A 142,132-nucleotide genomic window follows, 5' to 3' on the forward strand; every position below is an offset into this window, starting at 1 on the left:
GAAGCTTTGCCACCAATTTCTGTGCATCCAGCTCATGGCAAGGGATTAACTCCCATTTCTGTCAGCTGAGGATATGATATCATACTTGTTGATAGTTCTAGCTACCTTACAGCATAAGGTTTTGCTCTTGTCTTCAGATACTCTGTCCAACATCCATATTGCCTGTCAGACCACAGCACGGGAAGAAATTTTTCCTCCCCTAACTATTTACCAATTTGTCTAATCGGACAACTTCCAGCTAAAGAATTTGTAGCTGTCTGCATAACTATACATTGGATAGCTCCAACTCAATGCAGACCCATTGAGTACAATGAGTAACAACTGCTTATCATAGCATAATTCAGGTTGGAAATTACCTAAGGTGGTCACCTAGTCCAGTCTTCTGCTAAGGTTAGTTTAACAACTCAGGACAGAATATGCTTCCTTATTTCTTTAGCATTGACCTAGTTGGTCTCCTTTTTACACTTGCTGCCTTTTTTTTTTTTAATCTGTTTCTCAGGACGGGCTTCTTGGGCATACTTACTTGGTTTCTCAGTATTCACTGAGCAATGTCTCTGGCTCCAGATGTTAAAATGAGTTTATGGTTTGTAGGTTTTGTGGGCAAAGATTAAAAATACCACAGATGTGAAAAAGCATGACCCTCACTTTAGTAGAGCAATTGACAATACTACCTATTTACATGTAGCTTGGCTTCAAACTGACCTAATTCCACTTGTGTACTTTCATTGACCTTCTACCGATTAGTTGGAATTTCAGCTCCATCTCTGTTGCTGGTGCCAGCAAGTGGGAATGGTTTTATTTTAACAGGAAACTGAAAGCCTCCATGCATATGCTTATTTCTTTGGGAGCATACCCACTCTGAAAAGACACACTTTCTACAAACATGTTTTCATGCCCGTTCTAACCTTCTGAATGAGATACTTTGCAAACAAAGTACCAGGGATCTGCTGAAGCAGGAGTGACATCTTGCTACCAAGACCTGGAACAACTCCAGTAATCCATCTGCCTTGTACTATCAGGGCATTAAGTTTCAGCATTGCAGAGCTTTGTGACTGACAGCAACAGGAATTGCAAAGTCAGGAAACTCATTTCCATGTAGGAAATTCACAAACCTGCATTCGTGACAATTTACAACCGTGTTTCATTTGCTTAAAAATAGTGCTCAGCATCCTCTCAATGTGTTTTAAGAATTTAATCCACGGAGTAACATTTTCATTTCCCACCATCACTCAGTAAGTAACTGTCTTTACATACTGGGGTCATTGTTCTGTGTCTCTAATTACAGAGGCAATAGCTATTCACAAGCCTATATGACAGAGAACTTTCATACAAACATCCAGTTGTTTGATGTGAACTAGATCTGCTGAAAGATTACTGTTACCTAATGGGCAGCGAGAGTTGGTAAAGCACAAAAATGTATATATTTACATATCTCTGTTCCACTGGTGTGTCAGCTGTGCATAAAAATCTTACTAATACTGAAAAACTGAGAGAGTCTTCTCTAATGCAACTGTTGGCAGCCTGCAGTGCCGAAACTGGAAGTCTGGGTTTCTATCGCAGCCATGGTAGAGATGTGAGCTTAGCTGATGAACTGCATGTCAGCCTATGTGCAGCCACAGCTTAGTGTCTGATCTGTTAGAGCAGCCATGTATACATCAGCCCAGACTCCTCAATGTGTGTACCATCTCAATGACATGTGTATCATAGGAGCTACTGTATACATTTATGACCTTCCTTTGCCTGTTCTTCCAAAAATCAGGCAGTAGTGGGTACCTGTTGACATCCCAGCTATGGCATCACCAGTTGTTTTTTATACCTACAGGTAATAATAGGCATGTGGTGTCAGTGCACACCTCTGAAATGTTTTCTACCAGCTAGATAGAATTATGTCTGCAGTTCAACATCAGTGAGCCCTTAGAGATTTCAGTCTGCATGGTGGATAAAGGCAAATGATCATATTCTTCCATTGATGCAGTTACTGAATTATGCTGGCAGCTCAGAATCAGTGACTTCACTTCTTTTTTGAAGTTGCTGTTTAGGAAACCATAGATAACAGGGTTGACACAGGTGGAAGCCATAGCTAGGAGGTGGCACAATGAGAAGATCAGATTGTGGTGGCAAGGTGAAATGATTTTGTAATTCCAGTCCACAATGGTGTTGAAAACATGCAGTGGTAGCCAGCAAACAGCAAAAGCAGCAACCATGGATGCTAACAAAATATTTATCCTTCTCAGCTGAACTGCTCGGTTGCTGTATTCGTTCTTCTCAAACATGTCCCTTCTCTTCTGTAGACGTAAGTAGATACGCAGGTAGCAAAGTATAATGAAGAACAGTGGGATGCAATATTGCAAGAGCAGTAAAGTGGTAGTGTAGATAAGTCTGTGTTGCTCAGAAGGCCACGAGTCAATGCATATGACCTTGTCAGTGGAGAAATTCATGATGTGTGAGAGCTGCTCATACAAATCATTAGACAAGATGGATGTAGTCAAGAATGGCAGGGACATGAGACATGCTAAAGTCCAAATTACTCCGATTCCTAGATAGGCTTGGGAGATATTTGGCCTCCAGCCAGTTGGGTTTATGATGAGCTGGTGTCTTTCCAGAGCAATAAGGACAAGGGAAAGGATTGACACTGTCACAGATGTGCACTGAGTGAAAGAGGTCATTTTGCACATGACTTCCCCAAATATCCAATAGTCCATCATGGTGTAAACAATGGTGAAAGGCAGACAGACAAGACACATAAACATATCTGAAATTATTAAGTTGGAAATTAGGATATTGGTGACGTTGGCCTTTTCCTTCTGCCTGGCGATGACAGCAATCAGACAGATGTTTCCCACAATGCCTAGGACAGTCTCCAAGCTGTAAGAGGTGGCCAGAAAGACAGTAAGGTCAGTGATGTTCCTGCACTGATTGGAAATGTACACGGGGAAGCTTCGGTTTGAGCTCCAGTTCTTACTGTTCAGGAAAGGAAAACCATCATTAACAGCCCTTGTCTTATTCATCCTGAACCCCCAAATATTTATCCAAAAAGGTGATAGTCAAACAGATAATGGGTCTTCTGGAGCCAGCCTAAAAAATGTTTTATCTGTTCTGTTTGGCTGTGGAAGGTCTGGGTATATCTGCAAAGGGAAGGAAAAAAGATTGCTTAGTTATGCTACAAGAAATTAGTCAAAAGGGTAGGGGGGCAGTGAAACAGGGAAGCAAATGACAGGGATTTCTGTGTATATTCTGCAGCTCCCTTTTATACAATTTATTAGACCATAAAATGGAACCCTTTGCTAAACTGTGGTATGGAAGTCTGTGCAACTCTACTGAATGATGACTGTTTTTAATTGTTTTTAATTCTGATTTTACAATATTCTGATCCAAAACTGAACAGAAGACACATTGTGGGGTTGCATTTACCTTTAATTGAGCTAAACAACAATGTGAAAATTAAGGCAAATTAGGTGCATAAAGCAAACATAAAATATCTTATGTGAGTTAATCTGTGAAATGCATTTGTGATTGCAGCCAGAACCCACATTTCCTTGAGACAATCACCATGCAAAAATTCAGGTCATGTCCTCAGGAGGGATAACATGGGACAATTTTGAAAAAGTCTAAAATAATTCAAAATAATTTCAACATTTTTCAGCTTCTACACAGCCATGATAGGTGTTTGGAACTGCAGTCCAAATTCCCTGCTTCCCCATTCTGGATGAACTCCAGGACCCATGAGGCACTGATGTCTCCCTCCTCTGGGAGGCCAATGTGGACATCACAGGGTTTATCAGAAATGTAGTCCAGTCTCCTGATTTTTGCTTAGTGAGTGATTTTACAACCTCTCTTAATTCCTTATGAGAAGCTTCTTACTGATTCTCTTTCAGCATAATTTTGCTTTTTTTTTTTAAGTGTTGTAACAGTATGTGCTGTCTCCTGGACACTGTTTCTGCACAGGCAGATGGGTCTGCTTCTTAGCTCAGGGCTTACAGCAGTGGCTGGGATTTTCAATGGGGTCTCAGGGAGCTGAACCCATGGAGTAAGCTGGGGCTGCACACTTTTGGAAATCTCAGCCATAGGACTGCCTGGATTCTACCAGATGGCTCCTGGGAGGCTGTTGTGATCTGCTATAGCAGAGCCTGCTTTATAATCCAGGCTCTGGAGTCCAAATCCTCTATGTTCAGGAATCAAAGAAAAAAAAATCTGATTCTGCTGGGAGTTCTCCTCAGGCCAGAGGCAGTTACATGCTGTACAAAGGCTTGTAAAGTGAAAAGTGAGTAAATACTTGGAGAATGACACTATTTACTCATTGCATGACCCTTTCCTCAGCAATAAAATGCTACTCAAACAAGCTGTTGGGTTGTGAAAAACTTCTGAGCTTCAGAAAAAGAAGTGGTAAAGATATGAATATATAAAATGGTATAATGAGCTTATCACTTTGAGTAGCACTTACTGCTGAGCAACTGCATGCATAAAGGTAACCAGTACTGTACAAAAAAGTGTCCACCATGCTACAATTTTTTGTTTGCCTTGTCTTTCTCCTTATGAATTGTATTGTATACTTTTTGAGATGTTGCCTCTCAGGAACTAACAAAAGCAATAGTAATGGTAAATAAAAAGGTGTTTTGGGATTGTTCTGCTTGATTATCAAAAATTTATAGTCAATTCTTTTGTTGCTTTGCTAGATCTGTCAATTTATCTATCTGTACCTATCTATATCTATCTGTATCTATTGTCTGAGACAGTCAAGGCAGTCACACAAGTAAAATATAGTAACCTTTTCTTCCTCTTGTTCTCTCATTTCCTCAGTAGTTTAAATCTTCATTGAAAAGGGCAAAGGAAATTTTCCAAACTGAGGGCATAGGTATGACTCTGTTCACTCACTTTTGTGTTGTTACTCAACTCATGTGAACAGATTGATTCATTTTCTGGAACTAAAAGAAGAGGTAATGATGATGTATGGATTGGTCTGAAGGGTTTGTCTTGCTGAAAACCACAGTCTTCTAAACTAACAAATATCACTCAGGTTGTTTCAAAAAAAGGAAACCAACTATCACTAGTCAGCTTGAAAGCCTTGCCCTGGAGGGCTATCCTGTATTTCTTGGAAAAAAATCCTCAAAGGAAAGGGAATTCTGCAGAGATAGGTCAGGGAAAAAAATAAAACCCTCAGTGGGTTCCAAGGAGACTGCTAGACAGTAAGTGGCCCCAAGCTGTTAATGCATGACTGCCCTTTTGAGACCTCTGGACTTGAAGACATCCCATGAAAACCCCTATAAAAGCTGTGTTCCTGGAGGCAGGATAAAGCAAGGGACTACTACTGATTCTGTGCTCTATATGCTAACTGGAAAAGGGTGGATCATTCTTGCAAAGCTAATAATGATCAACCCCTCCCTGTGATCAAAAAACAGTCTCCATAAAGAGATTTTTGTGGTGGAAAGTGTGGATCAGTTTCCACATCAGATATAAGCTGAAGAAAAAAAATGTTTGCAGTGTTTGGCTTCATTATCTGGTACTCAGAAGTAATTGCTTATCTAGCTCAGAACATAAGCAGTTGCTCAAGCCATGTTTGCTGCTTTCAGTCCATAAGTGTTCCTGAGAGAAGCAATTCCTAAAGACATGAAGTGATTGTATTATTTAAAGAGTAAAGTATCTGTATTAAAGCATCTATCATCTGCCCTTTATAAACTAGAAACAAATAAGCACTGGAAAGGTTTAACAGAACTCTGACATTCATATTGTAGATATTAATTGAGGTGGTGGCAACTGACTAACAGTGGTATCCACTTTTTTGCTGGCAGTGACTTTATCTCAGTAAAATATATTTGCCCTGTTTAACTTTACATCTTGGAGAAAGGTTAAAAATCAGTCAGCTATCTTTACAGGTGCCCAGGAAGGCAACACTTAACTAGAAGAGGAAACCTGCCACTGAGTATGCAGAGACATCCCACGGCAATGTTAAATCCATAAGGGATTTGGTACAATGAAATTTAATGGTGGACTCTTCATCTTTGTTTAACTCCGTGTCACAAAAATATTGGGAGTGACTATCTTAGGTCATTGAAAAAGTTATATATGTTAAAAATTTCTAAAACCTGTATAATTAAGCTATAGCATAAGTTGTGTGTATTAATATGTTACAAGTCTATAACATGGGGAGATGGTGTAAATTCCCAGGAAAATTAATATTCTGCCACACCCCCCCCCCCCCATGTTTTCAGAAGGAAACTTTTTAGGGGGTATGAACTCATATTATGAGTTAAACTTCTCTGACCCTGCAGATATCAGGGGAGTTTTACAAAAGCAGCTACTCTGTTTTTTTATTTTCTTGGTTAAATTCAAAAAACCTTACCAAAGACACAGAGCCAGCTCACAAAGGTAAAATGTGACTAGCAGGTCAGCAGAGTGGAGAATGGTAGTTAATTCCTGATCCCTTAAGAGTAAAGGCCATTGTGACTTGTCCTGTACCCAAGAGAAAAGAAATTATATTTTTACAAAAGTGATTTTTACCAAAGGAGGTGGGGAGTCCATAAATCATTGTAATGGGCACCTTAGCAGACAGCCAGCTAGGATATCTGGAGAGTGGCATGATGTGTACTGCCAGAAACTGCATGGAATGGCTGACCAGGAGATAAGAAGTGTTTTTCTGACTGGTGGTAACCAGGAAGGCTTTCTGTCACGCCACAAGGTGACAGGGAGCACACCTGAACCCCAAAGAATCCCCAAGAAGTTGCCATCTTGCTCTTGCACCCTGAAAGGTTGCAAAGCTCTGCTCTGTAGGTACAAGGGTTGGGTCTTTCATGACAAGTCAGACTGGATCCATTTGTCAAACGTAGTCACCTGCATGCTAGAAAATGCTGGTTCGGTGTACTCATACTCTGAACATTTCGTGGACCTGAGAGATGTCCTTCAAATGCTTTTTCTGAATCTGATGGAGGAGGGAGAACCCAGATAATCATTGGGTTACATTGGGTTAAACATCAGGTCTGGTATCATCCGTTTGTTAAAAAAAAGCTTAGGATTTTTTTTCCAATGACACAATATGTTGCATTCATACCAAACCCACCTTCTTGGCATCTGAAAATGCCTTCTTTCCTTCAAAAAAATCCAGTCTTTCAAAACTACACTTCTAATGTTTTGGTTCAGGAACTAACTGATAAAAGCAATTGTTTGCACAGCCTTAATCAACGCTGAATGGTAAACAGCTCTCCTTGTTTCTGTAACATTTCTTGCTAAATTATTCCCATTAATAATTATATTCATGTTTATTATGGTGGTATTAAAAAACTAATTGAGAATAGGTCCTTCTGTGCTTGGTGCTGTACAGGTTTAGAGGAGCAGACAAGTCTCTCTTGACAGAGGTGGACAAGAGCTTAAAAAGCATGCAAAGAGAGCGAAGTATTTATTACTGTTTTTCCTTGCCTTGTGACTGGATTCAGAGTGTGTTTATTATAGTGGACTTTGGATCAGGTTCACTTAATATTTCTGCCCTTGTTTCTGTATTGTTCTAAAACTGTAAAGAAATCTACATTATTGTGGAATTGAAGGATGGTGTAAAATTCTTTGCCTTTAGGAATCCAATATGCACAAATCCTTTCAATCCATGGCTTTTCTTGAATTTCTATTTCATGTCCCTGTCAATATCAATGGATTTATTTTAGAATTTAAATGCTAATTGAATCTTTTTTCATTATCTCTTATTTACTGTAATAGTTAAATGAATGAAGAATCATATCTGAACTGTTTGTAATCCATATTCTCATGTTCTTGTAAAACTTGTTTCTTTAAATTTTATTAATGTAACAACTACTCAGTAACTCTCCCTTAAGTTGCTGATATGCAACTCTTGCCTCGGATTTTAGGTTAAATTTCAGATGACTCCTCACTTAACGTTTCCTGATTAGAAATCAGTCATTATCCAAACCAGAGGAAGATTTGAGCAGAAAGGGAATTAACAATGATGGCATCAGCTGTCAGGCACTCAGGTGAAGGTTGAATAAATTTTTACAATCAAAAGTAATAACTTTAATAGAGAGATCTGAGCTCTTATCAGTCTGAAATAGATAATTTAGAAAATTCTTACCTGTTACTGATTGAGAAAATTACTGCTGTTGCTGCACATTTCTATCTTGGAAGAATGAAGGAATGTTGTAGCAGCAAAGTAAGGTCTTCTGTGTCGTAGCAATCCAGAGAGAAGCTCTCCTCACTGTTTCTGTAGGTAATTCAGATGGCATCTCACACACACACCACCACCCCCCGCCCTGCTTCCTTCCCTCCCTTCAGCTTAGCCAATGAATTCCTTTTTACGGTTATGGTCTGACTTTGAAGTTCTGGCTCCCTCTGCTGTTATATAAATACAGAAATTCTCCATACAGGTATGGGGGGGAATAGCAACTTCAGGAAAGAGCTATGAAGCTATATGAAGCATGGCACACACCCACGCTGCATGCAAATGTGTACTCGAGTGGAAGCACACTGAAGCAAAGGGACAAAATACAGGAACAGAGCCTAATCCTATTCTCCTTGCTGAGCCAAGATTTCTGTAGGGCTCAAAGAGAATTTTGCCTCATACATATGAAAACGTTGCCACTATCAGCTTTCTTAAATTTTCCATTCCATCACAGACTGATATTGAAATTTTATTTTAGAAGGATCTAGGCTGCAAGTCCTTAAATTGTGAAAGGGGAAGAGGTACGCTGGTACTCAGGCAAAGAATTCAGAAATGTAAGAGCACTGAGAAAGTTGGAAACAGAGGAAAAGACAGATTTGCACAAGTGCCAGTTTTCATTGTTTTTTTCCTAGGTCTTTCTCATGAAAAACCAAGGCAAAAATCAGAGTTGCAAATTTTCCTCTTGCATTGGGAAAATACACAGAGTATTTCCAAGGGCTATGTCAGAATAACCTCATTTTGGTCTTTACTTAAAGTGGGTTTTAAGCTATGGTCAGCTACTTAACTAGTCCCGTGGCTAATGGTATTCTGGTTCTGGGGCTCTTCTAAAGGTGTGATAAGTAGTTGTAGCAAATATGTGTGTTCATTTGTAGGCATGTAGTGTGTCAACAGAAATCAAACATTTCAATATCAAAATAAGTACAAGCTCTTATCAGCTAAACTAACTGGGAAAACAGTTTTTCCTTTGTACTGTATTCTTTCTTTCATTTTTTCTGGTATTAGCTATTACAGATGTGCCCATCTACTTCAAGCACTCAGCTGACATCTTTCATCATTAGAGAAATAATCAAGCAGAAGCAGGAATATTTAAGGTCTTTCTAGGGTATATTGGCATTTCTCATGCTAAGAAGCATAAAACTGGAATCTATGTAATGAATGGTGTAAGCTGAAGAGTTGTCTGTAGTTACTTGTTCTTTCTTCAGAGCATCCCTGAGTTGCTTCTTGTTTTGTATTATGTATTTTTCCCAGCCTCCTTTTCAGGAGCTTTATTTACCAGCTAGTTTCAACCAGCACCCCATATCCCTTTTACCCAGATGCCTCAGAAGGAGATGACCACTCTGATCTGGTTAGGGAAGGGGACATGAAGTCTGTGCTCCAGCTGAGAAGGCATGAGCCCACACAGATCTTGAGCCTCTTGCCAGCTCCTTAGGAAGTAGAAGCTTCCTATCTTACTGGAGCCAGAAAAGATGAAATGACTTATTTAGCTGGCCTGTTCACTTCTGTTTCTTCCTTAATTTATTTATTGTGTGTGTGTTTGTTCTGCTGTTCAAAGCATTAAAGAAAGGGGAGGAAAACCACTAGTAAACAGACAGTCCTTTTACTGGGGAATATTTTGATTTGTGAAGCTGTTCTTGTCACACTGCAGCATTCCTCAGCCAGCATTATCTCCACACCTTCCAAACATTTAAAGATATGCTGTGTCACTTTTATTCTCTCAGTTCAGACCTTTGGGCAGATTCTGCAAACTAACAAATTAGCATCTGCTCTCTTCTTAAAGTCAACAGACAACAGCTGCAGCTGTTCCTGAAAGCACTGTTCCTGAAAGACTGCTCAGGGCTCTGCCACCCAGGGATCAGGATATGACCTAACCACCGCTATTTTGCTATGGCATCTGGGACTTTCTTCTTGAAAGATTTTTAGGACGAACTGTTGTATCAAGGTTCTGGCCATTTTTTTGATGAGGTGAATGGGGCTGCATTAGAGTCCTATTATACGTATATTCTTTCCACATCATGTCCAAACTGCAGGGTGAAAATGCTCGCTATTAACAACCTAATGTGGTAGCGGCACTTGGGTCATTCCAACCCTGCACTAGTGCATGTAGCTGGTACTTAAATGCACATGGCAGCCACTGAGCATAAGCCAAGAGATGTGGTGGGGCTGGAGCTGCCATGCAGTAGCTGTCCAGACTGTAGAATAGAGGGGACAATACTGGAGCTAGCTTAAAGTGAGAACAGCAGCAGCAAGACAAAGATGTTCCTCTCATCCCAGGTGGGTCTGTAGGCTTGGTTCAGCACCTTGCTGAAAGGGATGCTGGTACCTGAGCTGGCTGCTTTGAATCTGGCCATGTTTAATTTCACTATACAATGGGCACTACTGAACATGTGTCCGTGGAGAGTCTCTGCGAGGATCCTGACCTGTTAAGGTTTTTGACAAATGTGCAAGCAGTACTTGTATGAGGGTGCATAAGGGTGGAAATTTCTCTGCTGGTGGGGTGCAACGTGGAAGTACTGCAGTCCCAGCTATTGCTAGTCATGTGGTGGTCAGACTGTGTTTCTATTCATATCAGTAGGTTTGTATTGACTCTAGCAACTGATGGATGAGCCCCTGTTTGCTGTTTATAGGGAGTGGAGTGAAGAAACTGTAGCTGGCATGGCATGGGTCTGCCTTACTACCCATAGAGCAAGAAGGCGGCTTGCTCCCATTCTCTGTCTGCAGCATGTGCTCCTGTTACAGGAAGGCACAGGGGAACTGTCCTGTTTTCTCTGCAGTTTATTACATAAGGCGGTTAGAATCCTTGGAGACAACCTGTTTCAAGAGGGTACAGATGCATGGGGAAATAGTCCTCTCTGCATGGGCCAAATAACTCCTTTCTGCAAGCGGGTATGGTGACAGCCAGGCCTCTACCGAGAAACATTCGTTAGGTGCAATTAATCATTTCCCTGGGAGTGACAGGATTGCCACAGCAGTGGGATTACAACTACACTGTGGATGCTTTGAGGGTCTCCTCCAGTGCTCTTGTGTCAGATCTTCAGCCATATCAGCCTTCACTGATGGAGCCCTGAAGCTCTGTCTCTTTCTTTCATCTGAGCATGGAATTTCAGAGGCAATTCTCCTACAGTACATTTAGCAAATCTAATTGTGGTCCAGCATCTGGAGTCCTGCTCTCTCTGGCACTGTTAAACAGTGAGCAGTGTCCACAAAGAATACTAGGTACTCGATGATGAAAGCATATGGAGAAAATGTGCCATGGACCGGCACGTAGCCCACATGTATGCTAAGCTTAGCTGGTTTACATGGTATCCTTGTAGGTATTTTGCACAAGTTTGGTTTGGCTTTGTTTTGTCAGAATCTCTACCTCTCTTTGAAGCAGAATCGATACTTTAACCATTTTCAGACTTCTCCAATTTGTTCACACCCCTCCTTCCATAAGGGGGAGCTAGTGAAACTGATGTATCTTCCCAGGGATTTTTCTGAACTGCTTAAACGGTGTTCAAGCCTTCAGGAAAGCCCAGTTACTCCTGGATCCCTAGGCAGGCCCTTTTAAATGCATCTAGTATATAGGAAGCCGACAGTGTGATCCCTTATATATATACGCACATATATAGCTGGGTGAAATCCTCTTATCCACCCTCAGCAAAGTGAGTGCCCCTCCAGTGTCTGCTACTTGCAGGTTGGAAGGAAGGGTCATAGCCAGCTCCAGTGATGTCCACTTCATTACTCCCAAGAAGGCACAGGGGGATATTATCAAAGGGAGCTGCTACTATGCAGTTCTAGCTAATCCTGAGGGCCGAAAATTTAAGAAGCTACAACTGTAGTTCTCATTTTACCTGCTTCCTAGAAACACCTTAATGAATTTCTGGTACTACCTGGAACCGTGGATGGGTTTTCTTCTAACCATTGGTAAGCTGTTTTCCTTAGTACATGCACGTTTTCTACTCGTATACTCTCAGCATCACACTTGAAAAGGGACCATGTGACTGCCATTTTCCATAACAGATATTAAAAAGAAGCTGGTTTTTCCATCAACTGAAATATTTCATTGTAATACACTTCAGCAAGGTAGATGAAGAAAACACCTACAATGTCAGTGCTGAATAAACTGAATACACTCAAATGATTTATCTGGGCCTTTTAAGCTGTACAGCACTCTTGTTATAATTGCTCTTAATATTGTCTAAATATGTTTTATAGGATATTTCACATATAAACCATGTTCATGGACTTCGTACCAGGCACAGTGTAGTGCCTGAAGTCTACTGGCTAAACATGTTTTATTGTCTAGGTTTTCTGTACAAACAGCTTTCATGGGGCTGTTTGTCAGCAGACTTTGATCCAAACAAGATTATTGCAGGAAATTCTACCCCAGTACGGAAGGCTACAGAGCTATTTATATGGCATTTCTTTGCAGTAGGTTGGACTCTCAGGCATGGGTTTGCTTTTTTTGTAATATACCAGTCATCTCGTGGAGAATATGTTCCCTTATGCATCTGCACTAATGTATTGACCTACACAAAGCACCAGGGTGGGGGGAGGCTTTCAAAGGGCTGTCTTCTGCTTTGTTTCATCCCATTCTTCTAGTATATGTGTCCCTGGGGGAATGTCAATGAACATAATAGCATAATGAATCTGTTTGTCTGGCAACAATTTATATAATACCTGTTACTCTGAAAGCTAGATGATTTCCAAATCAATAATTAGATTTACAAACATTTACAGACACCATGAATTATTCTGTTTTCAACAAGACCAATCAGTGACTACTTAGAAGGAAAAGCAGTGATTTGATATATGTGAAAACTTATTTAAATCTGGATCCCAAAGGAAAAAAGTCAGTTATCTGTGGTAAAGCTTGGTTAGAAATGTGTATAAGACAAACCACATAGTGTCAGAAACGAGACAGATGTGGCACATTTAGAGCTGTGAAAGGCACGAGGCGAACCCGTTCCTCCTGAAACCACGCTGCTTCGCTGCTTTCCTCTAAATGAGAGATCCAGAGCATGTTCAACTTCTAGGGCAGGTGCAGAAGAGGAGAAACACATCATGTGGTCTTAACCAACTCCATTGTAGACTTTGCAGCTTACGTCGGGATTAGTCTTCTTCACCACTCGGATGGAACAGCTTTTCTTGTGGAATAGGCCAACACAGTTCATCCTGTCATAGTTCTTGGGGATTAAAACCCTGTAATTGGGAAAGGCAAAGAGAAAATCAGCAGCCAAGACATGGACTGAGATAAGGATGCTTACTGACCCACAGCCATCTTGGAGTAAACCACATCATGGATCGATTTGGCTCATGGATTCCATTAATACAAGTGCTATGGATTATTATAGGAGGAATACAGAACCCTGATCACGGCTATTAACAAATGAAGTGATTTCCCAGTGTTTGTTCTGGCTTAAACACAGTTCTCACTGGCCATTCTGTTAGGGATTGGTATAAATTCCCGCACAGAGATAAAAATGGGGATTAATGCCATCTTCCCATTTAAACTAAGACTTTCTTGACACAAACAAACCATTTAAGGAGTGCTGAATCACCCCAGCATCACTATCTCCTAGCTGAGCCTCTCCTCACACAGGCCAACTTCCTCCCTCCTATGGCTGAGGACAGCCAGGAATATTCCTCACCAAAGGTTCCTTGGGTTGTATCCTTCCTCGCAGACCCTTTATGGGACTCTTTCTCCCTCAACTCAAGAAGAAATTTCTCAGCCTTCTGGGGGGATAATCAGTTCACACCATTATATTCGGGAAGACACAGCTCTCCTTCATGTGTCACCTGCCATCCATGAGGCAGGACCACACAACGATTTAGAAAGCAAATTATCAGAGCAGGGCATGTGTCCTGTTTTGATAAGCAGGAATGCTGGGTTCTTGGCAGCATGGGAAGGATGTGGAGCAGCTCTAGCCTGATTAGATTCTTGTAAGGCAGACCACTGGTCTGGTACAGAGCTGCAGAAGCCCACATGTATGTGTGTTGTGGGGTTTTTAGGTATCTAGGGACAAGATGCTGAATAGAAGGAGAAAGAAAGCTGAGTTTAAAGGGAGTCGTACACCCAGCTAGTGTCAGAATCAAAAGAACAACCAGGTGATGAGGAAAAGCTGTGTGCTTGAGAGACCTTAGCTGTGTTTCATTTTGTTTCTTCCCAAAGAAACCTATGTGATTGCCAGATTATTTTGCTTGGTCACAATTAGAGATAACTGGGCAACAGAAAGAGGAATTCTGCTCATGCAAGTATGAAACTTCAATGCATGCTTTCAATGAGTTTTTTTTAAGTATGAACATTTCAACCAGTTCCTGAAAAAGCAAAAAATCATCTGGGGGAACTTACAAGCTGCAGCAAATCATTGCAGTCATCTTACACCTGCATTGGTAACAATCTTCTGTCTTCCACACCGCACCAAAAACATAGAGGTTTCTGTTTGAAAGGCACCCTGCATGCACACACCAGAAAATGACAGCAGATCAGTACGAACGTGTATCAATAGACATAGACCACAGTCTTGTGTTTGTGGACTGGCAATCAAAGCACTGATTTCCATTGACTTACACCAGGGAAGAATCTGACCCAGTGGTCTGCAGAAAGGATACCATGTCTTTGCTCCTGAAGTATGCATGAGTGTATGATAAGGCATGATAAAGTGTTAGCAACCACATACCAGAGAAATACTATTCTGCTATTGCAGTGGATCTGAGAAACACCTTAGCTTATGGCTATGGTAGGAGCTTTCTGCCCTTTCTCATGTCCAACATACAGGTCTAGACCTTAATTTTTCCCTCCTCTCTTTTCCCCAGTTCTTATTCAGTTTCAACTTGATCTGCTAAACTGAATTTAAATACCAGTTGTGTTGCCTTTGCTTTGATTTTAGTGTCAGGTACCCCACTCAGGTTAGTCAATGCTGCTTAAAAGTACATGGTTTTTGCCACATGGACAAGGACTTCAGCTATACATCAGCCCAGAGGGTAATTATTGAACAGGATAGTGTCTCTCGCTGTGTGTCCAGAGGTACCTCCAGGTGGGTTGATTCCTGAGTATGCAGCTGTTTGGATCATTCCTCAACAAAGAATGTGTTCTACTATTCTAACATTTCCAAGAAAATAAGGCTTTGAATCTCTCAATTAATGCTTCACAGGTGTCTATATATTTGCCATTCTTACCGTATTTGCTGGCTGGTCTAAAGTAACAGCGAGCATCACACAGAGTCCTTGAGAAGAGAAGGATCAAGCAAATGACCAGCAAGAATTTCTAGAAAAGAAAGAAGAATCTTTCTTTAAAATTAGGTGTTTTTTTTCAAAAGTCTAGCAGACTAACTTGCACAGAATTAAGGATGACTCCTACTACTCCTAATAAACTCGGATTAAAAAAAACACTTCCAGTGTACACACACACACACACACAGACACAAAAAAAAAGTAAGCTGCTGACTTACCATACTTGCATGGGCTGCTCACATTTCATAATGAGGAGTAGTGTGTATTTATATACAGTGAGGAAACAATGGTCAGTGCAAAGGGGGGGTGATGTAAATGTGAGCACCCTGGATGCCAATGGACACTCTAACCTGTTCCGATCATCGATCAGAAGGTGGCACCTCAACAAGTCTTGCAAAGGCTTGTTTTGTGCACTGACGTACATTGGCATCTTGATCTCCATTGTGCTGGTGTAAATCTGAAAAAACTCTGGTAGATACACCCTTTACTCCACATCAGCATTGGTGTCAGTGGAAGAGTCTGACGCCCAGAAAGCTACACCTCCAGAACTGGCAGGCCATCAAGGACCAGCGGGGAAAGGGCACATGCTAAGCAAGGCAGCAGGGCACTATTGTTCTGCTGACCTGCTACGAAGAGATCGCCCCCAGGTATGGAACAGGCCATTCATACAGTGCAGTGGTGTGGAGAGTCCACTGTTCTCAGACTGATTTATGATAATTTCAATTATTTTATATAAGACACATTATTTTGTCCATATGTAGGGACCTGCAGGGACTAGCTGTAGTTTTGTGTATCTCAGTTGCTGAAGTAAAGCCAGGCCTAGGGGAGAGAGGCGGATCACCGTGACCAGATACCAGCTTTTTGGCAGCAAAAGCAAGATGAGCCATGCATTGTCTCAGTCCAGAAGCGAACGTAACAGGATGATTGCCACTCATGGCTCTCTTCTGGACAGCAACAACAGTGATGCTAAGGATTGGGGGAGGCAGAGAAAGCAAAAGTTCCAGGTTTCTTTCACCATAAGCATGCCTGCCTCTAACACAGCTGGAACTGGATGCAAACTGCAGTGTTGTTTCTGCAACACTAAAACGAGGACATTTCTTTCAACACATATCCTGCCGTAGGTGTCCAGGTCTCTGTGCAATTAGGCTGTTGTAATACACAGTATGTGAGGCTGCATCTCAAAATCAGTCAGGAAAACTAGCACGGATCCCTGTGACTGCATCAGGGGCTGCAGGGATCCAGTGCTTTACTGAATTTGAGCACAGGCATAACAAGTTTTAAAAGTGACCAGAGGATTCCCAGCATAATGAGTTGCATTAATTCCATTAGCTTGGCTCTTTCAGCACACCTGGGTTTAATTAGACACCTTGATTGGTATGGCTGAACTCGTTAGCTTCCACTGATTGACAAATAGCAAGAGGAAGCAAACCTGCACTGAAAGTGGTTCCTGGATAAAAGGGGCAGTGGCAGAACAAGTGGGGTTTCTTGAGAGATCTGGAGTGAAGGGGCAGTTGTGGAGGAAGTGGCTGCTGTCTGTTGTCACAGAAGATTTGATTTATGTAAGCTCCTTTTGTTTGTTTGTGTGTAGCTAGTGAGAAGCTTTAGAGTTTCTATTGTAGTTTGCTTTCAACTTTGCAGTACAGCCATCAAGTTTTGTGTTAACCTTGTAATTTTGGTAGATTATGCTCTCTGTGTGTGGTTCTGCTGCAGAAAGCAGCTATGGTATCTAATGAGTTGCCTTGAGAAAAAACTTATCCTCTAATCCTTGAATGAATGAACTTCTGTCTGGAGGGAATAATCCGCTCAAAATTTTTTGTTAGTTATGAGAAGCAATAATGTGAAAATGTAACATATCTCTTATACTACTAAGCCTTTAAGTATGTGATATGAATTTGTTTTTATTTTAATTGAAACTGTTTCATTAGGGTCTAGTGTAAGTAGAGGGCAGACCCACTTCTGGCTTGTCTCTGCTGTAACTTGACAAATCTTGTGCTGTTTGGGGAGGGGTTAGTGTTATGGTGTATAACATCTCTAATAAGAGTGTAGTTACAAGAAAATGTAACAAGCAACTTCTGACTTGAAGGTCATGGTGGATTATAGATTATTCTCTTACTTAAGATGATTAATTTACTTAATTAGTTAATCATCCTTTCTTCCTTGAAGTGAAATAACTATATTAATAACTTTCTTATAATTCTTGCTGTTTCTCAGGTAAGCAGATGTGTAAAATACACATATAAAATTGTAGTGCGATCAAGGTTATTGCTGCCAGAAATGCCTGGTAGCTCTGTCTCCTTAACCTGAGTCATATATTAAAGCATGCTGTATGCATTTTTTCCTTTAAAAAAAAAAAAAGGCAGCTTAAAGCATCTTGGATTGCAGACTTGAGAATGAAGAAACCAAATGCTTATGAAAACCTGCAATATTGAGCGAGTTGTCTATGGGATCTGTAGCAGTGCAGAGGCTGAACCTGTTTCCTGCTCACCTGCTTGGACCTCTCCTCTTGAGACAAACAAGGTTTTCCAGGTCAAATGTGTAACAAAGGAGTAGAGAGGATTCTCTGTTGTGCAGATGTAAACGAAGTTACCTTTTGGGGCTACAGCGTTAAGCATGTGTCTTCTGGGGGTTCCTCCGTTAAGGGAAGGTTAAGCTGTCCTAGCCTTGCTTGCCTAGCTGATGGCTGTGACTGGTGAGAAAGCTGATTACGTCTAAGACATGGAGACCGTGGCAGCTTGCTGCTTTCCCTCTATACCTTCTCCATTGGGGTCTGTTGTGCTGGAAGGGCTTGCAGCCCAGCTTTAGATATACTGGCTTAAGTAAAACAACTTCCTTCACTGGCTGTGGGGGTATGGCAGCAGTTAATGTATGGGTCTCCTCAGCTTGAGGTCTGTGAAGCGATGAGAGGAACGTCCAGCTCTGCCTTTCCCTGTTTATCTAGCTCCTGTGTCTGTTAGGGAAGTTGCCAAACTAAACTGGTCAAATAATGTAGCGGCTTGACTAAAATAGTGACTCTGTGCCAAGCTGGGGAGGCAATTCTGCCCTTGGAAGCTTTTGCCAATTAGAAGGATTTTAAGTCTTCTAAGGAGATGCCTGGAGTTGAAGAGTCTGGTCTGTGGTCCTTCCTCAAACCAGAGGGGTGCCTAGAGGGTGATTCCAGGTCACGAAGGCTCTGACTAAGGTATCAATTGCATAATTTGATTAAAACGTGCTCACATTGAAAACATCTCTTCAGTAACTTTTAGTGGCTTTAGACATGGTCTGCTGGTCATCTGTTGTTTCACCTTGTGTTTCCTGATTCAAAACTACATCAATATACTGCTTAATTACCAAACACTATGGTGGGCTTCAAAACTGGATTAAAGCATACAAATAAATCTGACCTGACTTCAAAACGGTTCGTGTCAATCTCTTTTAAAGAGAAGCTAGGAAGGGAAACTGATCTTTCTTCTGGCTCTGACAACTGATTGCCTCCTTTGTTAGCTGAACTCATGGGGGTGAGCCTTTAGGTAGGACCCTTAGCTGCATTCATGTGTGTGCCACTCTTGGGAAATCAAGTGGACTTAATGAAATTCAGTATTTTCCCCAAAAGTACTACCTCTGTGACCTGGCCCTTCTCTGTTAGAATATAGTTTGCTACTTATCAGAGGTGCAGCAGCATCTGTGTGGCCACCACTTGTGGTGAGTAGTACTGCCTTCCCTCTGTAGGAAGGATTAAAGATTGACTTCCTCATGCTTTTAGGTTATGTAAATGCACCCTGCCTACATTCTCTCCCTAATGTAAATTTTAAAAAGACATTTCTCTATTAACTCTCCCTTTCTTTCACCACTGGTCTGGGGTCTTTTGTATGTGTAGGGTTTTGTTTATTTTAAACTAAAACTACTTATTTAGCCTATGTGCATGCTCCCCTTTGTCCAGCTTGGCTGTGCATCTGAACACGCTCCCTTTGAAGCAAAAATTGAGTTCTCTAACTGCTGCTCATGCAGAAGGCCTGACTTTCTTTAAAATGTTCAGTAAAATGACATAATACAAATGCAGTGTAACACCTCCACTACCTTGAAGAGAAGTGAATGCTGCTTTTTCTGTCCTTTAGTACTAGGGTTGCAGAGGGGGTAGTTTTAGTATCGATCCACAAATTTATTTAGATCCCAGGGTCCCACTTGCCTTCAGCAGGAATTAACACTTCCATAAACCCTGTATCTGAGTCCAGAACAGCTCCCTCTTGTTTTGTTGGCTATGCTGCTCTTGTGACATCTCTCTGCTCCTTTCTTCCCCTCTCCTGGAGAACACTGCAAAGCATGGGGAACTCCAGCTGGAACAGGCACACATGCATGTCTGAGCTGGCATGACATGAAGTGAGTTAATGGCCATACTTAGATGACAGTGCCCCTGGGTCACAGCTCAGGTATGGATGAACCAGGCTCTGCTAGGCTGGAATAGCAGTGTCTGTCTTCCTGTTAGGAAAAAAAAAAAAATACTGGAAGAATGGAATTATTGCATCTGTTACTATCTTTGGTGTAATCTAGCTTGAATGACCGTACAAGGGATTAACTCTAGCCTAGATTTGTCATGGGAAAACTTGCATTTGCCAGGGATATCAAAGTGCAGATGGCAGAGAAAAACAAGGTTAAATATTTCCCCACTCCCCCCGTCTCTGACCTAGTGAGCAAGAGCTCTGCCTTCTTTCAGCAGTGCAAGCCTGCAGGTAGCTGCTTTCATCCAGAGGAGTGCCTTGCTCCACTTCTTGAGGGGGTTCTAACTGGGGGTGAGGGGAGCAGTAACTGCTCATGAACATCTGGAACTTGCCCCTCTCATCCCAAAGACAAGAGCAGCCCAAATCCCTGAAGTGCAGCTATTCTTCCAGGGGGCTGGGAGTAGGGCTTGGTGTCTGTGGGTGCAGATGGAGCCAGCCCCATGCTGACCCTGAACTTCTCTGTGGAACCAGTAGTGGCAGCTTTGGGAAGATGTCCTTGACTCTTAAGCATTTCAGAGCTGAAGTGAGCCTTTAGCCTCTGGGCTGTGACTTGTTCAGTATGTGACTAGCAACTACAGTGGCACTACCATAAAGTACTCCTAAGTGGCTGGGCTTTGAAGAGCTCCCTTTTAAGCTGATGCTACCAGCCCTAATTTTCACTGCCACTCTGCTCCTGTGTAAGTTTCTTCCACCCTCACCAAACTCTGAGGGAGAAGAGTTACTCTGAAGCTGAGTCTCTGCTATCAGCACTGGTGCTAGGCAATGAGCTATTTTGACAACTCACTTCCTGAAACTGGAGAAGGAGGCTAAAATATCTTAACACTGTCCATTAGTTTGACAACTCTCAACACTTCTGTATTTATCAACTTTCCTGTCTTTACTGAACATGTTAAGGAGCCAGGGAAGTTCTTGTCTCTTGCCTGACTAGAAACCAAGAAACCACAACCACTTTGTGTGCTACATTATCCTGTGCTCCATCCTTTCTGTGCTGACTGCAGTCAGAGTTGCATGCTTGGCTCCTGCTGGGGTCTTGGGTAGATGTGTGTGGCCCAAAGCAAGCTGGGGATGAAACTCTTTCAGGCAAGAAGCTAAAGTAACACAATTGCTCATTAACAGTGTTAAAATCTCTCTGCTAGGTGACATCTAGGTAGGAAGACAAAAGTAATGAAGTACTTAATAGCTGTGCTTGTGTAGAGCATGAGGATCATAGTCTGTCTAGAGGAGCAGCTCCCTGTAGGTATTTTTTTCCCCTCCTTGTCCCCATTGGATCCATTCACCTAATGACAGCTCTGTCTTGACTTCAGCTGTTCCTGAAAATACAGGTTCCTCACTAAGAGGACTGGAATCTGTTTCCCAGTGAAAGAGGACTGCAGGAGGCCCTAGGGTAGTGATGGATGTCTACTTGATGATTTGCTGTCACAAGACTGATGCCATCACATCTTCACTGATGTTAAAGAGATGACAACTGTGCATGAGTTGAAAAGGTGGTGGAGGGAATACTGAAGAGGCCACTGGAGGAGCAGCGGCTCTACAAAGATGACCAGCTGTTGGAAGATGATGATGACAATAGGACTTTGCTAGACTGTGGCTCAAGCAGCCAAAGCTGCCATTCTCATGTTCATGCCATGGTGGGCTTGGCTTTACTCAGACCTGGTAATGGAACCTTTGGACCATTGCGTATTGACCCCTTCTCAAGCACCTCAGAGCTGCCTGATGTTATGAAGTCACAGGAGTCTGGTAGCAGCTCTAGTGAACAAGCCTTGTGCTAAAACCAGCATCTCCTGTTTTGCCTCTTGCAGACAGGGTGCTGGTCTTGTCTATGTATCCTGCGTCCATCCACACCCTTCCAAATGTGTCCATTTGACCAATAAAGCATTGTAATTCAATTGCATGATATCAGTGTGCTGTAGTGTCCGAGCAGCCTGGACTGTTTCCTGGGATCCTTCTCTCAAATTAGCGCTAGAGGAGGAGGGTGGCAGCAGATACATGTGCTCCTCCTGAATTGTAAATGGCGTGTTCTGCCACTTGTGTTTTTCCAGCCAATGCCTGTGGCCTTATCAGCTCTGAGCTGCTAGGGTTTTTTTGGAGGAAAGAAGTGTTGCACAGTCTGTTGGTATACAAGCATTTGTTTCACTGTCTTCATTTTGACTTCTGACAGTAGTACCTCTGAGAAGTTTGGCTAGAAATCTTGGAGCACAGACATGCAGAAGGAACTTCTAGTCCTGCCTGTAGCAAAATCTTCAGGAAGACTATAACCTTAAGATCTGAGCAGAGGTAAAGTTAGCAAATAGAGCTTATTACCTCCAAAGTTAAGGGACGCTGCACTAATACAATGCACAACGATGAATTTCTAGAGTTGACGTGAAGTACAGTTACTGGCATGGACTGTTGAAAACCTCTGTCAACTGGGCAAAGATTTTTTTTCTTCAAAGTGTTAGGAGTTTACTTTCTGGCATCTGCTTTCTCTATTCTTGAAAGGCAAGAAAAATGTGGTGGGAAAAGGGCAGTATAGCCAGAAACTGATAGAATGAAACTGCAGTTTGAGAGGTTTGTAAGAAAGAAGTTGGGTACTATAGACATGAGATCAGTCCTATTATGCTATTAATGCTATCCTATTAATGCTTCTGCTGTTAAGAAAGCTTATGAAGTCACTTCTCTTCCCAAACAGAATTGACCTCAGCACTTTTTTTTTCTGTGAACCAGATTGTCTATTTCAGAACTAGTATTAGACTTTCCCTTTCATCCCTAGTGATTATTTCACAAGCCATCACATCTTACTCAACTCACTCTGTGCTGCACGGGGGAAACTCCTGGTTTTGCTCTGTGTTAACAATCAGAGGTGCTAATTCATCTATTCCCTCAGTGAAGCTCTGAAGAAGTGTTATTGTTAAGTTTTCATTCTCCTGTATCAAGGGTAATTCAGGCAGGCTAAGTTCAAAAAAACACTCTTAAAACTACTCAGACCTGTCCATGATATCTCCTTGGAAGTTTCTCTCTGTACTGATAGACTAAAGACGCTAAAATGCTGCTTACGTTCCTAAACCTCGCTGGAGCAAACAGAAATGGAGCTCAAGTCTGCCAGCTGAATCAGGATCTTGTGTTCTTTGTAGCTCTGACTTAATCCATCTGCTCCTTCCAGCACAGGAGCGCTGTGGCAGAACTAGAATGCCATCTAGTGACTGTAGTGAATTTATAGGAGAGAAAAAAAGAACAATATAAACAAAAACCTCAGCAACAACAGAAAAAGAGTTCCAGAGCTGTCATATGTGTAGATAAATAAGCTGCACCAATATAGCTGGGCTGTGTTTAGAGCAATCCGCTCGATCAAGCTCCTGATATTTCCCACTAGGCTTGCTGAAAACCTTGGGTCCTCTCTGAAATTCTTGGCTGGCAGTGAGCACCAAGCAAAGCATACAGGCATGCCACTCTCCATTTCTCATACAGTTTTGGTCATTTGAACTTTCAAACTCTCTACTGAAAAAGAGAGATAAGAGTCCCCCATTCAGAAGAGATACTTGGAAGAAAGTGAAGGGAGATGTTAATGAGCAGTATTGCCTGCTCAACCGAAATTATATCCTAAAACCATAGGCCTGAGACCAGCCATGTAGCCAAACCAGATGCTGAACTTCTAGGTGTTATGCTCACAAATGTCTCTGCCAGCATTCATAATAATGTTACAGAGTTGCTCTCTTATCTAATGCATTTGTATAATTTGCTGTTAATATTAGAGAATGATACTCTATGCTTTGAATGTACCCATTCAACACTCTGCCTTACACACTCAAATACTACAAACAGGAACAAACAACTGAGCTGGAAAAAAGAGACTTTTGTTAAATAATCCAGTCTATGACTTCAAGAGTCTAAAGAATTTTGGGTGAATACTGCACTAAGCTAGACCCCTGCTTACCTCTCCTTGGCCGTCACCTTTGGTACACAGGACAGCATCCCTTTGTCCAGGAGAAGGGCAAGAGCAGGAGAGCACCTCAATAAAATAAGATTTTGCAGCCCCCAGGAAGCTTCCTCCGTGTGTAGGACCTGGGAAGACTAAGGGATAGTGCTGTTAGGAGAGATCAAGCAAGTCCCAAAATAGGAACTAAAAAGGGAAGGCAAAGTGCCTCAGGGATCTGTTGAGACTGTAACTTGGCTCAGGGTAGCATGTTAGGGAAGCTACATGGTCCCAGGCTGGTATTTCAGCACAGTCCAGCTACAGTGTCCTTTGTACAGTGGACTGTGTTATACAGCTTAGGGAATGAATCCTTTCACAGTCTCTGAGCCATTATAGTTACCTGTTAAACAAAACTGCTTGTTTCTGTCTCTGTAGATTTGCCCCATCTTTAGCAGGCAAGGGCAGCAATGGAAGAAACCTCTGGAATTACAGTGGAGAAAATACTGAGATATTTTGAAGTAGGTTATCATCTCGTGGTGCCGAAGGACTGCAGTTTATCAGTGCATAATGGAAATCTACTTGAAGTATTGACTATACAAAAGCACTGAAGCCCTGGAGAAGTGTAAAAAGCATGGGTCAGTGGCTGAGACCTAAATGCTGAAAGAAATGAAATGTGAAACAGAATTTTTGGGGGTGGGGAGAAGTGTTAAAGTAACCTGGCTTTGCTCAGTATTTTACATTGGTCATATGACTTGTGTGTTCTGGAGTTTCATGTAAATACCTATTATAAAGCCAGTCAGTTTGCCCTAAAATAAACCATAACTTGGTCCAGGGAAACATGCACACAAGAATAGATTTGAACAGAAGCGTTCAGGCTTTCAAAAGGTGCCAAGGCAAACTTTCCTGCATACCAACAGATGAGTTAACTAAGAGTAAAGTGAACAAGCAAAATAATCATGAACTGAATTTATCTATGTTTTTAAAATTGGCATGAAGCAGAATGTGAGCTGCAAATCTCTAGCTTCTTTGGTATGCATAATGTAAATGAGATGCACTTTTCTTGTTTATGATTAAGTTGGATTTTATGTTTAAGATTGGGGCAAAAATCTAGAGGGACCAGTGCCAGCTATCTGAAACAGCCTTCAGGGCTAGTGGGAGAGCTGCGTGCTACCAGGTGGAGAGCAGGAAACTGCAGGTAAGAGAGCACACAATCTCTTCTGCTCTGCCTGGGCTGTGTTGCCTCCCAAGGTTCTGCAGAGTCTCTTAAACCTTTAACTCGTCAGGACAACTGAGGAAACTTTTATGTGAATGTTTCTTTTCCACTCTGCAGAGCTAGTGGTGTTACGGTCTAAGGCTTTGAGGGTGAGGGGGATGTATTCTTTGCATGGGACTCTAGCTTTGTGTATTAAAGTAGTGAAATGCCAAGACAAAACATCCCTTAGCAAAAGTGGGAAGAGCAAAGCAGAGCTTTGTATGCTCTATCTCTGCTTTCTCAATTTTGAAGGTTTTGTCATCCTCCCACAGCTAGGCTCCTTGCTACAGAAGGGAGCCAAGTCCCTGCTGTGCTTCTGGTGTTCCAAAACTAGATGCAATAGGCAACATCATCTGTTTCCATGTTGAAACTTGGAGCAGATAAGAGAAGAGCAGACTGCTCCCTGGACGATTTTTAGATTAGACATGAAATGAGTCTTTCCAACTTCTGCATAACAGACAGGATAGAACCACATATTGTAACAAGACTTCGCAGATGGTGGAGAAAGGTGCTTGCGTGGATTTAAAATGTGGTTAAATAGGTCTGGATCATGTAGGAGTGCCGGTAAGGCTGGCTTTTCTGGAATTTGGGTGCATAGGTCTACTCAGCCTTAAAAAGGAAAGTAAATCTTTGATCACAGCTTACATAGGACTTGGTGTTCTCTGTGGACGTGCCTTACAACTGAATCTGGAAGTCTCTTGCAGACAAAGACATCCATAGAATGGTTTGAGTTGGAAGGGACCTTTAAAGATAATCTAGTTCTGCTCCACCTGCTGTGGGCAAGTACATCAACAACCACTAGATCAGGTTGCTCATAGCCCGGTCCAACCTGACCTTGAACACTCCTAGCGATGGGGTATCCACAACTTACCTGGGCAACCTGTTCCAGTGTCTCACCACCCTCATAGTAGAGAATTTTTTCCTTGTATCTAATCTGAATATACCCTCTTTTAGTTTAAAACCTTTACCCTTTGTCCTACTGCTACAGGCCCTGGTAAAAAGTCTCCCTCCATCTATGCTGCTACCCTTCCTGTGTCACCTCCTTTGGTGGAAACTAGAAATAGTAACCTTACAATTCCCATGCACCATAGTGCAATAGTTTCTCAAAGTATTTCCTAGTCCTCTAACATTCACCCTGAAGTGTTGGAGTCTGTGCTAGGCATGGTGTCATTAGAAGATGCCTTCGTACGTGCTTTCCCTTAGCACAGGCATGCAAAGGGAGGTAAACAGGCCCATGGCCTAGCTGCTAATAGGGACAGTGTCTCCAAAGCAATGTCACTGAATGTGGATAGATTGTTTTGTGAATGGTGAGTCTTAAGCTTTCCAAGCAGTTGCGAGTGGGAAGCGGAAACAGAAGAGGCACGCTAGTATTTCTGCTTGCAGTCATTGTGTCAGCCACTTTTCCCAAGAAACACATGTGCTTTGTGGCAGGTGAATAGTGATTGTATGCGCAAGTATGTGGCTGCAGTTCCAAAATGGTTCTAACCCAACTTCAGCATCCTTGGCAGGTGCTGAAGGGGCTGAACCCGGTCATCCAGAACAATGAGTTGGACCAGAACACTGGAAAACAAAATTTTGGTGCTAGGGTAAGGATGGCAGTAGCTAGAGGTAATTAGGAAAATAACAGCTTGCACAGGCACTGGATTAAACCAACTGGCTGGAGTCTGAGGTAAAGACAGCTTATTACTGCAAGAGCAAACCTAGTAAGAAGACAAGCTCCTCTTTGTGGGTGGGTCTCAAACAGCACCTGCTGCCAGGATGGCAATGACACAGAGAAAAATCTCTTTTATGCTGTATAAAAAAGGCTGAAGACTACTACACAAGCCCCAAAATAATGTGGTCACACTCCATTCCACTATAGCAAATCAGCATGGCCTCACAAATGCCTATCTCCTCTTGGCAGGCAAACTTTTTTGCTCTCTTTCATTGGATATTGGGACAGGCTGTGAATCTGAATGTTCTACCTGCTGTAAACTGCAAGATTCATATCTGAGAACACGAATCCTGTCTGTACACACATAGCAACTTTAAGATAAGGGATAGAATAATGGCTTGTTTTTTAAACTTCCTCTCATAGCCTTGTTGCTTGGGTAGAGTCCGTCTGAAATGACTCAGGAGTTGTAATGCTCCCAGCCTTTGGACAATTTCCAGACATTACTTAATGGGATGCCTCATCCGCTTCTACTCTGAGAGTACTGAAACTGGCAAACTTAAGCACACAGCGAGGAGCCCAGGGTAAATGGATTTCAGTGGACTTCATTCTGTTTCAGATCAGATTGTGATCTGCAGCAGAAGAGAAAAGACCGGTGCCCTTGAACAACTGGAGAAAAAGAAATTAGCAGACTTTAGTGATGCAGAAAAGGAATTAACTGAGGAAGGGAAAAAATGGCCTCCTCTTTTGGAAGACTGCACAGAACTTGACCTCTTGTATACAGAGACCCTAAACAACAAAGCTCAGCTTCAGTCAAATACAGGTCACAATTCCAGACTCACCAACACTTTCAGTTTAGGCTATGGTACTGCAGAAAAGGAATAATTCAGGGGTTCAGAAGCAGGTGTTTCCATACTGAACTTGGAATATCTCTGCAAATACTGAGAAAGTTTATACCACTGCCTTCAGAAATGTCATCAGAGCACATTGCTTTTTGGTTACTGTTATATTCTTAGTCTTTGTATTACCTAGCTTGTAGTCTTCCTGAATATAATTATGAAGTCTGGATCTTATTTTTGACTAGTTCTATGAAATCGTTCCTTATCACTAAGGGACAACTGATCAAGATGGATACAAATCATGTGCCTAAACAGTTGGTTACAAAGCTTGTTCCACAATGCACTGTAATTGACTATCTGCCCCAATACACCACAAGCAGGTCCCAGTAGCTTCCAGATATGGGTACATGTTAGGAAAAAACCCTAATTCAGCAGTCAGTTTCAAGTCAGTTTGGAGGTAAACTACAAAATAAATAGGTGTTGTAACAGACAAATTGTCAAACTAGCTCTGGTATGTGATCAAAATCCCACTGTCTAAAGGTAGTAAGGGAAGAGGTATCTTTTGTTCTCAAACTAAGGTATTTTGGGTGTTAAGCTCTGAACTTCTACATACAGCATCTTCCTGGGCTTCACAAGAACATAAGTTCAGTTACAACCTAATCTTGCATGTGTTCCTGGGCAGCCTGTTGACACCTGCCTTATCTGATGTGGGGCACAAGACCTCAACCAGTGTTGCACATTTTTTGGTAGCCTAGAAAAGAGAAAGTAGGACAGATGCAGCTCAAATAATGCAGAACCCTCTTACCTTTTTCCCAGTAGATGTAATTGTTACTGCTCTTGATGCAAGTGCCTTTTGGGCTTTGTGACATCTTTAGTCTATTTGCACAATGACATTAGCAGCTTTGACTTGTAAACTGCTGTATAAAGGATGTTACGGTGGGCCCTCTTCTGACAGAGCATGTAGCAGACAACTTAAAAAAAAAAAAAAAAAAAGCGTAACCAACAGGGTTGCCTTCCTGGGGAAGGAAGAAGGGAAGCAGAGGTGGAATAAATCACTGGAGTGTAATTCCTAGGGTCATGTGTTGCTTACCAGAGCACATGTTGTCAAGTGAGCTGACAGGAGCTGAGGTTTGCCTTGCCCCTGCAGACAGCAAGACTGGGCCCTGCTGACAAGGTGTGTGCTCATTCCATAACTTGAAATGAGGAACTATGGAAGCTCTGACACACTCTTTCTGTTACAGGGAAGTAGAGTATGGAGACATAGGATGCTTATAGTCACTCATGGAAAGAGGCAACTGAACAAATGTACCCGTAAAGATTATGAAGCAGCGCCCCAAGGGAGAGTTTATACCAGCACGTGTATCCCTCTCAGTTATTATTTGTGGATTTGCTGAGCTGCTTCCCTTTTTGATTCCAGTCCAGATCAGTCTCTCAGCCACAATCCTGCCCACTGGCTAATTTAGTAACTTGAATTTCTTAAAGGTTAATCTGAATAAAGGACCCTTTCTTTTACCCAAGCCTCAGGTTGAGGACTGGGTCTGCTGTGCTGTGGGTGCAATGGAAGTATAATGCTGGGTTAGACTGGATAGCTGGTGGCTCTTGCAGCCCATAGGTTGGTCAGTCTCCAGGGAACCATACGGGATAAAAGATCATCATATAAGGCATTGTCCTAGAAAAGAGAGCGTTCAGAAAGATTTTTAAGTTGCTTTTCATTTCTTTCCCATGTTTTTTGGAATGTTAATTCTTTAGGTTTCCATCCTCAAAGAAGAAAATAAGTCACATGAATTTCTGATTCTTCATCTGATTTTATTTTAGCTTTAAGATACAGTTGTGCACAGATAACAGAATATATACTCCCTGACACTGAAGTGTGACTGGAGAAGAATTAAACTTAGCTACTGAGGATGCTTAAAAATGTTGGCTTTAATTTCTGCTGTCAAGGAAGGAACAAGTCATTTCTTTCTTCATGGGAAAGCAGAAGGCAGGGAAACCGAGAGTCTTTTGTGAGTAGAGATTCAGTTTCATTATGTGTTAGGTTTTATGAGTAGATTTCACTCAACAGCTGCATTTTTCAGTGTGTTTGAATTTGAGAGAGAGAACCCTTAAAACAAAAAAGTAAATATCCTCCAAATCCACCATCCTCCTCTGTTAGCCCACCCACTCCTTGACTGGACATTCTTTTGAGTGATCATCTTTCTCCACTACTTTATAAATGCAGATGTCCTTGTTGAAAATGCTTACACACTTTTCTTCATCGTAGCTAACTGGTCTTACAAAGCTGTCATTGGGAAAAGAAAGACAAAGAGGTGATGAGAACAAGAAGTAAACAGCTTCCATTTCAGATGGTTGAAAAGTATAGACTTTCAATATGAAAAGTTTACACTGAGGAGGTGTTCAGGAGCAGAAAAAGGAACTCGCACAAAGCTCCCAGCTCAAAAGTTACTTAGCCTGCTGCTTAAGCAGGATTAGGGCAGTTGTCATTTAGTGATCTGATTTACACCCAAGGGATGTTTGTTGTGTTTATTTGCTACTCAAATATCATTGATTTTTCTTTTCAGCCACAATATGGAACAGGAATTGCATGAGTGGTTGGGTGTCGCTATAGTAAAAATTACAGGCAAGCCAGTGTATCTTGAGCTGCTTCTCAGAGTAAAGAGGGCTATGTGTGGCTTTGGGAAGATCTGGGTTAGGAGCAGTAGAAAATTCTTAAGTAACTATGTATTCTCTCTTGAATCAGTGTCTTGCCTCAAATCTTAGCCCCAAGAAGAATAAAGTCCTCTTTTTAAATCAAGAATCATTTTTTAAACATGAGCTATATTTGTCAGAGAAACTTCTTGCATGCTCAGTGATGATGATGTTGGATTAATGGATAACTTTGTGATATGAAGTGAGTGAGAGAAGGGTCACAGCTGTTTCTCAGGGACCTCTGTGTGAAGGGAAGTCCTTCGTGCTATATCATGGCAGTGGAGGAAAACCCCCACTCCCCACTGTTGCTCTGAACTCACCTCGAGCAGCACTCGATTCCCGCCCCAGAACAGAAGCAGTCATAGCAGTCTGCATTCCTCCAGTGGGAGCCAAATTCATGCAGCTCTCCATTCCCATCATGGCAGCCTGAAAACATAGTGTGCAAGCAGTCTGCAGTGTCAGACCTATTGCACTAACAACACTATGTTTGTACAAAATGGGTGGGGATCTTCATTGGCTTTTTACAATAACATCCCTATCTGGCAAACACTGAGGGTCCCCAAGAGAGCAGGACTGCTACTATTCTAATGCATGGAGAAGAGTATCCTGTGTCCCTCTGTTTCCTGTGGTTCCCAGGAGTGTTGGGTTTCCTGCAGTAGCTCATCTTTCAGGACAGGAATCGGAACACCCAGCAGAAAGACAGCTAGGCACAGGCCTGGTCAGAATTAAGAAAAGGCTTTGACTTCCTCCCTCATTAACACCAACTATTGTTGACTCCTCATTTAGAGCAAGACTGCTTGCTCTAGATTTACTTCCCGGAAAACTTTTCCCAATCCTCAGCTGCAGTAAGAAAGCACATAATGGGTAAAAAGTTCTTTTCCAACAGTCATGCAATTGCAGGCGACACCAAGCTGAGTGGTGTGGTTGACATGTCTGAGGGATGGGATGCCATCCAGAGGGACCTGGACAAGCTTGAGAGGCGGGCTCATGTGAACCTCATGAGGTTCAACAAGGTCAAGTGCAAGGCTCTGCACCTAGTGCAAGCCCTGGTTTGCTGGGGGATGAAGGGATTGAGAGCAGCCCTGCAGAGAAGGACTTGGGGGTACTGGTGGATGAAAAGCTGGACATGAGCTAGCAATGTGCGGTCACAGCCCACAAGGCAAAAATGTATCCTGGGCTGCATCAAAAGAAGCGTGGCCAGCAGGTCAAGGGAGGTGATTTTGCCCCTCTGCTCTGGTGGGACCCCACCTGGAGTACTGCATCCAGCTCTGGAGCCCTCAGCACAAGAAGGACATGGACCTGTTGGAGGAGGTCCAGAGGAGGGCCACAAAAATGGTCCGAGGGCTGGAGCACCTCTCCTACAAGGACAGGCTGAGAGAGTTGGGGTTGTTCAGCCTGGAGAAGAGAAGGCTGCGGGGAGACCCTATTGCGGCCTTTCAGTACTTAAAGGGGGCCTACAGGAAAGATGGGGACAAACTTTTTAGCAGAGCCTGTTGTGATAGGACAAGGGGTAATGGTTTTAAACTAGGTAATGGTTTTAAACTAAAGGAGGGTATATTTAGACTAGATATAAGGAAGATATTTTTTACAGTGAGGGTGGTGAAGCACTGGCACAGGTTGCCCAGAGAGGTGGTAATGCTGTCTCTGGCAACATTCAAGGTCAGGTTGGATGGGGCTCTGAGCAACCTGATCTAGTTGAAGATGTCCCAGCTCACATGAGCAGGGGTTGGACTAGATGACCTTAAAGGTCCCTTCCAACCAAAACTATTCTATGAATAGACTTCCTAAATGAGTGATCTGGAAAGCAGGACTTTATGAGGACAGGACAACACAGAGTAGAGGATTTGGGGGTTCTAGGTTGTGTCTTTGCCTATAAATATGTTCTGTTTCTTTGGCAATGCTAAGTAACTTTTCTAGTAGGAGCAGCAGCTTTCCCAGAAAAAGCTATATTTTGGGGCACTCAGTTTATTTTGCATACTGGCACACATCAGTGCTTCTTGTGTCCAAATAATTGCATGTTTCTTTTGAGCACTTATTTTCCTGCACCTCCACTCTCCTGTAGACTGATAGACTGTGTTCAGGAAGAGCAGTCCCAGACCCAAGGGGAGCACCCATTCTCTTCTTAAGAACTTTCTTTGGGACAGGGAAACAACTAATGAGTAAACTGACCAATGTGCTGAACATCTGCTAATCTGTTTCCTGCTTTATACTGACCACACACACAGAGAAAAGCCCTTCTCCTCCCTTCTCTGTATTTCTAAATATGCTGCCATAGTGAAAACATGTATTATTACTTCATGCAGATTTATAAACTAAGCCCATGCTATTTCCCTGGACAAAATTAATTTGTAATTTGGCCTGTGTGATGCTTCTCAGATAAACTCTTCTTTTTTATAGCATATTATGAATTCCCTGCTCTCCATACCACATTTTGCCCTCATTTCCTAGTGATTTCTCTCCACTGTTTCCACTTATTTCTAAATTGTGATAAATTGCACCAAATGGACAAATAAAATCAGGCGGTGCTTGTGGTGATGTCTGTCAAGTTGAGGACATTTGATTCCTTACCTACGGCCTTGCCATCAGACACCTCTGCCTCCAATGGCTGAAAGAAGCAATCGGCGTCGGACACTGTCACACTAATGGCAAGAACAAGAAGGCAGGCCAAGATGGTTTTCTGAACAAGAAAGCAGAATTAATGCAAATATTTAAGTAACTATTAAGATGTCTTGATGATAAATACTACCATTAGAAACAGGAAAATACATTGTGTTTTGCAGTTTAGACACTTTAACACACAGTCAGGAATATTGAGTCATTTAGAAGGAGTAGAGGCAGCGCATCATTGGGGGTGAGGGGGGAAATCTGCCTTTCCAAGCTGTTAAAATCAAGCATTGCCTAATACAGTACTGAGACTCAGATACTGTTTGTGAAAGGAGTGTGTTCTATTCCTTTCCCCTCCCTGTTCATTTTTCTTGTCATTATTTTCTACATAAGATTGGTAACCAACTGTCTCTGCCACTAATGTCACTCATAGTTGTAAAAACTTCACTGGAGTCTGAAGAACCCACTGGATGTTTCACCCTAATATTGAAGGATCAGGAACAAACTGAAGAACTTCAGGTGAAGTTGAACCCCCAAGATTTGGCCCTGTTTTGAGCAGGAGGTTGGACCAAATGACCTGCAGGTGTCCCTTCCAACCTAGATAATTCTATATCTTCTGACCTTTGTCAGCAGCTTTTTCTGAAAGTTCATCTTGAATTCCTCAGCGAGTCCCTTATCCTTCGATATTAGTTTAAAATGTTTGAAGGCCTTTCACTGGGGCTATGAAGGAAATAAGTGCAAGAACTCTAGGGTGAAATTAACTGTGATGAATTTAAAATCTTGGTAAGAGAGGAAAGGTAGACCAGGAATAAACAATGACATACCCACACATGTATATTGTATTTAACATGGCTTTTTTGGACAGAGTAGAACTGGTGACTTGTAAAAACAAGTCATATCTGAGACATGGGAGGAGGGAAAACTAGCATTTAATTTTTCAGAGGAGAGGTCAAAACCCACAGAGCTGCAAATGAGTGAAAATCAAGATAACATTTTTGAGTTTAACTAAATGTTCAGACATTATCCAGACTTTTCACAAAAATTAAGGCCAGTTCTATGTTGAGGCACAGCAGAGCTGCCTTCTGCCAGAGAGGAGATTGCCTCCAAACATTACAAGTGAAAACAGGTTATAATAAAAAGCCTTAGCTGAAGTCCTATTAGGCATCTCCTGCCATATACATGCTGATAACTTTTACCCAAGGTTCTTACCTGCCTGTGCCTATCTGTCTGACTTTTTATGTCTCAACACACAGAATTTCTACTTTCTCTGAGTTGTTTAGATTTCTGAGTAATGAGATAAATCCATCAGAACCTCCTTTAAAATATATAGCAAAATACCATAGTCTTTTACAGTATAAGATGTAAGGACTCACCATTCTTGCAGAATTATGAGGCTTCCAGTAAGGTGACAACCTGTAAGAAGCTCACCTTCTCAGAGAACTTTATATAGAGGGAATTTAGGATACCAGACCTTGAGCAAACTGAACATACATGAATAAGTCCAATAAGGTTTCTGCAAAATGACTTCATGGGGTGGACATTATTAAAATAAGCCAATTATATACAGGAGGGTTTGGTTCTGAAAGGCACTGAAGAAATAGGTGTGGCTTTTGTGCCACACCAGATGTGGAAGGCAGTTATGGGAGGTACTTAAAAAGGAATTTCAAGCCTTGAAGGAATATTAGCACTCACCCTGAGAAACCCATTAGAGACGTGGATGTCACAACAAAATTTGTATGCTTAGTTTGAACCATCTAGGTTTTAAGAGATGAACTTTGAACAATCATTCAGCTTTCTTGTTCATCAGCTGAAGATGAAAGAAGGCTTTTGTGGAAAAGGAGCAGTGGTTGGAAGAGTTGTAAAGCAGGATTTCTGTGCAGAGTGGCTGGCATCTGTAGGCCCTTAGAAAAGGGTCCTAGGTAACCATTTTCTTCCTTGTTCAGTTTTCCACCATGTAGAAGACCCATATGCTCAGGTCCTCTGTGAGTGGGGAAAAAAAATAGGTATTGTATATTTTCATCCTTGTAGCTGGGAAGAAATGGTCCCTTTTCTGCATGGACTCTTTCCAGCTGTATGTGTCAGGGAGAGACCTGCTTTCCAAATGCTTACGACAGTGATTTGATAGCAAAGGAGTCAAGTACAGTCCCCTTTTGCTTAGCTTTGATCTAGTTTGCTCAAATATTGCAAACTGTGTAGCCCTGGTAGGGGAAGAAGTTTTCCCCTTATTACCAGGGCTACACAGTTTTCAATACTTGAACTAAATACCCTGGCTGCCTAATTGTGTTGCCTTATTGTGTGGGTTTGAGAGTTGAGGTTGAACTCAAGCTGGGGTGGCTACTCCATATCTTCTACCTAAGTTCCGGAGTTGAGGGCTAGCTCAGGAAGCCCATGTGAGAAAGCCATCATTATTGCAATGCATGTCACAATGAGACCACCACTCACCGGGACAGCCTTAGCTGGCTTTCAACTCAGTACGTTGGGTAAATTGGTGTTTCTTCAGTTACCAGCTCTTTCTTCAGCATGGCAGAAAAGAGCTGAAGTGCTTGCAGGTATCCATAGGTTTGATTAAAGCTGCCCACAATGAGCCTAACATTAATAAGTTAGTTTTGGCAATGCTGATGTAGGCACTGCCCTGAAACAGGAGATGACTAACACCACAGCCACACAGCTTAGCCTTTGTCTCCTAATCACTGGTAAAACCACAGAACATGTCAGACCATGAGCACAGGCACTGGAAATATCTTTACTGACATTGACAGAGTCAAATGTGCCCTTTGGATCTCTCACAAATATGTATGGAGCCAATTTAACAGCATCATTGTAGTTTGGGATACTGTCGGTGTTTCAGAGAAGGTATTTCAGAGAATTTTTCTACTAAAGGAGGGGGGAAAGGCTCAGTAGGATAACAAAGTAATACACTCTGATCCTAGACCAAAGCTGCCTTTTGCGCTGGTTGCAGTGAAGATGAAGAGAGTTCACACTCTCCCTTCTGATGTCCTGTTCCTATGCTGCCTGACCTAATTGATTTATATCTGTGGGATGGCTAAGGATGGGCCCTGGCTTTGCATGCCTGCTCTTTGTAGCCTTTATGTGCTGACAAGTAACTATTTCACCTTGGCTAAAATACTGTGGGAAGTACCACAGAGTCTTGTTCAAGATACTGGTTCCTCTATGTCTTCAAAGGTAATGTGGAGAAAGTATTTCATGATAGTTTGGAAGAAAATGACCATAAAATTACGTTGTCTTAATTCTGTTACTGAGCCTTTTAATTTTTTTCTTGCATTTTGTGGGGTTTGCATGCAATATTCTTCTTGACAGGCACGCTGCAGCAGTTTTTGTACGTGAACAAAAGTCACCAGACACATAGCAATTTATGATCCTGGTGTACTGCAGTGAGACTTGTGGAATTTGTTACAGCCAAAACTCAGTCAACTTGCTGGTTTGTTGCTCAACTCCTGCCCTCCCCCCTGCCCCCCCCCCCCCCCCCCCCCCAAAAAAAAACCCAACCAAACAAAAACACAACCAAACCACCCAAAAACCAACCAACCAAACCACAAAAAAAACCCCATACCCTAAAAGATCCAGCCAATGCACATGTGTGTTCTTTCAACTTTCCAGACAAACAGTGACCACCCAACTACTCCCATTGCAGGACGCTCAGTGTTTTGTAGGTGCAAGCTGTGCCAGGTATGGAGAGAAGTTCTTGCAAGCCACTTTCTTTGGAACACAGCAGGGAGTGACCTGTGTAAGCCTGGGCAGTGTCTAGGGACAGTGAAAAGCTCTTTGTGTGATCTGTGAACTCAGGGGACCTTAACAACATGCTGTGGTGCTGAAACCACTCAGAACAGCAAACTCTATGTAGATAGTCCATTCATACATTGATTACTGAGGTCATTTGTGGTCCGTATTATGTTGTGTTTCTTCTTCATATTGTTTGTGTGCAGGATAACAGGTGCCTTGCTTGTGTGGGGAACAGGTATCTCTAACAGATATTGCTCTGTTGAAATCTCGTGTTGCCTTCCCAACCTGTTTATTTCTTACTAAAAACATTCTAAGAATATCAGTGCCCTGCCCAGTTCTGTGCCCTCTTTCCACTTATGCTGATGAACAGAGTATCCTGTTTCTTCCTAAAGCGGGGAAAAATCTTGGGGACTTTCTTGAAGATTTACCTTGCTGTTTTACTTAGTCATTTTTCAGCTAGGATTTCTGGTTACATCTCACTGATAACCACATAGACAATGAGAGTAATGCAAGATTATTAGCCTTGGTTCTTCTGTATCTTTTAGTGCTAGGCAATCAACAGAGAGAAGTACAGTGTGACTTCAGAGTAGTAATGTTATTTTAAAAACCCAACAAACTAGCTAATACCTATGAAAAGCATTACTCTATAAACAACTTAAAGCAAGAAGACATGCATTAGAATGAAAGCAGTCCAGGAACCTTGTTTCTTAATGCAGCATTTCTGTACTACTTCCATTCTTGAGAGGGATCAGCTTTCTGCAGGAGAGAGTAAGTGCGGGGCTCCTTATGGAAGATAAGTTCACATATGCAGTCATTAAAACCAGTAGGTTGACTGGTACTACTATTGAGAGGGGGAAAGCAAGAGGAAGCATCAGGCATATCAGCTCACAGATCGTAAGTAAACACAATTTTACAAATACATTCCTCTTGACCTTAAACATACAATGCCTTGTATAATGTACATTGGTTTTACAATTGTTAAACAAAGTGCCACATCTGCATGTGAGAGAGGACAACTGTTTTAAGGAAAAGCACAAGCAAACACCACTAAAATACACGGTGCACTATTGACAGAAAAACATATTGTAAATGTGGTAGAAGGAAGTTTCATCTTGGTGGGAATGTTTTTGTTAACTCTGAGGCTCGTATACCCATGAACAACAAAGCTTATGCTCTCAGATCTGTCCTGGTATAGGAATTAGCAATGAATTATACTGACTTTACAGGCAAGGGGCACAGATGGTGTGAGTGACTTTTCCCAGGTAACATGTAGCATAGAAAAAATTTTAACTGAGGTCTCAATTCAAGCTGGGAGGCCCAAGCTGGTGACAACAAAGTCATTTCTCCCCTGATCTGAACACTTCTGTCTCCTTCCGCATGTAGCAGAGTCCCCATCTCTGGGCCAAATTTCAGTTTTAATTCAATGCCATTTCAGTGGGATGGGAAACACTTTATTTTTTTTCCCCAGTTTAGTTCTGTGGATAAGCAAAGATCCCTCTTGCTAAGGCAAAAATGCATTTTTTTAAAACACCTGGTAATTCCTTAGCTAGTCTGGAAGATCCTGTCAGGTCATGATCTCCAAATGAAGGATCAGTGCTAAGCAAGGAACAGAGAGACAGACAAGAAGATCTAAAGAACCAACTGCAAATGCCAGGCTGTGTTTGTAAGGAGGAGACCTCCATCTCTGTGGTGTGGGTAGCACTGAGGAAGATAGACACAAGTTCTATAGCAGCAAGGATAAAAGTCTAGAGGCAGTAAACCAGAATGGATAGGAGTGACAGACCTAGCCAAAAAGAGATCTCCGATACGAATTTATGGGAAATGCAGTATTTCTTACACTTCTAACTTTCAGCTCAAGCCATGTGGTAACAAAAAGATCTTAGACATCTTCAGTGAACCAGAAAATGACAGAAAGGTTTATTCCAGAAATAAGAAAACACAGTGATTCCAAACACAGCTTGCTATACCGACCCTGCAGCTGATTAAGCAAATTAAGATCGTAGGTCTATGAAAAGGTAAAGACTCTTTGATGGAGGTGTGACCTAAGGAGTTAACTATAGGAAGGTTGGTGGATGGGACCATTGCTGTAGTTCTTGCCACCAGTGCCTCTGGCTTTGTGGAATTTACATGGTGCCACAGCGCATCCTGCTCTGGCTGCACTGCCATTGAAAGCAGGCCTTCGGTCCTCCAGGTAGTACCAAATTTGTGCAGTCTTCCATTTTTAACACAACCTGCACATGCATGCACAAAATGAAGGGAGGCTTAACTTCAGTTTTATACTGTCGGTTACTTAGTTCAGTGACCTCTGGGCTTTTTGGGGGAAAGCTCAGTTAATTCTGTATATACCACACCTACACACTATTTCAGCTCTATTTAGAGAGCATGAGCTTGTTTCTATTTTCTAAACTTGTTAGTCACTGATTCCATGAAGATACAACTCAGCAGTTGGATATTATTGCTGCGTGGACTCTGAACAGACTGGGGTGGGGAGGGCAGCCACTGAGTGCTTCAGTGAAATCCATGGGATACCTTGGCTGTTGGAATCTTTTCTCTTTTTTTTCTTCTCTGCTGTCTTCCATTGTAAAGTAAAGTAATGTCAAGAAGGAAGCCCAGGAAACACTGCTGTGAAAATCCCACCATATCTGTGACTACTTCTTGGAAGTATTTTAACAGTTACTGAGAGCATACTTGTGCTAGAAGAATTGCTTTCCCCCTCTTTGAGAAAGCAAATGGGAATCACAGCACCTGAAAGGGTAGAACATTTAACAGACTTTATGTATTTTTTTTTTTTTTCACAAAATGACAGGTAGCATTTTATTTTTGTTATTCCTTCAAATGTGAAATAGGTTGCAGCTCAAATGCATGTGTCATACTACTATGGCTCTCTGACATATATGTCAACAGATTGACTCTGAGTGCTATGAATTTTTAATCTGAAATTTGGACTTATGATAACAATGTGTTGTTTCTAAGGAGCTCTTGCATGGCCTATCTGGTGTTTCCTGCAGGGTTGAATATAAAAATGGCAAAAAACTTATTCTGCAGTGTCTTACCAAGCAAATCAAAAAGAAAAATATTTCAGGTTTGGAGGGGTTCTGTTGGGATTTCTAAGGAAGTTACTGAAATTTGACTAGTAATCAACAAGCAGTTTCATTTCTGTGAAGGATGGAAAACTGAGCTGGTACGTCTCCATGTTTATGTCCTACACATATAACCCTTGTCTTTGTGGTACACAAATAATGACAAGTATTCAAAACAGAGGGTGAGTGATATATCATCCTTTCCTGCAGCTGGATCATCTCATGAATTTAAAAAAAAAAAAAAATTACTTGTGACAATGCTGTTAAGCATTTTTGCTCTCAGTAGAGGGGCTTTCCACTTCTTGGGAAGAGGGAGTCAACATTCCTGAGCTTTGTTGCTACAATTGTTTCATTTAGGGGGAAAAAAAATTAGTAGTGTCAGCAACTCTGGCAATAGAAAACCCAATACAATTGCATGTGGAAACTAACAGATTTCTTTTTTTCTTTTTTCCTTTTTTTTTTTTTTTTAAACATCTGGAGGGAATTTCTAGATCTTGGTGAAGCCAGACTATTCTCTGGAGCCTCTGGGTCAGTTCTTTCTACATTTCTTCAGCCTGGTAAACACACCAGAATTCATTTTCTGGCTTCTCTGGTGTCAGCTCTTGTTTGTGCTGGGCTGTTCAGATTCTGCTTCAAGTACATGTGGTGGAGGAGGTGCCCTTGGAGTGGAAGATGGGATTCCCCACCCACAGATAACTTCTGGAAGGATGTGCTGATCACTTTGATCAAATGTGCTGTTTCTTCCCAGTCTCATAACCTTAATGAATATATTGAGCATGAGATCCAAAGTCTGTGGTAGATTTCTTGTTTCAGTCACTCATACTTTTACTGGTGTTGCCAGCAAATCAGAAGCCTTGCACTGAGAAAGTCATCTTCATCTGTAAGCAGATTGGCATGTAGATTCTACAGAAACACTTAGGACTCTAGGGGGTAATAAGGCTCCTAATTATAAATAAATAAATAAAGGTCCAAATAAGGTAGTAAGTAGAAAGAAATTCTATTTAATTTAGATGTGAATTAAGTACCTGTAAATCACTTAAAATGTGAGGTCTTACTGAGGAACCACCAATATTAAGAACATGAATGTGACCTTATGAGATAATAAGCTAATCTTCAGAAGTTTCAGAAGAAAAATGTAGCCTTAATTTGTAAGACTATTGTAGGGCGAAACTTAGAATACTGAAATCATTCCAGCATCACATGGCACAGTTCCAGACTGCAACAGACTGGATGATAATCTTGATGTGTGCAGTTCTCAGTGGTTTGAATTAAAAAATAATCCATGAGGATCTTCCAAGTCACTTTTGCGATAAAAATGTTTCTTTTTAAAACTGGGATTTTTAAAAATATATGAAAACTGATTCCCCCTCCCCAAGAAAAAATTCTGTGAGCTATTGTCCTGGTTTCAGCTGGGATAGAGTTAGTTTTCTTCCTAGTAGCTGGCATAGTGCTGTGTTTTGGATTTAGTAGGAGAAGAATGCTGATAACACACTGATGTTGTAGTTGTTGCTAAGTACTGCTTATGCTAGTCAAGGACTTTTCACCTTCCCACGCTCTGCCAGGTGCACAAAAAACTGGGAGGGGGGGCACAGCCAGGACCGTTGATCCCAAACTGACCAAAGGGCTATTCCATACCATATGACATCATGCTCAGTATATAAACTGGGGGGATTTGGCTGGGGAGCAGCGATCGCTGCTCAGGAACTGGCTGGGCATCAGTTGGTGGGTGGTGAGCAATTGCATTGTGCATCACTTGCTTTGTATATTATTATTACTGTTGTTGTTATATTTTTGTTATTACTACTACTATTTTACATTATTTCAATTATTTTCGCAACCCAGGAGCATTTCTCACTCTTACTCCTCTGATTCTCTCCCCCATCCCACTAGGGTGGGGGAGGGAGTGAGTGGCTGCGTTGTGCTTAGTTGGTGGCTGGGGTTAAACCACGACAGCTATTTAGGTAGGTAGTCTTTGGATCTCCATGCTCAAAATATTACTTCACCTAAGAAGCTGCAGCTCTTTGTTCTGTGAGAACATTCCTTCAGGTATCAGCTGAGGTTGTGTTCTGTGTAATTTTGACATGAGCTGGCAGAAAAGAGGAGAAGTAATTCCGGACAAATTTCAAAATTGTTCCCCTCCTGCAGGATACCAAAACTCTTTGGAGAAAACTTACCTTAAGACCTTAAGCAATGTGAGAACATTCATTTCCACATGCTGCTGTTTAGGGGAATTTTGAGGAATTACATGATTAAAACAGTGAATGAAAGCCAGATTTTGAAAAGACATATGCAAATGTTCGTACTGGAAAAAGCTGAACTGACTCTAATTCTGCCCCCTCATATTTTTTCAGCCTTGCAGGAAGTAACTGTACAGAAATACAGAGTTACTGACTGATACCTAGCCTGTGGTGCAGAGAATGTAATACCAGTGCTTGCAAAATGCCTGGATGTTTTTCCCAAAAGGAGGTATCTTAAGTGAAGCCATAAGAAAGTTTAAAACAATGTTCATAGGCAAATTACCAAAAACAAAGCCAGAGAAAACATACCACGTTAAATCCTTCTGATTTTATTGATGGTTCACAGAGCTTGAGATGGGTCATCTTGAGAAGCAAGTACCCTTGCTAAATAAACATAGTCTGACAACTGATTTTTGGCCAAGTGAGGATCCCTGCCCTAAGAATGCTCAGCTGTGCGTAACCTTGTACTCTTACAAGACAACAGACTTGCGGTGATTATGGAACATCACTAAACAGTCCACTTGTCCTGAAAGGTGTGTTTCTTTTCAAAGCGTGCAACAGCTAACTGCAGACTGTTGTGGGTTTTTAATACTGAATTCTGGAGCAAAGAGGCCATGTAGAATCAGCATGTTACAGGGTATTGTTGCCTGGTCTCCTATATGCAGGCAGATTCATGATGCTACCGATTCCCAAGTGGGAGATTAGATTCTGAAACCCATCACTGGCTGACTTCTTTCTCCAGGGAATGTGGGGAATTTTTATACTGAGAAGACATAAGGCATCTGCATGGCATGTTGGAGTAGTGAGGCGAATGCATTCTTCTCTCAAAGAAGGTGACATTGCCCAGTGTTATTGTATAAAAAAGAAGCATCACCATGAAGCGTTTCTGGATGTTTCATCTAGATTTATTGTATTCAGAAAAGCTCAGTGATGCCAATGCAAATAATGACAGAAGTGAAACGCTGTATCTGATTATGCCTCTTGTATACTAAATTAGAACAATTATGAGATTAAAAGTGATCTGCCGAAGTACCCTCTCTCACAAGATCTCCCATGTCTTCGAGCTTCTCTGTGATGGCAAAGCATCTGTGGGAAGGGGAGGAATTCCACAGTGCAGAGAGGTTCAGAGCAGGTGGGTTGTTAGCCCACACGAGAATAGACAAAGCACTCCTTTGAGGGATCACTCTTCTGCACCACATCATAGTTGCAGCTTTTCTTGTTGAAAACAACTTTACAGTTCTCTTTGTCGTAACCAGTAGGAGTATGGAAGCTGTCATTGGCAAAGAGAATGCAAATGTTAGACTGAGAGCAATAAAAGATTCAATACTTCAGTGGTTCAGTGATTATAGCTTGAACTAGTGCTGAGTGAGATGCCTCTGAAGCTATGGCTAAGACCAGCCTAGCTAGCTTGAGTGCCACACAGCTACAGCCTCCAGGGCCTCTAATGATGTCTTGCTGCACTGCACTTGTGTAGATGCACAAATATGCTCAGCACTAGCATAGGGATTTCTAGCACAGCACTCTACAGTGTGACATAAACATGGGCTCGGCACGTTTTATCTCTTTTCCATTGATTTTTCAGTATTGCTAGTTTGCTTAGAATGTAGTAGATGTTTCCTGACAGATAGTGTCACCTGAGCAAAGGCGATGATTGTAATCAAGCTGTTTTGGCCCTTTGAGAAGGTTGGATAAGAAAGGAGGATGTTGGAGATAGATACTTCAGAGCAGAGCCTTGTCACTCTGGGGTCAGCATGTTCACTGGAGAAAAGCATCTCCAGAAATGGATTCAGGTCATCATAAGCCCTTTAGATGAGCTTCACTTAAGTCCCTTGTGGAATTAATTCCTTCCTACCCCCACTTTCCCTGCAAAGGAAAGACTTAACTGCAGTGTAAGAGGGGTTCACAGGTTGCTCAAAATTAAAGGCAAGCGCCAACTGGATGTGTCTGGAAGGGTCTGTGTCCACTCCCAGTCAGCAGAAAGTGAGCTAAGACAAACACAGCCAAGGATCCAAATGATCAAGAGCTATGTGTGGCTTGCCCTAGCTTTGTGACAAGGGTGAGGAAAGAATCTCTTGTGCCCTTAGAAACTCATTTATTCACAGCAAATGGAAAGCTGTGGCCTTCCTATAGGCAATGATACTACCAAGAAGTTCAAACTTACAGGGAGCAGCAACGCATTGCATCTTGGCTGCAGCTGCATCTGAAGCAATTATCCGTCCTTGCAATCTCTCCAAAAGGGTATAGTTTTCCATCCAGGACACAGCCTGCATAAGACAGCAGCAAAAGAAAACACGTTCTTTAAGCCTTCACATAAAGGCTGAAAAGTTTAAAGGTGATTGCAAGTTTTCTGGAAATGTTTTCTTGGCAATAGTAAAGAAGAAGTAATTTTGTTCTCCAGGTTATTACCTAGACTATTTTGAGAGCCTGAATTTGTTTCTTATTCACTTGTTAGAGACAGTTTCAGTGTGACAGATATGGGGTGAAAGTGAGCAACCAAACAGCCAGGTCTGCCACCTGGCACCACACTTTATTCAGAACTGCCCTCAACTCCAGCATCAGCTCCATGTACTGGAATGGCAATAGCGACCCACCACCAATAGCAGTAATATTGCTGCAGCCATACCCGGTCCAGGGGAAGGCTTTTTTTTTCCCTACTTTTGGAAACTTGGTGCTGGAACCTCCTGTTTGTGTCTTTCTGGCATCTCCTCCACACCCCCACCCCCCCCTCCCCCTTGTATTTTGAGCCCTTCCTGGCAGCTCCACATAAAGCTGAGCTGCCACAGAACAATCAAGTGAGAGGACCTTCCCTCTTCTTACCTTTGGTGGCCTCCCCTGGCTTGTTCATTTTAGAAAAGCAGTATGCATCACCCAGTGTCACTATGATGCCCATTGCAACAAGGAAAGCCAGAAAGCTCTTCTGTAAAAGAGATGCAGAGCCCATGGCATGAATTTAATTCCACTCTGATTATCTTTGTTGTCAAAAGCTAAATCACTGAACCTGAAGCAAAAATTAGAAATAACCTTCTGTGTACATGGAAACATTGGAAAAGGGCATTCTAGATACTTCACTGCATTGATGACTTTTTCCTATAGGTGAGAAGAGATGAAATGATATGACATAAATGTGTCAACAGCATCACTCCCTGCTGAAGTCCAATCTCTAGAAATCACAAAAATCTTCAATAGTATTATACACTTGAAAACCCTGTCAGACTCTTATTAGTGCTTTATTTATTGCCTTTGAGTCAGATTTAGCTATTTCTCCAGCAAATCACTGTCTGTAAACTCTTAAACTGTGCTATTTTGTGGTGCCTGGCCAAAGGAAAATTGTCTCAGCAACTCTCGTTCCATGAAGTTGTAAGATGTAACATTGCAGCTGGTCTCTGCTGAGGCTCCATGTGCATTTGGCGTAGATCTGTGGGGCTATCTGTGCTGTGCAGCTCTCCAAGGGCTTTATGAGCTCAGGGAATCATGGCTTTCCACAGAGGATCTCAACATGCTTGGGATACTGCTTGCTGTATATTAGTCATCCATCTCATCTTGAGTTTGGTGGTGGCTTTCCTCCAAACTGGTTCAGGTGCTTGCAACAGCACAGGCCAGTTCTACCAGAGGTCTTGCTGCTGTAACCCATGTCTTTACAGGAAAGACTAAAATCCTTCTTTTGCTGTGCTGGGCTGCCTTCTGTGAATGTTTTATCCTTTGTTTGCTACCTTATCTCGCTATTCCTAGAAATGCCAGTCAGATGAATTTGGGCATGCTCCTCTCTCTAAAGACCAAAGTTTTCGACCTTCACTGAATCTAAACAGAAGGGGAAGTCTGTGGTGTCCAATTGCTGTCTGAACTGGCCTTACGCTGTAACAACCAAAGGATACGTCAGCTAAGCAACAGACAGTTAGCAGTAAAGAGCCCACATGTAAGTAGGCTGAGCATAGAGGGTATCAAACAGGTAAGAAAGCACTGGCAGAAATAGTATCCTTTACTAGAAATGGCAGAGATTATTATAGTTACACTGATGCGAAGGGCTCTTAGTTAAACATCAGAGTTGTGTCGTTCTCGGCGGTCTGTGAGCAAGGCACTTGAAGGAATCTTCCCCCCCCCCCCCCCCCGCCCCTTGTTCTCTCTCTTAAAAAGGGGGTGCCACCAGCCATCTTGCAGAACAGAATCTTCCAAACCAGATTTAATGGCCTTGAAAGTGGGTGAATTAGTGTGGAATGAGATACCAGATCATTTTGTTCAACTAAGTCTTGTCTGAGTATAGCAAGCCCTCAGGAAAGCTTAGTCAGAGAAAGAGGTAGATGATAATTTCTCCCTTTCTTTATGAATCTACATATATTACAGAAACTACTGCCTCTTCTGTAAAACTTATGCCATTCCCGAGATTCTCATCAAAGCTAGTAATTGATGTCTGTATCTTTGGGGATTACATGAACATATCTTAGAGGAAAACTAGGCCATAGGTCTTTGTCTATCTATTTAGCATTACCTAACTGTTGATTCAGATTCTGCAAACACATTTGGAGGCTAGAAGAGCTGAAATGGGACACAACTTGATAGATCAAAAGAGAAATGCAGACAAAATACACTGTGTATTACACTTTTAATTGTAAAGGGACTATATTTTAAACTGTATTTCACATCTGTAGGTTTTGAAGGCACGTTTACAAAATTCTGAATATTTTCACAAATATTTCTGAAAAAAGGATAACAGCAAGTGAAAGACTGGGAGATATATGTGTACAGTTTCTTGCAAAGAGTTACAAAACAAAGAACAAAATTCACTACAATCTTCACAAAGGTGTCTTACTTTCTTTGCATCTTGTAGGTTTTTTTAATAAAATATATCCACATTTAAAAACATCTAACTAGGTGATTCTTTTAGATATCCTTCTTTTGTAGTTTTAAAGCAAATAGCTATTTGTATCCTCATTTACAACAACAACAAAAAAAAAACCCAAAACCCCCAACAAACAAAAAAACCCAAAACCTTTGACTTACCATTGTGGAACACTTGGATTCCAAAGAGCTCCAAATCTCCAGAAGAACTCTGCAAGTGCTTTTTGTGGAATCTGAGAGCAAATATTTTATGGTGCCTTTATGTTGAGCAATTCAAGTCTAGGAAAAAAGCTTACTCAACTCAAATGCAGTTATGTTGAAATTTCTGAAGAAATCACTGAAATTTCACCAGCTGGCAATGAGAAAATGCTTGATTCTGTAGAGCACTGACCTGGGCAAAAGGTTGAACCCAGAACTTTGTATTCCTTTGAAGCATTATGATTAGAAGAAATGCCTTTCTGATGAAATACGAGTATTGATAGCTAAGCTGTATCATAGGCAGTATCATACGGTTAGGTGATTTTTAGCTGTGGCACGAATGCATGCTGACCATTTCTGCTATCAGTGGGCTGGAATATACATAGAGTAGGGAACTAAGTATTTATAGCTTAGGGAGCTTTTCCCAGGTCTTTGCATGCTCATCTTTAATGCTGCGGTGTGCACTGTAAGATAACCGAAGATACTTGGCCATCACCAGTATTAAAACCTCTTAACATTCAGATCTTAGTCAAAGCTGGATCACATTACAACATTTCTCTTTCTCCAACTAAAATAAGAATTTCCTCCCAAATCAAAAGCCTGCTGTTGCTCTTGTGGGGACTGTTCAGGCTTTGACCTGAATAACTGTGATAAGAGTATATAATCACTTTTATATGTGCAAAATACTTCCACAAGCAGTGATAAATTTCAGTGTGCTAATCAAATACTCTGCTTTCTCTTGTTCCTGCAACCTCTTTTTAGAATGAAATAAGGGACTGTGGCCCTACGTATGTTTCAAAAAGAAATACTTTTTTACAGATGCTGGCAAGCAATTTGACTCAATCCTGTGGGAGATTTAGCGCCAGCTACAGGAAATTTGGCATATGATTTTAAGATTACATTTAGAAACTTTGGACAAATACATCAAATAAAATTTGGCTGTACTACAAGCTAAATCATTTTGGGCTTTTTTTTTTGTTGTTTTTTTTTTAGAGTAAATTAAACAGAGTTGTAAATACTTTGGAATGGTGGCAAGAAAAGTTGTCACTCGTTTCTTCCTATGGACTATGTATTTCTGAGTACTAATAATAATTAATTGGTGTTTTGGATGTATTCAATCCAAATAATTCAGCAAGAGGGGGAAAAAAAATTAAGTACATTGCACAACATGACTCCATGACCACCTTGGAGGAAGTGCTGATATTATGTTGAAGTCTGTGCAGGTTTGATAATCCTTTAGTAAGAAATACATAATTCATGGAAAGTTACTAAGCATTCAGTTTTACAGACTATACACCTGATTTGTTGTTGTTGTTGTTCTGGTATAATCACTCCATGTTTTAAAACTTTCTTTTCATGAAAATCACATTTATGTCATTGAGAAAATTCAGTACATTTCCTTTCTCAACCTTTTCTAATAGCATACTTGATAGTAGTATTTTATCATCAAAATCTTCCTCTTGTCTGTGCTTACAGAGTGTCAAGTCAGTTTATAACTTCTCTCAGGGGGGGAGTACAGGGTTTTTGGTCTTCAGTTGTGTAGCACAGATTTTCTTTCATTCCCGTAACCCATTTCTGAACAGTCTCCAATCTGATAGTATCTCATTTTAAATCTGAGTATAGAATAAGGTATAAAAGCTTGTAAGTGTTGTGGAAATGACCCCGGATACTATGAAGGACATAATGCCTTTTCTGTAGATACATCCAGGGATCACATCTGCTGTCTTAAGCACCATATTTCTAGACACAAAACATTTGCTTTCTATCCCTAAATTCTTCTCAGGGATGCTGTTGTTAATACAGATTTTATGTTTTACAGAGTTTTAAAAAATTCCTATTCCTATAGAAATTAACAAAAAAAAAATCAGTAAATCATGGATTAAGTAAGCACAGTTTATTTCACCATCAAGATAACCTGACTTAGTCATTATTTGTCACATTAAGCATTGTTTGCAAACTCTGTCAGCAATGATTTTATATTTTCTCCCAGATTACTTGATATAAGGGTTTTATACAAGTGTAGAGAAACTACAGATGATATGCACCAACCTATGGCTTGCACCAGTTTTACAGCATTCCCTTCCCTTTACCTACCATGTCCATGCTTTGCTGTCCCCAGGTCACCCTGGGCTTGACAGGAGAATTTTATGCCAGTCCTTTTGTGGTTTTTGATAGACAGCTCAAAGCAAGACTGTTTTTGCTTTCAAAGCGTTTGTTAGGCAGAATGCCTTATTCTTCTGCTAATGAGTTCTTGATAAAGATGCCGGAGCCCTGCCAGCTGCGCTGCTGATTGTCTGCTGGTAGGCTGATACTCCTCTGAGTGCCTTTGAACCTCCTGCCTCAGGATATGCAGCTGTTGCTTTAAAAGAATTTAGTCTCTTCCTGAAGTCTTAGCTCTGGCTACATCTCCAGTGAGTTCCTTTATTAATACACTTTTTTCAAGAATGATTGCTTCCATAGCACTATGCTAATTCGCTTTTCACCAGTTGTCATATAGCATGAAGAGAGACAAAACTGCCTGACAAGCCCTCCCATGAAAAGTGTATCATCCTTGTGATCAGCCCAGCCATTTCCAATAATTTTCAATATTCCTATGAAGTTGATAGCTGGGTTATGAAAACACACAGAGTTGAAGGTCTGCCTTTTCTAAATGCAAGACTACTAAAAAGCAGGAAACATTTTTAAAGCTTTGTTGGTAGGACAGCTGCTAAGGATTTCACACTTAAACCTTTCCTAGTTGAGTGCTGCTAAACATGGCTGGTCTCTTTCAGCTTCTCAGGAAGCATTTTCTCTGCAGTGTTGGCACCTGGAGAAATCTCTGAAAAGGTTATCCTGTCCAGCTAATATGGTATTATTTTTGTAGTGGGTAAAGCACTTTTCTAGAACCTTCTAAGAGGCAGGTTAATTTGGGGTGATGGAAAGGAAGGTGATGCTATTTACCCTTGTCCTGTCCCCACAGTCCTTCTTCACGACGCACTGGCAGTTTGCAGCTCAAGGTAATCTATTGTTACCAGACTGTTTATCAAGTGTGTTTTTAGAGCTGGAGAGAGAAAGAAAAGCCTCATTCCTCTGGTTTCAATTCCAGGCTATTTAAAAATCTTTTAGTTAAATTGATGTAAAACCTAGCGGATGCTGTTCCTTTATTTTAAGTGTAGTAAACTTTACGTTGGTTTAAACCTAGCAATACATCTAAGTAGTAGTTTGGTGATAGTAGTTTAAGTAAATTCCCTCTCAGTTAAAGATAAACTGCTAGAGAGATTCATTTTTAAGTGCAACTAAATGTTTTTGCACTGGCTTAAATAAACTAATTTAAATTAATTACTGTTAAGGAACTCTGGAGTGTAAGCAAGAGTTTAGAATAATGTTCTTGGAGAGACACACCATATTATAACCTGCTAGACTAGATTTGCCACTGTTGTGGTCAGGAAAGGCCACTTCTGTGTATCAGGATTGATGTATACTCTGCAGCAGCAGCAATTAAAGCCATGATCCTTTAATAGCTTTAGAGGTTACATTGCTGTTATGGGAATTAATTCTCTGAGCATAAATATGTATACACAGGACTTAGCAAGAATTCTTTGGTATGCCTCTAGAACTGCTCTGCAGCTTTATTCCCTTTGTAGCTGCCTTTGGCTATTCATCTAAGTATGTATAATTCTGATGTATCCTGTTTCACATAAAAAGGAATACGCTTTTCCTTCCTTTTTAAATGTAAGGTTCATGTTCCACCACACCAAGCTGAGTGTTGTGTTTGATACTCTAGAGGAAAGGGATGCTATCCAGAGGGACCTTCACAGGCTAGAGAAGTGGGCCCATGAGAATCTCATGAGGTTCAACAAGGCCAAGTGTAAGGTCCTGCACCTGGGTCAGGACAATCCCAAACGTGGATAGAGGCTGGGTGATGAGTGGATAGAGAGCAGCCCTGCGGAGAAGGACTTGGGGTATTTGTGGATGAAAAACTGAATATGAGCCAGCAATGTGCACTAGCAGCCCAGAAAGTCAATCACATCCTGGGCTATGTCAAAAGAAGTGTGGCCAGCACGTTGAGGGAAGTGATTCTCCTCCTCTACTCTGCTCTTGTGAGACACCACCTGGAGTACTGTGTTCAACTCTGGGGCTCCCAGCATAAAAAAGACATGGACCTGCTCGAGCAGGTCCAGAGAAGGGCCACAAAGACGATCAGGGGGCTGGAGCACCTCCCCTATGAGGACAGGCTGAGAGAGTTGCAGTTGTTCAGCCTAGAGAAGAGAAGGCTGTGAGGAGGCCCTTATTGTGGCCTTGTAGTACTTAAAGGGGGCCTACAGGAAAGATGGGGAGGGACTCTTTCAGGTAGTGTAGTGATAGGATGAGGGGTAATGGTTCTACACTGAGAGAGGATAGATTTAATTTAGATATTAGGAAGAAATTCTTTGCTGTGAGGGTGGTGAGACACTGGAACAGTTTGCCCAGTGAAGTTATTGATGCCCCTTCCCTGGAAGTGTTCAAGACCATGTTTGACAGGGCTTTGAGCAACTTGATCTAGTGCAAGGTGTCTCTGCCCATGGCAGTGGGGTTGGAACTAGATGATCTTTAAGGTCCCTTCCAACCCAAACCATTCTATGATTCTGTGCTCTTACTTTCCATCAAAAAAGCTTTCCCTTTCAGATCTTGCACAGCTAGATGTCCTCGTGGTGGGTTAATACACGATGAGAGAACAAGTATTTTGCAAAGTTCACTGCTGATTCCACAGAATATACATATATCATGTAGATAAATATTTGCACATAGGTCACACAGATAACTAAAGCTCATATACATTGGAAATATAATATAATTTTTAGCTTAAATGGGTTTGAAGCCTACTGAGGAAAGTTGGAAAACTCCCATTAACTTCTGCAGTGTTCAGATTATACCTTAGGGCTTGGATCAAGCAAAGCGCTTAAGTATATCCTTAGCTTTAGCCATGTGGGTAGTTCCATTGTCTCCAGTGGAGCCACTCCTTGTTCTCAAGCACATGCTTGGTGAAACCCTTTGCTGGATCTAACCTGGAACATAAGTTCACAGTCATCCTGGCTCTGTGTTTCTTTACCAACTATGATATATCAATTGATATGAGAAGTTTAATTTCTTTACCTGTTTACAAAAGTGGGAGTGTAGCACTACTTCACTAGTCCTGTGAGTTTCGTGTTTCAAAGTTTTGCTGAAGGCTGAAGTAGAAAACCATGGGACCGTGATTCAGGAGCTTTTTTATTTTATCGTTCTGATACTGACTTCATGCATGACTTCAGGTGGCTCCCTTAAGTGTGTCAGAGATTTCAAGTTTCAGAGCTTATTACCTGACTGTAGAGGACCGCAGACCCCAGAGATAGAACCCAGAAGTCACCTTCCCCCATTCCTCACATACTAAGCATTCCTACCCCACACCAAGGGAACTCCAAGTTAATGGCTGTCCTCCAAGACCACAATTTTACAATGAGAGATGAACTTTTGGGATCAAAGAAGGATCAAACCTACTTGCAGGAAACCATGACCCAACAAAGTCATGTGTGTCCAAGTTCAGGTTGCGTTAGAGGATTAGCAGTTCTGCTCTGGAATTTTTTTCCTTCTTCAGGATTTCTAGCTGCCTGAACTGAGCTTATCATCCCGGTTATTTTTTTCCTGCTTGCACAACAACTTATTGCAGTAGGTCATTTGACTCAGTACATGGCAGCAAGGTCTTTTAGGTGACGTGGGTAATCATAGTCTGCTTATTTCTGACATTCAGGTTATAGTAAATTATTTCAAAGGAAAGCTGATTTTGAATTCCCCAAAACAAATAAATGCACTGGTAGGCGAGTGGTGTATGCTGTCATTGCGTTAACCAGCAATGAATCCCAAGCAGGAAGGGAAGTACCTCTGGGGGCTTCAGGCTCCTGTGCTGGTCCAGTGACAGCACATGTGTACTTATTTCTAGCTATAGGCTAGAACCCTTTCTACACTGTGCACCAGAGACCGAGGTATCTTCAAGCCCTGACTTCACTTGCCACCCCCAAATCCTTTTGCAGCCTGCGGATAGCACAGGTGCTGGGACTATCTCTTGGAGCCTGGGGCTTTCTGATAACTGCAGGGGTTGGACAACCACATCTTCCCGTATCTGTACCAAGCCTTAAACACAACCTGTACATGAGAACAAGGAGTAGTAGGGAAAATGAAGATCAATGCACAAAATGTGTTGGGGTTCTTTCTTGTCTGATACAGAAGCTTATCTTTTAACTGTAACTTGATGTTTTGTTTTGTTTGCATCCTGTTCTAAAGTTATAAAAACGTATTTACTTTGTTAGCTATTGGGAAAGCTGTCTGTGGTACTCTCTTTCATTTTTCACCTTGTAAATATTTGTGGGTTTAACCAAGTGCTGTGTCTGTTTAAGCTTTTGTTAGCACTTCCAGTATAAAGCAACAGAAAGCAGTATTTCTGCCAAGGTTTTTACACACAGGAAAAAAGAATTACCCAGACTAGTTATATGGCATATCATTACCCAGATTATCAAGAAGAGAGAATTACATTTAAATTTATATTGAATGTCATGTCAAGACTGTTTGTCCACTGTAAGCTGTAATTTCTTCACGGACAAATGCTAATATGAATTTAGTAACCACTTCACACAAACAGTTTTAAAAAAATAAGTAGAAGAGAAAAATCAGATCCTCCTAATAATCCTGTATGAATAAAGAATATTTCTTGTTATTTCATAATCTGTGTATGTGTGTTAAAAAAATCATTCTGTCTTTAGTAGAGTTGCATGTGGCCTAGCAATGAATGGGTATAGCAAGCACAATACCTCCCTTAAAGCTGGTCATGTTGTCTATAGGGATATTTTCTGGACAAAACAATCTACTACTTGGTTTGAGAGTAGTCAGGCTCCACTCCAAATGAAAATGTTTGCTTTCAGCTCTGCAGAAGTTGTGAAGAGACTGTAAGCTGTGATCATACGTAACAAATGCACAATACTGGCCTCCAAATTATTTTCAAGGTTGCATCATCTTGCCTTTAGCCTTCTACAGCCATTCTGCAGCTGCTCAAAGTTCTGTGCATTCCTATGGGCCTGTGGAAATCATTGTGGGTACCCCCTGGGGACCAGATCCATGGGAAGGAATAGGTGTCAACTTGTGCAAGAATGTAAATACTGGATTTCCTCCTTTGCTTTGCAATTGCTTCTTGTGCTGATGTTCACAAATGTTTCTCTGTGGATATAAAGAACAAGCTTTGAGGTTAACACAACTTATGCTTAAACTGGTGGATTAAGGAGTCTTAGTGTGCTCTTTGGTCTGGATAACTCCAACTGTTTGTACTACCCCTCCCACCACTTTTTGTCCCCATTCTGTGCCTTGGTTTCACAGGAAGGAAACTTAGGGATCTAAGCCAGGAGAAAACCATCCAGATTGCTATAGCACAGAATCCCTAATTGTGCCAGGATCAGCCCCCACTGCTCAATCCAAACTCTGCTAATTTCATTACTACATTGAGGAGGCAAACTACAGACGCATATTTATGTCTGTATCCCCAGCTCAGTTGGGAAATCCCAGGGCCAGCTGTAATTTCAGGCATATCCCTGAAGCCAAGTCTGTATGTAAGAAAGCTTTCACACTAGAACAACAAATTTTCATCACTATTGTCTCTAGTTTTAAGTATTGGCTTATCAGAACTAACGAGAGGATTTATGGACCGGCAGCAGTCTGGGGTAGTAAATTTTTAGACAGGGCTAACAAGCAATTTCAGGACAGGCAATATCAGGTTTTCCACCATGGAGTAACATTGCAGAAAATAGACTGAAGTAGGACCAGGAAGAGATCCATAAATGTTTGTTTCCTCTTGCACCATGTCTGCATAACTACAGCATCCCATTACGCTGTGCTAGTTCTTCTCCAGAAACTGGGGTGCAGAAGACAGCAGCAATTGCTGTATGTGTTATGTTTCTCAAACCTGTCTTGTGTATATTTTCTTGTGTATATTTACTCTGGCCCACCTCTGCAATCCACAGGGGCCTCCCAGTAACCTCCTGACTGCCTGACCCCACCTTAAACACTTTCATTGCAGCCTTTCGGGGCCCCATCAAAAGACCTCTGGCTCATCGCATGCTCCTGCAAATGCACAGGGCTGAGCAGTTGCACGGGACTGGCAGATTTACAAGGAACACCAGTCTGCTGCAACTTCCACCCTTGTGGCCATGCAGGAAAGGACTTGTCCCCCAGACTGATTCCAGAAGCACTCTGCCCTGCTCTGGAAGGTCCTAGGGAGTATGAGCTGCACAGACACAGATCTCAGGGACATATACAAGTAGCAAGTGATGCCACAGAGCTAAGACATGCCTGTAGGCATGGATATCAGCGAGATCAGCTCTGTGCAGTCTTACACGTTCTGTTTCTTAATATGCAAATTAGTCCCTGATGACGTATGTGATTTTTGACACCTTTACATTGCATATTCATTTGGAAAGTTCTGAGAGGAACAGCAAGTGATTTTTCTTGTTGCTATCTTCTCTCTAACCTTTAAAAGGAACCTGTCTAAATTCCTCTCTAAAAGGAATTTTAGTACTGAAATGCTTTTTGGGACCCTGACGGTAATGTTTAGGTTGGGACTTGTAGAAAGCAGATTTTTATTGTGCCATTTGTAGCCCTCTCTGCTCAGAGACTGCTGTATGTATCACAAATAAACAAGGGAACATTCAGGTGCCAAGTTGCTGGCTGTCTGTTTTGTTTTGTTTTTTTTTTTTTTTAATGGAAACTAATCTGCAAGACCCCCAGACCTGAAGCTGCTTGATGGTAAGACCCAGTATTTTTCAGCATCAGTACACACAGAGCATATAGACCTCATGTTTTGTAATGCACAAAGTTCTGTGCCAGTAGACCTTTGAATTATCAACACAGGACTTGTTGGATTTTATTCCACACGTCGGTGAATATCGAAAGAAACTAAAGGCAAATTTACCTGGTTTTTGGAATGTCGCAGAGGAAGGAACTATGGCAAAACACTAAAAGCCTTGGAGAATAATTTTATATTCATGCCATCTGTGTGTTTTTTAACAGTCTTGCTCAAGATGTAGTTGTGAAACTAGCCTAGTGTCCTGGTTTCGGCTGGGATAGAGTTAATTTTCTTCCTAGTAGCAGGCACAGTGCTGTGTTTTGGATTTAGTAGGAGAAGAATGCTGGTAACACACTGATGTTTTAGTTGTTGCTAAGGACTGCTTATGCTAGTCAAGGACTTTTCAGCTTCCCATGTTCTGCCAGGTGCACAAAAAACTGGGAGGGGGCACAGCCAGAATAGTTGATCCAAACTGGCCAAAGGGCTATTCCATACCATGTGACATCATGCTCAGTATATAAACTGGGGGGGGGGGGGTTGGCCGGGGGGCAGCAATCGCTGCTTGGGGACTGGCTGGGCATCGGGCAGTGGGCAGTTGCATCACTTGGCTTTTTTTTTTTTCCCCTGGATTTTGTTCCTCTTCTTGTAGTTTTCCTTTTCACCATTATTGTTATTATTATTCTATTTCAATTATTAAACTGTTCTTAACCCATGAGTTTTCTTACTTTTACCCTTCTGACTCTCTTCCCCATCTCATCTGGGGGGGAGGGTGAGCGAGCAGCTGCATGGTGCTTAGTTGCTGACTGGGGTTAAACCATGACACCTAGGCTAGTATTTTTCTACTTGTACTTTATTAGTTTCTGCTTTATTATGAGTATATCAAAACTCTTTAAATTCTGCTAGGGTTGAAGGCTGAGCCAGTTCAGTAATGGTATCTTGTCATAGAATCACAGAAAAATAGAATCAAAAGGAATACAATGATACTTTGCTTTTACAAGTTCCTCTTGCTTTAATTTAGGAATATCCTTCAAGTATCTAGATATAGCCATTAAAATCAATATATGAGAACTTGGAGATCTTGGGCATTTTTTCTGTTTTAAACTGAGAACCCAAGTAAGAAGGAAATCACCTGGTGCCCTGGTTCCTCACGAGGTCTTCTGTGGTATCAGTGTAGCCAAGTGCAATAGATAAATAAACTCTATGTGCTATTATCAAGGGTTGATCTAAATTGACTATTTCCAATGAATTATTTAGTTACCAGCTGGAAGAACAGATGGTTTTATTGTTGTTTCCTTTCTTCTTAATTTACTTGTGATAAAAAAAGATATGAAATACAGTGGTATGGCAAGGTTTTATAATCCGTTGGAAAAAAAATGACTTAGTGAGAAAGCAGGAAGTTAGAGTGGGTGTTTGACCTGTAAAGGCCCAGGGATAATTGTCTGCGAATCCCAGATTGGCGATTTGCACTGTATATTTATTTATGTTAGTATATACAGTATTTTCTTCTAGCAAATCCTGGAATTCCGGTGTGGGTTTATTAAGACTAATCCAGTTTAAATCAAAGGAGATTTTACCTGACCTACAAGGTAAGTCTTACGCAGTTTTGTAAGAAAAACAGGAGGAAGGGGTCCCTCTCTACTTGTAAGAGCGGGCCCCGGCGTAGCCGCTCGCCGCGCTCCAGCGGGGAAGGCCCCTGAGGGCTGCTGCTGCCACCGCGACTGCTGCCGGTGCAGGGCAGGGCCGCTCTGCCCACGCGTCCCTTACGAGCCGGGAGCGGTCTCCCCGCCAAGGCCGCCAGGCCCCTGAGGCAGTTGCAGCGCTCGAAGCCGTCCCCGATCTGGTTCTTCGCTCCCCTCGCCTGGGAGCCGTGGGTCCCCACAACCCGCAGAAGGGACGGCGGGAGCATCCCTCGCCCAGCTGGGAGCAAGCGCAGCCCGCTCGGCTCAGCCACCCTCCCGGGGCTGCGCGCTGCGATCATTTAGGAGCGGGTGGGTGCCCAGGTGAGCCCCCTGCTCCTCCTGGACTGCCGGGCCGGGCCGTTCCCAGCGGGGGTCAGGCCTCCGGCCGCCGCAGCCCCGTAGCGGAGGCTTCGGGCCGCCGCGGGGCTGGGGCTTCCCCTGAGGCGGCGGAACGGCCCCGCCCGCGCTGCCTCGCGCGGCGCCGCCGCGCCCCCTGCCGCCCTGCCCGTGCGCAGGCCGCGCGGGGCGGGGCGGGTCACGTGACGGCGCTCAGCTGACTGGCGGCGGGCGGCGCGGCGGATGGCGCCGGCGGGCGCGGGGGGAGCATCGCGGCCCGCCGTCACGGTGAGCGCCGGGGCGGGCGGGCGCGGCTGCGGCTGCGGCTGCGGCTGCGGCACCGGCCTCTCGGCTCACTGCCCTTCTCCCGCAGATGAACGGGGCCCCGCGGGACGCGGCGGAGCCGGCGCCGGTGTGGGAGCGGCCCTGGTCGCTGGAGGAGATCCGTAAGGGCAGCCAGAGCTGGTCCTTGGCCTCGGACGCCGGGGTGAGCGGCGCGGCCGGGACCGGGCCTGGGTCTGGAGGGTGAGCGGGCCGCGGCTGCCCCAGGGCCGGGGCTCCCTGCCCCGCACCCCGGGGCTTGGGGGTGTCGGGCGGGGCCGTGTCGGGGCGGTGCTGCCGCCCGCTGGCCCGAGCAGCGGCCGGGGCCCTGCCTGCCTGCCTGCCTGCCTGCCTCGGGCAGGGCGCTGCGGCAGCAGCCCCCCGCGGCCCCGCCGGGCGGAACGCGGCGGGCAGCCCGAGTCAGGGCCCGGCGGGGGCAGGCTCTCCCGTTGCTTTAACCCTCTGGTCCGGGCGAGAAAACTAAAATGAGGAGTTGGCCCGAAAGGAGACGCAGAATGAAGTGGAAACAGAGTAGGATGAGGCTTGGCCCTGGGTGTACGTGGGGGTATTTTAGTCTAAACTGTGTTTACTTTGATGCTCAGTTGAAGTGCATGATCAATTCTGCCTGTGTGGTAAACGGTGCCAAAAGAAAAAGGAATTGGATGCTGACTATTGTTTTCCTCTGTTGTAAACAGCTCCTGCATTTTCTACAAGAGTTCTCACAGCAAACCATTTCCAGGACTCATGAAATCAAAAAGCAAGTAGATGGATTGATTAGTGAAACAAAAGCCACAGACTGTCGCCTTCATAATGTCTTCAATGACTTTCTTATGTTGTCCAATACGCAGTTCATAGAGAACGTGAGTATGTTCTTGTATGGCATCATGCTTGTATTTCAAACATTGGTGTTGTCCCTTACTGTAATGTGGGGAAGTGATCTGACTTTTTGGCAAGTCTGATCTTAATTTAGAGATGAAGTGGCTTTTAATCACTTTCTGTTAAATGATGTACTAATTCCTTCATGAGTGATTTGCTATCCAATATTGGCAGATTCCCTTTTGCCTCTTCTGAGGTACCTTTTCCTCTTGTTTATATGTGACACGGAGATCAGAGTTTTGTTTTTAGGACTATGAATGAGTTGGGATCTCTGGGATGTCTTGGTATATCTTTACAGGTAGCATGAATGTAGCATTTGGCTGTACCTGGCTGTCTAAATACAAGGAATGTTATATGATGTTGTAAATTTGCCCACTGGTGTTATTTTATGCTAATAGCAGTTGGTATTAAAGGTGTTGGATTGCAGGCAGCTGTCTGTTATGTTTGGTCACAATGAGCTTATTTGTTGGTTAATGTTCCCCCTTTATGAATATTGCTATTTCAGAAAGGTAAAAACTAGAGTTGAAAGCCTGTTACAACATTGTATCACTAGGAGCATGTGTATAATTAAGATGTAGAGCTTTAATAGTCTTTCAGATTTGTGGAGGGGTTTTTGTTTTGATCGGCATTGATTTCAAGCCACACATGTCTCATCTGAAGTCATGAGGCTATTATTGGAAAGATGCTGGCAGAGGACAAGATGATGGAAATCTAGATTTCTGTTGTGAGGTTTTTTAGTGGTGGTGGGGGAGGTCAGAACTGCAACGTCTTTTCCGGCCAGCTTTACTGTTCAGCATAATGATTCTGCGGAGAACAGTTTGGTACAAAATGTCTTAAATCTTGTGTGCTTGAAGCTGTTTGTTCCCAAACTTAAGTGCACAGAAATAGTTCCTCATTTCTAGTTCTCAATTTAGTTAATGTGAAAGATCTGTCTCTTCCCAGGGGATAACTGCACCTGTGTTTGAGAGATTTGGATTTAGGTTTGCAGGTTCAAGGGAGACTTTTTATTCCCCTGTATCTCCTTGTAGCTGATCCTACAAAAGAGTGCTAAAGGAGCTGGGTGGGAGGGATCATCAGAACAAACTGAAGGCTGAGGGAGGATGTGAACCTTCTCTGTAAGTACAGGAGAAGTGTAAACACTAAAGAAGGAAAGCTACTAAATGACAGAAAACAAAAGGGAAATAGACGGCCCATAAGTAAACTTATGGTTTGACTTTGAAGGTTTCTAGAGTAGCTTTATGTTAGAGGAGTTAAAACAGTGCTTTTTTTAACATATTTGGGTCAATCTGTGAACAGGGGTAAATGGTCAACTTGTCACTGCAGTCGCAGAAGACATTGGCGGTCTTGAATTACTTCAGTTGGGTCGAGAGGCTGCCTGATGGTAACTTCAGGATGACAACTTCAGTGCATGAAGAAGGCTATGAAAATGCTTGGCATCATCCATGGCTTCTTTTTTTAAATGTGTAATGAATTAATGTGTAATTAATTACACGTTAACAGTCTGTTTTATTTTGTTGGTAGTGCCCATGGTTTAGCCCCTGCAGCAGTATCTTCTTCTTACTTGAATTAATTTTGCTTGACTTTTTAGAGAGTGTATGATGAAGAAGTGGAAGAGCCTATTCCCAAAGCTGACATTGGAGACAAAACAGAGCAGGTAGTTAACTTGCACCGCCTTGAGTGCTGGCAGTACGTTTGCAGCTGTTGTCTGCCTTCTCGTTTTCAAACTTATTTTGCGGATGTTTACAGCTTACAAACCAAACTGTTTCCTTTCTCCTTGAAGTCTCTCTGTCGGATAGCGTATGTCATTCAAACATAAAGTTGACAGTAACATTGGAGGCTATTGCAGTGTGTGATAATCTGTTAGGGCCTCCTCAAGCTCAATACCGTGTCCAATAGACAAGATTTATGTGTTGATTTTTAAATGGCTATGCCTGTTTTTTCAGCAAGAGAACTGAGGCCTTGGGCCTTCTTACTGGATTCAGAGGTAGTGGGTTGGGGAAGCAGAATCTCACTGCAATTCCCAGGGATAAAAACTCAGGGATCTTTTTATATATCTTACAGTCTAGGTGTATTATACCATAAATGTTCCCTTGATGAGCTGGGAGCACAAATGAGATAGTACTGTGCTGGTGTGGCTGTTGAGAACATCTCTGTTTCTGGGAGTGATAAAAATTAATTAAGTCAAGCAAAAAAAAGTTCTGAAGGTCTTTCTCTTAGATATAGTGAAAAAGCTTTCATTATACTAATTAGACGTTAAAATTTTGCATGCGTGTTGCAGTGAGATTGAGTCTTGAGTAAAATGCAAAGAGAATGTCTTGTTCCTGTTACTAAAGGAAAAGACACGGGAACAGAAAGAAGCTGATCTGATCCCCAAAATCCAAGAAGCAGTGAATTATGGGTTGCAAGTTCTGGACAGTGCGTTTGAACAGCTAGACATCAAAGCAGGCAACTCTGACTCCGAAGAGGAAGAAAGTAACGAAAGGGTGGAACTGATACTTGAGCCAAAGGTACAGAGACCTGTTCTTGCTGGGAGCATGGGTTTGTGTTTGGGTTTGTTGGACTTGCTCCTTGCTTCTGTCAGCAGTATCACTGTGTTGGTATAAAATTGATATTTGTTACCTAAAAAGAGCATTCAATGACTACATCTGAAGGAGAAGTGCTCTTTGCTGAGTTATTCCTTGTGTAGCCTGCTTGTCTTGCAGCTGGGTTAGCATTAATGTATGGCACCCTCAAGAGAGTTAGTTTAATGGCAGTGAACTTGGAAAGGGAAGCCTGAATTCTGGATGGAGTGGGACCTTTAAATTTCATGCTTTTTAGGTATATACCATATCTTCATAGGTGGTTTTTACTCTCCCAGTAATTAAGAACCTTAGGTGCAGGATTTGGTATAAGACTGATGCCTGCAAGTCTTTGCAAGGATTTTCTTCTGTTAGATGACACCTAGAAAACAAGTTGGGACCACACAAATAGAAGTGGCCCCCTTCTTTGACAGTGTTAAAAAGGAGTGAACCTCAGCTGGCCCACCCAGTTGCATGCTGACTTGAAGCATGTGTCTGCTGGAACTCTCTTTAAACAAGCTTTTATATTCCTTGAGTTAAAACAAGGGGTGTAAGACTTCTGTCTTCAGTACAGCAGTATAGAGCTGTGCCTAGATGTGACAAAGATCTGATGTTCTCTTTCCAGGATCTCTATATTGACAGGCCTTTACCTTACTTGATTGGTTCTCAGCAGTTTATGGAACAAGATGATGTTGGCCTTGGAGATCTCTCTAGTGAAGGTATGGGCTGGCATGACCTTTTATTCTTATGCGAGTAACTAGTTCCTAATCTGAGACTTTGGCCTGTTTTAACTCGCAGGTTGGGTTATACTGTGTAGTGTTCTTGCATGTTTAGCACACTGTAATTAGCTGGGGAAAAAAAATGTGCATCATGCTGTAACAACCACTTTTCCAGCATGCAAAGCAGTAACTTCTCAGTAACTTGTGCTCTGCGTATTAGAAATGCAAAGTGCTGAAATTTCAGCAGTCTTCAAAGCTCTTCCAAACCACTTTCTTCTCCACCCGATTTCTACTTCTCTTCACAAAGCCATTGAAGTTGCTGTCGATATGTCTGGTGACCACATTGCTCTGTGTCCAGATGTCATGTCTGATCTTAACTTTTCTGTTTTCATTTAAAATAGAAGGATCAGTAGATAGCGATCGTGGAAGTGTAATTGACAGTGAAGAGAAGGATGAAGAAGTAAGTGACGAGTGACAGAGTACCAGCTACTTTGTACAAGCATTCGTGAGTTCTTGGTTGTGTGTGAGGCCATTAGCTACCTTGCCTTTTCATGTGGGGTCTCAAGATAATATTGCACAATGTCTGTTCCCTATGTTGGTTGTGGTAAACCTGCTGTTCATTACTGTTGTTATGCAGTGGTTTCATCTGCAGCTTTTCAGAGAAGCAATAAAGTGGTATTGGCTCTAAGTGCTATTATAGTAGAACACTTCAAACTGAAGTGTTTTATTCCAGTCTAATTTCACTTTGTGAACCAAATCGGATTCTTATCAAGAATTGCATTTATGGAGAACAAATCTGTTGTAAATTACATTTATAGAGAACGGGATGGAGACTAACAGGAGCAAGTTTAAAGGTTAAGTAGGTGTCAGTAATGCACCTCCAGGCTCTGCCTCGTAAATCTGCTGCATTGGGCTGTCAATTTCTGATATGTTTTGCCTGCCTTGGCTGGGATGTCTCTGCTCTGTAACTGTGCTGTGGAAGCACTCCCGTTTTCCTGAGGAGTTTGCTATTGATATCTTTGCTCAATTAAAGTTAAATCCCTTTTGAGTTACTGAAATGCACCGTCAGATGGAGCTTGCTGTCTTTGCTAAATTAATGACTTACTAGTGAGCTCTGTTCGTAAAGATGGTCAATGGTGGGGGAAACAATTCCTTGGTCAGGTCACGGTGAGGAAATTTGAATGTCCAAATAAGCAAGCCCAGAGCTTCTGAGCCCTGTCTTGACCACTGGACAAAAATAATGTGCGATACTTGTCTTTGGGTCTCTTGTGTTCCAGGAATCAGATGATGAATTTGGAAACCCTAGTGAAGATGACCAAAAGACGGTACGGTTATACACCCTGGTACAACCTGAAAGACTTGACACTTGTGACACAGTGAGGATGCAAGAAAGGGGAGATAAGAGCTCTAGACAATTAACTATTCAAAACTTTGGTTAAGTCTGATTTGTGTAACTTTGTATGGGAAGGTTGTCCTGGCCAGATGGTACTGTGTTGTGAAATTGACCCTGGGTTGGGCTTAAAGACGCACTTGCAAGCCATCATTAGATGCAAAACGTATGTGGGATGGCATTGCCTGATGTGTGTTTTCCTTGGGAATAATTTTGGAGTCATGAGAGTTCAAAGAACATACCCCAGGAAAACGAGGCTCCTGGAGGATTATATGGTCTATAATTAAAATTCTAAATTTGCTACGCAGGAAGTAAGGAACAGTGCAGTTTGGGTATGACATGGAATCAGAGATGTGAACAGTATTAAATGTTTGAAAAGTATGTCCATTTGGATAACAAGTGAAAAGGGAAAAAGAAATGTTTAGATTGAAAAATTCAAGCCTGCCTTTAGTCGTTGGTAGTAGGTGGTAGTAGGAGAAGGAATCTTACCCATGCTTAGGTGTGCCACTGCAACAGACATTTATGCGGGGGATCCTCAATCTGAACTGGTTTAGTGCCAAAAGAACAATGTTTCAAAAAGCAACCCTTTTTTAATCTATGTATTGATAAAACAATGTTACAAAAGGACTCAGCTGTTACATTAAGCTGGATTGACCTTCATAGGGTAACTTTGTATGCCTGATGTATTTTAAGATGTGCAAGTATCTTTGGGTTGTTTGTGTTTTAGTTCACTCCTGGGCCCTTGTCGGTGCCAGCCCCCAGTTCACAATTTACTTCATCTTTTTCATCCTCTTTTTCTTACTGACATGACTGAAGCCAAGATGTGGGCATTTATTGTCTGTCATTCTGCTATCCACCTTAGGAATAGCTCAAAATGATGTATTTTTTACTAGCTGATCACAGTGTTCCTGAGTTAAGGCTAAATACTAGGTCTTTAGTATAGAGGATTTCGTAAACCAAGGGAAGCAGCACAGCCAGAGCAGTTCAGGCTTGTCTACAGTAGCAGTACAGTCCTTGTGAGGAGAGCCTTAGTGTCCTCAGTTGCATCTCTGGTCCAGAAATGTTCAGCGACACAGCATAGGGGTGTACTAGAGAATGCAGCAGCTTGCTTAGAGCTAGAGGCACTCCTTCCTTACCTGTCAAAAGCTGTGAAGGACCTCAAACTGGCTGAATGTTTTTCTCCTTTTCAGGAAGTTTGCTTTGAATATTTCATCTAAGCAGATGTAGTTTTGTGCTTGTTTTGTATGCCAACTCCAGGAGAACACAGCAGGGTATTATTGTTTTTTAGAGGACAGCACAGATGAGTGATGAAGATGATTACGATGACTGTGATCTCTTTGACTCTGAAAAAGAGGACGATGAGGATGGAGACTTAGATGAAAGCACAAGGCCTGTAAGTAATTGTTGCCTCCCTGGAGAGAGAGATTTGACTTCCCTAATGAAAAATCTGTCCTTACAGGGATTATAATGGCAGCTGTCAGTTACCTGGGATGGGATCCTGTAGAGAGTGCCTGTAAAAATCCAGAATGGTCTTTCAACATGGTTGTTCAGGCTTTAACCCTGTAAGCTAGGGGACCCCTAAGCTGGCTTCAAAGCTATCTTTGAAGGTCATTAAGAAATTACCACATGCAAATGCAACAAGTAAATGCTTCTTGCTTGTCCTGCTCCCGAAATAAGGTGACATTAAAAAATTATGTGATCATAATGGACTAGAAATGACTTGATGCACACATAATCTCTTAATTGCTTTCTTAGTAGAAAGCTGCATTGCCTCTTCTGAGGGCTTCAATCAAAGTCTAGACAGGATATTGTACAAGTGAGGCTGTAGAATACAGAACTTATAATTGCAATTGCATCAAGTTGGTAACCAGATTGTACATAAGGAATATTCTGTTACTTGTCCCTCCTCCTCAGAAAAAGAAGAGGCCGACATCATTTGCAGATGAGCTGGCAGCCAGAATCAAAGGAGAAGTACCAGTCAAACAGGATGAAGAGCGTTCGTGTAAGTTAACTCTTTAGCTTTGATAAGCACTTGTGAGGTAGTGGGGGACTCGTGAGAGATTTGAACAGCAGATTCTATGTAACAGAAGCTTCACAGTTTTGTTATTTGAATATGTATTAGGTGAAAGCCCACTGAGAGGAATTAAAGACACTATTTTGTGTTCTGAGAAACTTTTTGACCATAACTTATAGGAATTAATTGGAATCCAGTGAGTGTTATAGTGGAAAACACACTGCTTTCAGGTGAGACAGGTCACTCCCCAAGCACACGTATTATTGGAAAGGTTTTCTTTCCAATCTGATTCTCCCTCTGCTTGTAAAACTGCATGTTTGAACTCACGGTCTTCCCCCGTTTCAGGTAAGGATGTGGAAGCCACTGGTCACTGTAGTCTTTCTGTAAGCTCCACAGTGGGAAAACCCCTCAAGCAGTAGATTTGTGTTTTCAGGAGGTGTAGGTTGTTTGTTTTTTTCCTTTGTGGCTTAAATATGCTGTGTTTTGAGGAGCTCTTCCTTGCTACTGTTTTCAGTGATATTTTAAACTAAATACTCCATTTACTTTTGCATCGCTTTCAAAGGGAGAGACCTCTCTCAAGTAGTTATCCTTGCAGCAAAGCAGCAGTTGAAAATAGCTGACTGAAAATGAGGTGGCAAGTGCTTGTGAGCCTGCTTTTGACGTGTAGTTCTGCAAGCATGAACAGACAAGAACAGCATGTGTGTGTGTTCTTGTGTGGTTCAAACAATCAAACTAGGTCTGTGGGTATCAGAGTATAAAACCTAACAGCTTATCTTGTTCAGTTACAGGGAAATCTTCTGTTCATTGAAATAACCTTGAGATGGTAAGGCCAGAGGGAATAAAACTCTGGCTTTGCCTTAGGTCACTGAATCAAGGATAATAGGATAATGTCTGGAGCCATTTGAAATGCTCAAAGTTTCTGCATGCTCTGTATAGGATCTGCATCATCTGGAATGCTGTGTTGCTCTCTGGCATCTCAGGTGACACTGGTCTGTGTGTGGGCAACTGTGTTGAACCCGCAGTGTCTGACAGAATAGTGCTATTACAATTTTAAGTGGCATTTTTAGAACCTGTACTTCCTAGAATTGCTTCTGTGGGCTGATTCATATGAAAACATATAGGTCAGCTTCGTCAGATTTTTTTTAATCTTCTCTTTGTCATAGATTGATCACAAGCTACAAGTAAAGATGGACTATTTTATTTATGTTCTGAAATTTTCTTCTTAAAGCCCTGTCATCAGAGACCAAAACAAGGAAAACCCTGAAAGAGAAGAAAGAAGTGAGAGTTCCATCGGATGGTAGGATTTCCTCCCCTCTTGTTTTTGAATGGTGGGCTGGAATGTAAGACACGGCTTAGGAAATTGCGGCATCTACTCTAGAAACTGGGTGGGATATCTGTGAGCATCCTTCAAGGTGAGTGTACACAAATCTGGGTTGTGATATGCATGTAAAGCATGGCTAGAAACAGGCCTAGGGAGAGTTCCTCCTTAAATGTGGTCTTGTGGAGCAACCATATACAACCCAGTCTGACTACAGCAACTTCTCTGTATGTGTCATGTTTGAGAGAGACAGGATGGAATCAAACCAGTTTTTATTTTGGCTGTCTCTTTAATTCCCTTTCTTGAAAGTTGGTCAGTTGCACCACAGCTCTTGGCTCTTGTGCTTTCTAGATGAAGATGATGACATCTTCAAGCCTCCTAAGTTGACTGATGAAGACTTCACACCGTTTGGGTCTAGGGGTGGCCTCTTCAGTGGTGGAACAGGACTCTTTGACGATGAAGAGGTGAGAATGCTGGAGAGGGTAGAAATGGAGTGTGTGTGTCCCCCTTTTAAAAACAAAACAAAAAATCCCTACAAATTCTCACCTCTGGAAGGCAGGGAGGGGAAGCAACACTTTGTTGCTTGGTAACATTCAAGCATGGTGAACAATGTAGCTGTCCAGTAGAGAAAGAGAAGTGAGATACTTATGTTCCCCTTGGCACAAAGCCCTCTCTTCTGCAGTAGTGCTGCTAGAGATGCAAGTGTGGTCCTATCATTACATTAGGCAGGTTCAAATTCCAGGAGAGCTTACTCAGCACCTATCTCACTTTTATCTGTGGAGATAAACCAAATGCCATACCGTTTGTTTATTTTAAAATGGAAGATTTCTATTAAGATGCCTGTGAGAATACTGAATTTTGTCATTCTCTCTTTCTCCCTGGGTGTGGGAGAAGTTTGAGAGGACAGAGAACATGATGTCCTTTCTATTTTATCTTTCACAAACCATATCCAGACAGTGATGCTATTGTGTTTCTCTGTGCTGTTAAAAGTTCCCTATTGCAATTATGTTATGTTCTTTCATCTAGTTATTGTACAATTCCTGGGTTACCTGCACTGGCAAGAAAAGTTCAGCCTAAGCTTACTCTTGTGCTATGCATCTGTAGCTGACTTGATGAAGGAATAGCACAAAATGCATTTCTGACCTTATTTTAGCATTGCTTGTGCACTTGAAGGGGGAGAGAAACCCAATGTCAGGCATGCTTAAGACTTAAGAATCTGACAGTGCAGCTGTGTAAAACAAGTGATTGCCTCTGATTTTATCATGCAGCTGATACTGGTAACAGTCACGTATAGTCCAGAATAGCAGCCAAACTGTTGCCTTTGTGGGATGTTGTGTTCCTTGTTGCAACTAGAACAAAACTCAGGTGTTCCTTGGAGCTGAGGAGGCTATTAGACCAAAATTTGGAAGGAGACCTCATATACAGCTTGACCTCAAGCTTACCATGCCAATCTGCTACAATATAGCCAACAAGCACCAGACAGGGGCATTGTGTGAAGGGAAGAGGATAGTTCTATGCAGTTCTTTCCACTCAAATGCGGCCTTTATTGAAAAAATACTAACGTGCTTTCTTTAAGTGGCAGCCAACAACTTTAATAATAATAAAAAATCCAATAGTGCAAACCAGCTTTGTGTTGGTGCAAATTCAGATGAAGCTATTATTAGAGCCTCTTGGTTACTTATCGCCAAGACTACTTTCCTCATTCTGTAGACACAGAACAGCCAAGCAGATTTGTCTGTGATTGTTGCCTGACTGCATACGCATGTTCTTGGTTTTCTGTTACCTCAAAGTTAATCATCTAGGAAGGGTAACTTATCTTTACTTACCTTGTGCAATGGAGGAGGCCTTACTGTACCAGAAGGCAGCCACAGTAGGTCAACAGACAAATAATAATTGACAAATGTGCAATAACTCACTGACATTCCTGCTGCAGCCCTACACTCCCCTACTCTTTCCTAAGTATTGCTGCCTTCTTTTCCCAAAGCTGTATACAAAGACCATGCATTTTGAGTCTCCAGGGAGGCAACCCCTAATACCCAACTTTCCATAAGAGGGAGGCTTTCAAGAAATTAAGTGGTCAGTACTCACAAGAGCTAGAGATTTCCTGAAAATCTAGGCTGTGACTCTTGGGGAGTATTGGCACAGGGCAACTGCAGCCTGGACGCAAGGACTTTTATGGGAGTGTCCTGCAATGCTTTTGAACTATAATGTATATCTCTGTACCATACTGGTGTCTTAGAGTCTCCTTAGCAAAAATATAAATCATTCACCTTAACCATGTGAAGTGCAGGAGTCTTTTTATGCTTGTCCAGACCTGAATTCTTCCTTCAAACCTTACTGTACAAGCTTCAATAGGAAAACTTAGAAGGGTGTAATCAGGACCTAAACAGCTGTAGATTAATTAGTGTAAGCCCTTGAAGATGTGCAAATAAAAGGTCATTCCTTCTCTGCAGTAAGCAGACTGATAATCAGTGTAAATTAAATTTTTGAAAATGCAAAGCTTCTCTTCTGAATGTATGCACTCAAGTTGACTCTTGAGTACCTAGGTTTAAGTCTATATGTGCGGATATCCTTTTGAGAAGGGAGTGGTGGTTAGCTCTTCTGTCTTGGCTTAGAAGTGGATATTCTACGTGGAAAAATCAGCAGCTGTCTCTTGCTACAAAAAACAAATTCACCACTTCTCCCCCTTTGTATTTTCATCTACAATCAGAGTGATCTTTTTGCTGAAGCACCAAGAGAAGAATCAAAAGAAAGAGAGGAGCGAGTCCCAATAAGTGAAGGTAAGAACCAATTGTTGCCTCCTGTAGTCCTGTCTATGCTGTGATGTATCACTGCTAGCAGCTAGACTGTTTTGTTTCCAAACTAGAAAGTCTGCAGTAGCAATTGCTGGCAAAGCTCTTCTCCTCTCCAGTCTTAATAGAGAACAGCTGTGCCTTCCTTGAATTTTAAATGGTTTTTTTTCACTGTGTGTGTTACACACACCTACTTTTCTGGAGCTGAAAGAATGTCCTCACTGATATTGCCAGAGCTCTCTGCATGCACTGGGTTCCTGCTGCTGAAGAGTACTTTGCAGGATCCAGGTGTGGGTTTGAGTGGAGTAAAGATTTCTTCTTGCAGATTAATGCACATCTGAGTTTCCCATTAGCTGCATATCTAGACCCTTAAGGAGTCTGAGCACACATTCTGTACTGCAGCAACTTTTACTGAAGCATTGTATTTGATGAATATTCAGATATGGGTTGGGAGGCTAAGCCATTTTGTTTTGAGTGTATTGTATTTAAGTGGTTTTGAGTGTGTGAATGTGAACTCTTGTAAATAATGCTATGTGTAAATGCATATCATGTTTATAAGCTTCAGTTTAGTAGAGCTGTTTTGTGGAGTTTTACCGGAGCAAAAATAGCTAGACTGTTAAATATATATCTGTAAAAACCCCAAAGTTTAAGGAGAATGTCTAAAGAGCTGTTAAAAAAAATGGAGCTCAGAAGACTTCTCAGGTTCCTATGGTAGAGTTCTGAAGGCTTTGACAGCATAGAACAAGTGCATCCATTTGTATTGTACTTCCTATGATTTCAGCACCCTCTACAAAGTCTTTAAAGAAAGTGCCTGCAGGTGCAGTATCTCTGTTTCCAGGTATGATTCATTCCATAGCAAATTGCTTCATGCACAAAATGCTCTTTTCTTTAAAACCTACTGGGGAAGTTTTAAAGAAAACTATCCAAATACAGCAGCACTGCATTGCTTGATCATGTGCTTAATGACAAATACAGGTGCTTATACTATGCTAAGCCTAAACTGCAGCATGCTTTATGGATAATCAAGATTCTGTAGAAACGCTGAAGGTAGATATTGTTGGTGGCAGATATTAGCAGCTGTCAGCTTCCAGTGTTGTGCTATGCACTTTTAAGGATGTGTGTTACTTTATCTGGTATTATACAGTTTAAGTCTGCAGTGCGTGCAGTCACACCCTCCCTCTATACTCTGAGAAGGAAACGCATTTTGATCTTGCAGATTTGATCATATTCCTTTAGGTTAGCGGAACAGTTTAAACATCAAGTTCCTATATTTTTGTGGCACAGGTAAATAGGACCAATCTTGTTCTCTGGTTTTGATTAGGAGGATCTACATACATGGGGAAGGACCAGATCTGTAACTCAGAACTAGAAAAAAAAGAATTGTACTAAGATCCCTGTTCCATATCAGACTTCAAGCTGAGCAGTGAAAAGAAACATATGTCACCAGTCTCTTTGAATCAACTGACTTTGATTTCTGTCTCTGTGTAGGGTCTTCACCTGATTGAGTTACCTTAATTTTAAGTTTTGCCCTTTATTAAGACAGGCTTATTTTAAAACTATGGCTTCAGCTAAGTGAGCCCTCAGTCAGCATGATTTTTAGAGTAGCATGTATACAAATACAGCCTTTTTACTCCAGGATCAAAGATATACATCGGCAATGGTCATTCTACATAATTATAAGACTTGGTGGCAAAGTTTAAAACAGCAGATTGAGGTTTTCTTTACCCTTCGCTCTTTCTTGGAGGTACTGTTGTGTAAGCAGTGAACTTCCCATCATTCTAACGGTGTCCTGTTCTACTTCATCAGGAATTAAGTTATATGTAGCATTATTCAAAGTCTTCAGTTTCTTCGGTTCCTCTCAGTAACTTGTAGACAGGCTAAAGTCACCAGAGAAAAACCAAGATGGAGGCTCCTTTACTGTTCAGAATTGCTTGATGAACACAGTCCCAGTGAACAGTTTGTTTAGGAACTTGAGAATGTTTAATAAATAATCAAACTTTGTGGCTGTATTCCTGTCAATCCTGTGGCACTTTCTAATGGCGCGATACACTTTTTTTATAATAAACTGCTGCTGTGCTGGTCAAAATTCATGCAGTCCGCTGACTTTTAACCAAATAGCAGGTATTCTACTTTCTGCCAACCTCTCAATTAAAATATCTTTCTTTTTTCCCACCATTCCCAAGCATCTATACATAAGAGGCAAAACCACAGGCTTAGAACAAGGCTGCCTATTTTTACCAAAAACGCTAGAAGTGTTGCAGACAATCTATTGATATGCGCATATCACTGAAGCAGAACATTTCCATGCAAGATGTAGAAGAAACAGTTGTTACCAGCTTATTCTAGTTGATCACTGCCGTATCTGAGGTATGCAGGAATCTCGGGACCAAACTCAGCCTCATACTGCAGTAGTGCTAGTGGTCTTGCATGACAAGTGCAGCTCCCTGAAAGAACTCAGTCACCTGTCCTCCCCTCTCCTCAATCACCTTAAAGCTTTTATTTGTCCACAGTGGTGTTGCTTACTGGTTAGTAGAGTAGGATTCTGGTTCGGGAAGTCCATAGGGACAACAGTGTGGGACTACTGGGTCTTCTAGCTCTAGCTTCTAACATGGAACCTGGCTGCTGTTCCTAGGGCAGATGAGCAGGTTTGAGGAAGCAGTGATAGCAGTGAGAGTGAGGGGCCATCTGTCTGTTACTTGGCTTTCTCAGGAAGTTTCTAGCTAATGCTTTTGATGCAGCATTGTTGCAAAAGCACATTAAAAGTTGCTATGATGGAAGCTCTGCCTGGTTCCACTTACTATGGCACAAGTTCAGCTTTCTGGTAATGCTGGCAATGATCTCTGTGTGGTTTTGTTTTTTTGGTCCTGTCCTGCCCCCCGCCACCCCCATCTGACCTACAGGAGGAAGTGATGTGTTTAGTTCCACTGTAATTGTGGAAAAAGACAAGAAACCTGCAGCACAGAGCACAGAGAAAACTCCTAAACAGCCTGGGAAGGTTGTTCTGTTTGATGATGATGATGACGACTTCTTTGTGGGAACAACTAAAAAACCTCCAGGTTCAGGTACCTCTATACATGTGCAGTGAAAGATTAAACATTAAAGATCATGAAAATTCAAAAGGAGAGAGACCAATGAGTTACAAAATTTAAACCTGTGTCACTGTTACTTCTGCTTGGGGTTTTTGGTTTGCGGGTGGTGGGTTTTTTTTTTTGTTATTGGCATTTCTTTTCCTCAGGGTGGTGTGGGACTGGTTTATTTGTATATGCTTTCCACCGACTTTCCTGTCTTAGGAAGCTCCTTCTACTGCTGGGGCAGTGTCTACACTTGAATCAGGGAAATGGTACAGACTTTATTCACACAGCCTTGAGTCCCTGTGCCCAACACTCCCTATTGTCAGGCTCTAGGCCTTTAGATGTGCCAAGCCAATACAAAACTCTGCCTTTAGACATGCCAACTGACTCTACCCCAATGCTTGTTGACTGCACTCTCTGTCACCAGTGCTCTCAGGTATGTGGCGTTTCACTTTGAGAGCTTGTCTAGCTCTTTCTCTTAAAGACTCCTGATGTTGGTCATCTTTAAAAAGGGAGCATGGTATCTTTTGAGACACTGGTATCTTCTCTTGTTCAGTAGTGACTGTTCTGTTCTCGTCATTCCCTGTTTGTTTTGTCTCTTAATGCAGTCAAGACCACAACTGACCTATTTGATGATGAAGAAGAAGGTGACTTATTCAAGGAGAAACCTGCTATTTCTCCTGTGGTTGCTGGCACAACTAAAGAAACAGAAAGCAGCAGGGAGAGAGTCGTGGGAAAAAGGGTAATAGCATACAAATGGATCATATGGCTAAGGTTTTAGGAAAAAGTTACTACTGCTGCTGAAGTAGTCTTTCCATGTGCAACACTATGGAAGTGCCATATTTGTGAAACAGAACGAGGTTCATAGGGTCTTCCATGACCTGAGTGCTTCAGGGGGTCCTTAGATGCCTTTTGCCTCTCAAACTTTGGGTTTTATTTGACCTTTTTTTGTGTGGGCAGGGGTTGGAAAAATCTTATTAAGGCAGGATTGAAATGAGAAGCCTCTGATAATAAAAAATATTTTTTTAAGTTCATGGCTGAAATGAAACCAGCCTGACTTAAGAACCTTTGGTGTCACAGTTCTGTGCTGCAGAGACTGTGTTTGCACTTATACCAACTGCTGATAGCAACTTAACTGGTAACTCATTGCTTGTATATATTGTGGGAGAGGAAGGTGGATGTCACAGTTCTACCTAAGCATATACAATACTTGGGGTGTTTAAAAAGCTGTTTCTCAGCTGAAAACTGTTAAGTTTTAGAAAACTCTAAATGCTGATCTGAGGACATATGTACAGAGTTATGAGAGCTTCCTAATGCCCACTTCGCTTTCATTTTCAGAGCAGTGTCTTGAGAATAGTAGTAATGTTCTTTGTTTCTATGGCAGCGATTGTATATATTAATTTTGTACATACTCGCTGACCAAGAAGTATTTGAACATACTGAGCTACTCCTCTCCCCTCTGGACTGAGAAGCATACAGTGCTGGGGATGTCTCCTGCAAATTGCTGTAGGACTTTCTCCATATTGCCTTATGAGAAGCACCTGAGCACAAGGGTCAAAGCCAGCTTCTATTTCTGGTGCAGTGCAAGAGTATCCATGATCAGTGGAGCAGGAGTGGTGGTGGGATGTCATCCAATACCATTGCTCTGATCTCATAGCACTTGGCTTTTCTGGAGAAGAGTATGAGAACTGATTCAGCAGCACCATTCCTGCTCTGTCAGGAAGTGGGGGCTGTTTTATACTCCAGGCTTGCTGACAGTAGTGCTTGGGTCTGGAATAATTCTGCGTTTAATGGCAATATAGCTGGTGGCAGGCTAGGGCTGGGCTGTGCTAATGCAGGAAATGATGTCTGGCAGAAACTGCCCTCTTCCTTTACAAAACACAGCTTGTTAAAAGAAACGTTTTTGTTTAACTCATGAGGGGGTCTGGCATGAGTTGCTGCATACACTTTTCTGCTGAGAAGGACGGTAGTGGGAGGGGAGGCCTATGGTAAGACCTGCAAGTTGCTTGTGTGTTGCTCTGGGTCCATGTGAGGAACTCACTCAGCACATGAGTTTTGAACTTCAGCCCATGGGTGACAAGCTTGTGTTCAACTGCTGGGGTGCTGCCAGCAGCATGCCTCTTAGAAAGGGTCGTATGATGTGCATGCTCATACTGAATATAAATGGGTGCTGATGCAGTGTCTTTATTTGTCCTAAAGAGTCAACCATCTTCAAGTGAGGACTTCAAGCCTTTATCTGAAAAGCCTCCAGGAAAACAGAGGGGCCTCTTCTCTGATGAGGAGGATTCTGAAGTGAGTATCTCTAGTCAATCACTACAGAAATACTTGGGATCTGAGTCACCCTGATTTCAGTCCACTCGTATCTGGGGACTTCTTATTTATCTGCAGGACTGGGAACTCTAACATCCATGCATGTACTCCCAGCCATCCTGAAAGTTCTTTCTTGCTCCAAGAGTGAAATCTCTGGGAACGTTTTTCCTTTCTTCAGAGAGTTAAACTTGTGTGGTATACACAGGCATGAATTGAAAGCCTGAAGAGGGGAAAGATCAACAAATCAAGAGCAAGAATCATAGAAGACTACATATGTTTAATCTTGTGTCCTTGACTTCCAGCTAGCAATTAATCTGAAAAGCTGAGGGAAATCCTCGTGGAGTTGCAGGTGATTGGTACCTCTGAGTTAGACAATCTTTCCCTACTTCACAGGCACACTAAACACTTTCTTTAAAAGGAAATACATGAATGTCTCATTTAGCGTTCTTAAATGTATAGCATTGCTTTGCAAAGTGATGTTTCTTTGGTTTGCACAGGACTTGTTTTCATCAAATAAAGCTGTGAACTCCAAAGCTACACCTCTCCCCACCAGCAAGTCCATGACAAAAGCTCCGCTCTCCTTGTTTGATGATGATGAAGAGGTAAGTTCCACTTCCTGATACTGCCTGTCGGTGGGAACCCTCCTGCACAGCCTGCTGCAAATGCAGCAGGAAATATTCAGAAGTTTACAACACTAAGCTTGTAAATGGAGCACTAAATTAGAGCACCAAATTGATCTTGCATCCTGTAGCAGTTCTGAGTATGTAGATAGCATTATGGAGGAGAATGGTAGCAGGGACACTTGCAAGTTCTTGGCATCTCTTTAGTGTTTTGCAGTCAGTGCATATCATCTCTGGACCTAAACACGAAGGACGTTATCCCTCTGACTGATAGGACTAGAGAACACTGAGCAATAGAATGGATATGAGCTTCAAGAAGCTGTTTTATCCTGGCCTGTGGTACCTAGCCAGTGATGACTTCTTGCTTCTCTTGTATCATGGCTGGTGAATTCCTTTTTCTTTTTTTCCTCACTTCTCAGTGTGTAAGAATTGTGGCTGCTAGTGTAGAAACTGAAATCCAAGCACAGTTTGTGCAAGAAACTTAACAAAATGGAAATAGCATGTGCTTTTCTTATCTTTTTTTGCCCTCTTCTCCTTCCCACTCATCCTCCAAAGATCTTTCAACTCTGGGCTTGCAGTCTCCATGGTGAGTTAACTTACCCCATAGTCTTAACCTGAGGCAAACAGGAGGCCTGCTCAGAGCCTTAAGATAGGGAACTTCTGCAAACTCAAGATAAAGGTTTCTTATTCAAGAGGGGGCTGCTTCCAGCTCACCTTTCTGAATAGAGGCTGTTCAGAAGCTACTGTCAGGATAGTGAAACATTTGGTAACGTGGTAAGGTCTCTGGTATCTGCCATGAAGGTTGTGTTACAGAACTAAAGTTCAAGTTGAGGGGAGAAAAGCATAAATAAGCGTTAGGTGGTGAAGTCAACATATGCTTTTGTATATTCTGATGCCTATATAATAATCTGCATGAGTGTATTCAGGTGAAAAGTCTTGGTTCTTGCCCAGTGGTAGTGGTTCAGCTTGCCTATTGCTTGTCCTCTCAGATAGGACTCATTCTCTATTCCATTGTGTAGACGTAGAAACAGTGCCCCATTGTGTTAGCTGCTGTGCAACAGCGTTGCTGTGTGGTGGTTTCTGGCTGCTGGTCAAGCCTTATGGTGGCAAATTTGTAGGCCATAACCAGGCTGTGTGCTTTCAAGTTTCTGGTCTATCAAATGCTGTGTGCGTAGAATTCCCTGTACCAGAGTACTGTATCACACTTGAATTTGTCTTCAAAAAGGGTTCACAAAACACCATATCTCTATCCTACTCATCCGAGAAGTGGATGGCAAGTGTCTTGCATGGTAATGACTTCTCAGTGAGCTTTTCATTGTGGTTTTGGCTTTTGATTTTTTTAAAAATATATATATATATATTCTATATGTATTTATTTTATATATATTTTATTTTATTTTAAGGATCTCTTTGGTGTGATACCTGCCAAGAAGCAACAGGGAAAAACCCCAGAAGATAAAGCAAAACAGTCAGAGCCAGTCAAGAAAGCCTCAAGCTTATTGTTCAGCAGTGATGAGGAGGTACTGAGGAGTAAGATTTGGTTGAAAGAATTACTGGGCTTTATGCTGGGCAAAGCATAAAACTGTTGAGATGGGAACCACAGTCAAACTCTGCTGTGTCCATGTGCCATGCCTACCCCAATCCTGTGATTTGTTTGCAGCTGAGGAAGCTGTCTGATTCTTGGCTCAAATTGTCTCAGGATTTAGGTAACAGAAGTCATGTGGAAGAGAAAATGAGTGTTTTCAATGTAATATATAGAAAGATCGATAGCAAATGGAGGCTGCTGCCAACAAATCTGACTTAAAAATACTAAAATGGAAAAATAAGTTTGCTCTTACTGCTTTAATTTCTGTAAGGAAAGCTTAGCAGTTCTAGATAGATATGTGGTGAGTTTTTCTTTGTTTGGGGTTTTTGGGGTGGGATTTTTTTGTGTGTGGTGGTGTTTGGTGGGGTTTTTTGTTTGCTTGGTTTTCGGTGGGTTTTTTTTGTTTGCTTGGCTGTTTTTTGGGGTTTTGTTTTGTTTTAAATCTAGGGATGGGAAAAATGAAACATAAATGGCTAGGCTGCCTAGAGAGTAGCCCTCTTCTAGAAATGGACTAGGTGTTGTCCTGCATCTTAAATGAAAGCCAGAGACACTAAGTAAATTAAAAACTTGTGTGGAAAGTCTCTGAATTAACTCACATGAATAGGATCCAGACTCTTCTTAGCCTTCCCACCCCCCAAAATTATTCTTGTGTAGACTTGATTTTTATTACCTGTCCTGTAATAGATTGTTTAGTGGATACTAGTAATATCTTTAGATGTATTTTTTATCTTAATGTAGAATAAACCACATTCATACTTTGACATGCCTGTAGTCCCTTTCAGAAAGGGGAAGAACAGAGGTGGGGAACAGTGCAAACCACTTGAAATGCTCGGAATAAGAAAACACACAAGCCAGAAAACTCTCCCAACCCCAGAAATGTTTCCTTCTAATGTAGAGTTTTGACTTGTTTAGTGGGTAGTTTGACTGAATGCTAGCTCCGGGGGGGCGGGGGAGGGAAGTACTGTGGTTGAAAGTTGAGGAAATAAGTGCAGCATCATGCACTCTAGTAATGAAGTGTCTTGGGTGTGGGTGTTGTGTTTTTTCTTGGTCTTTTTTTTTTCTTTTTCCCCCCATACATCAATCTTGCTAAATATTGAAGTGGTTCAAATCAGGTTCTACTGGGTTACCTTACTCCTGTGACTACAGTTGACACTGACCTCAGTTGTCAAGAGCAACTATAATAGAAAAGTGTGTGTACCCTATTTTGCTGGGCAAATACTGTATGCCAAAAGTTGGCCAGGCCCTCTGCAAGCCTGGGTAATGTCAGATAACAGTGGCTAACACAAAGGCAGGAAAATAAACTACTAGAAAGATGCAAGGACTGCCAAGATGCTGAGGTGTTTCTGCTTATAGAAAAGATGGGCAAGTGGCTTTGACCAAGACAAAAGAAAACTTAAGTGTTCCTTATTTTAAAGGAACACTGGAATGTCTCCAAGCCAGCTAATCCTCCTTCTGAAGATGACCGAAAAGAGGACTCTGCAAAAGCAGCTAGCACTGTCAGTCAGGCTAAATCTGTGAAGAAGACGAGCCTCTTTGAGGAAGAAGATGAGGAGGATTTATTTGCAATCACTAAAGAGAGGTGACAGTCTGGGGTGGGGGGAGGGGACCATTTTTCAGAACAGCCCAGCAGTGCCCTCAAAACCAGACCCAGGCACATGGCAAGTGTTGTCCCTTGCCACTGCTGCCAGGAGGAAGTAGAGGTGTGTGAGTGGGAATGGGCACGACTGGGCTTTTACCTCTTTTGTATCTGTGGTTGTTCATTCTCCTTGCCACAGCTGAACTGGGCTCTCCATTTCCCTGCCTACGATATAAAATTGTCTTGATCTCTTTTTATCTTCACTTCTGTAGAAAGCTGTGCAGACAGTAAGGGAGGGTGGTAGAATTGTTGAGACAGCAAGGAAGCTGAATCCTGTATCTGGGACCACTTGCTTGCAAATGATGGTCCTAAGTTATACTTTTAAACAGATGCAGTGCGTGGCCTCTGAAACTTTTGCACTGAATCTTCCACTTTCTCCTCTCTCATTGCAGCCAAAGAAAGCCACAGAAGGTATCGTTGTTGTTTGAAGATGATGGTATTAATGGAGAATCACTCTTCAGCTCCCAATCAACGCTACTTCCTTCAGCTGCTAAAGCTGCAGTGGTACCTCCGCTTTCTTTTAAAACTAACATGGAACACTTACTCTTTTTATAGTCTATCTTCCTTGTTAGGTACTGAATGTAAGTCTAACTTGCTTTAGACAATGGTAGTTCTAGCAAATTGGGAATGGGAACAGGGCAGACTGAACCCTTACATGTGAAACTTCTTACTACCATCAGCCTAATAGAGATTTCACAATTTTCTTGACAACGAACCCTAAAGTTGTTTGGTTTATCCTAAAAGCCCTTCCTGAGGGATGTTTTGAGAGCTCTCAACCATAAAGTACCACTAAAAGGAACAGATGGCTTACTGCTGACTGTGGAGCTAGGGCTTTACCCTCTGTCACCTCAGCCCAGGCTGGTTCAGATGTGTCTACAGGCTTCTTACTGGCCCTCTGTTGAGGGTGCTTATGCTATTTTCTGTCTTATGAGCTTAGCCCATAGTGTACTACCTGTCTGGTTGTGCTTTGGAATTGAGAGTAGGAGTTGCAAAAGCTTAACATAACCGTATCTGTAGTGGGAATTCCTGCACGTGTTTGTGTGCCACCCCACCTCACCTTTCTGCTTACCAGGAAAGCAGTTGTCATGGCCCATTAAGACAATAGGCTTAGCAGTAGAAGAAGAAACAGGCAAGCCACAGTCTAGCTGCTGGCAGTCACAGGAAAGAGTGTACCAGCCGGACAAGATTCCCAGGGCATCTGCTCTAAGCTTGCAACTTAAACTTGTTTAAAGCTCTAAACTTGCTTCCTGTCACTCTTCAACCAGACTCAAGAGCCTATAATACTAGAAATCAAGTGTCACAAACCAGAATGTCCCATGGGAGGAAAGCAGGAGGTCAAGCATGTTGCCAGTGTCCTAGACCCCTGGAGAAGGCAAACTGAGACTCTGCTATCCCACAGCAGCATATGCTTCTTATATACCTACCAATTCCGTGTCAACAACATTCTCTTAATTTTGCAGGAGAAAGCAAAACCAGCACAAGCACCCCCTTTGTTTAGTGAAGAAGAAAAGGAGGAAAAGGAAGATCTGCCAGATAGAGCAGCAAAGTCTAACCAGGTAGAAGATACATTGTGGTGTTTAGAAGAGCCTGGAGCAGTTCCTGTGCCTAGAGGAACAGATGTTGCAGGGCAGCAAACAAAGGAAGAAGTGAGGGATTTTCTTGCATTAATCTGAAGTTTGGTAAAAGTTCAGTGTTTTTTTTAAAAAAAAAAACCAACAACAAAAAACAAAACAAACAAAAACAAACCAAAAAACCACACCTAACAGTGCTGCTCTGGGACAGAATTGTTTTTCTGGATTAACTCTTCTATTGCCAAGGAGAGAATAACTCTGTTTCCATTTAGCAAAATCACTTGTCAGTCAAACAGCAAATCAATTAGATGGCATTTAAAAGTTGTTTCCCAACTGACATACGTGAGAGAATTGTTTGGGGTTTTTTTGGGGGGGTGGGTGGTGGAATCTGTTTCATTTGTCAGAGTGGGTTGGGTAATCTTTATTCACATGAACAGTTTTCCTTTAAAAGATAGCCTATACTAATGTGTAGGCTTTGCTTCAAGCACAGTAACTTTGTTTCAACATGGTCTGAGTTATAAATGGTGTTGGTAGCTGTGGCTTTCAGGACTGTGAATTTCTCCTGGGCAGCACTGTTACAGAACAGTATTGACGTGTATTATTGAGTGTACTATTGAAGAGGCTTCAGCAGAACTGAATCTTGGGCATGGTCTTACTGAGTAATTGTTGGGGAATTACCAGCTGATGAATTTCCAGAGTAGTTATCACGCTTTGCACTTCCCTAAGTGCATGCAAGGTTCAGGTAGTGCTGCCCACTCCAAAGAATCCCAAGTTGCGTGAACTAGGTACCTCAGAGGTAATGACAAAGCTGCTTAATGCAGCCTTGTGGTGCACATGCAACCTGACATGTGCAGGAATATGGATGAGGAGGAAACCTTATGCGGGAAGCCACTTATCAACAGTGGAACAGTGTAGGGTACAGGAGAAAACTTGTGTTCCCTTCAGAGCCATAAAGTGCATTCTCTTCTTTATCTACTGTCTCTTGCTAATCAGCATGTTGCTATTCTGTCTAATTAGGAAAAATGAGTTGAATATAGTTGTCTGCTTGGTAATGGATTGCAGAACTCTCACCACTGCTGGCATTTAACCAAGAAAGCTTAGTGGTTTTTTGGGCAAACCTGAACTAAATAACAGGCTGATGTGCTAATTTTTTGTTTTTTGGGGTTTTTTTTTGTTTGTTTGTTTGTTTTGTGGAGCCTTTTGCAGCAACATGCTCAGAGCTAGCCAGCAGTTCAGATCTGTTTGCAACATCACCACCAGCTCTGGAGAAAGATGTTAAGACCCAAGCTAAGAAAGTGTTAAGCTTGTTTGAAGAGGAGGAAGAGGAGAGACTGGAAGATGAGGATAGCATTAAAAATGCACACGCAGAAATTGGTGTGGTGAGTGTAAGGAAGTTCTTGAACACTGGGAAATAGTACTTCTGCCTTTCTACCTCTACTATTCTAGCCAAGGTTTTGTTTTTACCGTTCCCTCTTTTCATGCCATGGAGGCTAATCTTTCTCTGTTTCTAAACGTCCAGATTTTTGGGTGAGAAATTATTCCTGCTCTTCCCCATGATCCTGAATTCCTTTGTAAATTTTTCCATCCCACTAACTTGAAAGCGTTTGGCTGCATGTTAGTACGAAAATAAATTCTGTACAGATGTTTTGGTGCAGCTACTTGATGTCTGCTGTAAAGAACTGATTTGCCAGTTACCCCTCAAGGTCAGAGGTACTAGGAAGGAGAAGGATGTGGAATTTGAAGCCTTGTGGTTTATCCCTTTATTTTCTTTATATTGTTGCAGTTTTCTTGGGGGATCTATGTCTGCAGACTTAGCTTCAGCAAGAATCATCTTAACTCTATGTTTACTTCTGGTTTTCAAGTATTACGTGTTCACTTTTTTAAAAAAGCCTCCAGTTGTCATATTCTTGCTGTTTGGCTTTCCTGATACAGCATATACCATCAAGAGGTAGACTTTGTATCTTCAGCAGCTATATCATTGAATCCATGGCAATGTTCTTGTTTCTACTTGATGCAGATGTACTGAAATTTTTTCTGTGAACTTGAAGTCATGTCAAAAAGTACATACTGTATACTACAGTATACCACAAGTTTTCATCATGGTCTGACCATGTAAAGTAAGTTGTCAACCCTAAAGGCTATACACACTTTATTTGGAAGTCCCTGGAGCTGAATGAAATAGATGGCTCTTGGAGAAAAATCCCTGTTTATAGCTGCTTCTGAGTTACAATGGATTGTTAGCTTGAGTGATTATTTAGCTGTTGTGAATGTATCCTGTGTTTAGGTTTGGGGTTTTTTGGGGTGGGGGGGGGGGAGGGGGGGGGCCACATTGTAAAATGGTTGCAAGAAGCCACATCTGCCCTACGAATTTGGGAAGATACAAATCCTTTCAAATCTTTCCTTCAAAGCACTCAGCTGTCAGCATATAACAGTCACAAAGTGATTAAGGTGCTGAAATGCATATTCATGCAGAATCAGAATAGGTAGAATAGGAACTTAATCTTTTTGATAGGCAAATCTGAAAGGTGCTACTATTTTCTTTGCTTATCTCAGCTTAATATGCGTTTCATGTGTAGATACTACTAGATGTGCATTAGGTTTTCGTATATCTGGGCATAACCAGCAGTTCCAGTGCTCTAAAAATGTGACCTGGCTTTTGACATATAAACTTAAAGCTAGTGCACAGAGGCTGAGGATGGAGCAGTAATAAAAATTATAGGATGGTGTATGGACCAAAAATGGTGTACTGGAAACTAGCTTTAGTAGGCAGCCCTTAGGGGCTCCTGGAGACTTGGACTGGGAAGGGGAGAATTGGGCTTTATTCTCATGACTACTGCTCCTGCTGCTTGGATTTTGAGTCTGATGTTATGCTACTGGACATTCAGTCATGCTCTTAAGAGGCATCCTTTCATTTATGTAGGTCCGGAAGAGACAGCTGGGTAGTAAAACATAGGTACTGGCCTTTACCTAGACATTCAGTGGGGCCTTTGCCTTTTGAAAATTAGGCCTGGGTGCATACAGTGACCATGATCATAGAAAGGCATTGGTTTTGGTGTCCAAGCATCTGATATCAGTTGGTTTGCCAGATAGTGGAGGGCTGATAAGGTGATATGTTTCACCGTCAACCTTCCCCACCACCAGCAAATCTGAAAGTACAAGTTCTTGCCAAAGGCAGACGATATGTTCTGTTCTTCATTGTGGGGGTGTGTTTGCTTTAATGGGAGGAGAACAGAGAATCTAGCAACAGTAATAGTTTTACAGGCCTTCAACTCTGTTTTGGTTTTTTTTTTATTTTATTCTTCTTTAAAAAGTTAGCTTAGGAAGATAACTAACCAGATTCTCTTCCTCTTCTGTCCTGCACCCTCAGCTGAAAAATTCAAGCATAAAAGTCTTACTAAAATATAAACCTTACTGTACACTCATGGTAACATACTGAAAATCTTTTTTTTTTTTTTTTTTTTTTTTTTTCTTCTTTCTAAGGAAGCTTTACAGGTAAATAGTAGTGGCTGGATCTCAGGTCAGCAGACGCAGATACATTTTGGTTAATATCTTCTCATCAAATTGAACTGTGACTACAAATATTTACATTATAAGTTTTGTAAATTTAGTCAAAGTAAAATATATAACTGGCAGTTAAAGCTGTATTTTTGTTACCAGGGTCATAGTGTAGCCTCAGGTGAATTGTAGCCTGTCTTATCAGCAGGCAAATAACTTGCTTTAGGAGGGATTTTCTCACTGTGTGGACCTTTCTCCTCTCCTTCCAGGCGTCTGAGAAAAGTACTCGGCCCAAAAGCACCGGAGTCTTTCAAGACGAAGAGCTCCTCTTCAGTCACAAACTTCAGAAGGACAATGATCCAGACGTTGACCTCTTTGCCAGCCCCAAGAAGTCAATGGTGAGTTCAAAATCCTCCTCTGAATCTGCTGTTTAAAAACTGTCTTTGAAGTGTGCAGCTTACCGGTGTTCCTGGTTTGAACACAGCTTAGAAGTCACTGATTTCCAGGGAGGGCCAAGTGCTAATATCAGTTCAGGCATCATGGGCTGAAGGAGATGTGTTTTTGATCTGTGACACATCTTTTCTTTATCCTTTGTCTCTTTAGTCTGCAAACCGTACCCTGAAGCCATCGTCTGGAGGAGGGCTTTTTGGGGATGATGATGAGGATGATCTCTTCAGTACCGCTAAAACAAATCTTCCGGTATCTGTTCCTCTACTGTAAATGGCTTATATAAAAGATGTTGGAAAGAAGTGTATGGGAGGGATTTTTTCCATATGTATTCCCACAAGAAATGAAGTGACTTCCCAAATCTTTTTGAGAGAATAGAAATGGCCATTGTGACTGCGAAGACATAGGGAACAAACAGATGCATTAGGTCTCCCAAAGCTGGGATGAAAGGATTGGATTCTTTTTCTTTCTGTGTACACCTGGGACTGGCTTAGGTGTAAGAGAACACACTTGAGCAGAAATCAGAGTAGCAGAGTTTGTATTGTTTAATTGTTTTAGTGTTTAACTCGCTAATATTACTTCCCTGTAGTTCATGCATGACTAATGAGCCTTGCTCTGTGACTTATGTAATTGAAGTCTCTGCAGGTTGGTTTGATTTAAGTTAATGAATGGGGTATTAAAATCCTTGTGATCACTGGATTGCTTTTAGAGGGCGAGCAGCTGCAATATTGAACTAGACTGCATTACAGGTGGTCTGAGGTCAAAGTCCTAACATGCATTCTAAACTGCCACTCTGAAAGTATTTAGCTTAATTAAACTGAAGCCAACTTTTACTTTAGTCTATTTTCATGTCTCTAGCTGGAAGTTAGGCTAGAAAACTGGCAATAGTTCCTGGAAACAGTTTCTTTGAGGACTGTGGAAGGGGTGGTCTTAAGTAATTAGCACTTGGCAGCTATATATGGAGCCTGTTTGCTTGAAAACATAAAAATAGCAGTGTTCCTTAGCTAGCTTTGTGCTTTTATTTTCCCTGCTGTCCTGTGCATGAGGAAATACGTATGCATTTGGAAGTTTATTGAAACTCTCATTGTTTATCGTTACCATAGACAGAAAAGGCTGAGATAGGCTAAAGAAACAGAGTGGAAGGTCCTTGTCATTTCAGAGCCAAAAGGCAATGCCTATGATGCATTGCAGTCAAAAGATGTGGCTAGTTTTCTTTTCAGATAGAAGCAAGATTAAAAAGCTTTGCTTGGTTTTTGGTTCGGTGGGTTTTTTGCTTTTTGGGGTTGGTAGTTTTTTTGTGATCTGCAGACCATGCTTTCTACCTGATTCGTGTTGACTTGTGCTCTTAATGCTTTCAGAAAATAGCTGAGAAGAAAACACTTAAGGCCAGTACTGGCCCTTCCTTGGAGAACAGTAACCTTCTAGAAAATGCTTTAAGTGCCAAACAAGATGAAGCTCTGAAGGCAGTAACTACAGAGGCAAGTAGCTAAATCTTGTGCCTTGAACAGCATGCATAGAAAAAGGAGATGTATCATTTTGTTTTAAATAAGTCTCTTGAAAAGATCAAGACTAGTGCTTGGATTTACTGGCTGCAGAGCGTCAATGTGTGGCCAGACTTGTCTCTGCTTATCAGCAGGTGCACTGTTACTAGCAAGAACTTTAAATGCTGTTGATGCAGTGTTTTATTCATTGTCCACATGCTTATAAGGGCAAAGTACAAGGCAGTGAAGAACTACACCTTGGGTCCATTTGGACTGAAAATGGGTTGTTCTTCTCTAAGTGCCAGTGTCTGTTGGAGTGAATATGATCTTTAAAGTATAGGTAGGCTTTTTCAGAAAGGAGATCAGGGTACGCAGCACAAATCTGTGGCTGTTGAGAATCTTATGTTGGAGACTTTATGATGAGCAAACAAGACTCCTGCTCCTGTCCTTGCAGAACCAAGGGTCTCTGGGAGAGGCAGTCTGGATCTGAATTCTGGCTTGTGCCTCACCAGAGCTGCTTGTTGGAATTCCATCTGTAGGAGACTGGCTTTTCATTGTGGGGGGTGGGTGTTGTTTTTTTGTCCCCTGGGCTGTGGAACACAGAGCAAGTCTGTAGGGCTAGTAATTAGCCTGGCTTCCCTTACGGTGAAGTATTCCTTGAAGTGTAGAACCATGCTCATCTTCCCTTTTTTGTAGCTACTGATAGCCTGGTATAGGAATGATCTCAGCCTGTCTGAGGTTCAGCTGAACACTATATGCATTTAAGTGGACAATGATCTCCCCAGACACTGGGATTCCTCTGTCATGCTATCAAGACCCCCAAACCAGTGTCCTAACCCTTGCAAACCCTCAGTTACTTCAACCTGGGTTAAGGAGCTCTGACTGCCCAGTCACACCAACAGTAGTATAGCCTAGCTCACAAACCATGGTAAAGTACAAACTTGTGGAGAGCAAGCCCTGGGGAAGAACACTTTAGCTGATTTGGTTCATCCCTGAGTCCTAGAATTGACCCAAGTCTTCAGACCAGAAAGCTGCTCTTGCTCTTCTAGTCTAGTCTTATTTCTGGCACTGACAGCCTGCTTTCTGTAGAGGAGCACTTGCTTCTCTGAAGCTGTTTTCCTTGCAGGCTGAGAGGTACAATTTTATAGTCCTCTTGGCTTCTCTGTGGGCTTCATTGAAGTCTGTGGCCCTACTATAGCTAGTCACAAAGAGACAAAGTTAGTTATATCATGATCTGGCAATATGGCTTCAGAGGGTCTTAGGGGAGGGAATATGCAAGGAGGGAAGGTAGCTGTCAGAGTTTGATTTGACTGGTGGTGTGTGTGACCTGGAGAAGATGGAAGTTGTTGGGTTACTATGACAAAGTATAATATTGGGTAGAAAGAGGGTGGAATGAAATGTGATAATGAAGATGGAGCTAAGGCATGTGGGGAACTGAAGCTGAAAATTGAGTGACTGGAGCTCTGTTGGTAGAATGTGATGATAACAAGGTATCTTCAGAAGAAATTGGTAAGCAGTGAGCTGCTTTCTATAGATGTATTAAAATGCAAACTATTGTCTGGTTGACAACAACTTGTCCACTTGTTTAATCCAGTGTAATTTTGTGCAGAAATCTACAGGTCCTGTTCCCATTAAAACCAAAGAGCCCTCATCTCGGATTGGAAAACTACAAGTAATTAACTTTACTGGCATTTTGACTTTAAAAAAAATCTTCCTCACCTCACTGATGGCTCTCCCTGAAACAAAATCTTTTTACTTCCTTACCTTACTCTTGCAATTTTTTTTTTTTTCAGATGGCATATTTTCTATTACTTTTTCTGTATTGCATGTTTAATATTATTTCCTCCTCCCGTTTCAGACCTGACTCTGAGCAGCACTATTTACTCTATTTGCGGGGCAGAGGGTGGGCTCCTCTTTGACCTGCTACTCTTCTCACCCCTATTTTAAGTACATTCAGAGACTCTTAGGGTATGTTCAGAGACTCTTAGGGGCTTGGGGTTTTGGTTATGTCCCCCTTCTGACATGAAATGACTAATAACTGTTGATATCAGTGTCTTAACATCAGAACCATTGTTGTCCTCAGACAGGATACTGAGCCATATAGGGGTTTGGTCTGACACAGTGTGGCCATGCTGTTCCTGAAGCTCTTATACAGAATAATGGTGTTGAGCGCTCCACAGGCTTAGTGAGACAGAGGTTAAGTGTGTAGGTGTGAGAAAGGCCAGGCACTTGTAGAAGTAGAACTTGAATGCCTATATAAGCTATTTCTTGCTGCTTCTCTGGAGCCATGCTTGTTCTTAAGCAGTACTAACGTGATCTCTTTTTGTGTGTCTGTTTTGGTTTTCTCTGTTTTGTAGGCTAACTTAGCTATTAACCCTGCAGCCTTACTACCTGGTGCAATGCCTAAGGTCTCCAATGTAAAGTCCCCCTTACCAGTTCTGGACACTCCATTGCATGAGCCCAAGGATGTACAGAACAGTGAAGCCTTCTCTGCTGCAGAAAACAATGAAGAACTAGGTGTAAGCTTTGATCAGCCTATGCAAGCAGATACCTTGCACAGCGCCAATAAGGTAACCTTGGTATTTAGGGGGATAGAAGGGGGGATTAAAAATGCAGCCTGTCCTCATGCAGGAATTTGTGTTTTAGTATGCAAGTTCTGCTAAAAGTGTGGTCTATCTGAATGCAAATGGAGGTGTGGAAATCTAAGCCCCTCTCACTTCTGTGGACCACTGAAGAGAGAGTCAAGGCTACTACATTCTTAGCTCTGTAATGGGCTTATGCATATGCCTAATTCTGTGCCTTTTTAAGGTATATGTGTACTTTCCTCAAATACAGTGGTTTTCCCTATAGGTTAAAGGTATTTTAGCATAACATCTTATCCTGTCCCAGGAGATGCCAACCTGAAAACAATAAAAAAGGCATCTCTCCAGGCTAACTATAAAATACGTTACGGACAGCTGCTGTGGCAAGATATTAAGAACACATCACTGCTGTAGGTTAACATTTACCACCTCTGTGGATAAAAATGTCATGTTGTCCTGAACTGTCACTCCCAATTCTTTTTCATACAAAAACTTTGTTTTTAAAGAAAAAACCCACACAAAACCAAAACAAAAAGAAGTGTTACAGCTTTTGACATGGCAGGTCTCTCCTGACTCACTTCTTTTTTATGCACACCTTTTACTTTGTGGACTGCAAAAGGCATATTCTAATTAAAGATTTAGTGGTTCTTTTAAAAAAAAAAAAAAAAGAAAGCTTGAACCATGTAGTTAAGATTTGGTCTGGGTGCTTATGATTTTATAAACCTCTTGGGTTTTCTGAGAGCAGCGATTTGAATAAGATAACTTAGGATCTTAACTTTGATTCTTTGCTTAATGGTGCTGGGGCTGTTCATTACTAGATGAGCAGCAAAGATGACTTGGGAAGATGCAGCAGCTGTCACCACAATGGCTGACATGACCCCTTAGTGTCAAAAGGGTTTGAAGCTTGTACATCAGACTAATGCACTACCATGTAGGCATAGTTGTTTCCAATAGCAGCATGACCTGCACAATAAAACCCTCTATCCATGATACTTTTAACTAGATAGGTTTGCAAAAGAATAGAGCTCATGTAGCTGCATATGGTCAACCTTGAATGTTCATTTTAGCATAGTGATGATGCATGTTTGCTTACTGAAGTAATCTGAGAAGAAGCATCTCAGTAACTATACCCTGAATGTTTTTTGTGGCTCAGGTTACATGTTTTAATTTTAGTGTGCCATTGCTTCTTGAACCTTTCAAGTTTGAGTTTAAGCTGTTAATATATGCAGCGAAATGCACTTTTTTGTAAAGGCTGGAACAAAGCAACCTACCCAGCATTCTGGCTGTCCTTTCAAAGAACAGTGCATGGAGCAGTGTCCTGGTTTCGGCTGGAATAGAGTTAATTTTCTTCCTAGTAGCTGGCATAATGCTGTGTTTTGGATTTAGTAGGAGAAGAATGCTGATAACACACTGATGTTTTAGTTGTTGCTAAGTACTGCTTATGCTAGTCAAGGACTTTTCAGCTTCCCATGCTCTGCCAGGTGCACAAGAAACTGGGAGGGGGCACAGCCAGAACAGTTGATCCAAACTGGCCAAAGGGCTATTCCATACCATGTGACGTCATGCTCAGTATATAAACTAGGGGGGGGGGAGTTGGCCGGGGAGCAGCGATCGCTGCTCGGGAACTGTCTGGGCATCAGTCAGCGGGTGGTGAGCAATTGCATTGTGCATCACTTGCTTTGTATAATTATTATTATCATTATTGTATTGTTATTATTATCATTACTATTTTACTTTATTTCAATCATGAAACTGTTCCTATCTCAACCCAGGAGTGTTTCTCACTCTTACTCCTCCGATTCTCTCCCCCATCCCATCAGGGTAGGGGGAGTGAGCGAGCGGCTGCGTGGTGCTTAGTTGCTGGCTGGGGCTAAACCACGACAAGCAGGGATCAGTTTATTTCAAGTGCATCTCCCTTCCATCATAATATTCCTGGTTTTCAGCCATGCTCTGATAAATACAGCCCTGCACTCTGAAGGCAGATGTGCTTCTACAATGATTCTGACAAAAGCACATGGCTCCTTTAAGCTGTGTTATCACATATCCATCCAGATTATCTTTCTACTCCAACACAGCAATTAACAAAAGGGGGGAAGAGGTTGTACTGATCTGTTTCCTACCTGTGTGAATACTGCTGTCCATGTGGAATGGTAGAGGCTATAACGGAAACTTGCAGGGGGGCTTTTTTAAAAGCAGCAGAGGAATGAACTGCAGCAGGCTATGCATAAAATGAACTTAAATGGACAACATAATTAGTCATGACTTGGACAGTCTAACTGCACTGCAGAAGCCCCTGGGCAGCAAGCTGTCAGACTGACTAAGGTATTACCTAAAGCTGAGGGGCTAGAGTGGTTTGCTGACCTGTGTTGTGACTCTCTACTTGCAAGTGCTGTTGCTTTTGTACCCCAGTTCTACATGCTGTGGAATGACCAGAGGACAACAAATAAAAAGTCCTGGGTTTATTTTTCAGAACCTTGCTGCAAACTACTCCAAGCTTGAATGTCCCACTTGTCCATCTTTCTAAAAAATGGGGAGAATGGATTATGCTGAGCTGATGATGCATGGTTCCTGCTGCTTCTCCCTATAACCTAAATCAGTGTCTGCTCAGCATTCCTGGCTCAAGATTCTCAACTGAGCATTTGTTTAAATGTACATGTAGCTGTTTAAGTTACTTAAACCAGACCTGTGAGCAGAACTTGTAGTTAATTCAGTTTCAGTGTGCTAGTATGAAATGGGTAATACATGTTAATTGCAGTGTTGTGAAGACAGACAAAGTGTTACAAGGAAATGTAACAGTAATCCTAACCTGTCTTCTGTGAAGTGGGAGATTTTTTTTCCTTCTATATAACCCTGCTCTGCTTTTACTCCTTTCTTGCAGACCAGGATCAAGGTTACAGGAAAACGAAGACCTCCTAGTAGAATGGCCCGCCGTCTAGCTGCCCAGGAGTCTGAAGAGAGTGAGGAGGTGGACAGTGCTAAAGAATCACAGTTCTCTCTACCAAAACAGACATCAGCAATAGTGAACATAAAGGAGCCTCTTGCTACTGAAGCAGAGTCCAAGGAAAATGGCTTTCTCTCTGGCTTGTCACTACCAGCTCATGGCAGTGTTTTGTCTGCTGGGACAAACTCACTACTTCCTCCAGAATCTACAGACCAAGGGGACGATCTCTTTGAATCAGAAGACCTTTTTGCAAGCAGCTCAACATCCAGACCAGCTGCACAATCAAAGTTAAAGGAGGGAATGCTAGACAGTGTGGCTAATAAACCTATCAAAGGCAGGGAGAAAAAGTCTGATCTGTCTGTTCTGGGTGATCAGGACAGCAATGATCTCTTCCAGCCTGTACAGCAAAAATTGTCAACAAAAAGCAGCCCTATACCTTTTTTGGAGGAAGAGGAAGACTCTCTCTTCACCTGTCAGAAAACTGGAAAAAAGGAGTTGAAATCTGCTGTCCAGCAAGCTGTTGACCCTACTGCCCAAGATATCTTTGAGGTAATGTTTGAGCCTATTACCTTGGCCTTTTTGATCCCCAGGGCCTTATGCAGACCCCTCTACTTAGACACATGCTTAATGGAGGCTGCTGAGTAGGATGGGGTGTGCAGGATGGATAAAGTAAACTGTTGATCATGCTCTGCTACTGGCCAATAGAAACCTTTTCTCTGAATGTTCACCCCCTTATTAGCAAGAGTGGTTTAAAAGGTGGAGCCTTAACACAGAGCAGGCATGTCACTGAATGTGCTGTGACAACATACTTATGACCTTTTTCACAGTAATAAAGTATTTGGTTCTTATCTGTTAGCTGTCTGTTCAACACACAGCAACTCAACTCTTAAAAAAAGCAATAAAGTTGGCAGGTTGGGCAGCTGATACAAGCCTCTCTGTGCTGTACTTGACTTGTACGCAATCCCACACTAAGGCGCTTCTGCCTCATCCTCCGTTGGGAGAAGGGACTCAAACTTCTCAGGTTTGAGAAGCCCAAGGCTGTCACTCTTGTAAACATCTCTGTTGCTGTGTACAGATAATTTGACTGTTCTCTTGAAGTGTGTTATGTATTGATGATCCCTCTATGCTTTGCTCCAAGGATGATATATTTGCTACTGAGGCAATTAAACCAATGAACAAAGCAAAAGAGAAGATGCCAGAGACTAACCTGTTTGATGATAACATTGATATTTTTGCGGATCTCACCGTAAAACCACAAGAAAAGAAGACCAAGAAAAAGGTGGAACAAAAATCCATATTTGATGATGATATGGGTAAGCGTCTAATGTCTTGCTGCTAATCTGATAATATTGTCCTGAGTTGCATTCATGGGAGATGGTTCAGAACCCTTTGCTTTCTTTTAAATTTTCAACTGCTCTGAAATCTCTGGTCATCTTTAGATTTTAATGTTGGATGAGAACTTCCTGGATTTGTAGAACTAGCACAGCATTTAAATGGTTTGGGAGAGTGTATAAAATTCTTCTGAGAGAACGAGTAGTTTAATTCCTGTAGGGATTTTCTCACGTGTGGGATTAGAAAATTTCTCTTGTTTTGAGTAAGAGACTAATCTCACGTTGTTATGGCTCAAAGATATACATTCTCTGTTTCAACTGGCACAGCTTTTTGTATCATACTTTCAGATGAAGCACTGATATGAACAAATTAGCATCTCTTCCCACCCCACCTTCACTATTGTATTGACTACCTTGGAGCTCATAAGATTTTGTTTATGTCCATGTATACCCAGAACAATTTACAAATACTACACCTGAGAGCAAAAGTTTGCCCTGTATTATTTGTTGAAAAAGCAGCATATAGTAATGTGAAATGATGCAAAGCATGCTCCTTTCTTGTTCTCCATCAATGGAGGTGTTGAAAGTCATTTGATCCCTGACTGTGTGTTTGTTCTCAGGCTTTTCATGTTTATAGCTCTTCTTTGGGATTGCATGTATTTCTTCTCCTCTAAGACAAAAAATTTCCCTTCTCCTCTCGCTTTGATTTTTGTCAGTCTTCATTCTTTCTAACCTATTCAGATTGAATCTGACTTATCACTGTTTTATTGGACTGCTGTTAAGCATTCCAGCCTGATGGAATGACCTGGCTGAAGTCTGTAAACGTATTAGAGAACTTGCCAGAGAATGAACATCTTGGGATTTCAAAACTTTCTCAACTGATATAAAAACCAAGACCTAAACATTTGTGGGCAAGGTATTTGAGATATGTATTGGATGACTAAAATATCTTATTTTAATAAATTACATTTTTTCATGTAGCCTATAGCAAATAAAACAATTTCCCAAACAGCTACCCCTTCCAAATACTTCAGCACAAAAACCTGGACCTCATGTTGAAAAAAGCAGTTGTACAGTGCCACTTAAAAGTATCCTGGAAAATTAGCCACAACAGAACCTGTCATTTGCACTTCCACTTTTGACATCTACTCTAGTGCTAGAGCTTGTTGTTTGATGTCACATCTGATCTTGATTACCTATAGCATCTACAGCACCCTGTATCTGATAGACTTCATCTTCCTCTAGAGTGCTGACTGTTTTGTGGTGCAGCCACAGGTATGCAGCTACTTTGTGCCCAAAGCTATGGAGCTCCAGAACACCAACAGGAGCGTAGAGAGGATGCCCTGCCAGCAATAGGGTGGTAGAACTGGCACTTGCCTATGCTTCAGGTTAAGGGTTGGTTTAAGTGATCATGGTAGCACTTTATCAGGGCTGTATATTGTTGCCTTAGGAGATCTTTCCCGTTGCAAATAAAACAGTAAGTGGGTGCAGTTTGGCAGGGGTGGAGGCTGCAGGCTGCTTTCCTTCTTTGTCCTACCACAGCTTCTAGGCACTATTTACTACATTTGTATCAGGCTTGTGGTGGCAGTATTAGAAAAAGTCTTTCTTGGGTCTTTATCCTCCTGGCCTCCTCAGTGACCTTATGGCTGATGACACAAACATCTTGATGCCACCTCTGCCTGTCTGGAAGAGTCTGCTAAATGGTGACTGAGCTTTCTTGTGCATTGACAAATACTGTTTTCCATGGTCAAAGCTTTCCTATTCCTTAAGCCTTGTCATAAAAAGGGAGCAATACCTCTACTGCTGATGGCACTCACTGCACTTCCCCTCTGCTGTGAAGCTAATCCATGTGATAGCTTCTTGCTTTGGAGTGATGCCAGTAGGGGATTACTCTCTTACTGCCTTTCTGAACTGTTCTTGTGCTGAAATGCTGTCCTGGATTATTCCCATGTAATCCCTATGATCAGCACAGTGGCAGACACATGCTGGAGTGGAAGAAGTATCGAGAAGAGAAAGACAAGCACATTGTGATAGGCCACTCCATGCTTGGCCTCTGCTTAAGGTTAGGATACATGCTGAAGGCTGAAATACTAGTTTTTATACTCTGGAACAGTAAATGGCTATCAACCTTTATATTAGACCTGTGTTTTCTTAATAGGGATTTGAGACCAGTTATGTGCTACTTATATTGGCCTTGTGAATCACTAGTGATCCACATATCTCAGTCTTGTAAATTTTTTTTATCCCTCATAGTCCAACTGCATAATCTGAGTATCCAAAATTTAGAACCTTAGTGCATAGGAGGAGATCTGCAGTTGTGTGTGCCAAGGAAACCTCGGGGCAACACTTCAGCATGTGTATGGTAGCAGCTCCATCTCTTTCCATGAGCACAGTCCTAAACATGAGCAGCACTAGCCACAGCACGAACTGCAGGTCTGTGACCTCTGCTGCTGGTACAAGGTATCCAGGTTGGAGGGTTTCATTTCTACCAGTTGTTATCCTTCAGGAGAAAATTCTGTCTTGATAGCAACATGATATTTTTCCACTTTGTGGTCCTAGTTTTTCATAACAGAAATGCTTGTATTGAGGAAGGTGGTGGGAGATCTTGATTCAGGACTCTAGATAGACTGTTTGAATATTCAGCAGGATGATGGTTGTAGCTGGCTGCCTCCTTGCATCTTAGCTGTGCTCTGTTCTCAAGTGATTTATACTGTGCTCTTATTGTGCTGTAGATTAAAGACTCTCATATGGCTAGTGGATGTCACAATGGTAGTCGCTAGCAAGTACCATCTTTTCCTTTTCTGACTTTCTTTGGCAACAATCTCACAGCTCTTGGATCTCTCAGGTTCCTCAGATGCTAATGCTCTACATAAGAGGGATGTTATCTGGCACTTGCATGATGGAATTTATTGTGGAGGTTTAATTTATTAGTACTTCTCAAATGCTTATGAAAGCTTGAACATGTTATAAAATACACGTATTATTCTGCTCTACTGAGAAGAAAAAAATATTCCTAATTTGACTTAGAGCTAACAGCTCCCACGTATGTCCTTACAAATGCATCTAGAATCGCAAGCAGCAGGAAAGCATTTGTTTATCACAGAATGTCCTTGGCAGTCACTGCGGTGTGCTGGAGACTCTTATGTACATGTTACTTCTGTTTGGCGGTCACTTCACATTAAAATCTATCTTTTTTTTTTTTTTCCTCCCCTTTAGATGATATCTTCTCTAGCAGCCAAGTCAAGATACCCACTCCCAAAAGCAGATCTTCACAAGCAGCTTCAGAAGCAAAATCTGAAAGCAAGACACTGAACACCTTTGATGACCCGCTGAATGCCTTTGGAGGCCAGTAGCCAAGGGGAGCATGTTGCAGAGAGGAGGCTTTCCTTATGCCGTGTCCAGTACTAATACTCTGGATTCTCTAATCCAGTAGAGCTGAAATGAGATGGCTGTGGATATTTAAATGAGATTACCCATTTCAGATGGTTAGTATTCTCTTGTGCTGGGTCTAATTGTGCTAAACGATATATTTAAAAAAAAACCACAGTAACCTCCTGCTATCTTGTTTCCATGGTGCCCAGATGAATATAGCCTGTGCAATACCTGCAATGAAGTAATCTATTATACAAAGTATAGTTTGTTTTATTGAACAGATCTATAGAGAAAATAATTGATAAATAGTAAATGGAGTCTGTTAAACCAAATCTGTCTGTATGTCTTACTTTCCTCTTTACCACTTGCTAAGGACGTCTGCATCATGACTTGAAAACAATCAAAACCACTGCCATGCCTTGTCTGGGTCAGCTGCCAATCTACTGAGCTAATGTTAGGGGGAGGCTGGGTTCTGTTATCAGGTACAGCTTCTCTTATGTAATCAAGCAGTTAACAAATCTTAGTGCAGGACTTGACACCACGTAAGAGATAAGGTATTTCATATTGGCAGCTAATGTGGTTATAAAAATAACAATGGTTAAAACTTCTCTGCCAGAAAAGGTGTGTTACAGATGAGCACCTAGTGCTCCATGAAAACAACAGAAACCTAACATTGTCTTCCGTTCAAGTTGTAAGCCACTAAATGAGATTTTTCACCTGCCTGGATTTGCCAAAGTTTTGCAAATAACACTTTCCAAGAAGTCCATCTGTACTGAGCATGCTTGGTCACTTCCAGGTTAACAAGCCTATGTGCATACCTTAGTGCAGAGACTCGCTCATGCCCGTAGGCTTACTGTCTGCTTTCCTTTCTCATCTGTAACCCATTGTAGGCTGTTTACAGGAGGTCACTATTTTGTGGAATCCCTTTAACTGTCCAATGCATTTGGTTTAACCTTCTTGCTTCCTGTATTTTCTAGATTGCCCTTCTGGAACTTCTGCCATTAACCATACATGATGCCCAATAATAGACACTTGCTCTCCTGCATGCATACAAGCAGAGCAAATGCATAAATGCAGAAGGATCAAATGTTTCTCTTATTTTACCAGTGACTGCCTGCAGTTCTGACTTTAAAACTAGATGTGCTGTTTTTATGATAGCGATGTAGTACTTTATCTTCAACTCATAGGGCTGTTCTGCTCTCTGAATTTAAAGCATGTGCTTAGAGGACTTCTTTGAGAGCAGTTCCCACTTTCACTGAAGCCTGTGTTCTGAGACATCTGCTTCAGTCTCTTGTTTCTCAAGTTGGATTTATCAGGCACAGTAAATACTACAGCTGAAGCATCTAGCACTAATGAGGGTAAAGCAGAAGGTAAGGTTAGAAGGGATAAAGGAGAAACATTGTGTATTGATTTGCGCCATAGGTGGGCCTGGCAATGATTCATGTTAAGTGAGGGGTAAGTTGGGAGTAGCAGCTTGGAAAAGAATGTGGGAGCTATTTGCAAATGGGTGTCTACAGTGAGAGCACTTGCACTTTATTTATAGACATTACATCTGCTGCATATGCCTCAGACATGATTTGGACTGCTTCTTTACTCCTTTCTTCTGTGCTTAGAAGGGTTTTAGAGACATACTGGGGGAGAGAGGAAAAAGATGGTGAATTCTTCTATTTCTTTTCTGCATCCTCCTTTCTTCTTGGCCCTTCACATTAATAACTTCTACTAGCATTGCGAAGAGTGCTGCTCACAAGCCAAGAACCCCAGGGGCCAAAAGCTGTTGGAGTAGAAAGGGGAAAAAAGCTCCTGCCTTAAAGCGTTTCTTAAACTTTAATGTGAAAGCTCAGTAGAGAAAAGCTCTTGATAGAAACTTGCACCATGACTTAGATCAAAACCTTTCCTCCCCGCCAAGTCTTTCTAAACTGGCGCAGGGAGAGTCTCTTCCCCATATTAAAATGTGCGGTCCTCAATTAACTCCCCCTAACAGACTGCAAATCCTGGTCTAGGCACTTTGCTTTTGGGACAGCTTGGTCTGAGAGGTGGGGTTTTTTAACTGAGTTCTGGTTTGGTGTGTCTCTTTTCGCAAATTTGATAAACCACAGCTGCATTTTCTGGGACGGGCAGGCCTGGAGACTCGAGTGTTACAGCACCCAGGACTTGGTGAGTGCTTTTTTTCAGAGGGCTCCCGTACCTGCTCTGTGTACATGAAAAACCACAGTATTTCTTCTGAGTGTTTTAACTGGGCCTGAAACCTAACAGCTAGAGTCAGGGTAGATCTTGCATAATTTAAAATCTAAACGGAAAGTAAAGCAGTTAATGTAATTAGCACCACTTAATAACCTCAGCTTGTTTTCTCTAGCATTTTGCCAGAAGGCTGTGATCATCCAGGGGAAGCACTGCTCCTGGAGGCCGGCCTGACCGCCTTACGTTGAAGCGGGAGCGGAGTCGATCGCTGACCTTGAGTAAAGGTGCCCAAGAGCAGTGCTCATCTCCCGGCCAGCCGCCATGGCTAGCCCAGGCCCGTGTCCCGGGGGAGGCCTGCACCGGCTGGCAGTCATCCCTCTCGCGCTCTGATGCGCTCGTACGCATTAGCAATCCCTGGGCGCCTCTCGGCTTGAGTCTGGGCTATAAATGATGTTTTTGCACGTCTTCCCTGACCGCCATCAGCCCCGCCCCCGTTAGACTACATCTCCCAGGAGACACCGCGCCCCCCCCGGGCGGCTGTCACATGGCCGCCGTTGTTGGCCGTGGGGCCGCTGCATCCGGGTCCTTCCCCGCCCGCTCCGCCGCCCCACGTCTTAACGACCACAACAAGCGAGAGCAGCGCGCCGCGGCCCGGCGGGCACCCGCCTCTGAGGCCGCCGGGACCACCGCCCCTCGAGGGAGCTGATTGGGCGACCTGCATGAGAACGGGCGTCGCATTGGCCCGTGGGAGGACGACTGGCGGGGATGTCATAAAGGCTAGGTAGGCGCGGAGGCTGCCGGGGAGCGAGCGGCGGGGCGGGCGGCCGGCGGCTCGTACACCTCTCCCGCGGCGGCGGCTCCCCCGCCCGCTCCACGAGGCTCGCCGGCGCTGGCGAGCTCCTGTGAGGGGCGGCGGGCGGGGCTGCGCGGGGGGAGAGGAGGCTCGTCTCCCCCCGAGCGGGCCCGGCGGCGGCGGCGGCAGGTGAGATGAGGCCCCACCCTCCCTCCTCCCGTCGCGGACCGGCTCGGCGGTCCCCGGGGCCGCTGTCCCCTCAGGGACCCTGCGGCGGGAGCGCCGGCCGGGGCGGGGGAGAGGGGCAGTGCTCCAACCCCGTCCTTCCGCCGGCCCCGCCGGCGTGAGGGGCGTCCCTGGAGGGAAGGCGGGGGAGGTTCCCCCCGCGGGTGGGCTGGGGGCACGGGCGGCGGGGCCCCGCGTCCCGCCCGCGGTGTGAGGCCGCCCCGAGGCGCGGTGGTGGGGGGGGGGGGGGGGGGGGGCAGCTGCTCTCGCTCCTTTGTTTGCGGGCGCTCGGCTCTGCTGGCCGGGGCCCGGCCTGCCGCCCCGGGGCGGACCGGGACCGGGGCGCTGCCGAGGGGGCAAAGCTGCCGCCTCTTCCTCTGCCTTCCCCGAGACCGGACGAGTCCCTCCTGTTTTTATGTCTCTCTGGAGTTTTTCTCCAGCTGTGACCCTGCTGAGGGCTCGGCCCTTGTCGGGAGGCTTTGGGCGTTAATACCGCAGGTCGGGCTGTCGTGTCGCTCGTGAAAACAAAAGTAAAAAGGTAACGGGTAGGACCTGGGATGTTGTCTGAAACTAGAACCCTAACGCTACGATGTTACCGATATCGGTCGTGGTTATCTGTTGCATGAGCTAGGTACTGTTTTACTGCTTCTTAATAGCTGTATTATTGTTCATCAAGAATAAATTGAAACTCTCCTTAACAGCTGCGTTCAGATGTTGTTAGAACTATGCTTGTTTGCTTTATAGGTGAAAAATCCCAAACATGAACAGCAATGCACCACACCTGTCCTCAAAGCTGACTTGGCTAGAAGTGGAATGTAGTTTCCTGACAGATCTTCTTACAAAGAAGTTGTAAATCCTTTGTAATGGCCAACAAGAAAGAGCCTCCTTTTTTCAATGAAGATAATATGGGACCGTTTCACTACAAGCTTCCCTTTTATGAAACTATGGAGCTCTTCATTGAAACGCTCACAGGAACATGCTTTGAACTGCACGTTTCCCCCTTTGAAACAGTTATTTCTGTGAAAGCTAAAATTCAAAGACTGGAAGGTACTATTCTCTCTTATTTCAGTGTAAACTTTATTGCTTTAGAGGAAGTCTTGTTTTACAAATTGCTAAAGTCAAACCAGTTCATTTAAGTGACTTGTTCAGTAATACATATAGGCTAGGCACTCAGTTTATGGCTTAGGTTTAATTGGAATTGGGTTGATTTTCTGTTCTTTCCTTTTCCTATCAGTTCATGGTTTAGACTTCACTGGAATTAGTATTTTTGCTCTTTTTTTTGTGTGTGTATTATTATGAAAATATATCTTTAAAAGTCTATGGTAAATCGTTGATTGTTTTGGTATTATATAGGATATAGTATTTTTGGTGTTGATTTTCTAAGCTGTTTGTTAACTAGCAAGGTTATAAACTGAAGTCTTGCAGTATGTCCATATTGCAACTGCTTGAGCATACTTTAAATTAGGTGCTATGGCTGTTGCTTCTTAGGTTAGTCAGTTTGTGGTTTGTTTATGGTACTGCAGCACAAGAGCAACTGCAGCGCAGGCAAACCCCAAAGACAGCTTGAAGTTACTGATTTGAATTTTCTTTAGGTGAGTGATCTTTTTTGCTGGTAGAGGTCTGGCTGAGCAATGCTTTATCTTAAAGTGATTAACTTGGCACCTCTTGTAAAGTGAAAACCTCCCTTGAGTTATGAGGCCAGTCCTGGTGCTAATGCAAGGAGAAAAGATGTAGGTTAGTCCTCTCTCACCCATTTCCCTCTACGATGAGAATGATCTTGCATGAAAGAATGTGATTTGAAATATGTATGTATAGATACTTTAGCTACTTTGCAGCATTGCATCTTCTTTCTCACTTTGGAGGAGTTAAAGAACTGTGTAGCTGCACAAGCTGAGAGTACCAGAGTTGCTAATTTTAAGAAAAGGGATCCTCTCTTTCTCCAGTATACCTGTACATGTTTTTCATGCTTCTGTCTGTGTGGAACCAACCCTCTGGGAGATGTAATATGATGCTTTAGACTTGAATCTAAGATACTCTCCTCCTCTTATGAAAAACTGTGCTAATGGATGGGAAAAACGTAGCTGGTGCAAGTCTTAAAACACAGAAGCATTGCAACAATAGGGGTGACTTTTTGCTTGTAAGGTCACTTAGTAGAAACTCCACCATGCAGATAACTAGAGTTTATATCAGTGTGCAGCTATGTGGATATGCTTTTGTTTCCTGTGGACAGGGTCATAATTAATCACAAGTCAGAGAATGTGTTGAGATGTTCCTGCAGGCTAGAAGTGAAACAAGAAAAGGAAAGGGTTTTTCTTCTCCATGACTGAATATAGGCGTAGGAGAGATCTAAGCAGATATCTGATAGAATGCTAACTAAGTGTGAATTAAAAGGGAACGTAAGCAATAGAGTACAGGAGAAGGCAGGCTATCTGGATGGTATAGATGAAGAAGCGCACTTCAAAGGATACATGAAGAGACCAGTGGGAGGTGTAAGGAAGAGGAATTTGAATTTCTTGTAGTCCAAAACGGGAGATTGCACATAGACATACTGAATGATACCTACAGCTTATTATTGTAGGCGGGGTGTGCCTAGCTTACAAAAGTATAATAATTTCTTATTAGAAGAACAGCTCAGTAATAAAGTTATAATACTGCTTATTCAGAATTTTGTTCGCATGTTGTAGTTCATAGGATGATAAGGTAATTAATGGCTTAGGTGCCTGCTGTATAGACTGAATAAGTAAATTTCATTGAAACATGGAAGATAAGAGTTCACTGGTGCTTATCATTGAATTGTTAGAAGTCAGTTTAGATACCTTGATACTCCAGAATAGAGTTAAAATATCTGTAGTGTCCCGATTTATAGGAGGCAGAGTGAAAACAGATTGTTCAGCTGAGTATGAAGGGGACAGACACAGTGACAACGTAATTTTATGTTGCATTTGGGGTTGCTATTGCATGTAAAAAAATAATCAACAACTTTTCAGTGACGAAGTTCCTATTACAGTGCACAAGCTCAAGCAATGAATCACCCAGGTGGAGTGGAAATCCTGAAGTAATTTTGCTGTCGTGGTTTAGCATGAGAAGCAGAAAGCTTACATCTGTTCCTGTTTCTGCTGCTGTTTTTCACTTACTGTATCGTGTCAACTTTCACGGGATGTGAACTTCTCTCATTTAAGCTGTACTGGCTAGAGAATGCCTCCTACACTGTTGGGAGACTATACAGGGTCCCTAATATGCGTATTGTCTCCATGGACTCATTTGGGTGTTGAGGATGATGGTATGTAAGCATACAAAAAGGCAAGTTTTGGGAAAATGATCTGAGACTTGAGATCTCCAAGCACAACATCTGGATTTGTATCAGAAGTTAACAAATTTGTTCAAATGTTGCCAATGCCTCTAATTGTAAGGGGCTAATAATAAAACTAAATCAAAATGAATGGATCTTTGTCAACAACTGGAGTATCAATAGCTGCAGACTGTCTGCACTGTAATAAGAAAGGAGAATATGGATGGCATGTTAGGAATTTTGTATACTTCTGATACTGTTTGTCATTCTTAGTGCCTGTTTAATGATCTGATGTGGAAAGGGTTTGTTTAGACAGCTGTAGTAAACATTGGTACCTTACTAAGAGCGAGCTCTAGATCTCCAGCCTTCTGTTTCCAGTTGGTGTTAGTGAATAAATAATATGGTAAAAATTTATTAATGGGTTCTAATGCATCTGAAATTTCAGTGCGAGTCTACTTGTAAACTGAAGTTAAAGAAGATCTGATGTGTGTTTGGATCAGATCCAGGCATTTGTCCTCGGATATGTTCCATGCGAAGTAAGCACTTGGTGTCCAAAAACTTAGATTTGTTATAATGTTAACTCCGGAGCCACCTACGGTAAATTGCTCCTGGTCTCAGATTCACTGCATGAGCCTTTTAAAATGGTATGCTGGAGAAGAAATAGCTCCTTTTGTCTCTACTGGTGGTACAGAAGCTAGAATACACACAGCCAGCAGCATAGCATAGTGTTGCCAGCAGTACTACCTACCTACTCCATTGTTTTTACTTGTTGTTGATTATTTGTATTTGAAAGCAGGATCATGTGTTGATGGACATGGATAGGATGGTACCTGAGTTTCAAGGTGACATGAAAGACTGAGCTTTAACACATGAATGGTACTTAAAAATAGCAGGATTTCATTGAAGGGGGAAATAGTTTTTTCTTTTTTAAATGAGAAGTTGTCTTCTTGCTTCCTCCATTGCACAAGTCTTTGTAGCTGCTGGGCTGGACAAACTTTACTATTCTTCATTTGGAAACAACAATTATTATATTGATTTTTATAGAAGGAACATTCAGATAGTGTATTCCTATTAGTGGTTAATTTTTTCATCTGTTAAGGAACCATAGACAATACCTGTAAACATGTTTGTTCAGTAAGATAGGATTGAGTCTCAAGGGAGAAGGTGGGGTTTGGGATTTCATGGTATTATTATCAACAAGTTGCGGGAATTAATTTGCATTCTGCAGTATGGAGAGCTAAGCCCTTTCTTTACGTCGCTAGCTTTAAAATAAAAACAACTCAGTCATGGTTTGTTCAATGACTCCTTGCAACTGAATTTTATGATCAGTGTATGTGGAATCATCTACCTTTTTAGACGAAAATTTAGGTGTTCTTATATTCTTGTGTTATTGTAAAGGGGGAAAACAGAACTAGCTTTCAGAGTACATCTTAATTTGGAATGCTTGTGTTCAGCAGGGAGCAACAGATGCAACAATGATTTTGTTGTTGTACGTGTGTGTACTCTCAATTCATCATGAGAGTTGTTATTTTTCTTTGGTCTTTTTGCTGTCATTATTTTGCTGCTTATGCACAGCAGCTTCACCTTAAGTGAAAAGAACGGGATGAATATCAAGCGGACTTCTGGTTGTTGTATTTCTTTCAATATTCTGTGAATTCAGAGTATGTCATAATGATATTTATTACTACTTGTGTTAGAGAAAATAGCTATGCTTCTGTCAGGGCTGGAGTAAGTGGATTGCACAAGTGTAAAGAGCTTTTAACAGAACCAATCTTGCTTTTCTTCTGTCTACTATTCCTCTATGTCTCCTGTTTGCTTTGTCATTTGCTTGTTTACTGTGCTGGTAAGAGACTAGAAGTTCATGAAGCTTTTTTTTTTAAGCGTATGCCTTGTTTGAGCTGGGAAAACATTCCTGCAAATCAAGCCTGTGCCCAGGTCAGATGGTTAGAGCAGCATCTGGAAGGTGTAAGTAAGGTCACCTTTGTCAGGAAATTTTGTGGGCCTGTATTCAGTTACTGGTGACTTGCTGTTGTTACAGTCTCCTCTTTGTCAGTCCCTAGGATAAAGAGTAGGTCAGTACTGACCACCATTTATACTAACGTTAGCTTACTATCATGCAAATGAAAGCTGGGGGGGGGTGACAGTTGCGAAAACCGGTCCTGCTGCTGTTAAGTGGTGAACCTTTGCACCTCTTCCCCAGCATAGCTAGTTTGTGCGGGAAAATAAGACTGTCAGCCCAGCCTCTCTGTAAGCAGGAACAAAAAATAAATGTTTAAGAAACTCAATTTCAACATTGGATGAAAGATAAGTACACTGTTTGAACTTTGACTCTGAAATGTTTGCGGTGTTTTTTAAACATGGTAACCTTCTACCTACAACATAAAATCAAGTTTCTTCTGAAATCTGCAGGGGTTTTCTGGGTCAGACTTGACCACATCAGTTTCTCTGGTGAGCCTACTTAGCATGCCAGAAAGATGAGTAAAGGAGTGAAGCTTAAGGGTGTATCTGAAACACTGATTCAGAGACAGGATAGAGTACCTACTTCCCTGCTCTCCTCCCCCCATTTTAGTAGGTCAGATTGTCAGCACATCTGCAGCCATTTCAATAGGCAGTCTGCAGACTCTTCTGTCCTCCTATGGCATCACCTGGCTAGCCCACTTCCATTTGAGCGTTGAGGTTTAGCTTATTGCCCTTCTTTCCTCTCTTCTCTGTACCGATTTAGAGCAGGCCAGTGATACAGTCCTGTGCTGCTTCGGGAGAGGGGGTAGTGGATGGGTATCTCGAGGTTCTCATTATTGTTGCCAATTTTACATGCTGATCTCATGCTCAAATGTCTCCTCAAGAAAGCCTTACTATAATCCAGAAAAGGGACAGCTGATGCATATTTTCCTGCACCTGAACCTGTAACGCACATACCATTTCCTCCAGGTATAAATACAGAATTTTTAGAAAGCAGCATAAAAGGGAATTAGTAATAAAGACTTGTCTGTTTCCTATTACAGCAGAGTACAGCCTTTTCATCTGTTCATTTCATCAAAAATACATTGTTATTGTTAAATGAACAAAAACATGTTTCACTGCAGTACTGTCAGTTGCAAGCCAGCCTTTTTAACAAATAATCTCTCAGTTTATCAAAGTAATTGGAAATTGCTCCTTGGAGGCTGCTGAAACCATAACAAATGCAGACAGTAATGACTGTTTGTAATCAGAAGACTGCAAAACAACACAGAAAAGAACTTCACTGTAGACTCACTGGCTGTTGCCAGCTTGTTCTTGTTTTGCTTACGCTGCAGCCTTGAAACATAACCAATAACCAGTTATTAAATAGTTGGCAGTGTAGTAGCAATTATGTTAGTCTACTATATGAGCATATTCCCCTTATAAACATCTTGTGGATTGCAGAGGATACAAGATTCACGTTAAACGCCATCCAAGTGAACTAAAGTTGTGTTGGTCATTCATAAAAGAGAAGATCTAGATGGGAGCTGCGGTGAGAAAAGGAAACTGTCATCTTCTCTAAAACTTAAATAATAACAATGACAGTTCCTCCAAAGTGCACTTCCTCTTCTGCACAAGGATGTCCACTTAGCATGTCTCCTGCTTGCCTGTTGAATCTGCTTGGACTTTCACTAGAATGTGGCCCCCTTTTCTTCCTTGCTGGTGATGTGTGTTTGTGGCTTTTGTGCCCTTCCTCCAGCTAGGAAGGGGCCACCTAACCGACCTTTTGCCACAGCTTGCTAAGTACTTGCAAGCTTTGGGAAGCTGATATGGCTTTGGAAACCACCTGGAAGGCTCTGATCTTTGTGTTCCCCTCTCAGCAGATGTATTTTGGGAAGTCTTACTGTGCAGTATTCTAGTAAAAATGTGTGAAGACCTCAGGTTGTACCAGCTTATGCTTATTATCTTTACTGTATATTACATCTGTATCTAAATGAGTTGACTATGCAGGCAAAAAGAAACAAAGTTAATAATTGTGTAGAATATAGATTTTTAATACAGGAGAAATATATAAGTATGCTTACTTCCTTTTAACAAAAGATAGTTAGGTAAATCTGTCCCAGAACTTGAGTTGAAAATGAGTATTGCTGGGTATAAGTAATAAAATATTCTGATGGCCTAAAGAACACCCACAACAAAATAAAAGTGTTTGTACTACAAAGTTTGACTAACTGCTGTGATACTGTGTTGCACATGTGAACTTTCAGGTTCCAAATGAAGCAGTGATAAAAACACATATACAGTTGTCTTTACTGTAATAGAGCTGCCACCAGTAACCTTAATGCAACCTTGTCTTTATTGTGAGTAATACAGAATATCAGGCTGTGATTAAATTATTCAGCAGTTCTGAGTTAGAAGTTTTTTCTGTCAGTAGACACAAAGCTCTGAAGTATAGATAACATGAAAAAACCTCCCTCATCTGATGACTGGAAAAGAGCAAGTATTCAATAAGCCTGAAGCAATTGAATGCTTCTACAGACCCCTTGTTGAGCCAAAAGATTGAACTCCGAGTGTGAGCACAAGCCTGCTGAAAACCTTCACTTTGGTCTTAGTAACTGTTTGGGAGGCTGGATATCATGACTGAAGGCTGCTCAAGTGACTGTCCTTGACCTGCTTGCTTCCTTCTTTCCACTGTGACTCTCTTTCTCGCCTCTCCTCCATTACCCCCACATTCTTCAAAAAGCAAAACTCCCCAAAAGCCCTCCCACCAAGCTCCAATTTTAATACTCTTTTTTTGTTTGTTTTTTTGTTTTGTTTAGGTATTCCTGTCTCTCAGCAGCACTTAATTTGGAATAATACAGAGCTGAAGGATGACTATTGTTTGAATGATTATAAGTAAGTATAGAATAAAATTGCAATGAATGTTTCTAAATTACTGTTAGCATAAGCAATAGAGAATGCTACAAAATTTATGTATTGTTATTTACAGCATTTCAGAAGGCTGCACTCTGAAGTTAGTTCTGGCTATGCGAGGTGGACCTATTAACACTAGAAGAGGTATGTGTTAATCAGTTAAAAAATAATGGTTTTCATGCAACATCTTATAACTGTAAACAGCTTTTCTTAGCTAAGCATTTTAGATGAGCAGACTTCAGTTCCAAATTAATTGGAAAAATACTTAACAAAAACGGAGGGATTTTTTCCATCTGTTCTTCCTTAGCATACCAAGTACACCGTCCTTTTCATTTTGTTTACCCTTAGTTTAACGTATATTTGTATATATAGAATCATCAAGTCTTAAAATCAGTAATTCTTCACCTGCAGAAAAAATGGTACTGTAATGTCATTATACAAATAGTTTTTAAAGTCTGCTTAGTAAGAATCAGGCATTGGTTCAGTCTGATGATAAACTTGGTTATGTGGATCATCTATAGAGGAATGAAAATGGAGAAATCGCCTTGATAATTTTCACTTGGAAAACACTCAGCATATCTTCTAGGTTGGGAATTCCCATTGTAAATTGAGCTGAGCTGTCAAAGGTGATCAAAATAATAATTTGGTTTTATTCTGTTTTTTCTCATTGTAGTTCCTGTGGAAGACCCTATCAGGGAAATGGCTGAATACATGGATCCCAGTAGAGATGAGATCTGGGAGAAAGGGCCATCCAATAAACAAGTTACCTTCTTAGTATATCGAGAAGGAGATCAGTTGAATTTCTTTCGTGTGGTAGATCGGGGAGATGGCACTTTAACACCATTATCTGAATCTTTGAGGTAAAGTTGGTTTTAATCTTTATGTTATTCTTCAAAAGGGGGGTGCTGTATAATTTTCAGCTTTATTTGTTGAATTTGTCAAGAGAATATTTGGAACATATCTGGAATATTGCAAGAATTATGCACTAAGCGGTACTGAAATGCTGTAACTGGGTGGCCTAACAATACAGTAGTGCTTTGTGGTCAGTGGTCGTGCTGACCAGTCGTCTGTCACTGTGTGTGTCAATAGAGTGAGATAAAGCTGACCTCGTGCTTGAGGCAATTCTCAACATTCCAGCCCTTTCTAAAAGGGAACATTTCACAGGAGAGTCAGTTTGGCAATAAAGATATTAAAAGCTTTCTCTTCCATCTTAAGGCATTTGTTTATTTTTATAAACATTTCTCTGTTCACAGCATAAACTTTCTTTTTCATGTGGATATGACTTGACCAAATGATTAGTTAGGAAGATAGTAAATTGGCAGTGCAAAATCCTGAGAGGGTTTGTCTGAAGTTTCAGAGAAACTGGGGGGGGCTGATGTTTTGGTTTGGGGTTTTGGTTTGGTTTTAAGTATACTGAAATAATTACCAATAGACCTAGCCTTTGGACATAATTAGGCCTCAGATTAGCTACTGTTGAGATACCAAACTTGTCTCAATCACTGCCACAGAATCAATGTACTGTTACTGTCAGAAGAGCAAGTATGTCACTTAAGCTACTACATTGTAGTAAACAGATTACTAGTCTTTTTCCTAAAGCTATCAAAATTGGTAATAGCTATTAAAAATTATTAGATTCTGTCTTCACGCTGCAGCTTTTGGGTAGTGTTTGTTTTAATCCCCTGAAGAACTTAATATTCGTACAACTGTAAGGAAAGGAGTCCCTGTTCTGGGGACTAGCTGCATTTTCTCTGAGGCTAAGGCTTGCACTGTTTTAAGTAACTATTCTTGTTCCTGTTTGCGAAGTGAAAGCAAGAGCTTTGTACTGGGTTTATATTCAGTGTGATTCAGTGGGTTCAGAGTGATACTATTCTTAGAAACTTTTATAAGAGATCTGTACTTAAAAACTACAGGCTGAATGAAATATCAAGGTTGAATTCCCATATAGTTACACAGAGTAGAAAGAGCTAGTGTTTGATATACAATTACTGAAGGGAAAGAGGAAAGATACAAATACTTTAGATCTGTGACCTTTCAGCCCCTGCACTCTTTTTCTGTAAATGGCCACATATGGTATTGTGTTGTAGATTTGAAGTAGGTAAAAACCACCATCATCAGTAAGAACTGAGAACCTTGCTGCTGCATTGGCCTAGATACACTTCTGGAAAGAGGAGCAGGCAGATGTAATTGTTGTTCTCACTGACACCCTGCCTATTGCCAAACTGTTCCCTTTTACCTTTTAAATCCAGAGAACATCCACACTAATCCAAAGCTAGGACTGTGGATGCTATACTGTGAGTTGATGCAAGAAGTTGTCAGAAGGAGCTTGAACTTCTTTTTTTTCAGTATAATGGGATCCCTAGTATTTGCCTGCATGTTCAAATTCTTGTGTGTGTGTGTGACAATGTTTTTTTTTCCATTTAAAACTAGCATGGGCAGTTGTCTGAAATTCTTAGTACTTCTCAATTAGGTAATCCTAGTCTGTAGATTAAATAGTAATTTATTTGGGATTGGCTAAATGTAGCAAACCGGAGGAATAAACCACACTCTTTTGGCTCTTGCAAGGCATCTTGATAGCGTTTCGGAGCACAACAGCATGTATAAAAGTCAAATACATTATGCTTAAGAAACATGCTGTCACCAGTCAAGTGATCCAGTTAGGTTGGAAGCCGCCTGAGTTAAAAACATTCAGCTCGAGCTGTTTCTCTTCCTCTGTGCTGTCTATGGGAGTTCATTTATTAGCTTTTCTGCTAAGGCAGATGGTAATTTGGTGGGGAAGCCGGGTGGTGGGCGGGGGGGGCAGAAATCTTTATTTTTTAATTTGTTGTTATGGCTGGGTCAGACTTTGTGGGAAATGGAAAAAGTAGCAAAAGGAGGAGAGAATGGAAACAAATCAGACCTTTTCATTTGATCTTTATAGAGAAGGCTATGAATTGCTCTGAATGCTAGTGTTTTCTGCACTGACAGTTAAATGTGTTTATCTGTGTAGGTATACTGGTGGCTGAGCATCTTGAGGCACTTATCAGCTTTTCTCACACTGCTTATGTGTGGAGCAGAATTTAGTGACTGCATTTCACAAATGGGACGTTGTTTTGGGTTTTGGTTTTATAGTTCTCCAGATCATTTTATTTTATCTGTGCTTAACTTAATGGTTAAAATTTGACAAGGTGTAAATTCTTACAATGATTATTGTCTCTGGATTAAAAGAAAGTTTTTGAAGTTGTGGTGGAGGACTGGCAGGCACTGGTGTCAAAAGTGTTTTAACAAGCTGCTGATCATTTTTAAGCCATGTTGGCACCTGTGGACAAAGTAAGTTTGAAATTTACTCATTGGAAAATGGGCTAAAAGTATCAAGAACAAACTTCTTTTTTTTTTTTTACAATTTTACAATCACTTTAAAGCAAAAAAATCCTTTTGTAACTCCTTTTTTTTTTTTTAGTGTTTTTTGGCTCCTGTCTAGCCAGAAAATGCAAGAAACAGGTTAATTCTTTTTTTGATTAAAAAACCAACCAAACAAAAAAACAACCAAACATGTGAGACACATCACTTTTCTTTCTGTCTTTACCTTGAAGGAATTGTTTTGAGTTGGTGACTTAAGTCTTTGCAGAGTTGAAATTCTGAAATGATTCTTTAGTGTTGAATCTTTACCAGGAGAGGTATGTAATATGCATACTGACTGTCCCCACGTGGAGCTGTTTAGCTTTTGGTAAGAAATGACTGGACTGTTTTGCTGACTCTTGTTTTGAATTTGCTGCCATCTTGCTCTTAAAGATTTGTCTCCCAGCTGTGCTGCCTTTGGAATTTTGCTACATTTTAGGAAATGGTTTTGGAGAGTCAGTGCAAAAATACTGACTCTTGACTAAGGGCAGCAGAGTATTTCCAAGAATCAGGTAAGATGCCAGCTCTAATTAGTGAAAGTGGGTTTTTCGGGGTGTTTTTTTGGTACTGACTTTCTCATGACCTTTAGTTCTTCCTTGGTGTCTTTCGGAGAGTAGATCCTTTAGTTAAATCTACTAAGACATTTGTATGAACATAGGGGAATTTTGATTGTCATGATTTCTAGATGCTGACAGCCTAATGGAAGAACTAAAACACTCTTTAAAATGTACTATATACAGTGTTGAAAATGCATCAGTTTGTAATGAATTGGACAATCCTAATGGTTCTTTCATTTCACTGTCAAATGTTGGATGTGTGTTAGTGATTAGTGCTTCATAGGAAAAACAAGTCAGATACCGACTGTGGAAAATACTGAGTTTTTGCATTCTGTTAGAATACGGAATGGAAAAAGGCAATGTGATGCTATAAATTTCCAGTGACTACTGAGTTAAAATATTTTGTCTTGGGTCTAGCAATTCTAATCTGTTTAATTTTTTTCCAAATGTGAGACTCTTTGGAAACCTAAACTGATCCTTTTTTTATTTTTTGTTTTGTTTTTTTTTTTTATTTTGAAAAGGAGAAATAGAATATCACATCCACATGGGTGACCCCTCCATTTCCATTTATGGTGAGAACACCCCTCAGGATGGATAGAAATTTGGACTTTCCTTCCATGCCAGTGTCTGGTTAATTGGAAAACTGATCAGCTTGTTGTCTGAGTCACACAGTTAACAGCTTTGGCTACCTTCAGGAGACATTTGTGGAACTGGATATCCCCTCTGTGGGGAAAATATATAGTGAGTGTGAACCGACTGTATATGGTATAACAACTTCCCAGAAGCGTGGCTATGTTATGATTTCAGCATCATCACTTTGTGTGAGCATCTAATAAGGAATGCTTATGTGCTAAAATGAATGGATTTGAAATGTCTTTGCATAGTTTTACATAATGCTTTGTCAACAGATCAACTACGGATATGACTTTCTAGTTGTGAGAATACTCTACATTGAAAACGTAATTAAATTACTTGATTAGAGAGTGAACACAGACTTTATTTTCTTTTCAGTGGTGGTTCAGTTTATAACTTATATGCTGATGATGAAGATGAGACAGAGGCATCACCTTCTGGACAACAGATTATTGAGAATTCAATTACTATGAATAAAATGAAACTACTCAAGGCAAAGATGGAGAACATGAATCTGAGTAAAAAGGTGAAGTTGTGACTTAAATTTTTCTATTGTAAAATGGCTTGCGCTGTCTTAATGCTGTTTTTTTCTAAAAAGCAGGTCAGATGCTTTGCTGTCTTGGGAAGTGAAGTGAGTCAAGGATAGATGATTTCTTATCTGTTGTTTAAGTAAATGCTACTGTATAAATGTTCTGCTGTGGGGCATTTTCTTTACTTGGATCTACCTGTCTGCATTCAAAGAATCCACTACTGGTCCTGGGTTTATTTGTGTGGGTGGGTTTTTTGGGTTTTTTTTGTTTTTTCTTCCAATGCTTTAAGCAGCATTGGCTTGCAGTACTGCTCTGGTAAAAGTCAGTGTTTCTCTTAAATGAAACTTCATTAGAAATACTGTAACTGAAAAGCCTATAAAGTTAAATATGAGAATGAGATTACCTATAAGATAAAACATTATGTTGGTGTTCATGTCTGTGTAGGTTACCTGGATGTAAAGTGAAGATATTATACTTCCTTTCATTGTTCATCTTGTTTGGGACCCTAAGCTCTTCTGGATAACTTTGATGGCATTCTGGCTTCCCTTTTCCTCTGACATGTGGTGCATTTACTAAAAAGCCTTTTCTGATTATAGTCTTTGATTTTATTATTCAGATGTTGGGGTAAAGTCTTGATCGCTAGTAGCAGATGAGGGAGTAGAAAAAATTATTGGTCCTTTCTGGCCTTACACTGTCTGAATTCCTGGGAATATGACTCAGGTCTTTGAATGCAACCATAATTCAAATACTAATTGTTGTTCTGTGTGGTTTTTGGGTTTTTTTTAATAGCCTAAGAAAACTGTCAAGGTGAAACCTCGTCCTCCAATGGCTCCTCGACCATCTAGTGGCTCAGTGGCTGCTGCTCGTCACCGCTTTTTAAGAGTGCTCCCCCATATCGGACAGTCCTGTCTACCTCCTCCTGGGAATTCGTATCCCTCAGAGTCTTCCCAAAACGCACTTTCAGCATTGGCTACTTTGGCCACTGCTGGTAGAACAATGCCATCCACAACTAATGACTTTCTTAAGGAAGATGACACTTGGCAGAGCAACTCTTGGTCTCAGTCAGTTAGTAGCATCAGGTTACCACCGAAAATATCTCGTGTTGAACTAGAAAATGCAAAACTACCTACAAATAGTGTTCTGACTCCTGTTTCATCTCTGCCTGCAAATTCAGAAAAAGCATCTGAAAATGTGACCTCAACAAGTGAGGAGGATGCTGTTTTGTTTCCAAATCTAACAAATGTAGAACTATATGGAGCAGAAGAAAAACTTCTACCCGAAACAGATGCTTTTGCTTTGTTAACAGAAGCAAGCACCACTGAACAGTGTAGTGAGATACGTGACATAGGAAAGGTGAACCCAGAACTTGAACTGTCTGATGGAGATGAAGAATCTAAGGTTGTAGAGCAGCATAGAAAACCTATTAGTAAAGTGCTGAGCACTGCAGCAATGGGAGCTGGTCTTCTCAGTACTCGTGAATTAAGTCCGCAGAAAAATCTGCTTTTGTCGCCTCTTCGGTATTCAGCGCAAGTGGCACGTCACAGTTCTCTGAAACCGCAAACACAACCCAAATGCTTTGAGGCTGGTAACTTGAGATCTACAGCCTCTCCAAACGTGCTTCGATCGTTGGAAGTCCGTAGTATAGCAGACTCGTCTTTTTCTAGGACTACTAGATTTCGTAGCGTCAAAGTAGAGTCACTTGGCAAAAGACCTGATGTAATTTCTAAAGCAGAGGCTAGGGATATCACAGATGTGGCTAACAAGGCACCCAAAGAACCTGTGGGTTCTGTAAGTAACTTAGGATTTCTGGCTTCGCTGGCCCGAAGCGCAAACAGGGAAGGTTTACAGAGTTCCTGTGGGACAGGCAGGTTTCGGACTTCTGGTATTGCACTACCTACAAACCTCCAGCATTTTCAGGAAGAAAGCTTTAGGAAAACTGCTCCTCCAAATGAAGCTGCTGAATATATTCTAGTGAGTACTAAGCTTCCAAATAAATTGAAGTTTTCCTGTCTTTTCTGGTACTGGCATTATGAAAACTGTACTTTCATATGTGTGTCTATGTGTCTTTTCAGGGAAGGCAGATGGGCAGGGGGGCGTGTACTTAAATCCCTGATAGTCTTAAACTGTTTTCTAATTTCCTGTTTGTATCTTAACTGTCTGTTTATATAAATGGGTCCTAGAATTAATTTTTCATAAAAATTAAAGTGGTGGTTCAGTTCACAACTAAAATTATTAGTTATGTAGTGATAGAATTATGAGTGTCTGTGTTTGAAGTGTCATCTGACTTCTCCTGCTGCTCACTAATTGTCATTTATTCCAAAGTTTGCCCTGTGACTGGCACCATATGTGCCTAGCTTCAGATCTCTAATATATTTTGTTGTTTTGGTGTGTTGTGAAGTATGGGGAGACTACTAAATAGCCATTTTGAGTAAGGCTTTATATTGCAAAATTTTAATTTTTTGTACAGAAGTCTTCTTGGACTCTTCATAGGTACGTTGATTGATACAGCATTGATTTCAAACAAGCTGATACCAGACTGCCTAACTTTTCATTTAATTTCCATCTGCTAGTAATTTCCTTGTGGAAATTTTCTTTTTTTAGTCTGCGCATGGGCTTGGAATGAATGGAAGTATTGCAGCTGTAGGGAAAAGAGTAGGTAAGTAATGTGACTTAAATAATAATTGAAGATGACTCTTTAATCTTTCTGATATATCACATACATAGAGGAAAAGAATCATTTATCTTTGTAAGGCATATGTCTTTCAAAGTCCTTGCTGTATTACATTTCTATAGCATGGTATACCTTTTAATATTTTAAGCAATTCTTCAACATACAGATGTCATCCAGATCTTACATAGACATAAATGGGACTCTTTCCTAGATTTTTTAATATTTAATGAATCCTGCATGTCATCTGTAGACATAAACACAACTTTCTGCTCTGAAGTTTTGAAAAGGTCAGTTCTGTGAATACTTCTGAGTGTACTAAAAGCAGAGCAGAGTTTATCAGTAGCATCGTCTTTAGGACTACAGCCTGAGCCAGAATGATTTGGCAAAAGAAAAGTGGGGAGGAAGCAGTAAGGGCATGGATGCTGAAGACAACTGATATCATGCAGATTTTTATTTATTTGTGTTGGGCATCATTCTTGCTACCCTAGTCTTGGTAACTGTGGAGTGCTTAATGCGTGACATCTACTGAAAATGGATGTGTTGTGCCTAAATATTAGGTTCTTATGTGATTAATTCTCTTGAGAGGAATGGAATTGTCTAGATTAGTACTTTTAAAACTCTTCAGACAGTGAGCTAAAGATTCTCAGCACAATCAACTTTTCTTCTTCACACCTTTGACTTGCAGTTTGCAGGTTTTCTTTTCTTTCTGTATGACCTTAGGAAAAGAGAGGCTGGCATGTATTCCAGGATTTTAAGATCTAGGTATAGAGAATGAGCTAGAAGATAGCTCTTCAAATAGCAGCTGCAACAGGAAAAATGATGTAATTGTAATGATGTGGGAGCACAAGCTGCTAAAATAATGGGTTGTGCCTTCGTTTCACAACTGGGGATGCAGCTTTGAATTGGCAGTCAGTTAATGAAACAGGTCTGTCCTTACCTTTGACCTCTAAAGGTCCCTTCCAACCCAAAGCATTCTATGATTCTATTACCTACTCTATGGTAAAAGAGGGGATACCCTAATAGCCACATCTGCATGATGGGGAACCCTGCTATCATCTGCGTCATTTTGGGTAGAACTATGAAGAAGACGCTCCTCTGGTGTATCTTATGTCAGACAAAAGTGTATTTTCCAAAAGGTTCCAGACACGAGAAAGACAAACTTAGTGTCATCATATCATTCAGGCTCTTGAGAGAGAGGTGGCTGGTAATGATCTGTTGTATAACTGGCCAAAGGACAGATTCAGTTTGTTATCCAAGTCCTTCATTTACATGCTGTAGGGACTGTAAATGTGAGGACAGGTCTATTGGTTTTTCTGGTTTAAGTATGGTCCACCGGGGGGGCTGTCTTCAAGCTCTGTTGTTTTCATAAACTGGGCTAAGTGATACTCCTGAAATAATATGCTTTTAGCTGAAATTGATAGCGTGGACAAACATTGCCTGGAAGTTTCCATGCTAGATAGCAATGGGGATAGCACTGGTTGGTAGTGATGACTGCAATGTGTAGTAACTGCCTGGTGTTACTATTAAATGTAGCCTGCTGTATCTCAGCTGAGAAATGACTGTTGGGATTAAAGGTGCGCTGGGCAAACGATACTTCTGAACTCATGAGGTCACTTTTTGGGAGCATCCTGAAAACACAGCAGCAGCAGCACTGAAAGAATGCTTGAGAGGATGTGATGCTCATTTTCACTGTCCTAGTGTGTGGTAAATATGCATAAGCAAGTTGTGGACAAAGAGCTTGCTTCAACAGAGGGAAGGAAGATGCCTTTTCTTTACATGCTCTCCAGTTACAAAGCAACAACCAAGAATTACAGGGCAAAAAGTCAAAGTAAAGTAGATTAAGTACGGAAATCTTACAAATATCTGCAAAGTGCCTTATGAAACCATGTATCTAAATAGAGGCCTTTAGTCTAAATTATGTACTTTTCTTGCAATTATGGAGTACCAGCAAGATTTTAAAATGTTGCAGTATTTATCTGGCAAACTTGAGTTATTAGCTACTGAATATACTAGATGCTAAGTACTTGAATGCCCAGTTGATTCTTTGGAGAGCCATTGTGTGCAGTGCTTTCCAAATCACATTATGTGTTTTCATTTTGCATTTGGGAAGACCATTAGGAGATGTGTTTCTTGATTTCTTCTGTAACTTCTTGCTTATATGAACTTGTAACAGGTATTAAAAATAAAAAAAACAGGTATTAAAAAAATAAAAATATTAAAAATAATTAAAAATCTAAGTCCTGCATTATGCCGCCTCTTCGAAAGGTGTTCATAGGCTTGAGGTGTGTTTTCTGTTTTAGCTTTTGGGATTTTTCCCCTCTCTGTTTAGGCTTTGGGGATTCCACCTGAAGCATCCTAAGAAATGCAAAATGAATCTGGGTTTCAAAGGATAACATTTAACTAGTTTGTGATCAGGAATAAGTAAAAATAAAATGTCTTTGCTGTCTTTCTACCTCTGAAAGCAGGTGAAGCAACCCATCTTCCACCTGTGAATGGCTCAATTCAAGCAAAAAAGAAAATTACAAAGCATTGCTTTCTTTGTGGCAAGAAAACTGGATTGGCAACCAGCTATGAGTGCAGGTAGGCTGAGCGCATAACCAGCTGTTGTTTAAAATTGATAGCTGGGTTAACCAAAAGGTTTTCTATGCTGCATGGTATTCCTTAAGCGTAGCAAATCAAAAGACAACCTTCAAAAAGGTTGCAATTCTCAGTTCAGAAGAACTCCAGGAATTAAAATTCAGGAATGTTGTGCCTGTTCTGCTGTTGAGGTGGATGTTCTTCCAGGAAAATCAAGAAATGTAAAGTATCAGAATGCAAGATATCAGGAAATAAAGAACACGATTACAAAAAAAAGAACGCTGATATTTTATACTCCCGTGGGGAGAACTTGCTACAGATTTATGCTCTGCAAAGTTTCTCAACAATAATTGTATCATTAACAACTTGAGGAAAAAATGGTTTTGTTACAGTTTTTCAGAAAACCTCCCTCAGGTTTGACCCTATTACAACATATCTGCACAATTTGTGAATTTATACGAATTTATATTTGACAACTTTTTGATTTTACATGTGTTCTGTTTCTTGTGAGACTTCAGTCACCTTTGAACATCTAGAGCATCTCAAAAGTTCAGAGTGCTGGTCCTCCAAACCATGACTTGCAGACAACACAATGAGACCTGGTGCTTGTTGGTGATCACTGCAAACTGTAAAAAAAAAAGAAAACCACCACCACCCCCCCTCACTTCTCTTTTGATCTTGGCTCTCAGAGTATTGTTTCCCACAAGATGCTCTTTTTTCTCAGTTTCATTTCCTGTGAGCTAGTTGTAGTTGGGAACTGCTGCACTGAGAGCGCTACATTTGAAGCTGATCTTGGTTCATGCCAATCAACAGCAAAATGAACAGGACTTCTGCCATTGGGGAATTGTGTTGGAGAGTTTCAGGGTGAGGAACTGCCTCCTTACTGACTCTTCAGTCTTTGATTGTGAAACAGTTTTGGACACTGCACACTTTCCTGCTGAGCAAATAGCTGCAAGCTCTTCTAGGAGTAACTAAACAGCTTGCTTAAGGTTAAAAATGAAGCACAGAAACGGGGGAAAATTGCACATCTGCAAGAGTAGCATTTGTTCTAGTTTCAAAAGGAGCAACCATATGACCCTTTACTAGAATGGAACATCAACCAAATAGAGAATACAGTCGTATGAGAGAACTGGTGACTAAGGGACCAAGAACCAAAGAAAAAGGAAATTTATTACCAGACACACAAAGCCTCAGGAACAGCTGCAGAGTTTATTACAAACCCAGATAGACAGATAGATAAATAGAGGATTATAGGCTAATAGTGAGACAGTAAGTTGGACAAGTAATGCTTAATCCATTTCAAGAGAATTCTGATTTTTAATGATGTCATTGTTTTACTGTCAAGAAGCAACTTTATCAAATAATCAGGCAACAGGACATTAATTTCAGTCTCCACTTAAAGCACTTGTTCAGATCAGATACAACATCCAGAGTGTGCTTTTCTCCTGTTAGGAGCCTTAGCTGCTGAGCTGTCAAGTTTGAAGGCAAAAATCATAATCTTAACTCATTGAAATTGCAACTGATATTGGAAAGATGCATCCTTATCCAGTCATATAGGAAGTCATGTTCCCTGTAGTTAGTTTGTCTGATGTCTTCACAGCTGACTAAATCTGTATTTATTAATCTCAAATGACTAATTTGAGTTTATGCCAGGCAGAAGTTGTGCTGAACTAGACCTCTATTTTGGTGGTCTGAATGCTGTGGTGTTTCTGAATTGAAATGCATTATGTGGATTTTGCCTGATGCCATTATTTTAGTTCCATGGTTTTGTCCTCTGAATTCTACCAACTGATGTTGTGTGAGGTCTTTAAAAAGAATGATGGACTTTTATTTTATTTCTTAATTTATAAGTGTGTTTGACCTTGCTAGCTGGTTCCAGGAGAACTGATTTGCTTAACTTCACAGCTGAAGAGACTGTTGGGTCAAAAATGCAACATTCAGTTACCAAAATGTCATTTTGATTACCCTACCAGTTAATGTTACCAGTCAAGGATGATTAGAATCCAAGCAGTTATGTCAAATGAACAAGACATGATTAAGCTAAAGGGCTCCGAGCATGTCAGAGAGTTAAAAGCTTCTAAAAGCTTGTAACTTCTAATATTCTTGATTCTTCAGATGTGGAAACAACTTCTGTGCAACGCACCGCTATGCAGAGACTCACACCTGCACCTACGACTATAAGAGTGCAGGGCGAAGGTATTTGCAGGAGACCAATCCCGTCGTTAGTGCACCAAAGCTTCCCAAAATCTGACATGGTTGTGCTGCATGTGGCTGTTCTGCCATTGAAGAATTGTATTACATTGAGAGAAGCACTTGCTTAAACTGCATAATTTTGCTATGCTCCATATTTAAAGATTTGCCAAGTAACAAAAGCACATCAGGATGCATCCTATCGAAGAATAATGTGAACACTACTGCAGTTAAAACTTTTCTTCTTTAGTGAATGAAAAGTTAAAGATTAGTTTTTAAAAACTTACACTATGATTTAACTGTTACTGCACGTCTTGTGTTGTGTTTTATATTTGGAAAAGCTATTTCACTAGACAAGTCTTGAAAAGATGCACTTTACTAACTTTACTGTATAACCAGACTTGAGGGGGGTGTTGTAATGAGGGTGTCATGTAATGTCTTCTGTACTCTTGCGTTTTTTGTCCATTGCGTGGTATCTGCTAAGTTATTTCACTGGAAAGATCCTCCTCCCTCCCCTTTCTTCAAATAGCCTATTTTGAGATTTTTAAGGGGGTAGTGTGTTCCCATCCTCTGTTCCATTCAGATTGGTATTCATACACTGTGTATCCATTCTGAAAGCTACATATCATGTTAATCACATATACTGTTTATATGACAAGTTTGTTTTTAAATAGACAATTACCCCTTTGTTGCCATTAAATATAAGGAACAACTTGTTTTAACTTTTTTGTAATCCTAGATTTTTTTAAGACTGCACAGCTTGGTTTGTTAAGATGTTGAATGCTGTTACTGGAAGAAATTCTAATAAATATTAAATTTTATTCTGGTTTATGCTCTTATAAATGTACAAAATAAGTTTTCTTATATTACAGCATGTTCCTATATTAGAAGTTGGGCTTTATTGTAGGGGGGAGGGGATATGTATTTTTTTTTTCAGAAGCAGTGTCTCATATCTGTTCTTATGGAAGTTGGTGGGAAAATTCCCACCAACTTCATTAGGAATAGTGTGACCAACACTGTGTGCTTTAAATAAACCTCCTGAAGTCTTACAGATGTACTAGCAAAGGCAAAATGGGTGTTCAACAGATGGCATATATTAACCTGCAGCCTTTCTCCCCTCCAGCTGATACTGTACAAAGGCAGTTCAGTAATTGCATGAGACACCTCTAATGAACATGCAGCTACTGCAGAATGTGATGTTGCAGGAATATACCTACTGAAAGCCTTTCCATTTTATTCCCTTGATGTGTCTGAAATATTTTATAAGCTTATGTTGCTTGAGGTGTTCTAGTATAAACAGATTAGTAAGAAACCTACAACAAACCACCAAAACAAACAAAACCCCTCCACATTGCATCTAGACAATTGAATGTCATGGTCCCTTTCTTACCAGAGTCCTCAGCTCCTTACTTGGTTGTGGTCTTAAAATGATCTATGCTGCCTTCCAGTTGAACAGTAGCAGCTGATGAGCATGGCAATCAAAAGCTGGGCCAAAGAAAAGACAGAGGATCACTGAAAGGGAGAGAAGTAATTTGAAGAATTCTCATCCTTGGAGGAAATCCATTTTATTTCAGAGAGTGATAATCTCTGGAAAAAAAATTTCAAAATCATTCTTCTGGGCAGTGACAAGGTGAAAAAAGGTAGTTCTGTGTGTTTGTGACCTCTAGGCTTATTCTTACTGGACAAAGCTGCACCTCATATGGAGAACACGTTGCTACTCAGCAGTGCTAGGTACCATGAACATGCCTGTAGTTTGTATTTCATCTCCAGCATGGGACAATATTTGATGCCAAAGGAAAAGAATAAGGAGCAGGGCAAAGGTACTAGTGTTTTCCCAGCAGTACTTATTTGTGGCTCAGCAACTTTCTTAAGACAGAGATACTGGTCTTTTTGTGGGTACAGTAGAGATTTCATAAGAAGTGGAATTAAAATAATATTGGCTGTCATCAATCTGATTTTGCATAAGTATAATTGTCAGGAAACTATTTTGCAGTGTATTAGAATGGCCATGCTCAAATTTTATTAAGAATACATAACTGAGATGTGTGGCAGGCAGTCTCTGAGTCAAATCTCAATTGTGACTCTCCCTTTCTGCATATGCATAATGAAGTGCACAACAATACTTTTAGAAAATGCAGTGTAGTAATAATCTAATTTCTACGTTTATAGCTTCTCATAATTTTTATCATACCTCATTTTGATTATACCTAAGACAGACATTTCTTGTGCAGAACTCTTCTGGTTTTGTTCTCACCTCTAATACTGTGTTACAGGCACTCTTATTTTGAACAATTACTACAGCCGTAAGAGTACTTAAATTTGTAATTAACTGGTTTAGTTGCTAATTTATATGCTATCGTTTTTTACCAAATCCTGTGTTAGTCTGTGCTATGGATTAATGCCTGTTTACTGTGTAAACTTACCTAACTGGTTTGGTTTTCTGAGTATTAGTCAGTGCACCATGGTGCTATGCATCTGTTGTAGACAAACATTTAGCTTTTGTGTATTTGTTCATGTCATTAGATTGCATCATAAAGCATTTACATAATGGAAGTTTAACAATGACTTTGGTGTGTGCTTCTCTACCTTCCTGTCAAATATTTTTTGCATACTGCTTTTATGCTTGGGGACCTGTGAGGCATAACCAAGCTGGTCCCTTGTTGAATGACCTCCAGGATTCTTGTGTCAAATGGATAAGCTCCACACAGGTGTCTCTAGAAGGCCATGGAGATAAAATCTTTCTGCGTGCAATTCCCATCTCTGTTCAGTTTGCAGTCCCCTGGGATGTAATTGCACTGGTGTCTTCTGCTAACAATCTTCAGTTGTAGACAAGGCTAGAATTGATAATGCTTTATGTTACAAAAATGAAGTCTTTCTAGCTTTTTTACATATCGTGAGTTAGACACTTTGGTTTCTTTTGAAGTACTTCCAACTTCCATAACGGACACCATCTCCTGCATGTGAACTGTGGGTTTGGAGTTGCTTCCACCTGCGGCTTTTGTCTTGGGTTATGTTTTTCCAATTTTTATGTACATCATACTCATCTTAAAATGCATTTGACACTGTCTCTGGTATCTATGTTAGCACTGAGCCACAGCTGCTCACATGAGGACATTAATGTAACTGAGAAAGCCATGTGAAGCTATGGGACAGTTGTGTGAGCCTGTGCTGCTTCTGATTACTGTAGCTCTTACCCTGATTTTAGTTTGGGTTAGTTTTGCAATGTTTGTAATGGTTGGAGTGTTGGGTGGAAAACAATGAAAAAAGGTTATTTCCTTCCTGTAGTTATTGTCCTGTTTAGAGATTGTCTAAAAAAATCAGATGTGCTCAATAGAAAGATGAACTTAGGCTGTTTCTTGTGAAGCAGGTGTGTTTAGAGCTATTAGGATATTGTGGACAGTAACTCTTGTTTTTTAATGTGTAGAACTGTAATTACTCGCTTTCTCAGTAGAAGTTTGCCAAAACAGTCTCCTGTTCTCTTTAGCTGGTTTCAATTTCTAGTTTATATTTGATGTTTCTCAGGTAACTGACATGTACCATTGGATATTACAGGCATATCTGTGTGCAGGTAAAGGGACATTCCTTTTCACAATATTAGTTTTTATCCTCCTTTTCCCTACGCACACTGAGCAAATACACAAATCAAAGGTTTTGCAAGCAAAATGTTTTAACTAATCAGAAATGCTTTTCTACCCGTTTTGCCAGAGAAGAGCAATTGCTTGAAAAGGAGGGTTGTGTTTCAACCGTGACATGTTACACAAAGGCCATGAGATGTCAGTAGAGACCCCAGTGTAAGCAGATTTGGGATAAACCAGTCAAACGTACAAAATGGGGACAGAAATACGTATTTCTAATGATGCTTAGGCTATTGGTTTTGACCTATTTTATATTCCTAGCTTGTCTTTATTTCCTAATCAATGAAACGTGGATTCCTTTATTTATCAGGTCACCTTCTTGAGCAAAGTATTTCAGCAAGCTGGTCTTTGTCCTCCACCAATTGCTTTGTTTACAGCAGGGTGGATGCTTGCCTTATTTTTCCTCTTGAGGGAAATCCACCACTCCATTTTTATTAGAATTTACAGCCATAGGTTGAAGAAGGGGTCTCCTACTTTAGCTCTTCAGACCTCCTGAGATCCTGTAGGATTTTTCCTGATGAATCCTTCCATTTGATAAGAGTTTCACTAAGGCAGTTGTGTGGTTAAAGAACAAGTTGTACTTCAAAGCCTTTTCAGTCTTTCAAGAATGATGTGCCAGATTTTCTGTATATTTCTAGCTCAAAAGATGAAACCACGTCATCCAACCACATGTGGATTGATTCCTTGAGCCAGGTTCTTTCCTGCAGCTATTTCCATGAATAAAAATCTCAATTGTAACCAGTTTCTCCTGGGACCACTAGCTACATCTCATTAGAAAGACTCAAAGGCAGTTGTTTCAAAGCCATCGAATGCATCCAAAGGAATGTACTATTTAAGAAAACTGCAGAATCAAATGTGTGTCATGCCTTACCAATATGTGAATCTCTGTCTGTAGCTTAGGTTCTGCTTATTCCATCCATTCCTTCTCCCTATCACACACACACACACACACATTCAGTGGCTGGGAGACTTTGCATTTTCAGCTCTTGTGTGTGTCAGTCTTGGTCTCCTTCATCTTTTTTATCAGTGAGTCCATGAATAAGCCAGTATGTTTGGGCTTACTGTCAATGCAACCATGTGATTTTTTGCTCTGTGTTCTTTTATGGTCATTGTGTGCATATTTCTTGGAAAGTATTTTAGCTCATGTCATTGTTTTGCCTTTCCCATTAACAGTTCTTTAGAAAAAAGAAAAAAAAATCCTTGCATAAGCAGCAATTTAGTAGCATATCTACAGAAGCTTGCATAAAGGAGCCAGACAGCTATTTTCCAGCTTACTGTAAGTCTTCCATGCAGTTCATTGGTACTCTGGCTAATTTGAAGTAATTTCTGCTGGCAGTGTTCAGTGTAAGAGATAGGTTTTGCTTGTTCTGCAGTATCTTACTGGAATGAGGCTTGCCTAGTAATTAGGTCTTTTTCAGAAATTATTATAAGCATCAGTCTGCAAAAGAACTGCATCTTAGAAGTGTGGTCCGCTAGTTTGAGTGTGACTTCTCTTACACAGGGCTTGGCGGCAGAGAACTTGTTGAGGTGTTAGCGTTCGATGTGAAGCTGCAGAGAAGAGACACCAGGGGGCAGCGGAGGTATTTAAGAATGGCAAAAGTTTTGGTTTTGTCCAATAATGAGATTTACAAAAAAAACATAGATAAGGAAAACTGCGATTATTTCTTTATGACCCTTATTCAGCCCACTCTGAACAGATCTGAGGAGGTCAGCAATAGGATACATTCCTTCCTTTTTCCTAATTCCAAACCTTTTCAAAAATTTTTGAAAAGATTTGAAGAGTGCCTCAAAAACATAGGATTGTATGCTGGTTTTTACGATGTAAACTATTAGGTAATCTTAATTATTGCAGAATAGAGTACCTTCCTCCATTCCTCCCCACTAGCCCTGCAAGTAGGAATTTCAGATGTGTCTGCTAGCTAAGTTATGCTGGATGCTATATATGCAGTAAAAATACTACATGTCCCCATAATTCCATACTGTAAAATGACAAATGTTGCTTTCTTTTTCTTATGTATACAGGGTGAGGATATGAAAGAATAAATTCAGTGATATGTGAGAAGTGTACACCAGTAACTGCTCAAACAAACTGACCACTCCTTACTACTTGTCCTTTCTGGCCTTGCAATCCAGGAAGCTTTATAGGTCTTCAGCAACAGAAATTTATTCCTAAACCACACTTTAAGGCTGTTTTCAATGCTTTTTAATCCAATCTTCAGTAAGGATGATTATATCATATATAGTGTGTGTATATATAGCTCCATAAGGATTATGTATTCTAATGACATCTGGATGGCGAATTATAGCTGAAATTAGGTGTTCTGCCCAGCACCAGAAATTCAAAACAATGCATAATCACGAAAATAGTATGATTTACGTGGTATGTGATTAAGAGGGTTAATGAGTTGGAAATAAAAACATTAAAGTTTTCTAAAAGGAAAAATCAGGGGTTTCAAAACACCCTCCTTTCTTTCTCTGGGTTTTTTTTTTAACAAATTCATATGATTTTAAAAAAATGTGAATAATTATGTTTTTTCTCTCCCTTATATCCATAAACTTAATGTGCAGACAGTCTTTTTATTTCACTTGAACTGAAGTTGTTTAAACAGTAGACTTGGGATTTATTTTGCATTAATCTAATTTGTACTTAATGTCAAGTGCTGAAGCTGTTGCCCAGAATGGGCCATATTTGGGATATGGTAGTGGTTTGCTAAAGCCTGCGCTGGCTAGCACAAAGTTACAACACAGAGATGTGTAATGAAATATCTTTGTTTTTAAACATGGTCTTGAGACTGAGAGTTGAATGACAGGATTTCTTCTCAGCATTTTCTGTCTTGCCAGTGATCATAGGTAGTTTGCTTTAGGGGAAACATAGGACTCGTCAAAACAGATTGGATTAGCTCGACATCCATCCAGTCCAGCATCTGTCTCTGAGAACAGGAGGTAACAGACACTTCAGAAGAAGGCGCAAGAATTCTTCTGTAACTGAGTGTGCAGGAACCTGTTTTCAACACTGGATCTTACCTCCTGTGCTAATGACTGGTCTGAATTGTGGAGAATGTGCTGTCTTGGTGTACAGTACAATATTAATTTGGAGGCCCATAAAGGTCTAAAACTATTTTTGAATCTTGATAGTTTCACAGTCTCACTTATTTCTATTTATGTGTAATGTGAAAAACATTTTCTTTCACTGTAGTTTTGAATTTCCTACCATTTTTTTAATTGAAATTCATCTGGTCTAGTGTTATGAGAAAGAGAGAACAGTGTCTCCTGAATATTCAGTGTGTTCTGTGTTTGTATCACATCTCCTCTTACTCATCTTTTTTTATGGTAGCGATTCACTGTCTTTGCTATTCCAGAGCCTTAATTATGCTTGCTGTCCTCTGAATCTCCTCTAATACTTTCAGAGATCCTTCTGTCTTCTTCAGTTCCCTGGTTCCCATTTACCTGTTTTGTATATTTAGCTTTAAGCTGCTCAAGGTACTGTTACAATGGAAACCTCTAAAATTGTGATTAGAATAATATCTGGTAAAATATGCCCAGGGTTCTTCCAAGGGAGGTCCAATAGAAATGCTTAGTATTATTAATATGTCTGTACTCTGGACAGGATATAAATAGCATTAGTCAGAATATGAGGAGAAAATGTAGGAAAGCTCTGTAAGGGGAACATCTAGCTGAGCTCAGCACAAGAGCTGTGCTTATGAGGAAGATGATGTCTGGGTTTTGTTACACAGAAACAGGCTGCTATTTTTATGCCTTCACCACATCTGCATGTTGGATGCATGCAATCTATTTACTGCAGTGGGAGGGAGCCAAAGCTGAAGTATTGACTGCTAAGAGGTAGGCTCGGAAAATGTCTTTCCTCCTCTGCATATTTGGGTTTGGGGGAAGTAAGTTAATGTAACTTTCAGTACACTCCTCAATGGTCTGAACAACAAACCTGGAAGTGCAGCACACCGGTCAGGTCCTTTTTCTGAGTTCTGATCAGTAGAGGAGGAAACTTTCTGGGGGTTTTGGTTTTTTTTTTTTATTTTCGTGAAGTAGAAGAAGAAAATGGTGAGCTGTAGTCCCAGCTGCAGTACCACCTAACCTCTGAAGATGCATCACATGTCACTGAGCTTCACTTTTTTCTAGTGGCACATATCCTGCCTTGAATAAGCATTAAATTTACTGGGGTGCAAAGAAGGGACTAAGGTACAGACTTCTCTTTTCTTTTTATCTGGGTTATTTATTTATCTACTAAATGACTTGCAGTGCTATAACGCTTAATCAAGTGTGACACGTTAACGTTGTTGATTGGATTTCCCTAGAGCCAGTTCACCCATACCTAGACAACTAATTTTATCTAGAGAAATTACCTTAAAAGGCCAGTTTGTTGCATTTGGCAACCTTTTCCTTAGTTTTGAGGCTCAGTAATGAGAAAATCCCTATTAACACTTCTACAGATCTTAAAGGTCTTTTCCAACCTAAACAATTTCTATGATTCTTCTGGGAGAAGGGCTACAATTTGGTTTGCAGGCAGGAGTGTTTTCTTCTCCTGTTGCTTTCCGAGTGAGACTTTAATGGCTGATGCCACTCTGTCCTAGAGATGCATTTCAAATGACCTCATCCTAGTGATTTTCCAAGGCCAGGTTTTAGTAGAATGTATTTACCACAGTGCTAATTTATATCCTGCATCTGGACTGAAGAAAGTGGATAAATTTCTGGCACTTTGGAAATACACTTGTTAAGATGTCTGCAAATCACCTGCTTGGGGCTCTGGCGGTGTTTTTATTAAAGGTGATATAAGCTTTGAACTCTGGTGCTTTTCTGGTAAAAGCTGCTTCCTTAAACAGACTTTGAACGGTGTATTCTGCTGGGTCACTGCTTGCAAATCACCGAAAATGGGGCTCTCAAACATAAATTATCTGAGAAAGAAAAATGGTTTATTTTACAGTGACTGCAGCTCTTTGGATATGTTGCATGCATGTATTTCATGAGTAGCCTCACTTCTGGACTTACTTCCTTCTCTCGTAACTCACAAAGGGTCAGTGCTTTAACACTGTGCGATGCTTGTTCCATGTTGTAACATCTTTCAACTACTTGCCATGCAATTGTCATGCATCATCTAATTTCTTCTTTCATTCAGTTCTAAGCTGTTGCCATTTACTGCAGCAGAACGCAGTTTTCAGACAGTGAGCATCTTTCAGTCATCACACGCCTGAACATTCCTGGTTACAACATTGATGTTCTGGGCCGGCAAAGAAAAGGAGTGGTAGTTTCTCCTTTCCTATTCCTGAGGGAATCAGAAAAACACTTAACTTTTCTGTATTCTTGAAACTATCTCAGGAAATAATTTTCTTCCTCAAATTGGTAAGAAAGATGCATCTAGTTTTCTTGATGTTCTAAGGGAGAGAATGGGAAAAAGTGCTCCCACCTATCCTGTAGAGCAGACTTAAAAACAATGCTGTGTGAAGTACATTGATAACAGGTTTCAAGGAATTCCAGACCTTACAGAAGGAAGTTGTTTGCTTTCCTTGTCCTTTCAGAACCTGAAATCGTCTTTGTATGAATGAAAAACACTCCAGAAGGATGTAGACTTTATTTCTATTTCCTTCCATCTTTCTACTTGAATTCACATCAGTTCTTTTCACCTTCCCCTAATGCTCTGCTTTTTTCTTCTCTTACCAGAATCTATTTTATTCCCCTAGCACAGGCAGAAAACAGCAGAGAGCAGTGCAGGGGGGAGTAAACCCTGGGCTCCCCTTCAGTAGAACTTGGGATCATCAGAGAACTTCTGGAGAAATTCCCCTCATCTCTGCCAGTAGTGTGCATAGAAGAGAGTGAACAGATGGGGGAACACACAGCTCAGGATATGCAGGTGGAAGGAAGTAAAGGAACCTAGCTGACTTGGAGAAAAACTAGCAAAGAAAAAGCCTTAGGAGCACATCCTGTCCTGTCTACATGCATGTCATGTTTGCACGTGTGAGCACATATGCATGTGTCTGGATTTAAAGCTTCCTAGTCATCAGGCTTACATTCTTTTCTTTTAGTAGTTGTTAGCCAGTCTAATAGATGTGTGTCTCTACATTTTAAATTAATAGCCACAGATTGACATACACATATGTGAAATGAATGAGCATGTACATACTTGGGTGCATGAAGGCGCCTACACCTGCCTATTCTTTGCAAGGGGTCTTTTGGGGACGTGGATTTTTGGGATTTACAGTCTCCCATCAGCCCCTCACATTAGTGTGATCCCCTGCAAGACTTCTGGGGATGCTTCCAGCCCTGAGTCCACAATGGCAGTTCTGATTACGGTGCTGTAATATTGCATGGTTTTGTACAAAAAGCTGCAAGGAAGTGTTGCAGTTTCTTAAGATGATAACATAGGAGACTGGTATAGCGCATTAAATATATGGTAACGGTAGTTTTAATTTATATTTGGAAACAGATTTCCCCCCCAGAAAATCTAAATAACTTTGGAGACTCAAACCACAGTGGAATTCTAAAGTAATCCCCTAAAGTATTGTGGAGTTGCTATGGAAACATGCAGGTGCTCAGACCAATACTGTAGAATAAAAAGATCATTTATAATTATCTGGGAAAAATGAATTCTGCTTTCCCACATAAGCACTACTGTATGTATTGTCATAACTAAAGGCAAAAAAGAGGACGCAGTTGTACAATGCATATTTTTTACTACTCAGGATTTCTGTCCCACAACACTTTTCAGGTCTTCCTGCTAAAAGGAGTAAAAGTATTTCTGAAAAGCACAGTCTTAATAACCGTGCACTAGATCTGTGCTGCTTCTAGGAAGAATTGGAATCTCCTGGACGCAGAGGTACTTCTCTTATTGTGGCTTCAAACAAACTGAATTTACTGTTGATGCAAATATTTACAAAGGCCACGTGTATGCTCACAGTCCAGATCCTGCGTGCAGGCCATCGGGGCAGCTCTTTCTGCAGACCTGTCAGTATCTTCAGCTAAGCGTGACATGCATTTCTAGGTACATATTCCCCAACTATGGTTTTCCCCTAACTTTGAGCCAGAGGTATCCAATTAGCAAGGTAGAGATGTTCTGTTCCCCTAATTTTTTTAAAACCTTGTATCTTGTACTGAGATTGTGAACAGCAACACTAGCGAGAAGAATTTAAGATTTCCATTTGACTAATGGCCTTTAGCTGAAGTTTATTCTTTCTTCCCTATTTTTTAAATTAGTTGCAAATTTTGGGGGGGAACATTTGCAAAGGCTCAGGTTTGCATTTTCCACTGAGGGCTGTGAGGCGTGCAGGGAAGATGTCACACAGTAGTGCTTGCTCTTCAGTGTTCAGGCTTTAGTCCTAGCTCTGCAGCCCTGTGTTCAGGAGGTTGTTGCTGACACTTTTAACTCAGGAACAGCAACACGTGTTAAAATACTAGACAAGCTTTCTGGGGAAATGTAGGGACTGTGGAGTAATAATTGCAAAACACAGGAAAGGCTTAGATCTGCAAAGGAATTCAGGCACTTTGCTTCCCTTGAGAATTAAGGGTGTTGTACTGGTGGCCTATTGCAGCTTCTTTCATTTCAGGCCTAATCATTAGTTCCTCTAGTTTGCCTGGAAAATTGGCCCTCTGTGTGACTGCATGTCTGTATAATTTCGACTTCTATTCCAGTTGGGTCTACAGGCCCCTTTCCTAGTCTGGCACACAGTACTGGGTGGTGAGCTATGCTGTACCCACAGTGGGATACAATCCTAGCCTGAAAAATAATTAAAAAAAAACAAAACACAACAAAATGGACTGAGAGTATGAAGGAAGAAAACAGCTGCCTCTCAGATATCCCCGTGGCCTCAAGGTAAGCCAGCAGTACAGCTTAGGATGGAAACTGATTCTCTTTACAAGCCAGCATTACAATACACTGCCTATCAAGAGGACATGATTATCATCACGTATGCACATTACCGTACCCTATCTTATGAGGGGATACAATCTAAGTATCTGGTTTTTAACGTCAGTCTACACAGGACTGAATAGGAGTTGTAGGCACGCTCTCCTCTTCCCAGGAAGACACGCCGTGTACTCTGTGGATGCTGCTTCTCCCACCTTCGCTACATGGGCATGCTGAGTCCTGACTCTGAAATGTAATGACAGAATTTCAGCCCAGCTTCTTTGTGCTCTGAAAAACCTCTCGTAATGTCATTTTTCTGTAGGGGTGGTTGTACTCTGCATCGAGAGGGGTTACCTTACTCATTTTATGGTTTTCTCACTGTTCTCTTAAGGGTAAATGTAATCTCCCTGGAGTCCTGTAAATTTTTGATGTGAAAAAGTGCAGACTCAGGAGATGAAAAACTTTGACTAGGTTTAGTGAATGAACTTGCATGTTAAGTCAGGAGCTTTCCTTGTTTTCTGTCTGGTTTCTCTCTTAATAGTATCTGCTTTCTTGTCTGTGCTGCACTGACAGAAACAGTTCAGCGAGGCTACGTCTTCCTGTTCTCTTTCACTTATTCCCAAGTGGGACAGACGCCATGTCTGGACTGAGGAAATCTCTCCCTTGGCATTTTCTCATAAAACTCTTTGCTTTTCCCCCTGCATAATTCAACTCGATAGTATGGTTCACCTATTTCAGCGTATCTCAGGAGATCTTTTTCGTTACCTATCTTCCTCTTTGGGAAGAAATGACTGACGTATTAAGTGTAAGATAGCAACAGAGAATACGGCACCCAGATATAGCTATGGGGCAAACTCTGTTAGCAACCTTTTAGAACTCGATGTCTTAATTTACATAATCTTCCGCTGCTAAGTCAATACGTGCAGGTGAGTAACTAATACGAAACACCTTATGAAGGGTGGCTAGAAGCCATCTTCAGGCTTATAGCATACATAAATTTTTAAAAGGTTAAACGGCACCTTATGAAGTTCGTTTAGCTATTTTCTTCTAATTCCGCCAAAGAGCGAGCCCTTTTCCCCTGGGACATGGCGCGAGCAGCACTGTTTGGGGCAGGGGCCGTCAGGGTGGGAGCGGCGCTCGGGCCGGCCAGGCGCGCTCGCTTCGCTGCCGCTCTTCACCTCAGGGCTCCCGCTGAGGCGCCGTCCCTGCCCGCCCGCGGCCCCCCGGCCCCCCGGCGTGCTGCTGGCGGAAGGTGCCGGGGCGCAGGGACGGGGCTGCGGCAGCGGGGCCTCAGCAAGCCCGCCCGCGGAGGAAAGCTGCGCCGGGAGGCGACCGCGGCGGGCCCTGGCCCGCTCCCGGCACCCTCCCCGCCGGAGGGAGCCGCGTCCCCGGCGCGCTGCGGCCGCCTCGCTTCCCCGTCCTGCTCCGAGGCCATGGCGGCGGGGGCGGGGCGGGGCGGGGCGGGCCGGCGCGCTGACAGGCAGCCCGGCCGGTCGGGGAGTAAACAGGAGCCGGGCGAGAGAGCCGGGGGTGCCCCGGCCCCGCAGGAGCCTCCCAGCCCCCCGGCCCGCCGCCTCCCGGTCCCGGGCATGGGCAGCAGCAGCCGCCGCAGCCGGAGGAGGAGCCGCCGGCCCGGGCCCTGTGCGGGGCACCAAGGTAGGGCTCGGCCGCCGCCCTGGCCGCGGGGAGCCGCCGCCGCCGCCGCTTCCTCCGCGGGGGCCGAGCCGGGCCCGCCGCCCCTCCGGTGCCGCGGGGAGCGAGGCCGGCTGGCGGGGGCGGCCCGGGGCGGGGGCCGCTTGCCCCGGGGAGCGCTGCCCTGCGGCCGCCGCTCGGCCCGGCCCCGCGGGCGCCGCCTGCCCCTCCGCGTCCGCCGGCGGCACCGCCCGCGCAGGTGAGGCGCCTGCTGGCAGCCGGTGGGTGCCGGCGGCGAGCAACAGGCGGCGGCGCGGCGCGGCCCGGCCCGCGGCTGCCCCCCGTGGCACCGGCCGCCGTGGCGTGGCGTGGCGTGGCGGCCGGGCGGGCGGGAGGGAGGGAGGGAGCGCGGCGCGGCCGCGGGGGTCGCCTCCGCCGGCCCGCGGGGCGGGGGCTGCGGCGGAGCCTGCCGGCGTTGGCTCCGCTCGGAGGGTTCGGGGCTGCTCCTCTACCGGGGCTGAGGAAGCGGCACCTAATGCAGCGGTAAGAGGCTTCCCCACCTCCGTCGCCTTTGTCTGCGCAGCCTTAGCCCGTCTGTGCGCGCCTTGGCATTGCTTGGGAGAAACCGAGAGCGGATCGGCCGGGTGGGAAAGGCACCGTGTCTGGACTAGGGCTCCGATTTGGAGGAGGACCCGAGTTCGCATTCGGTTAGCGGCGTGGAATGAAGATGCACAGGAGATAAAACTGTACGCAAGATGCGCCGGTCACAACGTGTTCGTAAGGAATGGTGAAGTTTCACGGCAGACTGAGAAATAGTCAGAATTCCTTCATGCTTTCTGGAGCTAGTTCGCAGATAGAGTAATGCTCGAGTTGTTCCGAACTGTAATACTTTAACTTTTCCTCTTTTCAGTACGCTGGAAATGCAGGCAAAGCTAGAATTGTAACATGCCAATGCAAAACCAGTTTGTTTCGAACTGCAGTGCAAGAGGGCACACAGCTCAGGCTCTGCAGATGGCAAAGGACCTGTATGCTTCGAGCGTAGCAGATTTGTGAAGTAACCCCAGCAGAAGGGACAACTTAGGTAGAGCTGGGGTGGAGGTGGAAGGAGATCTTGGAAGGAAGGTGGGGGTAGAAGAGGGGAGCTGGTCTGACATAACACTTCAGCTGAAAGCAGCAGCGCTCGTCATGAACTTTTGCTGCTGAAATTAGCTTTGGAGTAGTGTTAGATGAGGCTGAGGTTGATCCAGTAATAGCCTGAGTCAAAAATTTTCAGAGGAAGGTTTTCTTTGAAAAACACTTATTTATCAAACCGACGAGGTTTTCTTTGAAGCCTGTCAATGCTGATGGATTTCCACTGATGCAGAGTTCTGCTAAGTCTGCCTCTGGACCAGGATTGCTGGAAACATCAAGGGTCCTGGCTCAAGGGTAAGCCCCAGCACCCAGGATAATACCCGCTGAGGGGTGTTGGCAGCTTCTCAGCTGTGGCCCAAACTGTTTGGTGCCAGACTGCCCCGAGCAACCCTGTAGCTGCTCGGAGAAAGTGAGACATACCCCAGGATTTGATTCTGCTACGGTTGCGGAAACTGGTAGGACCACTGAAGTCCGAACTGCCCCTTTGCTGGGGACTTTGTGTGACTTTGGTTACAGTCTGATGTGAACTTAAATTCACAATTCACTGAATAGTTGTTGTTGCGGTGTTGGGTTTTTTTGTTGTTGTTTTGGTTTTTTAACTTGGCTTTCAGCTAGCCCTAGGCAGCAGTTTTGCTTACGGAGGTAAACTAGCTGAAAAGAAGCGATTTTCTGTTTTGGGGTGTCACATTGGAGAAAAGGCTGCAACCCTTTTCGTGCCTCAGTATATGGATATGTGGCCAGAATTGGTGGAGTTGTCTAGATGAGGCAGTTACCATTCCAGTGCTAGAAAATCCACCTGTTACCTGGCTGCTTTTGCACAGTCTTAAGTGTTATGAGGACAGAATAATTCAGCACACTGGATGAACTTTCTTTATTTTCAGGATGAGAATTTGTTTTTTTTTTTTTAAGAAAAACTTCCATTATTTTAGGTCTAACCTTTTGGACAAGCAACTCTCACGTGTTTAAGGGTGAACGGACTCAATCTTCCCAGCTGCTGAGGCTGTCACACGTACTTCGGGCAACATACCAAAGTCTCTGCCAGCCTGATCTCCTTATTGCTCTTCCCAACACTGGTATTAGTGGGGGAGGTGGATCACTGCAGGAGTGTGGCAGCTCCTGGTAGTAATGCTGCTCAAGGAAGGAGCAGTAGATGGTTCTTACAAGTCCTGAGTTGATTCTGCTGTCTAAGAAAAAGGAGTCTCCTGCTATGGGTCTTTCCTGCCATACACCTCAGAAGCATTCAGCCCTAATGTGAATGACTGACAGCCAGCTTCAGAAATGGTGAAGAATAGAGTGAGCATGGCCATTTGCCAGGGAAAATGAAAACAGGAATGAAGTGTCCTCTTCTTTTTTTTTTAATTTATTTTATTTTTTGTTTTGTTTTGCCCTTGTCCTGCCTTTCCTCCCTTCCCAGAAAATAGAAGGAACTCTTGATCCTGTAGAAGTGTCTAACTAGTATTCTGTAAGAGGCTGCAGCTGGGCTACTTTAAAAAATGAACAGGCTTTGAAGGAAGGAGCTTGCAGGAACCCTGGACATCATTGTGCTTGGACTGTGTCTGCATGTGGCAGACAAACAGTGAATAGCAAAGCTGTAGAAGACTATAAGGAATGGAAAACTTCAAGTCTGGGGAAAACTTCACTTCTAGGGCATAAGGTGTTAGAGGAGAAATCTTCCTGGGGAACAACCTATCCAGTTACTGCCTGCTCCAGTTCTCTGGAGCATCTAGTGCTAGCTGCAGCAGGAACTGAGTGAACCACGTAAACCACAGATCTAATTCACTGTATTAATTTCCGTAGCGAGACAGAGCTCGTGCAGGGTTTACTGTGACTTCTGTTTTGCTGACTTGTGCATTGACTGCAAAGATCTGGTGGCAGCTTGCTTTGGCATAGCAGAGCTGGCATTAAACATGCTGGGTGGGCTTTGTTCATTGTGAAGTTTCACACTCCAGGTCCTTGAAAGCCTTTTCACTAAAGTCAGGGCCAGTTTTACCAGTTCTGTTGTCTAGCTTTTACTGGAAACACCACTTGTCCAAAGAACTCATAATTTCCAAAACAGATTCTTTTTCACTGCTTCCCACAATATTTTTGTGGGTCCTTTATCAAGGTATCTAACCACATTCATGTGAAGCATTAAAAAAACCGAGTAACATTACATTGTGTTTATTGATCTTGGGGTAGGTAAATGGACAAGAGCCCTTGGAAGCACAGTCTTTTTGCAATTAAAGATACACTTTAAGAGCTGTGTTATTCTTAAATGTAACTCATCACCAGACAGCCAGACAGTTTACAAACAGCAGAAGTATCTCAACCATCAGCAGTTTCTAGTGCTTGCAATTTCTTTCCCCAGGGACTGGGGGAAGGCTGGCCTCTATTATGTGCCCAGCTGGTTATCGAGTTGGGGCTGTTTTAGATCAAAGATATATGTAAATGACTGTTGAACTTCCCTATCTTTTAAAATAGGTGCCTCTCTGGAGTTCACTGTTGATACCTGCAGGCAAGTAGGGATGCTTGGTAGCACATCCTGAATTTCACCAGAGACCTGGCAGAATGTCGTGGTTGATTGAACTCAACTGAAAACAGTGTTGGAAATTTTGATGCCAGATACATGTCTAATAGGTGGAAAATACTAAAAGATTCTAGAAATTGTGGCTGAGATTTTCTGTAGTTTGATGAAATCAAGTCAACTAGTAGATGAGTACTTTATCCCTGGAGACTCATTTAAGGATCCCAGTTGTAAACCTTACAGAATATGTGGTCAGAATCAATATAGAATACAAATATTGTATATTTTGGGGTAGGTAAATCCTATGTATGAGTTAGGTATGCCTTGATATCTGCCCCTTAAAGTTTCTGTGTGTCCTTCAAAAGGCATCAGGGGGACAGAATACATGTCACCAGTCCAATCTGCAAGCGCGGCTCATCATGAACAGCTGTGCCAGAGTTTCTCCTTGGGAAGACAGGCACTGGATTTAGGAATGTCATTTAACAGGTGACTGAAAACCACTAAGGGTGAGTTTGTCCCCCAGTTTGGCCGCTGCTTCATTAAGATCATGTGTTTTCACACCATCAAGAGTAAGACATTCATTACAAGGAATAAAAATATTCCCAGCTGTTCTTCCCTGAGTAGGTTGCTTGACTTCTGTCATGTCCTGGGCACAGGATGAGAAACATTTCTCTTTGAATCAAAGGGTAAGTTGGATAAGACAGAGGGGAAGGAAAGAAAGATAGAAGGATCTAGGGTGACAAACCGAAAAAGAAGAAAAGAAAAAAAAAAAATGGGTGCAAGGTTGCACACAAAGTTGCTAATTTTGAAAAATCCTTGGTGCCTCCCTTCCTCTCAGATGTACTTTATTTTTAAAAAGCCTTTCGGTTCCTCTTTATTGTGTGTACTGAGCCTGCAAGGAAGAGTATCTGTAGAAAAAAACCAACACTTCTTAATAAACAGATAGGCTTCCCCTGGGTCTGATCTGCTGATTCTAATGACCAGAATAATTTGTCACTCAGACTTACTTACTGCTAATAACTCTGTGCCATCAGTGCAGCTTGAGGAGGGGGGACGTGCTTCTGTTCTTGTCGCCAAGGCTGGGTTTTAAGTTCCGCTTTCTTGTTACACAAGGATTTGCGCAGGGACAGCAGTGCCACGTATTGCTGTGACTCCTAGCGCCAAAGATTACTGACTTCTAGACCTGGCTTTTGGGTGAATTTTGCCTGTAGTGGATCATTTGAGTAGTATTAGCTGAACAAGAAGCAACAGACTCACTGTGTACAACCTGGGCTGTAGCACCAATTGAATGTTGAGGAAGTATGCAGTCAAATCTTGCTACCGTAAGCGCTTCTTCTGGCAGCGGGGCTGAACCTGGCCTTTACCTTCCTTGGAGAGGGAAGGTGATGTCACCGGGATTATTAGTGGGAGCTCCTCCTCTCCCAATTACTGCAGGGCTTACAAAAGGGATGCCTTTGTTTAATTTCATTCATAATGACCTCTTAAGACATCTGTTGGTGGAAGAGCCCCCTTCAAAACCAAAGGGGGCTGTAGCAAGACAAAGACCCTTCTCTGCCTATTTATATTTGCTTTCACTGTCACTGGCTCCTCATGTCATCCAGGACAGAGGATTAATCTCTCTGATCCCTCTATTTCTAGTTGTAAAAGCGCAGTGTGGTATTGAGGGTGATTCACTACTAGGCCAATCCTTGTTCTAATCTCTTGTAACTATGAATGCATCAGTCAGAAGAGGAAGGCTAATGGAAAAATGTGGCATATTTCTGTTTGTGTATTTATTGTTTTTTTCTGTGTGTGTGTGTATATATATATATATATTTATGGGATGATTGATGGATTGAAATACAGGGAGTGATGCAATACCGGGCTCTGCCATGCTTTCGTAACGTGGGCCACATTATAGCAAGAAATTCTTGCAAATGCCTCCTCTTGCCCTGAGTGTGTTTTTGTCCCCTTCCTGCCTGCTTCCCATGGCCTCCTTCAGCAAATCACTCTTAAGGGACTTGCACTTAAGAGCATGATGAACTCAGCTACAATAGATAGAAAGTGAAAGTTGGCAGTGGCTTTTCTGTTCTTAATAAGTCTGGTGAAGTCTGACATACTAGAGCAATGTGAAGAGCACTAGGTAATAGTTTACTGCAGGTGATGACAGAGAGGAAAATACACATGGGAACAGTCTGGCTCTTTCCGAAGGTAGCAGTAGGCTTTCGTTTTTCCTTCCTTGCTGGTAAATGAAGTGAGTTTCCCTTGTAGTTCTGCATCCAAAATGTTGTCCATTTAAATGTGATTATTGTCATCGTAGCGTTCAGGGTCATTTTCATCTAGAGCTTGTCTGCCAAATCTAAACTGGTCATGCCAGGACTAGGAAGGACAGTTGTTGTCAGTGTTTTTTCTCTAGCACAACCTGTGACCAATCACTTACATTGAAGCTGCTTCTATAAAATGTGCGTGTGTGTGTGTGTATATGTGCATGCATATAATATATAAAAAAACAAGTAGACTGAAGACTTGCAGAGGAGCTGCTGCTCTTTGACATTGCAAAGGATCTCTAGATGAGACGGTTTTCTTATACCAAGCAGCATAAATGCATACTGAACAAAATGCTGTTTTGTTGCAAAGAGGAAAAAAAAATCTGCTTAGCTCTGAAGAGAAGAGGAAGTTCACTTGCAGCTAAAGGTTTGTTGTGAGACAGGAAATCTGAGTCTTGTTCCTGCTTCTGGCCTCTATTTTCTGGTTTAGGCTACTTCACCTATGCGTACCTTCGTTTTCTGCAACTGAGTTGTCATCTGTGTCATGCTTTTTGTAAGGTTCTTGGATTTCTTTAAAAAATTTTTTTAGCTGCCTTTCCAAGGAGAATTGGGCTCATGCAATCGCTCTGCAAGGAACTTCTGAACCTGTTGGCTAAATGTCAAATATTTACTGGAACTTCAGACATTGCAGGAAGAAGGGAACATAAATTGCAACGTCACAACCTAGAGCTGCAGCCTCACCCTGTGCCAAAGCCTGTGGAGATAACACTTTTTTTAGACACAAGACAGTTCATGTGGCTGAGTGGCCCTTATGAAGCCTGCAACCACAGGATACCAAACTGTAGGATATCAGACTGTGCTAATCCTTCTGCCCATGGGCTGGCCTTCGTCCATTGCAAGGCCTTCTGCGAGCCTGGGGAAAAGGTTAAGTATTGTTACTAAATTAATGTGGCACGGTGCAGCAGACTCTTCACAAAATTAATGTGGCAGAGTGCAGCAGACTCTTCACAAAATTAATGTTTGATAACATAAGGGGGTGGAGGGAGGAGAGATTCACTTCTAAAATTACAGGAGTCTTGTCAGGCTGGCTTGATCTTGGGAGTTAACAAAAAAAAAAGTAGCATGTTTGATTAAAAGATGGAAGGGGATTTTAACTTTTCTTTTGGCATAACAAAGCAGAAGCCAATAGAACTGAGATCAAATTTCAGCCTTCTAAATGCATCAGTGTTCTCCTGCAGTGTGTTAACACTGTGGCCTTGAAAAATCTCACTGCTTTGGGGCGTGAAAACTCTATATATTGCCTTTTAGCAGTTCCTTTGCATGAGATGTGTATTTTGTTTCTGTGATTCTCGTGACAGCGTTGTTCAGCTATTTTGTACCCTTCGTCCTAGGGTCAGACCTGACAGGGCAGGATGGTGTGGTTTAACCTCAGCCAGCAACTAAGCACCACGCAGCTGCTCGCTCACTCCCCCTGCCCCAGTGGGATGGGAGAGAGAATTGAAAGAGTGAGAAACACTCCTGGGTTGAGATAAGAACAGTTTAATAATTGAAATAAAGTAAAATAGTAGTAGTAATAATAACAATATAATAACAACAGTAATAATAATATACAAAGCAAGTGATGCACAATGCAATTGCTCACCACCCGCTGACTGATGCCCAGACAGTTCCCGAGCAGCGATCACTGCCCCAGCCAAATCCCCCCAGTTTATATACTGAGCATGATGTCATATGGTATGGAATAGCCCTTTGGGCAGTTTGGGTCAGCTGTCCTGGCTGTGCCCCCTCCCAGTTTCTTGTGCACCTGGCAGAGCATGGGAAGCTGAGAAGTCCTTGACTAGCATAAGCAGTACTTAGCAACAACAATCAGTGTGTTATCAGCATTCTTGTCATACTGAATCCAAAACACAGCACTATGCCAGCTACTAGGAAGAAAATTAACTCTATCCCAGGCGAAACGAGGGCACAGGTAACTTCTGACTGAGACCACTAGAGTTAAGTCGTTAAGTTAAGACGTTGCAGAAATATTCATCAAGTTGCTTTCATCACAAAACTGCAAGGCTTGAAAGGTCTCCATGTTGTTCTGTATAAGCTGCTACATGCTTTGGCAGGTGTGTGAAGAGTCCTGCTCTGGTACACCTGCGGAGCTCTGCAGCTCGCAAGGCCTTTTAGAGATGAGATTCATTTTATGTGCCTTCCTGGGAGCGTAGGAAAACTGCACTGTGATGTTTTCCAGGCAAATCACCAAGAAGGTGGGGTTTGCAACTCTGTTGTATTTTCCAAATGGCAAGAGGTTCAAAATTATTCCTCGACCTTTCCTGACCTTGTTACTTACTTAAATGAGATGTGTGGCTTTATAGAATCATAGAATCGTTTAAGTTGGAAAAGACCTTTAAGATCATCCAGTCCAACCATTAACCTAACACTACCAAGTCCACACACCGCTCTGTTTCTAGCAAGGCAATGTGCAAGTGATAGATCAGAACTGCACCTTCAAAGCTGTGTGCTCAAAGCAGCTGGAGGTGGACCTGCCAGAGCCCTGTGCCTCGTACCAGCGTTGCCCAAGTGCTCCTTGCTTTTTAACCCCGCTCCATGATGCTGCATCTGAGATGCACATAATAAAGTATGGAAGCATCTCCTCTACATACCTACATGCCAAATGCAGTGGGGTAAGTCTGATGTATGCTTTGTAGTCTTTCAGTGGTTTTCTTTTTCCCAGGATCGGAGTCTCCCATGGTCAGCATTTGGTGTATTGGGGACTCATAGGCACTCATATCTGTACCAGGCCTAGGCTTTTATTCACTAGTGGTGTTGATATCAACTTCTCCAACCACAAGGCAAGGATCCCAGCTCAGTTGCTGTTGGACATGTTTGATTCAAGATAAGATTTCTCACTCACTTTCCTTTGTTAGTAATACCCTGGCAAGAAGGAAGCATAGCGTTGTGTGGTCCAGCTGCCTGAGAGCAAGGAAGCTGAGTCAGGATCAGTTCCTTATAGAGAAAGGGAATTAGATACATCATGCATTTTATTCTTGGCTGATCTTCCACTGTGTCTGTTAGACTTTTGTTACGGTTGTTTGCTTTCTCTGTGTACTTGAGCTCTACTTGTCAGCTGGGACACGTGTTCAGTCTGTCTTACCCGTCTTTGCCTACTGG

General features: G+C 41.9%; 6 protein-coding genes across 14 annotated transcripts; 3 read left to right on the plus strand and 3 right to left on the minus strand.

Annotated features, from left to right (window-relative positions):
- Positions 1–1,874: 1,874 nt before the first annotated feature.
- LOC104037184 (neuropeptide Y receptor type 4-2) lies at positions 1,875–3,008 on the minus strand. Its single transcript, XM_009491051.1, has one exon. The coding sequence runs from the start codon at positions 3,006–3,008 to the stop codon at positions 1,875–1,877; it is 1,134 nt and encodes a 377-aa protein (XP_009489326.1).
- Positions 3,009–21,229: 18,221 nt separating this feature from the next.
- Positions 21,230–21,608, plus strand: ELOB (elongin B). Its single transcript, XM_009491056.2, is given in 3 exon segments — positions 21,230–21,268; positions 21,271–21,322; positions 21,325–21,608. Coding segments are annotated over 3 exon segments (375 nt in total).
- An 8,010-nt stretch (positions 21,609–29,618) lies between these two features.
- LOC104037186 (beta-microseminoprotein) lies at positions 29,619–33,410 on the minus strand. The gene is made up of 4 exons (XM_009491055.2): positions 33,381–33,410; positions 32,724–32,832; positions 30,476–30,581; positions 29,619–29,748 (listed from the first exon to the last, which is right to left on the minus strand). Exons 1-4 carry the CDS (start codon positions 33,408–33,410, stop codon positions 29,619–29,621), a joined length of 375 nt encoding a protein of 124 aa, XP_009489330.2.
- A 9,438-nt stretch (positions 33,411–42,848) lies between these two features.
- Positions 42,849–46,868, minus strand: LOC104033816 (beta-microseminoprotein). 2 transcript variants are annotated; one of them, XM_075717971.1, is made up of 4 exons: positions 46,813–46,868; positions 44,635–44,734; positions 43,979–44,081; positions 42,849–43,087 (listed from the first exon to the last, which is right to left on the minus strand). In XM_075717971.1, the coding sequence occupies exons 1-4, from the start codon at positions 46,813–46,815 to the stop codon at positions 42,958–42,960; spliced, it is 336 nt and encodes a 111-aa protein (XP_075574086.1). In that variant the 5' UTR covers positions 46,816–46,868; the 3' UTR covers positions 42,849–42,957. The 2 variants fall into 2 exon arrangements, with proteins under 2 accessions (XP_075574086.1, XP_009484873.2); XM_009486598.2 differs by lacking the exon at positions 46,813–46,868 and having other exon boundaries at positions 44,635–44,758.
- Positions 46,869–58,054: 11,186 nt separating this feature from the next.
- Positions 58,055–96,423, plus strand: LOC104033759 (WASH complex subunit 2-like). Of its 4 annotated transcripts, none has more exons than XM_075718003.1 (30): positions 58,055–58,168; positions 58,698–58,862; positions 60,467–60,532; positions 61,212–61,385; positions 62,062–62,155; positions 62,557–62,615; positions 63,433–63,480; positions 64,834–64,938; positions 65,460–65,547; positions 66,788–66,856; positions 67,229–67,341; positions 69,588–69,657; positions 70,451–70,507; positions 72,570–72,731; positions 73,349–73,482; positions 74,940–75,032; positions 75,548–75,652; positions 77,074–77,190; positions 78,671–78,834; positions 79,284–79,395; positions 80,352–80,537; positions 81,659–81,841; positions 84,227–84,355; positions 84,561–84,656; positions 85,763–85,882; positions 87,495–87,557; positions 88,243–88,455; positions 91,346–91,957; positions 92,547–92,721; positions 95,956–96,423. In XM_075718003.1, exons 1-30 carry the CDS (start codon positions 58,055–58,057, stop codon positions 96,090–96,092), a joined length of 4,023 nt encoding a protein of 1,340 aa, XP_075574118.1. In that variant the 3' UTR covers positions 96,093–96,423. The 4 variants fall into 4 exon arrangements, with proteins under 4 accessions (XP_075574118.1, XP_075574119.1, XP_075574122.1 ...); XM_075718004.1 differs by having other exon boundaries at positions 79,284–79,389; positions 80,355–80,537; XM_075718007.1 differs by lacking the exon at positions 58,055–58,168 and having other exon boundaries at positions 58,790–58,862; positions 80,352–80,447.
- Positions 96,424–99,000: 2,577 nt separating this feature from the next.
- Positions 99,001–120,770, plus strand: ZFAND4 (zinc finger AN1-type containing 4). 5 transcript variants are annotated; one of them, XM_075717572.1, is made up of 10 exons: positions 99,001–99,070; positions 100,052–100,354; positions 107,354–107,429; positions 107,524–107,591; positions 108,121–108,307; positions 112,391–112,538; positions 113,332–114,513; positions 115,144–115,198; positions 117,679–117,793; positions 119,906–120,770. In XM_075717572.1, exons 2-10 carry the CDS (start codon positions 100,171–100,173, stop codon positions 120,039–120,041), a joined length of 2,151 nt encoding a protein of 716 aa, XP_075573687.1. In that variant the 5' UTR covers positions 99,001–99,070; positions 100,052–100,170; the 3' UTR covers positions 120,042–120,770. The 5 variants fall into 5 exon arrangements, with proteins under 5 accessions (XP_075573687.1, XP_075573689.1, XP_075573688.1 ...); XM_075717574.1 differs by lacking the exons at positions 115,144–115,198; positions 119,906–120,770 and having other exon boundaries at positions 117,676–117,743; XM_075717573.1 differs by lacking the exons at positions 115,144–115,198; positions 117,679–117,793; positions 119,906–120,770 and adding an exon at positions 115,010–115,143.
- Positions 120,771–142,132: the final 21,362 nt, after the last annotated feature.

The sequence above is a fragment of the Pelecanus crispus genome, chromosome 10 (assembly GCF_030463565.1).
Source record: "Pelecanus crispus isolate bPelCri1 chromosome 10, bPelCri1.pri, whole genome shotgun sequence".
NCBI classification, from domain to species: Eukaryota; Metazoa; Chordata; class Aves; order Pelecaniformes; family Pelecanidae; genus Pelecanus; species Pelecanus crispus.

Bases quoted from the DNA above. Each gene is read 5' to 3' on its own strand.
- LOC104037186 (XM_009491055.2), bottom strand. From the start codon at position 33,410: ATGAACTTTCAGAAAAAGCTGCTGACAAAG. The intron at 32,833-33,380 runs GTCAGAAGATAT...TTTCTTGTTCAG, and splicing joins AGAAAAAGCTGCTGACAAAG to AAAACCATCTTGGCCTGCCT. The intron at 30,582-32,723 runs GTAAGGAATCAA...CTATGTTTTCAG, and splicing joins GTCTGATGGCAAGGCCGTAG to GCTGCCATGATGGGAATGGA.
- LOC104037184 (XM_009491051.1), bottom strand. From the start codon at position 3,008: ATGAATAAGACAAGGGCTGTTAATGATGGTTTTCCTTTCCTGAACAGT.
- LOC104033816 (XM_009486598.2), bottom strand. From the start codon at position 44,758: ATGGGCTCTGCATCTCTTTTACAGAAGAGCTTTCTGGCTTTCCTTGTT. The intron at 44,082-44,634 runs GTAAGAAGAGGG...TGTCTTATGCAG, and splicing joins GCCAGGGGAGGCCACCAAAG to GCTGTGTCCTGGATGGAAAA. The intron at 43,088-43,978 runs GTAAGTTTGAAC...TGCCAATGACAG, and splicing joins GCAATGCGTTGCTGCTCCCT to CTTCCATACTCCTACTGGTT.
- ZFAND4 (XM_075717572.1), top strand. From the start codon at position 100,171: ATGGCCAACAAGAAAGAGCCTCCTTTTTTCAATGAAGATAATATGGGA. The intron at 100,355-107,353 runs GTACTATTCTCT...TGTTTTGTTTAG, and splicing joins TAAAATTCAAAGACTGGAAG to GTATTCCTGTCTCTCAGCAG. The intron at 115,199-117,678 runs GTAAGTAATGTG...CTCTGAAAGCAG, and splicing joins AGCTGTAGGGAAAAGAGTAG to GTGAAGCAACCCATCTTCCA.
- LOC104033759 (XM_075718003.1), top strand. From the start codon at position 58,055: ATGAACGGGGCCCCGCGGGACGCGGCGGAGCCGGCGCCGGTGTGGGAG. The intron at 64,939-65,459 runs GTAAGTAATTGT...CCTCCTCCTCAG, and splicing joins TAGATGAAAGCACAAGGCCT to AAAAAGAAGAGGCCGACATC. The intron at 78,835-79,283 runs GTGACAGTCTGG...CTCTCATTGCAG, and splicing joins TTTGCAATCACTAAAGAGAG to CCAAAGAAAGCCACAGAAGG.